Below are 144,179 nucleotides of genomic sequence, written 5' to 3'. Positions count from 1 at the left end.
ACAGAAACACCGTGGCCCCTTTCTTTGAGATAACTCTGCACTAGTGCGAGCCGCAAATGCCACTTCCAGCTTAGCTGTGCAGAAGAAGAACAACAAGAAGAAGAAATATCTCGAAATATGTTCGTCAGGCCCCTTCCCTTGAGATAAATCTGCAAATATCTCGGAAACGAAGCGAGCTATGGCAAAATGTTAAGAGACCTTTTTTGTAGAGAATTAAGTTTCCTACTTTTTATGTTCTATGATATTTTTTGATCAGATGCGTAGTTCTCGAGATATATCAAGATATTTAAAAGTTCCGAAGCCGCACCAACATAATAGAGATACAGAAACACCGTGGCCCCTTTCTTTGAGATAACTCTGCACTAGTGCGAGCCGCAAATGCCACTTCCAGCTTAGCTGTGCAGAAGAAGAACAACAAGAAGAAGAAATATCTCGAAATATGTCCGTCAGGCCCCTTCCCTTGAGATAAATCTGCAAATATCTCGGAAACGAAGCGAGCTATGGCAAAATGTTAAGAGACCTTTTTTGTAGAGAATTATGTTTCCTACAATTTATGTTCTATGATATTTTTTGATCAGAAGCGTAGTTTTCGAGATATATCGAGATATTTAAAAGTTCCGAAGCCGCACCAACATAATAGAGATACAGAAACACCGTGGCCCCTTTCTTTGAGATAACTCTGCACTATTGCGACCTGCAAATGCCACTTCCAGCTCAGCTGTGCAGAAGAAGAACAACAAGAAGAAGAAATATCTCGAAATATGTCCGTCAGGCCCCATCCCTTGAGATAAATGTGCAAATATCTCGGAAACGAAGCGAGCTATGGCAAAATGTTAAGAGACCTTTTTTGTAGAGAATTAAGCTTCCTACTTTTTATGTTCTATGATATTTTTTGATCAGATGCGTAGTTCTCGAGATATATCAAGATATTTAAAAGTTCCGAAGCCGCACCAACACAATAGAGATACAGAAACACCGTGGCCCCTTTCTTTGAGATAACTCTGCACTATTGCGACCTGCAAATGCCACTTCCAGCTCAGCTGTGCAGAAGAAGAACAACAAGAAGAAGAAATATCTCGAAATATGTCCGTCAGGCCCCTTCCCTTGAGATAAATCTGCAAATATCTCGGAAACGAAGCGAGCTATGGCAAAATGTTAAGAGACCTTTTTTGTAGAGAATTAAGCTTCCTACTTTTTATGTTCTATGATATTTTTTGATCAGATGCGTAGTTCTCGAGATATATCGAGATATTTAAAAGTTCCGAAGCCGCACCAACATAATAGAGATACAGAAACACCGTGGCCCCTTTCTTTGAGATACCTCTGCACTAGTGAGAGCCGCAAATGCCACTTCCAGCTTAGCTGTGCAGAAGAAGAACAACAGGAAGAAGAAATATCTCGAAATATGTCCGTCAGGCCCCTTCCCTTGAGATAAATCTGCAAATATCTCGGAAACGAAGCGAGCTATGGCAAAATGTTAAGAGACCTTTTTTGTAGAGAATTAAGTTTCCTACTTTTTATGTTCTATGATATTTTTTGATCCGAAGCGTAGTTTTCGAGATATATCGAGATATTTAAAAGTTCCGAAGCCGCACCAACATAATAGAGATACAGAAACACCGTGGCCCCTTTCTTTGAGATAACTCTGCACTAGTGCGAGCTGCAAATGCCACTTCCAGCTTAGCTGTGCAGAACAAGAACAACAAGAAGAAGAAATATCTCGAAATATGTCCGTCAGGCCCCTTCCCTTGAGATAAATCTGCAAATATCTCGGAAACGAAGCGAGCTATGGCAAAATATTAAGAGACCTTTTTTGTAGAGAATTAAGTTTCCTCCTTTTTATGTTCTATGATATTTTTTGATCAGATGCGTAGTTCTCGAGATATATCAAGAGATTTAAAAGTTCCGAAGCCGCACCAACATAATAGAGATAGAGAAACACCGTGGCCCCTTTCTTTGAGATAACTCTGCACTATTGCGAGCTGCAAATGCCACTTCCAGCTTAGCTGTGCAGAGGAAGAACAACAAGAAGAAGAAGTATCTCGAAATATATCCGTCAGGCCCGTTCCTTTGAGCTGAATCTGCAAATATCTCGGAAACGAAGCGAGCTATGGCAAAATGTTAAGATACGTTTTTTGTAGAGAATTATGTTTCCTACAATTTATGTTCTATGATATTTTTTGATCAGAAGCGTAGTTTTCGAGATATATCGAGATATTTAAAAGTTCCGAAGCCGCACCAACATAATAGAGATACAGAAACACCGTGGCCCCTTTCTTTGAGATAACTCTGCACTATTGCGAGCTGCAAATGCCACTTCCAGCTCAGCTGTGCAGAAGAAGAACAACAAGAAGAAGAAATATCTCGAAATATGTCCGTCAGGCCCCTTCCCTTGAGATAAATCTGCAAATATCTCGGAAAGGAAGCGAGCTATGGCAAAATGTTAAGAGACCTTTTTTGTAGAGAATTAAGCTTCCTACTTTTTATGTTCTATGATATTTTTTGATCAGAAGCGTAGTTTTCGAGATATATCGAGTTATTTAAAAGTTCCGAAGCCGCACCAACATAATAGAGATACAGAAACACCGTGGCCCCTTTCTTTGAGATAACTCTGCACTAGTGCGAGCCGCAAATCCCACTTCCAGCTTAGCTGTGCAGAAGAAGAACAACAAGAAGAAGAAATATCTCGAAATATGTCCGTCAGGCCAGTTCCTTTGAGCTGAATCTGCAAATATCTCGGAAACGAAGCGAGCTATGGCAACATGTTAAGAGACGTTTTTTATAGAGAATTATGTTTCCTACAATTTATGTTCTATGATATTTTTTGATCAGAAGCGTAGTTCTCGAGATATATCCAGATATTTAAAAGTTCCGAAGCCGCACCAACATAATAGGGATACAGAAACACCGTGGCCCCTTTCTTTGAGATAACTCTGCACTAGTGCGAGCCGCAAATGCCACTTCCAGCTTAGCTGTGCAGAAGAAGAACAACAAGAAGAAGAAATATCTCGAAATATGTCCGTCAGGCCCCTTCCCTTGAGATATATCTGCAAATATCTCGGAAACGAAGCGAGCTATGGCAAAATGTTAAGAGACCTTTTTTGTAGAGAATTAAGTTTCCTCCTTTTTATGTTCTATGATATTTTTTGATCAGATGCGTAGTTCTCGAGATATATCAAGAGATTTAAAAGTTCCGAAGCCGCACCAACATAATAGAGATAGAGAAACACCGTGGCCCCTTTCTTTGAGATAACTCTGCACTATTGCGAGCTGCAAATGCCACTTCCAGCTTAGCTGTGCAGAGGAAGAACAACAAGAAGAAGAAGTATCTCGAAATATATCCGTCAGGCCCGTTCCTTTGAGCTGAATCTGCAAATATCTCGGAAACGAAGCGAGCTATGGCAAAATGTTAAGATACGTTTTTTGTAGAGAATTATGTTTCCTACAATTTATGTTCTATGATATTTTTTGATCAGAAGCGTAGTTTTCGAGATATATCGAGATATTTAAAAGTTCCGAAGCCGCACCAACATAATAGAGATACAGAAACACCGTGGCCCCTTTCTTTGAGATAACTCTGCACTAGTGCGAGCCGCAAATGCCACTTCCAGCTTAGCTGTGCAGAAGAAGAACAACAAGAAGAAGAAATATCTCGAAATATGTCCGTCAGGCCCCTTCCCTTGAGATAAATCTGCAAATATCTCGGAAAGGAAGCGAGCTATGGCAAAATGTTAAGAGACCTTTTTTGTAGAGAATTAAGCTTCCTACTTTTTATGTTCTATGATATTTTTTGATCAGAAGCGTAGTTTTCGAGATATATCGAGTTATTTAAAAGTTCCGAAGCCGCACCAACATAATAGAGATACAGAAACACCGTGGCCCCTTTCTTTGAGATAACTCTGCACTAGTGCGAGCCGCAAATCCCACTTCCAGCTTAGCTGTGCAGAAGAAGAACAACAAGAAGAAGAAATATCTCGAAATATGTCCGTCAGGCCAGTTCCTTTGAGCTGAATCTGCAAATATCTCGGAAACGAAGCGAGCTATGGCAACATGTTAAGAGACGTTTTTTATAGAGAATTATGTTTCCTACAATTTATGTTCTATGATATTTTTTGATCAGAAGCGTAGTTCTCGAGATATATCCAGATATTTAAAAGTTCCGAAGCCGCACCAACATAATAGGGATACAGAAACACCGTGGCCCCTTTCTTTGAGATAACTCTGCACTAGTGCGAGCCGCAAATGCCACTTCCAGCTTAGCTGTGCAGAAGAAGAACAACAAGAAGAAGAAATATCTCGAAATATGTCCGTCAGGCCCCTTCCCTTGAGATATATCTGCAAATATCTCGGAAACGAAGCGAGCTATGGCAAAATGTTAAGAGACCTTTTTTGTAGAGAATTATGTTTCCTACAATTTATGTTCTATGATATTTTTTGATCAGAAGCGTAGTTTTCGAGATATATCGAGATATTTAAAAGTTCCGAAGCCGCACCAACATAATAGAGATACAGAAACACAGTGGCCCCTTTCTTTGAGATAACTCTGCACTAGTGCGAGCCGCAAATGCCACTTCCAGCTTAGCTGTGCAGAAGAAGAACAACAAGAAGAAGAAATATCTCGAAATATGTCCGTCAGGCCCCTTCCCTTGAGATATATCTGCAAATATCTCGGAAACGAAGCGAGCTATGGCAAAATGTTAAGAGACCTTTTTTGTAGAGAATTATGTTTCCTACAATTTATGTTCTATGATATTTTTTGATCAGAAGCGTAGTTTTCGAGATATATCGAGATATTTAAAAGTTCCGAAGCCGCACCAACATAATAGAGATACAGAAACACCGTGGCCCCTTTCTTTGAGATAACTCTGCACTAGTGCGAGCCGCAAATGCCACTTCCAGCTTAGCTGTGCAGAAGAAGAACAACAAGAAGAAGAAATATCTCGAAATATGTCCGTCAGGCCCCTTCCCTTGAGATAAATCTGCAAATATCTCGGAAACGAAGCGAGCTATGGCAAAATGTTAAGAGACCTTTTTTGTAGAGAATTAAGTTTCCTACTTTTTATGTTCTATGATATTTTTTGATCAGATGCGTAGTTCTCGAGATATATCAAGATATTTAAAAGTTCCGAAGCCGCACCAACATAATAGAGATACAGAAACACCGTGGCCCCTTTCTTTGAGATAACTCTGCACTAGTGCGAGCCGCAAATGCCACTTCCAGCTTAGCTGTGCAGAAGAAGAACAACAAGAAGAAGAAATATCTCGAAATATGTCCGTCAGGCCCCTTCCCTTGAGATAAATCTGCAAATATCTCGGAAACCAAGCGAGCTATGGCAAAATGTTAAGAGACCTTTTTTGTAGAGAATTATGTTTCCTACAATTTATGTTCTATGATATTTTTTGATCAGAAGCGTAGTTATCGAGATATATCGAGATATTTAAAAGTTCCGAAGCCGCACCAACATAATAGAGATACAGAAACACCGTGGCCCCTTTCTTTGAGATAACTCTGCACTATTGCGACCTGCAAATGCCACTTCCAGCTCAGCTGTGCAGAAGAAGAACAACAAGAAGAAGAAATATCTCGAAATATGTCCGTCAGGCCCCTTCCCTTGAGATAAATCTGCAAATATCTCGGAAACGAAGCGAGCTATGGCAAAATGTTAAGAGACCTTTTTTGTAGAGAATTAAGCTTCCTACTTTTTATGTTCTATGATATTTTTTGATCAGATGCGTAGTTCTCGAGATATATCAAGATATTTAAAAGTTCCGAAGCCGCACCAACACAATAGAGATACAGAAACACCGTGGCCCCTTTCTTTGAGATAACTCTGCACTATTGCGACCTGCAAATGCCACTTCCAGCTCAGCTGTGCAGAAGAAGAACAACAAGAAGAAGAAATATCTCGAAATATGTCCGTCAGGCCCCTTCCCTTGAGATAAATCTGCAAATATCTCGGAAACGAAGCGAGCTATGGCAAAATGTTAAGAGACCTTTTTTGTAGAGAATTAAGCTTCCTACTTTTTATGTTCTATGATATTTTTTGATCAGATGCGTAGTTCTCGAGATATATCGAGATATTTAAAAGTTCCGAAGCCGCACCAACATAATAGAGATACAGAAACACCGTGGCCCCTTTCTTTGAGATAACTCTGCACTAGTGAGAGCCGCAAATGCCACTTCCAGCTTAGCTGTGCAGAAGAAGAACAACAGGAAGAAGAAATATCTCGTAATATGTCCGTCAGGCCCCTTCCCTTGAGATAAATCTGCAAATATCTCGGAAACGAAGCGAGCTATGGCAAAATGTTAAGAGACCTTTTTTGTAGAGAATTAAGTTTCCTACTTTTTATGTTCTATGATATTTTTTGATCCGAAGCGTAGTTTTCGAGATATATCGAGATATTTAAAAGTTCCGAAGCCGCACCAACATAATAGAGATACAGAAACACCGTGGCCCCTTTCTTTGAGATAACTCTGCACTAGTGCGAGCTGCAAATGCCACTTCCAGCTTAGCTGTGCAGAACAAGAACAACAAGAAGAAGAAATATCTCGAAATATGTCCGTCAGGCCCCTTCCCTTGAGATAAATCTGCAAATATCTCGGAAACGAAGCGAGCTATCGCAAAATGTTAAGAGACCTTTTTTCTAGAGAATTAAGTTTCCTACTTTTTATGTTCTATGATATTTTTTGATCAGATGCGTAGTTCTCGAGATATATCAAGAGATTTAAAAGTTCCGAAGCCGCACCAACATAATAGAGATAGAGAAACACCGTGGCCCCTTTCTTTGAGATAACTCTGCACTATTGCGAGCTGCAAATGCCACTTCCAGCTTAGCTGTGCAGAGGAAGAACAACAAGAAGAAGAAGTATCTCGAAATATATCCGTCAGGCCCGTTCCTTTGAGCTGAATCTGCAAATATCTCGGAAACGAAGCGAGCTATGGCAAAATGTTAAGATACGTTTTTTGTAGAGAATTATGTTTCCTACAATTTATGTTCTATGATATTTTTTGATCAGAAGCGTAGTTTTCGAGATATATCGAGATATTTAAAAGTTCCGAAGCCGCACCAACATAATAGAGATACAGAAACACCGTGGCCCCTTTCTTTGAGATAACTCTGCACTAGTGCGAGCCGCAAATGCCACTTCCAGCTTAGCTGTGCAGAAGAAGAACAACAAGAAGAAGAAATATCTCGAAATATGTCCGTCAGGCCCCTTCCCTTGAGATAAATCTGCAAATATCTCGGAAACGAAGCGAGCTATGGCAAAATGTTAAGAGACCTTTTTTGTAGAGAATTAAGTTTCCTACTTTTTATGTTCTATGATATTTTTTGATCAGATGCGTAGTTCTCGAGATATATCAAGATATTTAAAAGTTCCGAAGCCGCACTAACATAATAGAGATACAGAAACACCGTGGCCCCTTTCTTTGAGATAACTCTGCACTATTGCGAGCTGGAAATGCCACTTCCAGTTTAGCTGTGCAGAAGAAGAACAACAAGAAGAAGAAATATCTCGAAATATGTCCGTCAGGCCCCTTCCCTTGAGATATATCTGCAAATATCTCGGAAACGATGCGAGCTATGGCAAAATGTTAAGAGACCTTTTTTGTAGAGAATTATGTTTCCTACAATTTATGTTCTATGATATTTTTTGATCAGAAGCGTAGTTTTCGAGATATATCGAGATATTTAAAAGTTCCGAAGCCGCACCAACATAATAGAGATACAGAAACACCGTGGCCCCTTTCTTTGAGATAACTCTGCACTATTGCGACCTGCAAATGCCACTTCCAGCTCAGCTGTGCAGAAGAAGAACAACAAGAAGAAGAAATATCTCGAAATATGTCCGTCAGGCCCCTTCCCTTGAGATAAATCTGCAAATATCTCGGAAACGAAGCGAGCTATGGCAAAATGTTAAGAGACCTTTTTTGTAGAGAATTAAGTTTCCTACTTTTTATGTTCTATGATATTTTTTGATCAGATGCGTAGTTCTCGAGATATATCAAGATATTTAAAAGTTCCGAAGCCGCACCAACATAATAGAGATACAGAAACACCGTGGCCCCTTTCTTTGAGATAACTCTGCACTATTGCGAGCTGGAAATGCCACTTCCAGTTTAGCTGTGCAGAAGAAGAACAACAAGAAGAAGAAATATCTCGAAATATGTCCGTCAGGCCCCTTCCCTTGAGATATATCTGCAAATATCTCGGAAACGAAGCGAGCTATGGCAAAATGTTAAGAGACCTTTTTTGTAGAGAATTATGTTTCCTACAATTTATGTTCTATGATATTTTTTGATCAGAAGCGTAGTTTTCGAGATATATCGAGATATTTAAAAGTTCCGAAGCCGCACCAACATAATAGAGATACAGAAACACCGTGGCCCCTTTCTTTGAGATAACTCTGCACTATTGCGACCTGCAAATGCCACTTCCAGCTCAGCTGTGCAGAAGAAGAACAACAAGAAGAAGAAATATCTCGAAATATGTCCGTCAGGCCCCTTCCCTTGAGATAAATCTGCAAATATCTCGGAAACGAAGCGAGCTATCGCAAAATGTTAAGAGACCTTTTTTCTAGAGAATTAAGTTTCCTACTTTTTATGTTCTATGATATTTTTTGATCAGATGCGTAGTTTTCGAGATATATCGAGATATTTAAAAGTTCCGAAGCCGCACCAACATAATAGAGATACAGAAACACCGTGGCCCCTTTCTTTGAGATAACTCTGCACTAGTGCGAGCCGCAAATGCCACTTCCAGCTTAGCTGTGCAGAAGAAGAACAACAAGAAGAAGAAATATCTCGAAATATGTCCGTCAGGCCCCTTCCCTTGAGATAAATCTGCAAATATCTCGGAAACGAAGCGAGCTATGGCAAAATGTTAAGAGACGTTTTTTGCAGAGAATTACGTTTCCTACAATTTATGTTCTATGATATTTTTTGATCAGAAGCGTAGTTCGCGAGATATATCGAGATATTTAAAAGTTCCGAAGCCGCACCAACATAATAGGGATACAGAAACACCGTGGCCCCTTTCTTTGAGATAACTCTGCACTAGTGCGAGCCGCAAATGCCACTTCCAGCTTAGCTGTGCAGAAGAAGAACAAGAAGAAGAAGAAATATCTCGAAATATGTCCGTCAGGCCCCTTCCCTTGAGATAAATCTGCAAATATCTCGGAAACGAAGCGAGCTATGGCAAAATGTTAAGAGACCTTTTTTGTAGAGAATTAAGTTTCCTACTTTTTATGTTCTATGATATTTTTTGATCAGAAGCGTAGTTCTCGAGATATATCAAGATATTTAAAAGTTCCGAAGCCGCACCAACATAATAGAGATACAGAAACACCGTGGCCCCTTTCTTTGAGATAACTCTGCACTATTGCGAGCTGTAAATGCCACTTCCAGCTTAGCTGTGCAGAAGAAGAACAACAAGAAGAAGAAATATCTCGAAATATGTCCGTCAGGCCCCTTCCCTTGAGATAAATCTGCAAATATCTCGGAAACGAAGCGAGCTATGGCAAAATGTTAAGAGACCTTTTTTGTAGAGAATTAAATTTCCTACTTTTTATGTTCTATGATATTTTTTGATCAGATGCGTAGTTCTCGAGATATATCGAGATATTTAAAAGTTCCGAAGCCGCACCAACATAATAGAGATACAGAAACACCGTGGCCCCTTTCTTTGAGATAACTCTGCACTAGTGCGAGCCGCAAATGCCACTTCCAGCTTAGCTGTGCAGAAGAAGAACAACAAGAAGAAGAAATATCTCGAAATATGTCCGTCAGGCCCCTTCCCTTGAGATAAATCTGCAAATATCTCGGAAACGAAGCGAGCTATGGCAAAATGTTAAGAGACCTTTTTTGTAGAGAATTAAGTTTCCTACTTTTTATGTTCTATGATATTTTTTGATCAGATGCGTAGTTCTCGAGATATATCGAGATATTTAAAAGTTCCGAAGCCGCACCAACATAATAGAGATACAGAAACACAGTGGCCCCTTTCTTTGAGATAACTCTGCACTAGTGCGAGCCGCAAATGCCACTTCCAGCTTAGCTGTGCAGAAGAAGAACAACAAGAAGAAGAAATATCTCGAAATATGTCCGTCAGGCCCCTTCCCTTGAGATATATCTGCAAATATCTCGGAAACGAAGCGAGCTATGGCAAAATGTTAAGAGACCTTTTTTGTAGAGAATTATGTTTCCTACAATTTATGTTCTATGATATTTTTTGATCAGAATCGTAGTTTTCGAGATATATCGAGATATTTAAAAGTTCCGAAGCCGCACCAACATAATAGAGATACAGAAACACCGTGGCCCCTTTCTTTGAGATAACTCTGCACTAGTGCGAGCCGCAAATGCCACTTCCAGCTTAGCTGTGCAGACGAAGAACAACAAGAAGAAGAAATATCTCGAAATATGTCCGTCAGGCCCCTTCCCTTGAGATAAATCTGCAAATATCTCGGAAACGAAGCGAGCTATGGCAAAATGTTAAGAGACCTTTTTTGTAGAGAATTAAGTTTCCTACTTTTTATGTTCTATGATATTTTTTGATCAGATGCGTAGTTCTCGAGATATATCAAGATATTTAAAAGTTCCGAAGCCGCACCAACATAATAGAGATACAGAAACACCGTGGCCCCTTTCTTTGAGATAACTCTGCACTAGTGCGAGCCGCAAATGCCACTTCCAGCTTAGCTGTGCAGAAGAAGAACAACAAGAAGAAGAAATATCTCGAAATATGTCCGTCAGGCCCCTTCCCTTGAGATATATCTGCAAATATCTCGGAAACGAAGCGAGCTATGGCAAAATGTTAAGAGACCTTTTTTGTAGAGAATTATGTTTCCTACAATTTATGTTCTATGATATTTTTTGATCAGAAGCGTAGTTCTCGAGATATATCGAGATATTTAAAAGTTCCGAAGCCGCACCAACATAATAGAGATACAGAAACACCGTGGCCCCTTTCTTTGAGATAACTCTGCACTAGTGCGAGCCGCAAATGCCACTTCCAGCTTAGCTGTGCAGAAGAAGAACAACAAGAAGAAGAAATATCTCGAAATATGTCCGTCAGGCCCCTTCCCTTGAGATAAATCTGCAAATATCTCGGAAACGAAGCGAGCTATGGCAAAATGTTAAGAGACCTTGTTTGTAGAGAATTAAGTTTCCTACTTTTTATGTTCTATGATATTTTTTGATCAGATGCGTAGTTCTCGAGATATATCAAGATATTTAAAAGTTCCGAAGCCGCACCAACATAATAGAGATACAGAAACACCGTGGCCCCTTTCTTTGAGATAACTCTGCACTATTGCGAGCTGCAAATGCCACTTCCAGCTTAGCTGTGCAGAAGAAGAACAACAAGAAGAAGAAATATCTCGAAATATGTCCGTCAGGCCCCTTCCCTTGAGATAAATCTGCAAATATCTCGGAAACGAAGCGAGCTATGGCAAAATGTTAAGAGACCTTTTTTGTAGAGAATTAAGTTTACTACTTTTTATGTTCTATGATATTTTTTGATCAGATGCGTAGTTCTCGAGATATATCAAGATATTTAAAAGTTCCGAAGCCGCACCAACATAATAGAGATACAGCAACACCGTGGCCCTTTTCTTTGAGATAACTCTGCACTATTGCGAGCTGCAAATGCCACTTCCAGCTTAGCTGTGCAGAGGAAGAACAACAAGAAGAAGAAATATCTCGAAATATGTCCGTCAGGCCAGTTCCTTTGAGCTGAATCTGCAAATATCTCGGAAACGAAGCGAGCTATGGCAAAATGTTAAGAGACGTTTTTTGTAGAGAATTATGTTTCCTACAATTTATGTTCTATGATATTTTTTGATCCGAAGCGTAGTTCTCGAGATATATCGAGATATTTAAAAGTTCCGAAGCCGCACCAACATAATAGGGATACAGAAACACCGTGGCCCCTTTCTTTGAGATAACTCTGCACTAGTGCGAGCCGCAAATGCCACTTCCAGCTTAGCTGTGCAGAAGAAGAACAACAAGAAGAAGAAATATCTCGAAATATGTCCGTCAGGCCCCTTCCCTTGAGATAAATCTGCAAATATCTCGGAAACGAAGCGAGCTATGGCAAAATGTTAAGAGACCTTTTTTGTAGAGAATTAAGTTTCCTACTTTTTATGTTCTATGATATTTTTTGATCAGATGCGTAGTTCTCGAGATATATCGAGATATTTAAAAGTTCCGAAGCCGCACCAACATAATAGAGATACAGAAACACAGTGGCCCCTTTCTTTGAGATAACTCTGCACTAGTGCGAGCCGCAAATGCCACTTCCAGCTTAGCTGTGCAGAAGAAGAACAACAAGAAGAAGAAATATCTCGAAATATGTCCGTCAGGCCCCTTCCCTTGAGATATATCTGCAAATATCTCGGAAACGAAGCGAGCTATGGCAAAATGTTAAGAGACCTTTTTTGTAGAGAATTATGTTTCCTACAATTTATGTTCTATGATATTTTTTGATCAGATGCGTAGTTTTCGAGATATATCGAGATATTTAAAAGTTCCGAAGCCGCACCAACATAATAGAGATACAGAAACACCGTGGCCCCTTTCTTTGAGATAACTCTGCACTAGTGCGAGCCGCAAATGCCACTTCCAGCTTAGCTGTGCAGAAGAAGAACAACAAGAAGAAGAAATATCTCGAAATATGTCCGTCAGGCCCCTTCCCTTGAGATATATCTGCAAATATCTCGGAAACGAAGCGAGCTATGGCAAAATGTTAAGAGACCTTTTTTGTAGAGAATTATGTTTCCTACAATTTATGTTCTATGATATTTTTTGATCAGAAGCGTAGTTCTCGAGATATATCGAGATATTTAAAAGTTCCGAAGCCGCACCAACATAATAGAGATACAGAAACACCGTGGCCCCTTTCTTTGAGATAACTCTGCACTAGTGCGAGCCGCAAATGCCACTTCCAGCTTAGCTGTGCAGAAGAAGAACAACAAGAAGAAGAAATATCTCGAAATATGTCCGTCAGGCCCCTTCCCTTGAGATAAATCTGCAAATATCTCGGAAACGAAGCGAGCTATGGCAAAATGTTAAGAGACCTTTTTTGTAGAGAATTAAGTTTCCTACTTTTTATGTTCTATGATATTTTTTGATCAGATGCGTAGTTCTCGAGATATATCAAGATGTTTAAAAGTTCCGAAGCCGCACCAACATAATAGAGATACAGAAACACCGTGGCCCCTTTCTTTGAGATAACTCTGCACTATTGCGAGCTGCAAATGCCACTTCCAGCTTAGCTGTGCAGAAGAAGAACAACAAGAAGAAGAAATATCTCGAAATATGTCCGTCAGGCCCCTTCCCTTGAGATAAATCTGCAAATATCTCTGAAACGAAGCGAGCTATGGCAAAATGTTAAGAGACCTTTTTTGTAGAGAATTAAGTTTCCTACTTTTTATGTTCTATGATATTTTTTGATCAGATGCGTAGTTCTCGAGATATATCAAGATATTTAAAAGTTCCGAAGCCACACCAACATAATAGAGATACAGAAACACCGTGGCCCCTTTCTTTGAGATAACTCTGCACTATTGCGAGCTGCAAATGCCACTTCCAGCTTAGCTGTGCAGAGGAAGAACAACAAGAAGAAGAAATATCTCGAAATATGTCCGTCAGGCCCCTTCCCTTGAGATAAATCTGCAAATATCTCGGAAACGAAGCGAGCTATGGCAAAATGTTAAGAGACGTTTTTTGTAGAGAATTATGTTTCCTACAATTTATGTTCTATGATATTTTTTGATCCGAAGCGTAGTTCTCGAGATATATCGAGATATTTAAAAGTTCCGAAGCCGCACCAACATAATAGGGATACAGAAACACCGTGGCCCCTTTCTTTGAGATAACTCTGCACTAGTGCGAGCCGCAAATGCCACTTCCAGCTTAGCTGTGCAGAAGAAGAACAACAAGAAGAAGAAATATCTCGAAATATGTCCGTCAGGCCCCTTCCCTTGAGATAAATCTGCAAATATCTCGGAAACGAAGCGAGCTATGGCAAAATGTTAAGAGACCTTTTTTGTAGAGAATTAAGTTTCCTACTTTTTATGTTCTATGATATTTTTTGATCAGATGCGTAGTTCTCGAGATATATCAAGATATTTAAAAGTTCCGAAGCCGCACCAACATAATAGAGATACAGAAACACCGTGGCCCCTTTCTTTGAGATAACTCTGCACTGTTGCGAGCTGTAAATGCCACTTCCAGCTTAGCTGTGCAGAAGAAGAACAACAAGAAGAAGAAATATCTCGAAATATGTCCGTCAGGCCCCTTCCCTTGAGATAAATCTGCAAATATCTCGGAAACGAAGCGAGCTATGGCAAAATCTTTAGAGACCTTTCTTGTAGAGAATTAAGTTTCCTACTTTTTATGTAGTATGATATTTTTTGATCAGATGCGTAGTTCTCGAGATATATCAAGATATTTAAAAGTTCCGAAGCCGCACCAACATAATAGAGATACAGAAACACCGTGGCCCCTTTCTTTGAGATAACTCTGCACTATTGCGAGCTGCAAATGCCACTTCCAGCTTAGCTGTGCAGAAGAAGAACAACAAGAAGAAGAAATATCTCGAAATATGTCCGTCAGGCCCCTTCCCTTGAGATATATCTGCAAATATCTCAGAAACGAAGCGAGCTATGGCAAAGTGTTAAGAGACCTTTTTTGTAGAGAATTATGTTTCCTACAATTTATGTTCTATGATATTTTTTGATCAGAAGCGTAGTTTTCGAGATATATCGAGATATTTAAAAGTTCCGAAGCCGCACCAACATAATAGAGATACAGAAACACCGTGGCCCCTTTCTTTGAGATAACTCTGCACTAGTGCGAGCCGCAAATGCCACTTCCAGCTTAGCTGTGCAGAAGAAGAACAACAAGAAGAAGAAATATCTCGAAATATGTCCGACAGGCCCCTTCCCTTGAGATAAATCTGCAAATATCTCGGAAACGAAGCGAGCTATAGCAAAATCTTTAGAGACCTTTCTTGTAGAGAATTAAGTTTCCTACTTTTTATCTTCTATGATATTTTTTGATCAGATGCGTAGTTCTCGAGATATATCAAGATATTTAAAAGTTCCGAAGCCGCACCAACATAATAGAGATACAGAAACACCGTGGCCCCTCTCTTTGAGATAACTCTGCACTATTGCGAGCTGCAAATGCCACTTCCAGCTTAGCTGTGCAGAAGAAGAACAACAAGAAGAAGAAATATCTCGAAATATGTCCGTCAGGCCCCTTCCCTTGAGATAAATCTGCAAATATCTCGGAAACGAAGCGAGCTATGGCAAAATCTTTAGAGACCTTTCTTGTAGAGAATTAAGTTTCCTACTTTTTATGTAGTATGATATTTTTTGATCAGATGCGTAGTTCTCGAGATATATCAAGATATTTAAAAGTTCCGAAGCCGCACCAACATAATAGAGATACAGAAACACCGTGGCCCCTTTCTTTGAGATAACTCTGCACGATTGCGAGCTGGAAATGTCACTTCCAGTTTAGCTGTGCAGAAGAAGAACAACAAGAAGAAGAAATATCTCGAAATATGTCCGTCAGGCCCCTTCCCTTGAGATATATCTGCAAATATCTCGGAAACGAAGCGAGCTATGGCAAAATGTTAAGAGACCTTTTTTGTAGAGAATTCTGTTTGCTACAATTTATGTTCTATGAAATTTTTTGATCAGAAGCGTAGTTTTCGAGATATATCGAGATATTTAAAAGTTCCGAAGCCGCAGCAACATAATAGAGATACAGAAACACCGTGGCCCCTTTCTTTGAGATAACTCTGCACTAGTGCGAGCCGCAAATGCCACTTCCAGCTTAGCTGTGCAGAAGAAGAACAACAAGAAGAAGAAATATCTCGAAATATGTCCGTCAGGCCCCTTCCCTTGAGATAAATCTGCAAATATCTCGGAAACGAAGCGAGCTATGGCAAAATCTTTGGAGACCTTTCTTGTAGAGAATTAAGTTTCCTACTTTTTATGTAGTATGATATTTTTTGATCAAATGCGTAGTTCTCGAGATATATCAAGATATTTAAAAGTTCCGAAGCCGGACCAACATAATAGAGATACAGAAACACCGTGGCCCCTTTCTTTGAGATAACTCTGCACTATTGCGCGCTGCAAATGCCACTTCCAGCTTAGCTGTGCAGAAGAAGAACAACAAGAAGAAGAAATATCTCGAAATATGTCCGTCAGGCCCCTTCCCTTGAGATAAATCTGCAAATATCTCGGAAACGAAGCGAGCTATGGCAAAATGTTAAGAGACCTTTTTTGTAGAGAATAATGTTTCCTACAATTTACGTTCTATGATATTTTTTGATCAGAAGCGTAGTTTTCGAGATATATCGAGATATTTAAAAGTTCCGAAGCCGCACCAACATAATAGAGATACAAAAACACCGTGGCCATTTTCTTTGAGATAACTCTGCACTATTGCGACCTGCAAATGCCACTTCCAGCTCAGCTGTGCAGAAGAAGAACAACAAGAAGAAGAAATATCTCGAAATATGTCCGTCAGGCCCCTTCCCTTGAGATAAATCTGCAAATATCTCGGAAACGAAGCGAGCTATGGCAAAATGTTAAGAGACCTTTTTTGTAGAGAATTAAGTTTCCTACTTTTTATGTTCTATGATATTTTTTGATCAGATGCGTAGTTCTCGAGATATATCAAGATATTTAAAAGTTCCGAAGCCGCACCAACATAATAGAGATACAGAAACACCGTGGCCCCTTTCTTTGAGATAACTCTGCACTATTGCGCGCTGCAAATGCCACTTCCAGCTTAGCTGTGCAGAAGAAGAACAACAACAAGAAGAAATATCTCGAAATATGTCCGTCAGGCCCCTTCCCTTGAGATAAATCTGCAAATATCTCGGAAACGAAGCGAGCTATGGCAAAATGTTAAGAGACCTTTTTTGTAGAGAATAATGTTTCCTACAATTTACGTTCTATGATATTTTTTGATCAGAAGCGTAGTTTTCAAGATATATCGAGATATTTAAAAGTTCCGAAGCCGCACCAACATAATAGAGATACAGAAACACCGTGGCCCCTTTCTTTGAGATAACTCTGCACTATTGCGACCTGCAAATGCCACTTCCAGCTCAGCTGTGCAGAAGAAGAACAACAAGAAGAAGAAATATCTCGAAATATGTCCGTCAGGCCCCTTCCCTTGAGATAAATCTGCAAATATCTCGGAAACGAAGCGAGCTATGGCAAAATGTTAAGAGACCTTTTTTGTAGAGAATTAAGTTTCCTACTTTTTATGTTCTATGATATTTTTTGATCAGATGCGTAGTTCTCGAGATATATCAAGATATTTAAAAGTTCCGAAGCCGCACCAACATAATAGAGATACAGAAACACCGTGGCCCCTTTCTTTGCGATAACTCTGCACTATTGCGAGCTGCAAATGCCACTTCCAGCTTAGCTGTGCAGAAGAAGAACAACAAGAAGAAGAAATATCTCGAAATATGTCCGTCAGGCCCCTTCCCTTGAGATAAATCTGCAAATATCTCGGAAACGAAGCGAGCTATGGCAAAATGTTTAGAGACCTTTCTTGTAGAGAATTAGGTTTCCTACTTTTTATGTAGTATGATATTTTCTGATCAGATGAGTAGTTCTCGAGATATATCAAGATATTTAAAAGTTCCGAAGCCGCACCAACATAATAGAGATACAGAAACACCGTGGCCCCTTTCTTTGAGATAACTCTGCACTATTGCGCGCTGCAAATGCCACTTCCAGCTTAGCTGTGCAGAAGAAGACCAACAAGAAGAAGAAATATCTCGAAATATGTCCGTCAGGCCCCTTCCCTTGAGATAAATCTGCAAATATCTCGGAAAGGAAGCGAGCTATGGCAAAATGTTAAGAGACCTTTTTTGTAGAGAATTCAGTTTCCTACTTTTTATGTTCTATGATATTTTTCGATCAGAGGCGTAGTTCTCGAGATATATCGAGATATTTAAAAGTTCCGAAGCCGCACCAACATAATAGAGATACAGAAACACCGTGGCCCCTTTCTTTGAGATAACTCTGCACTAGTGCGAGCCGCAAATGCCACTTCCAGCTTAGCTATGCAGAAGAAGAACAAGAAGAAGAAGAAATATCTCGAAATATGTCCGTCAGGCCCCTTCCCTTGAGATAAATATGCAAATATCTCGGAAACGAAGCGAGCTATGGCAAAATGTTAAGAGACCTTTTTTGTAGAGAATTAAGTTTCCTACTTTTTATGTTCTATGATATTTTTTGATCAGATGCGTAGTTCTCGAGATATATCAAGATATTTAAAAGTTCCGAAGCCGCACCAACATAATAGAGATACAGAAACACCGTGGCCCCTTTCTTTGAGATAACTCTGCACTATTGCGAGCTGCAAATGCCACTTCCAGCTTAGCTGTGCAGAGGAAGAACAACAAGAAGAAGAAATATCTCGAAATATGTCCGTCAGGCCAGTTCCTTTGAGCTGAATCTGCAAATATCTCGGAAACGAAGCGAGCTATGGCAAAATGTTAAGAGACGTTTTTTGTAGAGAATTATGTTTCCTATAATTTATGTTCTATGATATTTTTTGATCAGAAGCGTAGTTTTCGAGATATATCGAGATATTTAAAAGTTCCGAAGACGCACCAACATAATAGAGATACAGAAACACCGTGGCCCATTTCTTTGAGATAACTGTGCACTAGTGCGAGCCGCAAATGCCACTTCCAGCTTAGCTGTGCAGAAGAAGAACAACAAGAAGAAGAAATATCTCGAAATATGTCCGTCAGGCCCCTTCCCTTGAGATATATCTGCAAATATCTCGGAAACGAAGCGAGCTATGGCAAAATGTTAAGAGACCGTTTTTGTAGAGAATTAAGTTTCCTACTTTTTATGTTCTATGATATTTTTTGATCAGACGCGTAGTTCTCGAGATATATCAAGATATTTAAAAGTTCCGAAGCCGCACCAACATAATAGAGATACAGAAACACCGTGGCCCCTTTCTTTGCGATAACTCTGCACTATTGCGAGCTGCAAATGCCACTTCCAGCTTAGCTGTGCAGAAGAAGAACAACAAGAAGAAGAAATATCTCGAAATATGTCCGTCAGGCCCCTTCCCTTGAGATAAATCTGCAAATATCTCGGAAACGAAGCGAGCTATGGCAAAATGTTTAGAGACCTTTCTTGTAGAGAATTAGGTTTCCTACTTTTTATGTAGTATGATATTTTCTGATCAGATGAGTAGTTCTCGAGATATATCAAGATATTTAAAAGTTCCGAAGCCGCACCAACATAATAGAGATACAGAAACACCGTGGCCCCTTTCTTTGAGATAACTCTGCACTATTGCGCGCTGCAAATGCCACTTCCAGCTTAGCTGTGCAGAAGAAGACCAACAAGAAGAAGAAATATCTCGAAATATGTCCGTCAGGCCCCTTCCCTTGAGATAAATCTGCAAATATCTCGGAAAGGAAGCGAGCTATGGCAAAATGTTAAGAGACCTTTTTTGTAGAGAATTCAGTTTCCTACTTTTTATGTTCTATGATATTTTTCGATCAGAGGCGTAGTTCTCGAGATATATCGAGATATTTAAAAGTTCCGAAGCCGCACCAACATAATAGAGATACAGAAACACCGTGGCCCCTTTCTTTGAGATAACTCTGCACTAGTGCGAGCCGCAAATGCCACTTCCAGCTTAGCTATGCAGAAGAAGAACAAGAAGAAGAAGAAATATCTCGAAATATGTCCGTCAGGCCCCTTCCCTTGAGATAAATATGCAAATATCTCGGAAACGAAGCGAGCTATGGCAAAATGTTAAGAGACCTTTTTTGTAGAGAATTAAGTTTCCTACTTTTTATGTTCTATGATATTTTTTGATCAGATGCGTAGTTCTCGAGATATATCAAGATATTTAAAAGTTCCGAAGCCGCACCAACATAATAGAGATACAGAAACACCGTGGCCCCTTTCTTTGAGATAACTCTGCACTATTGCGAGCTGCAAATGCCACTTCCAGCTTAGCTGTGCAGAGGAAGAACAACAAGAAGAAGAAATATCTCGAAATATGTCCGTCAGGCCAGTTCCTTTGAGCTGAATCTGCAAATATCTCGGAAACGAAGCGAGCTATGGCAAAATGTTAAGAGACGTTTTTTGTAGAGAATTATGTTTCCTATAATTTATGTTCTATGATATTTTTTGATCAGAAGCGTAGTTTTCGAGATATATCGAGATATTTAAAAGTTCCGAAGACGCACCAACATAATAGAGATACAGAAACACCGTGGCCCATTTCTTTGAGATAACTGTGCACTAGTGCGAGCCGCAAATGCCACTTCCAGCTTAGCTGTGCAGAAGAAGAACAACAAGAAGAAGAAATATCTCGAAATATGTCCGTCAGGCCCCTTCCCTTGAGATATATCTGCAAATATCTCGGAAACGAAGCGAGCTATGGCAAAATGTTAAGAGACCGTTTTTGTAGAGAATTAAGTTTCCTACTTTTTATCTTCTATGATATTTTTTGATCAGACGCGTAGTTCTCGAGATATATCAAGATATTTAAAAGTTCCGAAGCCGCACCAACATAATAGAGATACAGAAACACCGTGGCCCCTTTCTTTGAGATAACTCTGCACTATTGCGAGCTGCAAATGCCACTTCCAGCTTAGCTGTGCAGAAGAAGAACAACAAGAAGAAGAAATATCTCAAAATATGTCCGTCAGGCCCCTTCCCTTGAGATAAATCTGCAAATATCTCGGAAACGAAGCGAGCTATGGCAAAATGTTTAGAGACCTTTCTTGTAGAGAATTAAGCTACCTACTTTTTATGTAGTATGATATTTTTTGATCAGATGCGTAGTTCTCGAGATATATCAAGATATTTAAAAGTTCCGAAGCCGCACCAACATAATAGAGATACAGAAACACCGTGGCCCCTTTCTTTGAGATAACTCTGCACTATTGCGCGCTGCAAATGCCACTTCCAGCTTAGCTGTGCAGAGGAAGAACAACAAGAAGAAGAAATATCTCGAAATATGTCCGTCAGGCCAGTTCCTTTGAGCTGAATCTGCAAATATCTCGGAAACGAAGCGAGCTATGGCAAAATGTTAAGAGACGTTTTGTGTAGAGAATTATGTTTCCTACAATCTATGTTCTATGATATTTTTTGATCAGAAGCGTAGTTTTCGAGATGTATCGAGATATTTAAAAGTTCCGAAGACGCACCAACATAATAGAGATACAGAAACACCGTGGCCCCTTTCTTTGAGATAACTGTGCACTAGTGCGAGTCGCAAATGCCACTTCCAGCTTAGCTGTGCAGAAGAAGAACAACAAGAAGAAGAAATATCTCGAAATATGTCCGTCAGGCCCCTTCCCTTGAGATATATCTGCAAATATCTCGGAAAGGAAGCGAGCTATGGCAAAATGTTAAGAGACCTCTTTTGTAGAGAATTAAGTTTCCTACTTTTCATGTTCTATGATATTTTTTGATCAGACGCGTAGTTCTCGAGATATATCGAGATATTTAAAAGTTCCGAAGCCGCACCAACATAATAGGGATACAGAAACACCGTGGCCCCTTTCTTTGAGATAACTCTGCACTAGTGCGAGCCGCAAATGCCACTTCCAGCTTAGCTGTGCAGAAGAAGAACAACAAGAAGAAGAAATATCTCGAAATATGTCCGTCAGGCCCCTTCCCTTGAGATATATCTGCAAATATCTCGGAAACGAAGCGAGCTATGGCAAAATGTTTAGAGACCTTTCTTGTAGAGAATTAAGCTTCCTACTTTTTATGTAGTATGATATTTTTTGATCAGATGCGTAGTTCTCGAGATATATCAAGATATTTAAAAGTTCCGAAGCCGCACCAACATAATAGAGATACAGAAACACCGTGGCCCCTTTCTTTGAGATAACTCTGCACTATTGCGCGCTGCAAATGCCACTTTCAGCTTAGCTGTGCAGAGGAAGAACAACAAGAAGAAGAAATATCTCGAAATATGTCCGTCAGGCCAGTTCCTTTGAGCTGAATCTGCAAATATCTCGGAAACGAAGCGAGCTATGGCAAAATGTTAAGAGACGTTTTTTGTAGAGAATTATGTTTTCTACAATTTATGTTCTATGATATTTTTTGATCAGAAGCGTAGTTTTCGAGATGTATCGAGATATTTAAAAGTTCCGAAGACGCACCAACATAATAGAGATACAGAAACACCGTGGCCCCTTTCTTTGAGATAACTGTGCACTAGTGCGAGCCGCAAATGCCACTTCCAGCTTAGCTGTGCAGAAGAAGAACAACAAGAAGAAGAAATATCTCGAAATATGTCCGTCAGGCCCCTTCCCTTGAGATATATCTGCAAATATCTCGGAAAGGAAGCGAGCTATGGCAAAATGTTAAGAGACCTCTTTTGTAGAGAATTAAGTTTCCTACTTTTCATGTTCTATGATATTTTTTGATCAGATGCGTAGTTCTCGAGATATATCAAGATATTTAAAAGTTCCGAAGCCGCACCAACATAATAGAGATACAGAAACACCGTGGCCCCTTTCTTTGAGATAACTCTGCACTATTGCGAGCTGCAAATGCCACTTCCAGCTTAGCTGTGCAGAGGAAGAACAACAAGAAGAAGAAATATCTCGAAATATGTCCGTCAGGCCAGTTCCTTTGAGCTGAATCTGCAAATATCTCGGAAACGAAGCGAGCTATGGCAAAATGTTAAGAGATGTTTTTTGTAGAGAATTATGTTTCCTACAATTTATGTTCTATGATATTTTTTGATCAGAAGCGTAGTTCTCGAGATATATCGAGATATTTAAAAGTTCCGAAGCCGCACCAACATAATAGGGATACAGAAACACTGTGGCCCCTTTCTTTGAGATAACTATGCACTAGTGCGAGCCGCAAATGCCACTTCCAGCTTAGCTGTGCAGAAGAAGAACAACAAGAAGAAGAAATATCTCGAAATATGTCCGTCAGGCCCCTTCCCTTGAGATAAATCTGCAAATATCTCGGAAACGAAGAGAGCTATGGCAAAATGTTAAGAGACCTTTTTTGTAGAGAATTAAGTTTCCTACTTTTCATGTTCTATGATATTTTTTGATCAGATGCGTAGTTCTCGAGATATATCAAGATATTTAAAAGTTCCGAAGCCGCACCAACATAATAGAGATACAGAAACACCGTGGCCCCTTTCTTTGAGATAACTCTGCACTATTGCGCGCTGCAAATGCCACTTCCAGCTTAGCTGTGCAGAAGAAGAACAACAAGAAGAAGAAATATCTCGAAATATGTCCGTCAGGCCCCTTCCCTTGAGATAAATCTGCATATATCTCGGAAACGAAGCGAGCTATGGCAAAATGTTAAGAGACCTTTTTTGTAGAGAATTAAGTTTCCTACTTTTTATGTTCTTTGATATTTTTCGATCAGAGGCGTAGTTCTCGAGATATATCAAGATATTTAAAAGTTCCGAAGCCGCACCAACATAATAGAGATACAGAAACACCGTGGCCCCTTTCTTTGAGATAACTCTGCACTATTGCGAGCTGCAAATGCCACTTCCAGCTTAGCTGTGCAGAGGAAGAACAACAAGAAGAAGAAATATCTCGAAATATGTCCGTCAGGCCAGTTCCTTTGAGCTGAATCTGCAAATATCTCGGAAACGAAGCGAGCTATGGCAAAATGTTAAGAGACGTTTTTTGTAGAGAATTATGTTTCCTACAATTTATGTTCTATGATATTTTTTGATCAGAAGCGTAGTTTTCGAGATATATCGAGATATTTAAAAGTTCCGAAGCCGCACCAACATAATAGGGATACAGAAACACCGTGGCCCCTTTCTTTGAGATAACTCTGCACTAGTGCGAGCCGCAAATGCCACTTCCAGCTTAGCTGTGCAGAAGAAGAACAACAAGAAGAAGAAATATCTCGAAATATGTCCGTCAGGCCCCTTCCCTTGAGATATATCTGCAAATATCTCGGAAACGAAGCGAGCTATGGCAAAATGTTTAGAGACCTTTCTTGTAGAGAATTAAGCTTCCTACTTTTTATGTAGTATGATATTTTTTGATCAGATGCGTAGTTCTCGAGATATATCAAGATATTTAAAAGTTCCGAAGCCGCACCAACATAATAGAGATACAGAAACACCGTGGCCCCTTTCTTTGAGATAACTCTGCACTATTGCGCGCTGCAAATGCCACTTCCAGCTTAGCTGTGCAGAGGAAGAACAACAAGAAGAAGAAATATCTCGAAATATGTCCGTCAGGCCAGTTCCTTTGAGCTGAATCTGCAAATATCTCGGAAACGAAGCGAGCTATGGCAAAATGTTAAGAGACGTTTTTTGTAGAGAATTATGTTTTCTACAATTTATGTTCTATGATATTTTTTGATCAGAAGCGTAGTTTTCGAGATGTATCGAGATATTTAAAAGTTCCGAAGACGCACCAACATAATAGAGATACAGAAACACCGTGGCCCCTTTCTTTGAGATAACTGTGCACTAGTGCGAGCCGCAAATGCCACTTCCAGCTTAGCTGTGCAGAAGAAGAACAACAAGAAGAAGAAATATCTCGAAATATGTCCGTCAGGCCCCTTCCCTTGAGATATATCTGCAAATATCTCGGAAAGGAAGCGAGCTATGGCAAAATGTTAAGAGACCTCTTATGTAGAGAATTAAGTTTCCTACTTTTCATGTTCTATGATATTTTTTGATCAGATGCGTAGTTCTCGAGATATATCAAGATATTTAAAAGTTCCGAAGCCGCACCAACATAATAGAGATACAGAAACACCGTGGCCCCTTTCTTTGAGATAAGTCTGCACTAGTGCGAGCCGCAAATGCCACTTCCAGCTTAGCTGTGCAGAAGAAGAACAACAAGAAGAAGAAATATCTCGAAATATGTCCGTCAGGCCCCTTCCCTTGAGATAAATCTGCAAATATCTCGGAAACGAAGCGAGCTATGGCAAAATGTTTAGAGACCTTTCTTGTAGAGAAATAAGTTTCCTACTTTTTATGTAGTATGATATTTTTTGATCAGATGCGTAGTTCTCGAGATATATCAAGATGTTTAAAAGTTCCGAAGCCGCACCAACATAATAGAGATACAGAAACACCGTGGCCCCTTTCTTTGAGATAACTCTGCACTATTGCGCGCTGCAAATGCCACTTCCAGCTTAGCTGTGCAGAAGAAGAACAACAAGAAGAAGAAATATCTCGAAATATGTCCGTCAGGCCCCTTCCCTTGAGATAAATCTGCATATATCTCGGAAACGAAGCGAGCTATGGCAAAATGTTAAGAGACCTTTTTTGTAGAGAATTAAGTTTCCTACTTTTTATGTTCTTTGATATTTTTCGATCAGAGGCGTAGTTCTCGAGATATATCAAGATATTTAAAAGTTCCGAAGCCGCACCAACATAATAGAGATACAGAAACACCGTGGCCCCTTTCTTTGAGATAACTCTGCACTATTGCGAGCTGCAAATGCCACTTCCAGCTTAGCTGTGCAGAGGAAGAACAACAAGAAGAAGAAATATCTCGAAATATGTCCGTCAGGCCAGTTCCTTTGAGCTGAATCTGCAAATATCTCGGAAACGAAGCGAGCTATGGCAAAATGTTAAGAGACGTTTTTTGTAGAGAATTATGTTTCCTACAATTTATGTTCTATGATATTTTTTGATCAGAAGCGTAGTTTTCGAGATATATCGAGATATTTAAAAGTTCCGAAGCCTCACCAACATAATAGAGATACAGAAACACCGTGGCCCCTTTCTTTGAGATAACTCTGCACTATTGCGAGCTGGAAATGCCACTTCCAGTTTAGCTGTGCAGAAGAAGAACAACAAGAAGAAGAAATATCTCGAAATATGTCCGTTAGTCCCCTTCCCTTGAGATAAATCTGCAAATATCTCGGAAACGAAGCGAGCTATGGCAAAATGTTAAGAGACCTTTTTTGTAGAGAATTAAGTTTCCTACTTTTTATGTTGTATGATATTTTTTGATCAGATGCGTAGTTCTCGAGATATATCAAGATATTTAAAAGTTCCGAAGCCGCACCAACATAATAGAGATACAGAAACACCGTGGCCCCTTTCTTTGAGATAACTCTGCACTATTGCGCGCTGCAAATGCCACTTCCAGCTTAGCTGTGCAGAAGAAGAACAACAAGAAGAAGAAATATCTCGAAATATGTCCGTCAGGCCCCTTCCCTTGAGATATATCTGCAAATATCTCGGAAACGAAGCGAGCTATGGCAAAATGTTAAGAGACCTTTTTTGTCGAGAATTATGTTTCCTACAATTTATGTTCTATGATATTTTTTGATCAGAAGCGTAGTTTTCGAGATATATCGAGATATTTAAAAGTTCCGAAGCCTCACCAACATAATAGAGATACAGAAACACCGTGGCCCCTTTCTTTGAGATAACTCTGCACTATTGCGAGCTGGAAATGCCACTTCCAGTTTAGCTGTGCAGAAGAAGAACAACAAGAAGAAGAAATATCTCGAAATATGTCCGTTAGTCCCCTTCCCTTGAGATAAATCTGCAAATATCTCGGAAACGAAGCGAGCTATGGCAAAATGTTAAGAGACCTTTTTTGTAGAGAATTAAGTTTCCTACTTTTTATGTTGTATGATATTTTTTGATCAGATGCGTAGTTCTCGAGATATATCAAGATATTTAAAAGTTCCGAAGCCGCACCAACATAATAGAGATACAGAAACACCGTGGCCCCTTTCTTTGAGATAACTCTGCACTATTGCGCGCTGCAAATGCCACTTCCAGCTTAGCTGTGCAGAAGAAGAACAACAAGAAGAAGAAATATCTCGAAATATGTCCGTCAGGCCCCTTCCCTTGAGATAAATCTGCAAATATCTCGGAAACGAAGCGAGCTATGGCAAAATGTTTAGAGACCTTTTTTGCAGAGAATTAAGTTTCCTACTTTTTATGTTGTATGATATTTTTTGATCAGATGCGTAGTTCTCGAGATATATCAAGATATTTAAAAGTTCCGAAGCCGCACCAACATAATAGAGATACAGAAACACCGTGGCCCCTTTCTTTGAGATAACTCTGCACTATTGCGAGCTGCAAATGCCACTTCCAGCTTAGCTGTGCAGAGGAAGAACAACAAGAAGAAGAAATATCTCGAAATATGTCCGTCAGGCCCCTTCCCTTGAGATATATCTGCAAATATCTCGGAAACGAAGCGAGCTATGGCAAAATGTTAAGAGACCTTTTTTGTAGAGAATTATGTTTCCTATAATTTATGTTCTATGATATTTTTTGATCAGAAGCGTAGTTCTCGAGATATATCGAGATATTTAAAAGTTCCGAAGCCGCACCAACATAATAGGGATACAGAAACACCGTGGCCCCTTTCTTTGAGATAACTCTGCACTAGTGCGAGCCGCAAATGCCACTTCCAGCTTAGCTGTGCAGAAGAAGAACAACAAGAAGAAGAAATATCTCGAAATATGTCCGTCAGGCCCCTTCCCTTGAGATAAATCTGCAAATATCTCGGAAACGAAGCGAGCTATGGCAGAATGTTAAGAGACGTTTTTTGTAGAGAATTATGTTTCCTACTTTTTATGTTCTATGATATTTTTTGATGAGATGCGCAGTTCTCGAGATATATCCAGATATTTAAAAGTTCCCAAGCGGCACCAACATAATAGGGATACAGAAACACCGTGGCCCCTTTCTTTGAGGTAACTCTGCACTATTGCGAGCTGCAAATGCCACTTCCAGCTTAGCTGTGCAGAAGAAGAACAACAAGAAGAAGAAATATCTCGAAATATGTCCGTCAGGCCCCTTCCCTTGAGATAAATCTGCAAATATCTCGGAAACCAAGCGAGCTATGGCAAAATGTTCAGACACCTTATTTGTAGAGAATTAAGTTTCCTACTTTTTATGTTCTACGATATTTTTTGATCAGATGCGTAGTTCTCGAGATATATCAAGATATTTAAAAGTTCCGAAGCCGCACCAACATAATAGAGATACAGAAACACCGTGGCCCCTTTCTTTGAGATAACTCTGCACTATTGCGAGCTGCAAATGCCACTTCCAGCTTAGCTGTGCAGAAGAAGAACAACAAGAAGAAGAAATATCTCGGAATATGTCCGTCAGGCCCCTTCCCTTGAGATAAATCTGCAAATATCTCGGAAACGAAGCGAGCTATGGCAAAATGTTAAGAGACCTTTTTTGTAGAGAATTATGTTTCCTACAATTTACGTTCTCTGATATTTTTTGATCAGAAGCGTAGTTTTCGAGATATATCGAGATATTTAAAAGTTCCGAAGCCGCACCAACATAATAGAGATACAGAAACACCGTGGCCCCTTTCTTTGAGATAACTCTGCACCATTGCGACCTGCAAATGCCACTTCCAGCTTAGCTGTGCAGAAGAGGAACAACAAGAAGAAGAAATATCTCGGAATATGTCCGTCAGGCCCCTTCCCTTGAGATAAATCTGCAAATATCTCGGAAACGAAGCGAGCTATGGCAAAATGTTAAGAGACCTTTTTTGTAGAGAATTAAGTTTCCTGCTTTTTATGTTCTATGATATTTTTTGATCGGATGCGTAGTTCTCGAGATATATCAAGATATTTAAAAGTTCCGAAGCCGCACCAACATAATAGAGATACAGAAACACCGTGGCCCCTTTCTTTGAGATAACTCTGCACTATTGCGACCTGCAAACGCCACTTCCAGCTTAGCTGTGCTGAAGAGGAACAACAAGAAGAAGAAATATCTCGGAATATGTCCGTCAGGCCCCTTCCCTTGAGCTAAATCTGCAAATATCTCGGAAACGATGCCAGCTATGGGAAAATGTTAAAAGACCTTTTTTGTAGAGAATTAAGTTTCCTACTTTTTATGTTCTATGATATTTTTCCATCAGAGGCGTAGTTCTCGAGATATATCAAGATATTTAAAAGTTCCGAAGCCGCACCAACATAATAGAGATACAGAAACACAGTGGCCCCTTTCTTTGAGATAACTCTGCACTATTGCGCGCTGCAAATGCCACTTCCAGCTTAGCGGTGCAGAAGAAGAACAACAAGAAGAAGAAATATCTCGAAATATGTCCGTCAGGCCCCTTCCCTTGAGATAAATCTGCAAATATCTCGGAAACCAAGCGAGCTATGGCAAAATGTTAAGAGACCTTATTTGTAGAGAATTAAGTTTCCTACTTTTTATGTTCTACGATATTTTTTGATCAGATGCGTAGTTCTCGAGATATATCAAGATATTTAAAAGTTCCGAAGCCGCACCAACATAATAGAGATACAGAAACACCGTGGCCCCTTTCTTTGAGATAACTCTGCACTATTGCGAGCTGCAAATGCCACTTCCAGCTTAGCTGTGCAGAAGAAGAACAACAAGAAGAAGAAATATCTCGAAATATGTCCGTCAGGCCCCTTCCCTTGAGATAAATCTGCAAATATCTCGGAAACGAAGCGAGCTATGGCAAAATGTTAAGAGACCTTTTTTGTACAGAATTATCTTTCCTACAATTTACGTTCTCCGATATTTTTTGATCAGAAGCGTAGTTTTCGAGATATATCGAGATATTTAAAAGTTCCGAAGCCGCACCAACATAATAGCGATACAGAAACACCGTGGCCCCTTTCTTTGAGATAACTCTGCACTATTGCGACCTGCAAATGCCACTTCCAGCTTAGCTGTGCAGAAGAAGAACAACAAGAAGAAGAAATATCTCGAAATATGTCCGTCAGGCCCCTTCCCTTGAGATAAATCTGCAAATATCTCGGAAACGAAGCGAGCTATGGCAAAATGTTAAGAGACCTTTTTTGTAGAGAATTAAGTTTCCTACTTTTTATGTTCTATGATATTTTTCGATCAGAGGCGTAGTTCTCGAGATATATCAAGATATTTAAAAGTTCCGAAGCCGCACCAACATAATAGAGATACAGAAACACCGTGGCCCCTTTCTTTGAGATAACTCTGCACTATTGCGAGCTGCAAATGCCACTTCCAGCTTAGCTGTGCAGAAGAAGAACAACAAGAAGAAGAAATATCTCGAAATATGTCCGTCAGGCCCCTTCCCTTGAGATAAATCTGCAAATATCTCGGAAACGAAGCGAGCTATGGCAAAATGTTAAGAGACCTTTTTTGTACAGAATTATCTTTCCTACAATTTACGTTCTCCGATATTTTTTGATCAGAAGCGTAGTTTTCGAGATATATCGAGATATTTAAAAGTTCCGAAGCCGCACCAACATAATAGAGATACAGAAACACCGTGGCCCCTTTCTTTGAGATAACTCTGCACTATTGCGACCTGCAAATGCCACTTCCAGCTTAGCTGTGCAGAAGAAGAACAACAAGAAGAAGAAATATCTCGAAATATGTCCGTCAGGCCCCTTCCCTTGAGATAAATCTGCAAATATCTCGGAAACGAAGCGAGCTATGGCAAAATGTTAAGAGACCTTTTTTGTAGAGAATTAAGTTTCCTACTTTTTATGTTCTATGATATTTTTCGATCAGAGGCGTAGTTCTCGAGATATATCAAGATATTTAAAAGTTCCGCAGCCGCACCAACATAATAGAGATACAGAAACACCGTGGCCCCTTTCTTTGAGATAACTCTGCACGATTGCGAGCTGGAAATGCCACTTCCAGTTTAGCTGTGCAGAAGAAGAACAACAAGAAGAAGAAATATCTCGAAATATGTCCATCAGGACCCTTCCCGTGAGATAAATCTGCAAATATCTCGGAAACGAAGCGAGCTATCGCAAAATGTTAAGAGACCTTTTTTGTAGAGAATTATGTTTCCTACAATTTATGTTCTATGATATTTTTTGATCAGAAGCGTAGTTTTCGAGATATATCGAGATATTTAAAAGTTCCGCAGCCGCACCAACATAATAGAGATACAGAAACACCGTGGCCCCTTTCTTTGAGATAACTCTGCACTATTGCGAGCTGGAAATGCCACTTCCAGTTTAGCTGTGCAGAAGAAGAACAACAAGAAGAAGAAATATCTCGAAATATGTCCGTCAGGCCCCTTCCCTTGAGATAAATCTGCAAATATCTCGGAAACGAAGCGAGCTATGGCAAAATGTTAAGAGACCTTTTTTGTAGAGAATTATGTTTCCTACAATCTACGTTCTCTGATATTTTTTGATCAGAAGCGTAGTTTTCGAGATATATCGAGATATTTAAATTTTCCGAAGCCGCACCAACATAATAGAGATACAGAAACACCGTGGCCCCTTTCTTTGAGATAACTCTGCACTATTGCGCGCTGCAAATGCCACTTCCAGCTTAGCGGTGCAGAAGAAGAACAACAAGAAGAAGAAATATCTCGAAATATGTCCGTCAGGCCCCTTCCCTTGAGATAAATCTGCAAATATCTCGGAAACGAAGCGAGCTATGGCAAAATGTTAAGAGACCTTTTTTGTACAGAATTATCTTTCCTACAATTTACGTTCTCCGATATTTTTTGATCAGAAGCGTAGTTTTCGAGATATATCGAGATATTTAAAAGTTCCGAAGCCGCACCAACATAATAGAGATACAGAAACACCGTGGCCCCTTTCTTTGAGATAACTCTGCACTATTGCGACCTGCAAATGCCACTTCCAGCTTAGCTGTGCAGAAGAAGAACAACAAGAAGAAGAAATATCTCGAAATATGTCCGTCAGGCCCCTTCCCTTGAGATAAATCTGCAAATATCTCGGAAACGAAGCGAGCTATGGCAAAATGTTAAGAGACCTTTTTTGTAGAGAATTAAGTTTCCTACTTTTTATGTTCTATGATATTTTTCGATCAGAGGCGTAGTTCTCGAGATATATCAAGATATTTAAAAGTTCCGAAGCCGCACCAACATAATAGAGATACAGAAACACCGTGGCCCCTTTCTTTGAGATAACTCTGCACGATTGCGAGCTGGAAATGCCACTTCCAGTTTAGCTGTGCAGAAGAAGAACAACAAGAAGAAGAAATATCTCGAAATATGTCCATCAGGACCCTTCCCGTGAGATAAATCTGCAAATATCTCGGAAACGAAGCGAGCTATCGCAAAATGTTAAGAGACCTTTTTTGTAGAGAATTATGTTTCCTACAATTTATGTTCTCTGATATTTTTTGATCAGAAGCGTAGTTTTCGAGATATATCGAGATATTTAAATTTTCCGAAGCCGCACCAACATAATAGAGATACAGAAACACCGTGGCCCCTTTCTTTGAGGTAACTCTGCACTATTGCGAGCTGCAAATGCCACTTCCAGCTTAGCTGTGCAGAAGAAGAACAACAAGAAGAAGAAATATCTCGAAATATGTCCGTCAGGCCCCTTCCCTTGAGATAAATCTGCAAATATCTCGGAAACCAAGCGAGCTATCGCAAAATGTTCAGAGACCTTATTTGTAGAGAATTAAGTTTCCTACTTTTTATGTTCTACGATATTTTTTGATCAGATGCGTAGCTCTCGAGATATATCAAGATATTTAAAAGTTCCGAAGCCGCACCAACATAATAGAGATACAGAAACACCGTGGCCCCTTTCTTTGAGGTAACTCTGCACTATTGCGAGCTGCAAATGCCACTTCCAGCTTAGCTGTGCAGAGGAAGAACAACAAGAAGAAGAAATATCTCGAAATATGTCCGTCAGGCCAGTTCCTTTGAGCTGAATCTGCAAATATCTCGGAAACGAAGCGAGCTATGGCAAAATGTTAAGAGACGTTTTTTGTAGAGAATTATGTTTCCTACAATTTATGTTCTATGATATTTTTTGATCCGAAGCGTAGTTTTCGAGATATATCGAGATATTTAAAAGTTCCGAAGCCGCACCAACATAATAGGGATACAGAAACACCGTGGCCCCTTTCTTTGAGATAACTCTGCACGATTGCGAGCTGGAAATGCCACTTCCAGTTTAGCTGTGCAAAAGAAGAACAACAAGAAGAAGAAATATCTCGAAATATGTCCGTCAGGCCCCTTCCCTTGAGATATATCTGCAAATATCTCGGAAACGAAGCGAGCTATGGCAAAATGTTAAGAGACGTTTTTTATAGAGAATTATGTTTCCTACAATTTATGTTCTATGATATTTTTTGATCAGAAGCGTAGTTTTCGAGATATATCGAGATATTTAAAAGTTCCGAAGCCGCACCAACATAATAGAGATACAGAAACACCGTGGCCCCTTTCTTTGAGATAACTCTGCACTAGTGCGAGCCGCAAATGCCACTTCCAGCTTAGCTGTGCAGAAGAAGAACAACAAGAAGAAGAAATATCTCGAAATATGTCCGACAGGCCCCTTCCCTTGAGATAAATCTGCAAATATCTCGGAAACGAAGCGAGCTATAGCAAAATCTTTAGAGACCTTTCTTGTAGAGAATTAAGTTTCCTACTTTTTATCTTCTATGATATTTGTAGATCAGATGCGTAGGTCTCGAGATATATCAAGATATTTAAAAGTTCCGAAGCCGCACCAACATAATAGAGATACAGAAACACCGTGGCCCCTCTCTTTGAGATAACTCTGCACTATTGCGAGCTGCAAATGCCACTTCCAGCTTAGCTGTGCAGAAGAAGAACAACAAGAAGAAGAAATATCTCGAAATATGTCCGTCAGGCCCCTTCCCTTGAGATAAATCTGCAAATATCTCGGAAACGAAGCGAGCTATGGCAAAATCTTTAGAGACCTTTCTTGTAGAGAATTAAGTTTCCTACTTTTTATGTAGTATGATATTTTTTGATCAGATGCGTAGTTCTCGAGATATATCAAGATATTTAAAAGTTCCGAAGCCGCACCAACATAATAGAGATACAGAAACACCGTGGCCCCTTTCTTTGAGATAACTCTGCACTATTGCGAGCTGCAAATGCCACTTCCAGCTTAGCTGTGCAGAAGAAGAACAACAAGAAGAAGAAATATCTCGAAATATGTCCGTCAGGCCCCTTCCCTTGAGATATATCTGCAAATATCTCAGAAACCAAGCGAGCTATGGCAAAGTGTTAAGAGACCTTTTTTGTAGAGAATTATGTTTCCTACAATTTATGTTCTATGATATTTTTTGATCAGAAGCGTAGTTTTCGAGATATATCGAGATATTTAAAAGTTCCGAAGCCGCACCAACATAATAGAGATACAGAAACACCGTGGCCCCTTTCTTTGAGATAACTCTGCACTAGTGCGAGCCGCAAATGCCACTTCCAGCTTAGCTGTGCAGAAGAAGAACAACAAGAAGAAGAAATATCTCGAAATATGTCCGACAGGCCCCTTCCCTTGAGATAAATCTGCAAATATCTCGGAAACGAAGCGAGCTATAGCAAAATCTTTAGAGACCTTTCTTGTAGAGAATTAAGTTTCCTACTTTTTATCTTCTATGATATTTTTTGATCAGATGCGTAGTTCTCGAGATATATCAAGATATTTAAAAGTTCCGAAGCCGCACCAACATAATAGAGATACAGAAACACCGTGGCCCCTCTCTTTGAGATAACTCTGCACTATTGCGAGCTGCAAATGCCACTTCCAGCTTAGCTGTGCAGAAGAAGAACAACAAGAAGAAGAAATATCTCGAAATATGTCCGTCAGGCCCCTTCCCTTGAGATAAATCTGCAAATATCTCGGAAACCAAGCGAGCTATGGCAAAATGTTCAGAGACCTTATTTGTAGAGAATTAAGTTTCCTACTTTTTATGTTCTACGATATTTTTTGATCAGATGCGTAGCTCTCGAGATATATCAAGATATTTAAAAGTTCCGAAGCCGCACCAACATAATAGAGATACAGAAACACCGTGGCCCCTTTCTTTGAGATAACTCTGCACTATTGCGAGCTGCAAATGCCACTTCCAGCTTAGCTGTGCAGAAGAAGAACAACAAGAAGAAGAAATATCTCGAAATATGTCCGTCAGGCCCCTTCCCTTGAGATAAATCTGCAAATATCTCGGAAACGAAGCGAGCTATGGCAAAATGTTAAGAGACCTTTTTTGTAGAGAATTATGTTTCCTACAATTTACGTTCTCTGATATTTTTTGATCAGAAGCGTAGTTTTCGAGATATATCGAGATATTTAAAAGTTCCGAAGCCGCACCAACATAATAGAGATACAGAAACACCGTGGCCCCTTTCTTTGAGATAACTCTGCACTATTGCGACCTGCCAATGCCACTTCCAGCTTAGCTGTGCAGAAGAAGAACAACAAGAAGAAGAAATATCTCGAAATATGTCCGTCAGGCCCCTTCCCTTGAGATAAATCTGCAAATATCTCGGAAACGAAGCGAGCTATGGCAAAATGTTAAGAGACCTTTTTTGTAGAGAATTAAGTTTCCTACTTTTTATGTTCTATGATATTTTTCGATCAGAGGCGTAGTTCTCGAGATATATCAAGATATTTAAAAGTTCCGAAGCCGCACCAACATAATAGAGATACAGAAACACCGTGGCCCCTTTCTTTGAGATAACTCTGCACGATTGCGAGCTGGAAATGCCACTTCCAGTTTAGCTGTGCAGAAGAAGAACAACAAGAAGAAGAAATATCTCGAAATATGTCCATCAGGACCCTTCCCGTGAGATAAATCTGCAAATATCTCGGAAACGAAGCGAGCTATGGCAAAATGTTAAGAGACGTTTTTTGTAGAGAATTATGCTTCCTACAATTTATGTTCTATGATATTTTTTGATCAGAAGCGTAGTTTTCGAGATATATCGAGATATTTAAAAGTTCCGAAGCCGCACCAACATAATAGAGATACAGAAACACCGTGGCCCCTTTCTTTGAGATAACTCTGCACTATTGCGACCTGCAAATGCCACTTCCAGCTTAGCTGTGCAGAAGAGGAACAACAAGAAGAAGAAATATCTCGGAATATGTCCGTCAGGCCCCTTCCCTTGAGCTAAATTTGCAAATATCTCGGAAACGATGCCAGCTATGGGAAAATGTTAAGAGACCTTTTTTGTAGAGAATTAAGTTTCCTACTTTTTATGTTCTATGATATTTTTCCATCAGAGGCGTAGTTCTCGAGATATATCAAGATATTTAAAAGTTCCGAAGCCGCACCAACATAATAGAGATACAGAAACACCGTGGCCCCTTTCTTTGAGATAACTCTGCACTATTGCGAGCTGCAAATGCCACTTCCAGCTTAGCTGTGCAGAAGAAGAACAACAAGAAGAAGAAATATCTCGAAATATGTCCGTCAGGCCCCTTCCCTTGAGATAAATCTGCAAATATCTCGGAAACGAAGCGAGCTATGGCAAAATGTTAAGAGACCTTTTTTTGTAGAGAATTATGTTTCCTACAATTTACGTTCTCTGATATTTTTTGATCAGAAGCGTAGTTTTCGAGATATATCGAGATATTTAAAAGTTCCGAAGCCGCACCAACATAATAGAGATACAGAAACACCGTGGCCCCTTTCTTTGAGATAACTCTGCACCATTGCGACCTGCAAATGCCACTTCCAGCTTAGCTGTGCAGAAGAGGAACAACAAGAAGAAGAAATATCTCGGAATATGTCCGTCAGGCCCCTTCCCTTGAGATAAATCTGCAAATATCTCGGAAACGAAGCGAGCTATGGCAAAATGTTAAGAAACCTTTTTTGTAGAGAATTAAGTTTCCTACTTTTTATGGTCTATGATATTTTTCGATCAGAGGCGTAGTTCTCGAGATATATCAAGATATTTAAAAGTTCCGAGGCCGCACCAACATAATAGAGATACAGAAACACCGTGGCCCCTTTCTTTGAGATAACTCTGCACTAGTGCGAGCCGGAAATGCCGCTTCCAGCTTAGCTGTGCAGAAGAAGAACAACAAGAAGAAGAAATATCTCGAAATATGTCCGTCAGGCCCCTTCCCTCGAGATAAATCTGCAAATATCTCGGAAACGAAGCGAGCTATGGCAAAATGTTAAGAGACCTTTTTTGTAGAGAATTAAGTTTCCTAGTTTTTATGTTCTATGATATTTTTTGATCGGATGCGTAGTTCTCGAGATATATCAAGATATTTAAAAGTTCCGAAGCCGCACCAACATAATAGAGATACAGAAACACCGTGGCCCCTTTCTTTGAGATAACTCTGCACTATTGCGACCTGCAAATGCCACTTCCAGCTTAGCTGTGCAGAAGAGGAACAACAAGAAGAAGAAATATCTCGGAATATGTCCGTCAGGCCCCTTCCCTTGAGCTAAATTTGCAAATATCTCGGAAACGATGCCAGCTATGGGAAAATGTTAAGAGACCTTTTTTGTAGAGAATTAAGTTTCCTACTTTTTATGTTCTATGATATTTTTCCATCAGAGGCGTAGTTCTCGAGATATATCAAGATATTTAAAAGTTCCGAAGCCGCACCAACATAATAGAGATACAGAAACACCGTGGCCCCTTTCTTTGAGATAACTCTGCACTATTGCGCGCTGCAAATGCCACTTCCAGCTTAGCTGTGCAGAAGAAGAACAACAAGAAGAAGAAATATCTCGAAATATGTCCGTCAGACCCCTTCCCTTGAGATAAATCTGCAAATATCTCGGAAACGAAGCGAGCTATGGCAAAATGTTAAGAGACCTTTTTTGTAGAGAATTAAGTTTCCTACTTTTTATGTTCTATGATATTTTTTGATCAGATGCGCAGTTCTCGAGATATATCCAGATATTTAAAAGTTCCGAAGCGGCACCAACATAATAGAGATACAGACACACCGTGGCCCCTTTCTTTGAGGTAACTCTGCACTATTGCGAGCTGCAAATGCCACTTCCAGCTTAGCTGTGCAGAAGAAGAACAACAAGAAGAAGAAATATCTCGAAATATGTCCGTCAGGCCCCTTCCCTTGAGATAAATCTGCAAATATCTCGGAAACCAAGCGAGCTATGGCAAAATGTTCAGAGACCTTATTTGTAGAGAATTAAGGTTCCTACTTTTTATGTTCTACGATATTTTTTGATCAGATGCGTAGTTCTCGAGATATATCAAGATATTTAAAAGTTCCGAAGCCGCACCAACATAATAGAGATACAGAAACACCGTGGCCCCTTTCTTTGAGATAACTCTGCACTATTGCGAGCTGCAAATGCCACTTCCAGCTTAGCTGTGCAGAAGAAGAACAACAAGAAGAAGAAATATCTCGAAATATGTCCGTCAGGCCCCTTCCCTTGAGATAAATCTGCAAATATCTCGGAAACGAAGCGAGCTATGGCAAAATGTTAAGAGACCTTTTTTGTAGAGAATTATATTTCCTACAATTTACGTTCTCTGATATTTTTTGATCAGAAGCGTAGTTTTCGAGATATATCGAGATATTTAAAAGTTCCGAAGCCGCACCAACATAATAGAGATACAGAAACACCGTGGCCCCTTTCTTTGAGATAACTCTGCACCATTGCGACCTGCAAATGCCACTTCCAGCTTAGCTGTGCAGAAGAGGAACAACAAGAAGAAGAAATATCTCGGAATATGTCCGTCAGGCCCCTTCCCTTGAGATAAATCTGCAAATATCTCGGAAACGAAGCGAGCTATGGCAAAATGTTAAGAGACCTTTTTTGTAGAGAATTAAGTTTCCTACTTTTTATGTTCTATGATATTTTTTGATCAGATGCGCAGTTCTCGAGATATATCCAGATATTTAAAAGTTCCGAAGCGGCACCAACATAATAGAGATACAGACACACCGTGGCCCCTTTCTTTGAGGTAACTCTGCACTATTGCGAGCTGCAAATGCCACTTCCAGCTTAGCTGTGCAGAAGAAGAACAACAAGAAGAAGAAATATCTCGAAATATGTCCGTCAGGCCCCTTCCCTTGAGATAAATCTGCAAATATCTCGGAAACCAAGCGAGCTATGGCAAAATGTTCAGAGACCTTATTTGTAGAGAATTAAGTTTCCTACTTTTTATGTTCTACGATATTTTTTGATCAGATGCGTAGTTCTCGAGATATATCAAGATATTTAAAAGTTCCGAAGCCGCACCAACATAATAGAGATACAGAAACACCGTGGCCCCTTTCTTTGAGATAACTCTGCACTATTGCGAGCTGCAAATGCCACTTCCAGCTTAGCTGTGCAGAAGAAGAACAACAAGAAGAAGAAATATCTCGAAATATGTCCGTCAGGCCCCTTCCCTTGAGATAAATCTGCAAATATCTCGGAAACGAAGCGAGCTATGGCAAAATGTTAAGAGACCTTTTTTGTAGAGAATTATGTTTCCTACAATTTACGTTCTCTGATATTTTTTGATCAGAAGCGTAGTTTTCGAGATATATCGAGATATTTAAAAGTTCTGAAGCCGCACCAACATAATAGAGATACAGAAACACCGTGGCCCCTTTCTTTGAGATAACTCTGCACCATTGCGACCTGCAAATGCCACTTCCAGCTTAGCTGTGCAGAAGAGGAACAACAAGAAGAAGAAATATCTCGGAATATGTCCGTCAGGCCCCTTCCCTTGAGATAAATCTGCAAATATCTCGGAAACGAAGCGAGCTATGGCAAAATGTTAAGAGACCTTTTTTGTAGAGAATTAAGTTTCCTACTTTTTATGGTCTATGATATTTTTCGATCAGAGGCGTAGTTCTCGAGATATATCAAGATATTTAAAAGTTCCGAGGCCGCACCAACATAATAGAGATACAGAAACACCGTGGCCCCTTTCTTTGAGATAACTCTGCACTAGTGCGAGCCGCAAATGCCGCTTCCAGCTTAGCTGCGCAGAAGAAGAACAACAAGAAGAAGAAATATCTCGAAATATGTCCGTCAGGCCCCTTCCCTCGAGATAAATCTGCAAATATCTCGGAAACGAAGCGAGCTATGGCAAAATGTTAAGAGACCTTTTTTGTAGAGAATTATATTTCCTACAATTTACGTTCTCTGATATTTTTTGATCAGAAGCGTAGTTTTCGAGATATATCGAGATATTTAAAAGTTCCGAAGCCGCACCAACATAATAGAGATACAGAAACACCGTGGCCCCTTTCTTTGAGATAACTCTGCACCATTGCGACCTGCAAATGCCACTTCCAGCTTAGCTGTGCAGAAGAGGAACAACAAGAAGAAGAAATATATCGGAATATGTCCGTCAGGCCCCTTCCCTTGAGATAAATCTGCAAATATCTCGGAAACGAAGCGAGCTATGGCAAAATGTTAAGAGACCTTTTTTGTAGAGAATTAAGTTTCCTACTTTTTATGTTCTATGATATTTTTTGATCAGATGCGCAGTTCTCGAGATATATCCAGATATTTAAAAGTTCCGAAGCGGCACCAACATAATAGAGATACAGACACACCGTGGCCCCTTTCTTTGAGGTAACTCTGCACTATTGCGAGCTGCAAATGCCACTTCCAGCTTAGCTGTGCAGAAGAAGAACAACAAGAAGAAGAAATATCTCGAAATATGTCCGTCAGGCCCCTTCCCTTGAGATAAATCTGCAAATATCTCGGAAACCAAGCGAGCTATGGCAAAATGTTCAGAGACCTTATTTGTAGAGAATTAAGTTTCCTACTTTTTATGTTCTACGATATTTTTTGATCAGATGCGTAGTTCTCGAGATATATCAAGATATTTAAAAGTTCCGAAGCCGCACCAACATAATAGAGATACAGAAACACCGTGGCCCCTTTCTTTGAGATAACTCTGCACTATTGCGAGCTGCAAATGCCACTTCCAGCTTAGCTGTGCAGAAGAAGAACAACAAGAAGAAGAAATATCTCGAAATATGTCCGTCAGGCCCCTTCCCTTGAGATAAATCTGCAAATATCTCGGAAACGAAGCGAGCTATGGCAAAATGTTAAGAGACCTTTTTTGTAGAGAATTATGTTTCCTACAATTTACGTTCTCTGATATTTTTTGATCAGAAGCGTAGTTTTCGAGATATATCGAGATATTTAAAAGTTCTGAAGCCGCACCAACATAATAGAGATACAGAAACACCGTGGCCCCTTTCTTTGAGATAACTCTGCACCATTGCGACCTGCAAATGCCACTTCCAGCTTAGCTGTGCAGAAGAGGAACAACAAGAAGAAGAAATATCTCGGAATATGTCCGTCAGGCCCCTTCCCTTGAGATAAATCTGCAAATATCTCGGAAACGAAGCGAGCTATGGCAAAATGTTAAGAGACCTTTTTTGTAGAGAATTAAGTTTCCTACTTTTTATGGTCTATGATATTTTTCGATCAGAGGCGTAGTTCTCGAGATATATCAAGATATTTAAAAGTTCCGAGGCCGCACCAACATAATAGAGATACAGAAACACCGTGGCCCCTTTCTTTGAGATAACTCTGCACTAGTGCGAGCCGCAAATGCCGCTTCCAGCTTAGCTGTGCAGAAGAAGAACAACAAGAAGAAGAAATATCTCGAAATATGTCCGTCAGGCCCCTTCCCTCGAGATAAATCTGCAAATATCTCGGAAACGAAGCGAGCTATGGCAAAATGTTAAGAGACCTTTTTTGTAGAGAATTAAGTTTCCTAGTTTTTATGTTCTATGATATTTTTTGATCGGATGCGTAGTTCTCGAGATATATCAAGATATTTAAAAGTTCCGAAGCCGCACCAACATAATAGAGATACAGAAACACCGTGGCCCCTTTCTTTGAGATAACTCTGCACTATTGCGACCTGCAAATGCCACTTCCAGCTTAGCTGTGCAGAAGAGGAACAACAAGAAGAAGAAATATCTCGGAATATGTCCGTCAGGCCCCTTCCCTTGAGCTAAATCTGCAAATATCTCGGAAACGATGCCAGCTATGGGAAAATGTTAAGAGACCTTTTTTGTAGAGAATTAAGTTTCCTACTTTTTATGTTCTATGATATTTTTCCATGAGAGGCGTAGTTCTCGAGATATATCAAGATATTTAAAAGTTCCGAAGCCGCACCAACATAATAGAGATACAGAAACACCGTGGCCCCTTTCTTTGAGATAACTCTGCACTATTGCGCGCTGCAAATGCCACTTCCAGCTTAGCTGTGCAGAAGAAGAACAACAAGAAGAAGAAATATCTCGAAATATGTCCGTCAGGCCCCTTCCCTTGAGATACATCGGCAAGTATCTCGGAAACGAAGCGAGCTATGGTAAAATGTTAAGAGACCTTTTTTGTAGAGAATTAAGTTTTCTACTTTTTATGTTCCATGATATTTTTTGATCAGATGCGTAGTTCTCGAGATATATCAAGATATTTAAAAGTTCTGAAGCTGCACCAACATAATAGAGATACAGAAACACCGTGGCCCCTTTCTTTGAGATAACTCTGCACTAGTGCGAGCCGCAAATGCCACTTCCAGCTTAGCTGTGCAGAAGAAGAACAACAAGAAGAAGAAATATCTGGAAATATGTCCGTTAGGCCCCTTCCCTTGAGATAAATCTGCAAATATCTCGGAAACGAAGCGAGCTATGGCAAAATGTTAAGAGACCTTTTTTGTAGAGAATTATGTTTCCTACTTTTTATGTTCTATGATATTTTTTGATCAGATGCGTAGTTCTCGAGATATACCAAGATATTTAAAAGTTCCGAAGCCGCACCAACATAATAGAGATACAGAAACACCGTGGCCCCTTTCTTTGAGATAACTCTGCACAATTGCGAGCTGCAAATGCCACTTCCAGCTTAGCTGTGCAGAAGAAGAACAACAAGAAGAAGAAATATCTCGAAATATGTCCGTCAGGCCCCTTCCCTTGAGATACATCGGCAAGTATCTCGGAAACGAAGCGAGCTATGGCAAAATGTTAAGAGACCTTTTTTGTGGAGAATTATGCTTCCTACAATTTATGTTGTATGATATTTTAGATCAGAAGCGTAGTTTTCGAGATATATCGAGATATTTAAAAGTTCCGAAGCCGCACCAACATAATAGAGATACAGAAACACCGTGGCCCCTTTCGTTGAGATAACTCTGCACTAGTGCGAGCCGCAAATGCCACTTCCAGCTTAGCTGTGCAGAAGAAGAACAACAAGAAGAAGAAATATCTCGAAATATGTCCGTCAGGCCCCTTCCCTTGAGATAAATCTGCAAATATCTCGGAAACGAAGCGAGCTATGGCAAAATGTTAAGAGACCTTTTTTGTAGAGAATTAAGTTTCCTACTTTTTATGTTCTATGATATTTTTTGATCAGATGCGTAGTTCTCGAGATATATCAAGATATTTAAAAGTTCCGAAGCCGCACCAACATAATAGGGATACAGAAACACCGTGGCCCCTTTCTTTGAGATAACTCTGCACTAGTGCGAGCCGCAAATGCCACTTCCAGCTTAGCTGTACAGAAGAAGAACAACAAGAAGAAGAAATATCTCGAAATATGTCCGTCAGGCCCCTTCCCTTGAGATAAATCTGCAAATATCTCGGAAACGAAGCGAGCTATGGCAAAGTGTGAAGAGACGTTTTTTGTAGAGAATTATGTTTCCTACAATTTATGTTCTATGATATTTTTTGATCAGAAGCGTATTTTTCGCGATATATCGAGATATTTAAAAGTTCCGAAGCCGCACCAACATAATAGAGATACAGAAACACCGTGGCCCCTTTCTTTGAGATAACTCTGCACTAGTGCGAGCCGCAAATGCCACTTCCAGCTTAGCTGTACAGAAGAAGAACAACAAGAAGAAGAAATATCTCGAAATATGTCCGTCAGGCCCCTTCCCTTGAGATAAATCTGCAAATATCTCGGAAACGAAGCGAGCTATGGCAAAATGTGAAGAGACGTTTTTTGTAAAGAATTATGTTTCCTACAATTTATGTTCTATGATATTTTTTGATCAGAAGCGTAGTTTTCGCGATATGTCGAGATATTTAAAAGTTCCGAAGCCGCACCAACATAATAGAGATACAGAAACACCATGGCCCCTTTCTTTGAGATAACTCTGCACTATTGCGAGCTGCAAATGCCACTTCCAACTTAGCTGTGCAGAAGAAGAACAACAAGAAGAAGAAATATCTCGAAATATGTCCGTCAGGCCCCATCCCTTGAGATAAATCTGCAAATATCTCGGAAACGAAGAGAGCTATGGCAAAATGTGAAGAGACGTTTTTTGTAGAGAATTATGTTTCCTACAATTTATGTTCTATGATATTTTTTGATCAGAAGCGTAGTTTTCGCGATATATCGAGATATTTAAAAGTTCCGAAGCCGCACCAACATAATAGAGATACAGAAACACCGTGGCCCCTTTCTTTGAGATAACTCTGCACTAGTGCAAGCCGCAAATGCCACTTCCAGCTTAGCTGTGCAGAAGAAGAACAACAAGAAGAAGAAATATCTCGAAATATGTCCGTCAGGCCCCTTCCCTTGAGATACATCTGCAAGTATCTCGGAAACGAAGCGAGCTATGGCAAAATGTTAAGAGACCTTTTTTGTGGAGAATTATGCTTCCTACAATTTATGTTGTATGATATTTTAGATCAGAAGCGTAGTTTTCGAGATATATCGAGATATTTAAAAGTTCCGAAGCCGCACCAACATAATAGAGATACAGAAACACCGTGGCCCCTTTCGTTGAGATAACTCTGCACTAGTGCGAGCCGCAAATGCCACTTCCAGCTTAGCTGTGCAGAAGAAGAACAACAAGAAGAAGAAATATCTCGAAATATGTCCGTCAGGCCCCTTCCCTTGAGATAAATCTGCAAATATCTCGGAAACGAAGCGAGCTATGGCAAAATGTTAAGAGACCTTTTTTGTAGAGAATTAAGTTTCCTACTTTTTATGTTCTATGATATTTTTTGATCAGATGCGTAGTTCTCGAGATATATCAAGATATTTAAAAGTTCCGAAGCCGCACCAACATAATAGGGATACAGAAACACCGTGGCCCCTTTCTTTGAGATAACTCTGCACTAGTGCGAGCCGCAAATGCCACTTCCAGCTTAGCTGTACAGAAGAAGAACAACAAGAAGAAGAAATATCTCGAAATATGTCCGTCAGGCCCCTTCCCTTGAGATAAATCTGCAAATATCTCGGAAACGAAGCGAGCTATGGCAAAGTGTGAAGAGACGTTTTTTGTAGAGAATTATGTTTCCTACAATTTATGTTCTATGATATTTTTTGATCAGAAGCGTATTTTTCGCGATATATCGAGATATTTAAAAGTTCCGAAGCCGCACCAACATAATAGAGATACAGAAACACCGTGGCCCCTTTCTTTGAGATAACTCTGCACTAGTGCGAGCCGCAAATGCCACTTCCAGCTTAGCTGTACAGAAGAAGAACAACAAGAAGAAGAAATATCTCGAAATATGTCCGTCAGGCCCCTTCCCTTGAGATAAATCTGCAAATATCTCGGAAACGAAGCGAGCTATGGCAAAATGTGAAGAGACGTTTTTTGTAAAGAATTATGTTTCCTACAATTTATGTTCTATGATATTTTTTGATCAGAAGCGTAGTTTTCGCGATATGTCGAGATATTTAAAAGTTCCGAAGCCGCACCAACATAATAGAGATACAGAAACACCATGGCCCCTTTCTTTGAGATAACTCTGCACTATTGCGAGCTGCAAATGCCACTTCCAACTTAGCTGTGCAGAAGAAGAACAACAAGAAGAAGAAATATCTCGAAATATGTCCGTCAGGCCCCATCCCTTGAGATAAATCTGCAAATATCTCGGAAACGAAGAGAGCTATGGCAAAATGTGAAGAGACGTTTTTTGTAGAGAATTATGTTTCCTACAATTTATGTTCTATGATATTTTTTGATCAGAAGCGTAGTTTTCGCGATATATCGAGATATTTAAAAGTTCCGAAGCCGCACCAACATAATAGAGATACAGAAACACCGTGGCCCCTTTCTTTGAGATAACTCTGCACTAGTGCAAGCCGCAAATGCCACTTCCAGCTTAGCTGTGCAGAAGAAGAACAACAAGAAGAAGAAATATCTCGAAATATGTCCGTCAGGCCCCTTCCCTTGAGATACATCTGCAAGTATCTCGGAAACGAAGCGAGCTATGGCAAAATGTTAAGAGACCTTTTTTGTGGAGAATTATGCTTCCTACAATTTATGTTGTATGATATTTTAGATCAGAAGCGTAGTTTTCGAGATATATCGAGATATTTAAAAGTTCCGAAGCCGCACCAACATAATAGAGATACAGAAACACCGTGGCCCCTTTCGTTGAGATAACTCTGCACTAGTGCGAGCCGCAAATGCCACTTCCAGCTTAGCTGTGCAGAAGAAGAACAACAAGAAGAAGAAATATCTCGAAATATGTCCGTCAGGCCCCTTCCCTTGAGATAAATCTGCAAATATCTCGGAAACGAAGCGAGCTATGGCAAAATGTTAAGAGACCTTTTTTGTAGAGAATTAAGTTTCCTACTTTTTATGTTCTATGATATTTTTTGATCAGATGCGTAGTTCTCGAGATATATCAAGATATTTAAAAGTTCCGAAGCCGCACCAACATAATAGGGATACAGAAACACCGTGGCCCCTTTCTTTGAGATAACTCTGCACTAGTGCGAGCCGCAAATGCCACTTCCAGCTTAGCTGTACAGAAGAAGAACAACAAGAAGAAGAAATATCTCGAAATATGTCCGTCAGGCCCCTTCCCTTGAGATAAATCTGCAAATATCTCGGAAACGAAGCGAGCTATGGCAAAGTGTGAAGAGACGTTTTTTGTAGAGAATTATGTTTCCTACAATTTATGTTCTATGATATTTTTTGATCAGAAGCGTATTTTTCGCGATATATCGAGATATTTAAAAGTTCCGAAGCCGCACCAACATAATAGAGATACAGAAACACCGTGGCCCCTTTCTTTGAGATAACTCTGCACTAGTGCGAGCCGCAAATGCCACTTCCAGCTTAGCTGTACAGAAGAAGAACAACAAGAAGAAGAAATATCTCGAAATATGTCCGTCAGGCCCCTTCCCTTGAGATAAATCTGCAAATATCTCGGAAACGAAGCGAGCTATGGCAAAATGTGAAGAGACGTTTTTTGTAAAGAATTATGTTTCCTACAATTTATGTTCTATGATATTTTTTGATCAGAAGCGTAGTTTTCGCGATATGTCGAGATATTTAAAAGTTCCGAAGCCGCACCAACATAATAGAGATACAGAAACACCATGGCCCCTTTCTTTGAGATAACTCTGCACTATTGCGAGCTGCAAATGCCACTTCCAACTTAGCTGTGCAGAAGAAGAACAACAAGAAGAAGAAATATCTCGAAATATGTCCGTCAGGCCCCATCCCTTGAGATAAATCTGCAAATATCTCGGAAACGAAGAGAGCTATGGCAAAATGTTAAGAGACCTTTTTTGTAGAGAATTAAGTTTCCTACTGTTCATGTTCTATGATATTTTTTGGTCAGATGCGTAGTTCTCGAGATATATCAAGATATTTAAAAGTTCCGAAGCCGCACCAACATAATAGAGATGCAGAAACACCGTGGCCCCTTTCTTTGAGATAACTCTGCACTATTGCGAGCTGTAAATGCCACTTCCAGCTTAGCTGTGCAGAAGAAGAACAACAAGAAGAAGAAGTATCTCGAAATATGTCCGTCAGGCCCCTTCCCTTGAGATATATCTGCAAATATCTCGGAAACGAAGCGAGCTATGGCAAAATGTTAAGAGACCTTTTTTGTAGAGAATTATGCTTCCTACAATTTATGTTGTATGATATTTTAGATCAGAAGCGTAGTTTTCGAGATATATCGAGATATTTAAAAGTTCCGAAGCCGCACCAACATAATAGAGATACAGAAACACCGTGGCCCCTTTCGTTGAGATAACTCTGCACTAGTGCGAGCCGCAAATGCCACTTCCAGCTTAGCTGTGCAGAAGAAGAACAACAAGAAGAAGAAATATCTCGAAATATGTCCGTCAGGCCCCTTCCCTTGAGATAAATCTGCAAATATCTCGGAAACGAAGCGAGCTATGGCAAAATGTTAAGAGACCTTTTTTGTAGAGAATTAAGTTTCCTACTTTTTATGTTCTATGATATTTTTTGATCAGATGCGTAGTTCTCGAGATATATCAAGATATTTAAAAGTTCCGAAGCCGCACCAACATAATAGGGATACAGAAACACCGTGGCCCCTTTCTTTGAGATAACTCTGCACTAGTGCGAGCCGCAAATGCTACTTCCAGCTTAGCTGTGCAGAAGAAGAACAACAAGAAGAAGAAATATCTCGAAATATGTCCGTCAGGCCCCTTCCCTTGAGATAAATCTGCAAATATCTCGGAAACGAAGCGAGCTATGGCAAAATGTGAAGAGACGTTTTTTGTAGAGAATTATGTTTCCTACAATTTATGTTCTATGATATTTTTTGATCAGAAGCGTAGTTTTCGCGATATATCGAGATATTTAAAAGTTCCGAAGCCGCACCAACATAATAGAGATACAGAAACACCGTGGCCCCTTTCTTTGAGATAACTCTGCACTAGTGCAAGCCGCAAATGCCACTTCCAGCTTAGCTGTACAGAAGAAGAACAACAAGAAGAAGAAATATCTCGAAATATGTCCGTCAGGCCCCTTCCCTTGAGATAAATCTGCAAATATCTCGGAAACGAAGCGAGCTATGGCAAAATGTGAAGAGACCTTTTTTGTAGAGAATTATGCTTCCTACAATTTATGTTGTATGATATTTTAGATCAGAAGCGTAGTTTTCGAGATATATCGAGATATTTAAAAGTTCCGAAGCCGCACCAACATAATAGAGATACAGAAACACCGTGGCCCCTTTCGTTGAGATAACTCTGCACTAGTGCGAGCCGCAAATGCCACTTCCAGCTTAGCTGTGCAGAAGAAGAACAACAAGAAGAAGAAATATCTCGAAATATGTCCGTCAGGCCCCTTCCCTTGAGATAAATCTGCAAATATCTCGGAAACGAAGCGAGCTATGGCAAAATGTTAAGAGACCTTTTTTGTAGAGAATTAAGTTTCCTACTTTTTATGTTCTATGATATTTTTTGATCTGATGCGTAGTTCTCGAGATATATCAAGATATTTAAAAGTTCCGAAGCCGCACCAACATAATAGGGATACAGAAACACCGTGGCCCCTTTCTTTGAGATAACTCTGCACTAGTGCGAGCCGCAAATGCCACTTCCAGCTTAGCTGTGCAGAAGAAGAACAACAAGAAGAAGAAATATCTCGAAATATGTCCGTCAGGCCCCTTCCCTTGAGATAAATCTGCAAATATCTCGGAAACGAAGCGAGCTATGGCAAAATGTGAAGAGACGTTTTTTGTAGAGAATTATGTTTCCTACAATATATGTTCTATGACATTTTTTGATCAGAAGCGTAGTTTTCGCGATATATCGAGATATTTAAAAGTTCCGAAGCCGCACCAACATAATAGAGATACAGAAACACCGTGGCCCCTTTCTTTGAGATAACTCTGCACTAGTGCGAGCCCCAAATGCCACTTCCAGCTTAGCTGTGCAGAAGAAGAACAACAAGAAGAAGAAATATCTCGAAATATGTCCGTCAGGCCACTTCCCTTGAGATAAATCTGCAAATATCTCGGAAACGAAGCGAGCTATGGCAAAATGTTAAGAGACCTTTTTTGTAGAGAATTAAGTTTCCTACTTTTTATGTTCGATGATATTTTTTGATCAGATGCGTAGTTCTCGAGATATATCAAGATATTTAAAAGTTCCGAAGCTGCACCCACATAATAGAGGTACAGGAACACCGTGGCCTCTTTGTTTGAGATAACTCTGCACTATTGCGAGCTGCAAATGCCACTTCCAGCTTAGCTGTGCAGAAGAAGAACAACAAGAAGAAGAAACATCTCGAAATATGTCCGTCAGGCCCCTTCCCTTGAGATAAATCTGCAAATATCTCGGAAACGAAGCGAGCTATGGCAAAATGTTTAGAGACCTTTCTTGTAGAGAATTAAGTTTCCTACTTTTTATGTAGTATGATATTTTTTGATCAGATGCGTAGTTCTCGAGATATATCAAGATATTTAAAAGTTCCGAAGCCGCACCAACATAATAGAGATACAGAAACACCGTGGCCCCTTTCTTTGAGATAACTCTGCACTATTGCGCGCTGCAAATGCCACTTCCAGCTTAGCTGTGCAGAAGAAGAACAACAAGAAGAAGAAATATCTCGAAATATGTCCGTCAGGCCCCTTCCCTTGAGATATATCTGCAAATATCTCGGAAACGAAGTGAGCTATGGCAAAATGTTAAGAGACCGTTTTTGTAGAGAATTAAGTTTCCTACTTTTTATGTTCTATGATATTTTTTGATCAGATGCGTTGTTCTCTAGATATATCAAGATATTTAAAAGTTCCGAAGCCGCACAAACATAATAGAGATACAGAAACACCGTGGCCCCTTTCTTTGAGATAACTCTGCACTATTGCGAGCTGCAAATGCCACTCCCAGCTTAGCTGTGCAGAAGAAGAACAACAAGAAGAAGAAATATCTCGAAATATGTCCGTCAGGCCCCTTCCCTTGAGATATATCTGCAAATATCTCGGAAACGAAGCGAGCTATGGCAAAATGTTAAGAGACCTTTTTTGTAGAGAATTAAGTTTCCTACTTTTTATGTTCTATGATATTTTTTGATCGGATGCGTAGTTCTCGAGATATATCAAGATATTTAAAAGTTCCGAAGCCGCACCAACATAATAGAGATACAGAAACACCGTGGCCCCTTTCTTTGAGATAACTCTGCACTATTGCGCGCTGCAAATGCCACTTCCAGCTTAGCTGTGCAGAAGGAGAACAACAAGAAGAAGAAATATCTCGAAATATGCCCGTCAGGCCCCTTCCATTGAGATAAATCTGCAAATATCTCGGAAACGAAGCGAGCTATGGCAAAATGTTAAGAGACCTTTTTTGTACAGAATTAAGTTTCCTACTTTTTATGTTCTATGATATTTTTTGATCAGATGCGTTGTTCTCGAGATATATCAAGATATTTAAAAGTTCCGAAGCCGCACCAACATAATAGAGATACAGAAACTCCGTGGCCCCTTTCTTTGAGATAACTCTGCACTATTGCGAGTTGCAAATGCCACTCCCAGCTTAGCTGTGCAGAAGAAGAACAACAAGAAGAAGAAATATCTCGAAATATGTCCGTCAGGCCCCTTCCATTGAGATAAATCTGCAAATATCTCGGAAACGAAGCGAGCTATGGCAAAATGTTAAGAGACCTTTTTTGTACAGAATTATCTTTCCTACAATTTACGATCTCTGATATTTTTTGATCAGAAGCGTAGTTTTCGAGATATATCGAGATATTTAAAAGTTCCGAAGCCGCACCAACATAATAGAGATACAGAAACACCGTGGCCCCTTTCTTTGAGATAACTCTGCACTACTGCGAGCTGCAAATGCCACTTCCAGCTTAGCTGTGCAGAAGAAGAACAACAAGAAGAAGAAATATCTCGAAATATGTCCGTCAGACCCCTTCCCTTGAGATAAATCTGCAAATATCTCGGAAACGAAGCGAGCTATGGCAAAATGTTAAGAGACATTTTTTGTAGAGAATTAAGTTTCCTACTTTTTATGTTCTATGATATTTTTTGATCAGATGCGTAGTTCTCGAGATATATCGAGATATTTAAAAGTTCCGAGGCCGCACCAACATAATAGAGATACAGAAGCACCGTGGCCCCTTTCTTTGAGATAACTCTGCACTAGTGCGAGCCGCAAATACCACTTCCAGCTTAGCTGTGCAGAAGAAGAACAACAAGATGAAGAAATATCTCGAAATATGTCCGTCAGGCCCCTTCCCTTGAGATAAATATGCAAATATCTCGGAAACGAAGCGAGCTATGGCAAAATGTTAAGAGACCTTTTTTGTAGAGAATTAAGTTTCCTACTTTTTATGTTCTATGATATTTTTTGATCAGATGCGTTGTTCTCGAGATATATCAAGATATTTAAAAGTTCCGAAGCCGCACCAACATAATAGAGATACAGAAACACCGTGGCCCCTTTCTTTGAGATAACTCTGCACTATTGCGAGCTGCAAATGTCACTTCCAGCTTAGCTGTGCAGAAGAAGAACAACAAGAAGAAGAAATATCTCGAAATATGTCTGTCAGGCCCCTTCCCTTGAGATATATCTGCAAATATCTCGGAAACGAAGCGAGCTATGGCAAAATGTTGAGAGACCTTTTTTGTAGAGAATTAAGATTCCTACTTTTTATGTTCTATGATATTTTTTGATCGGATGCGTAGTTCTCGAGATATATCAAGATATTTAAAAGTTCCGAAGCCGCACCAACATAATAGGGATACAGAAACACCGTGGCCCCTTTCTTTGAGATAACTCTGCACTATTGCGAGCTGCAAATGCCACTCCCAGCTTAGCTGTGCAGAAGAAGAACAACAAGAAGAAGAAATATCTCGAAATATGTCCGTCAGGCCCCTTCCCTTGAGATAAATCTGCAAATATCTCGGAAACGAAGCGAGCTATGACAAAATGTTAAGAGACCTTTTTTGTACAGAATTAAGTTTCCTACTTTTTATGTTCTATGATCTTTTTTGATCAGATGCGTTGTTCTCGAGATATATCAAGATATTTAAAAGTTCCGAAGCCGCACCAACATAATAGAGATACAGAAACACCGTGGCCCCTTTCTTTGAGATAACTCTGCACTATTGCGAGCTGCAAATGTCACTTCCAGCTTAGCTGTGCAGAAGAAGAACAACAAGAAGAAGAAATATCTCGAAATATGCCCGTCAGGCCCCTTCCATTGAGATAAATCTGCAAATATCTCGGAAACGAAGCGAGCTATGGCAAAATGTTAAGAGACCTTTTTTGTAGAGAATTAAGTTTCCTACTTTTTATGTTCTATGATATTTTTTGATCAGATGCGTAGTTCTCGAGATATATCAAGATATTTAAAAGTTCCGAAGCCGCACCAACATAATAGAGATACAGAAACACCGTGGCCCCTTTCTTTGAGATAACTCTGCACTATTGCGACCTGCAAATGCCACTTCCAGCTTAGCTGTGCAGAAGAAGAACAACAAGAAGAAGAAATATCTCGAAATATGTCCGTCAGGCCCCTTCCCTTGAGATAAATCTGCAAATATCTCGTAAACGAAGCGAGCTATGGCAAAATGTTAAGAGACGTTTTTTGTAGAGAATTATGTTTCCTACAATTTATGTTCTATGATATTTTTTGATCAGATGCGTAGTTCTCGAGATATATCAAGATATTTAAAAGTTCCGAAGCCGCACCAACATAATAGGGATACAGAAACACCGTGGCCCCTTTCTTTGAGATAACTCTGCACTAGTGCGAGCCGCAAATGCCACTTCCAGCTTAGCTGTGCAGAAGAAGAACAACAAGAAGAAGAAATATCTCGAAATATGTCCGTCAGGCCCCTTCCCTTGAGATAAATCTGCAAATATCTCGGAAACGAAGCGAGCTATGGCAAAATGTTAAGAGACCTTTTTTGTAGAGAATTATGTTTCCTACTTTTTATGTTCTATGATATTTTTTGATCCGACGCGTAGTTCTCGAGATATATCAAGATATTTAAAAGTTCCGAAGCCGCACCAACATAATAGAGATACAGAAACACCGTGGCCCCTTTCGTTGAGATAACTCTGCACTAGTGCGAGCCGCAAATGCCACTTCCAGCTTAGCTGTGCAGAAGAAGAACAACAAGAAGAAGAAATATCTCGAAATATGTCCGTCAGGCCCCTTCCCTTGAGATAAATCTGCAAATATCTCGGAAACGAAGAGAGCTATGGCAAAATGTTAAGAGACCTTTTTTGTAGAGAATTAAGTTTCCTACTTTTCATGTTCTATGATCTTTTTTGATCAGATGCGTAGTTCTCGAGATATATCAAGATATTTAAAAGTTCCGAAGCCGCACCAACATAATAGAGATACAGAAACACCGTGGCCCCTTTCTTTGAGATAACTCTGCACTATTGCGTGCTGCAAATGCCACTTCCAGCTTAGCTGTGCAGAAGAAGAACAACAAGAAGAAGAAATATCTCGAAATATGTCCGCCAGGCCCCTTCCCTTGAGATAAATCTGCAAATATCTCGGAAACGAAGAGAGCTATGGCAAAATGTTAAGAGACCTGTTTTGTAGAGAATTAAGTTTCCTACTTTTCATGTTCTATGATATTTTTTGATCAGATGCGTAGTTCTCGAGATATATCAAGATATTTAAAAGTTCCGAAGCCGCACCAACATAATAGAGATACAGAAACACCGTGGCCCCTTTCTTTGAGATAACTCTGCACTGTTGCGAGCTGTAAATGCCACTTCCAGCTTAGCTGTGCAGAAGAAGAACAACAAGAAGAAGAAATATCTCGAAATATGTCCGTCAGGCCCCTTCCCTTGAGATATATCTGCAAATATCTCGGAAACGAAGCGAGCTATGGCAAAATGTTAAGAGACCTTTTTTGTAGAGAATTATGCTTCCTACAATTTATGTTCTATGATATTTTTTGATCAGATGCGTAGTTCTCGAGATATATCAAGATATTTAAAAGTTCCGAAGCCGCACCAACATAATAGAGATACAGAAACACCGTGGCCCCTTTCTTTGAGATAACTCTGCACTATGGCGAGCTGCAAATGCCACTTCCAGCTTAGCTGTGCAGAGGAAGAACAACAAGAAGAAGAAATATCTCGAAATATGTCCGCCAGGCCAGTTCCTTTGAGCTGAATCTGCAAATATCTCGGAAACGAAGCGAGCTATGGCAAAATGTTAAGAGACCTTTTTTGTAGAGAATTAAGTTTCCTACTTTTTATCTTCTATGATATTTTTTGATCAGAAGCGTAGTTTTCGAGATATATCGAGATATTTAAAAGTTCCGAAGCCGCACCAACATAATAGAGATACAGAAACACCGTGGCCCCTTTCTTTGAGATAACTCTGCACTATTGCGAGCTGCAAATGCCACTTCCAGCTTAGCTGTGCAGAAGAAGAACAACAAGAAGAAGAAATATCTCGAAATATGTCCGTCAGACCCCTTCCCTTGAGATGAATCTGCAAATATCTCGGAAACGAAGCGAGCTATGGCAAAATGTTAAGAGACCTTTTTTGTAGAGAATTAAGTTTCCTACTTTTTATGTTCGATGATATTTTTTGATCAGATGCGTAGTTCTCGAGATATATCAAGATATTTAAAAGTTCCGAAGCTGCTCCAACATAATAGAGGTACAGAAACACCGTGGCCTCTTTCTTTGAGATAACTCTGCACTATTGCGAGCTGCAAATGCCACTTCGAGCTTAGCTGTGCAGAAGAAGAACAACAAGAAGAAGAAATATCTCGAAATATGTCCGTCAGACCCCTTCCCTTGAGATGAATCTGCAAATATCTCGGAAACGAAGCGAGCTATGGCAAAATGTTAAGAGACCTTTTTTGTAGAGAATTAAGTTTCCTACTTTTTATGTAGTATGATATTTTTTGATCAGATGCGTAGTTCTCGAGATATATCAAGATATTTAAAAGTTCCGAAGCCGCACCAACATAATAGAGATACAGAAACACCGTGGCCCCTTTCTTTGAGATAACTCTGAACTATTGCGAGCTGCAAATGCCACTTCCAGCTTAGCTGTGCAGAAGAAGAACAACAAGAAGAAGAAATATCTCGAAATATGTCCGTCAGGCCCCTTCCCTTGAGATAAATCTGCAAATATCTCGTAAACGAAGCGAGCTATGGCAAAATGTTAAGAGACGTTTTTTGTAGAGAATTATGTTTCCTACAATTTATGTTCTATGATATTTTTTGATCAGAAGCGTAGTTTTCGCGATATATCGAGATATTTAAAAGTTCCGAAGCCGCACCAACATAATAGAGATACAGAAACACCGTGGCCCCTTTCTTTGAGATAACTCTGCACTAGTGCGAGCCGCAAATGCCACTTCCAGCTTAGCAGTGCAGAAGAAGAACAACAAGAAGAAGAAATATCTCGAAATATGTCCGACAGGCCCCTTCCCTTGAGATAAATCTGCAAATATCTCGGAAACGAAGCGAGCTATGGCGAAATGTTAAGAGACCTTTTTTGTAGAGAATTAAGTTTCCTACTTTTTATCTTCTATGATATTTTTTGATCAGATGCGTAGTTCTCGAGATATATCAAGATATTTAAAAGTTCCGAAGCCGCACCAACATAATAGAGATACAGAAACACCGTGGCCCCTCTCTTTGAGATAACTCTGCACTATTGCGAGCTGCAAATGCCACTTCCAGCTTAGCTGTGCAGAAGAAGAACAACAAGAAGAAGAAACATCTCGAAATATGTCCGTCAGGCCCCTTCCCTTGAGATAAATCTGCAAATATCTCGGAAACGAAGCGAGCTATGGCAAAATGTTTAGAGACCTTTCTTGTAGAGAATTAAGTTTCCTACTTTTTATGTGGTATGATATTTTTTGATCAGATGCGTAGTTCTCGAGATATATCAAGATATTTAAAAGTTCCGAAGCCGCACCAACATAATAGAGATACAGAAACACCGTGGCCCCTTTCTTTGAGATAACTCTGCACTATTGCGTGCTGCAAATGCCACTTCCAGCTTAGCTGTGCAGAAGAAGAACAACAAGAAGAAGAAATATCTCGAAATATGTCCGTCAGGCCCCTTCCCTTGAGATAAATCTGTAAATATCTCGGAAACGAAGCGAGCTATGGCAAAATGTTAACAGACCTTTTTTGTAGAGAATTAAGTTTCCTACTTTTCATGTTCTATGATATTTTTTGATCAGATGCGTAGTTCTCGAGATATATCAAGATATTTAAAAGTTCCGAAGCCGCACCAACATAATAGAGATACAGAAACACCGTGGCCCCTTTCGTTGAGATAACTCTGCACTAGTGCGAGCCGCAAATGCCACTTCCAGCTTAGCTGTGCAGAAGAAGAACAACAAGAAGAAGAAATATCTCGAAATATGTCCGTCAGGCCCCTTCCCTTGAGATAAATCTGCAAATATCTCGGAAACGAAGAGAGCTATGGCAAAATGTTAAGAGACCTTTTTTGTAGAGAATTAAGTTTCCTACTTTTCATGTTCTATGATCTTTTTTGATCAGATGCGTAGTTCTCGAGATATATCAAGATATTTAAAAGTTCCGAAGCCGCACCAACATAATAGAGATACAGAAACACCGTGGCCCCTTTCTTTCAGATAACTCTGCACTAGTGCGAGCCGCAAATGCCACTTCCAGCTTAGCAGTGCAGAAGAAGAACAACAAGAAGAAGAAATATCTCGAAATATGTCCGACAGGCCCCTTCCCTTGAGATAAATCTGCAAATATCTCGGAAACGAAGCGAGCTATGGCGAAATGTTAAGAGACCTTTTTTGTAGAGAATTAAGTTTCCTACTTTTTATCTTCTATGATATTTTTTGATCAGATGCGTAGTTCTCGAGATATATCAAGATATTTAAAAGTTCCGAAGCCGCACCAACATAATAGAGATACAGAAACACCGTGGCCCCTCTCTTTGAGATAACTCTGCACTATTGCGAGCTGCAAATGCCACTTCCAGCTTAGCTGTGCAGAAGAAGAACAACAAGAAGAAGAAACATCTCGAAATATGTCCGTCAGGCCCCTTCCCTTGAGATACATCTGCAAATATCTCGGAAACGAAGCGAGCTATGGCAAAATGTTTAGAGACCTTTCTTGTAGAGAATTAAGTTTCCTACTTTTTATGTAGTATGATATTTTTTGATCAGATGCGTAGTTCTCGAGATATATCAAGATATTTAAAAGTTCCGAAGCCGCACCAACATAATAGAGATACAGAAACACCGTGGCCCCTTTCTTTGAGATAACTCTGCACTATTGCGTGCTGCAAATGCCACTTCCAGCTTAGCTGTGCAGAAGAAGAACAACAAGAAGAAGAAATATCTCGAAATATGTCCGCCAGGCCCCTTCCCTTGAGATAAATCTGCAAATATCTCGGAAACGAAGAGAGCTATGGCAAAATGTTAAGAGACCTGTTTTGTAGAGAATTAAGTTTCCTACTTTTCATGTTCTATGATATTTTTTGATCAGATGCGTAGTTCTCGAGATATATCAAGATATTTAAAAGTTCCGAAGCCGCACCAACATAATAGAGATACAGAAACACCGTGGCCCCTTTCTTTGAGATAACTCTGCACTATGGCGAGCTGCAAATGCCACTTCCAGCTTAGCTGTGCAGAGGAAGAACAACAAGAAGAAGAAATATCTCGAAATATGTCCGTCAGGCCAGTTCCTTTGAGCTGAATCTGCAAATATCTCGGAAACGAAGCGAGCTATGGCAAAATGTTAAGAGACCTTTTTTGTAGAGAATTAAGTTTCCTACTTTTTATCTTCTATGATATTTTTTGATCAGAAGCGTAGTTTTCGAGATATATCGAGATATTTAAAAGTTCCGAAGCCGCACCAACATGATAGAGATACAGAAACACCGTGGCCCCTTTCTTTGAGATAACTCTGCACTAGTGCGAGCCGCAAATGCCACTTCCAGCTTAGCTGTGCAGAAGAAGAACAACAAGAAGAAGAAATATCTCGGAATATGTCCGTCAGACCCCTTCCCTTGAGATGAATCTGCAAATATCTCGGAAACGAAGCGAGCTATGGCAAAATGTTAAGAGACCTTTTTTGTAGAGAATAATGTTTCCTACAATTTACGTTCTATGATATTTTTTGATCAGAAGCGTAGTTTTCGAGATATATCGAGATATTTAAAAGTTCCGAAGACGCACCAACATAATAGAGATACAGAAACACCGTGGCCCCTTTCTTTGAGATAACTCTGAACTATTGCGAGCTGCAAATGCCACTTCCAGCTTAGCTGTGCAGAAGAAGAACAACAAGAAGAAGAAATATCTCGAAATATGTCCGCCAGGCCCCTTCCCTTGAGATAAATCTGCAAATATCTCGGAAACGAAGAGAGCTATGGCAAAATGTTAAGAGACCTGTTTTGTAGAGAATTAAGTTTCCTACTTTTCATGTTCTATGATATTTTTTGATCAGATGCGTAGTTCTCGAGATATATCAAGATATTTAAAAGTTCCGAAGCCGCACCAACATAATAGAGATACAGAAACACCGTGGCCCCTTTCTTTGAGATAACTCTGCACTGTTGCGAGCTGTAAATGCCACTTCCAGCTTAGCTGTGCAGAAGAAGAACAACAAGAAGAAGAAATATCTCGAAATATGTCCGTCAGGCCCCTTCCCTTGAGATATATCTGCAAATATCTCGGAAACGAAGCGAGCTATGGCAAAATGTTAAGAGACCTTTTTTGTAGAGAATTATGCTTCCTACAATTTATGTTGTATGATATTTTTTGATCAGAAGCGTAGTTTTCGAGATATATCGAGATATTTAAAAGTTCCGAAGCGGCACCAACATAATAGAGATACAGAAACACCGTGGCCCCTTTCGTTGAGATAACTCTGCACTAGTGCGAGGGGCAAATGCCACTTCCAGCTTAGCTGTGCAGAAGAAGAACAACAAGAAGAAGAAATATCTCGAAATATGTCCGTCAGGCCCCTTCCCTTGAGATAAATCTGCAAATATCTCGGAAACGAAGCGAGCTATGGCAAAATGTTAAGAGACCTTTTTTGTAGAGAATTAAGTTTCCTACTTTTTATGTTCTATGATATTTTTTGATCAGATGCGTAGTTCTCGAGATATATCAAGATATTTAAAAGTTCCGAAGCCGCACCAACATAATAGAGATACAGAAACACCGTGGCCCCTTTCTTTGAGATAACTCTGCACTATGGCGAGCTGCAAATGCCACTTCCAGCTTAGCTGTGCAGAGGAAGAACAACAAGAAGAAGAAATATCTCGAAATATGTCCGTCAGGCCAGTTCCTTTGAGCTGAATCTGCAAATATCTCGGAAACGAAGCGAGCTATGGCAAAATGTTAAGAGACATTTTTTGTAGAGAATTATGTTTCCTACAATTTATGTTCTATGATATTTTTTGATCAGAAGCGTAGTTTTCGAGATATAGCGAGATATTTAAAAGTTCCGAAGACGCACCAACATAATAGAGATACAGAAACACCGTGGCCCCTTTCTTTGAGATAACTGTGCACTAGTGCGAGCCGCAAATGCCACTTCCAGCTTAGCTGTGCAGAAGAAGAACAACAAGAAGAAGAAATATCTCGAAATATGCCCGTCAGGCCCCTTCCCTTGAAATATATCTGCAAATATCTCGGAAACGAAGCGAGCTATGGCAAAATGTTAAGAGACCGTTTTTGTAGAGAATTAAGTTTCCTACTTTTTATGTTCTATGATATTTTTTGATCAGACGCGTAGTTCTCGAGATATATCAAGATATTTAAAAGTTCCGAAGCCGCACCAACATAATAGAGATACAGAAACACCGTGGCCCCTTTCGTTGAGATAACTCTGCACTAGTGCGAGCCGCAAATGCCACTTCCAGCTTAGCTGTGCAGAAGAAGAACAACAAGAAGAAGAAATATATCGAAATATGTCCGTCAGGCCCCTTCCCTTGAGATAAATCTGCAAATATCTCGGAAACGAAGAGAGCTATGGCAAAAGGTTAAGAGACCTGTTTTGTAGAGAATTAAGTTTCCTACTTTTCATGTTCTATGATATTTTTTGATCAGATGCGTAGTTCTCGAGATATATCAAGATATTTAAAAGTTCCGAAGCCGCACCAACATAATAGAGATACAGAAACACCGTGGCCCCTTTCTTTGAGATAACTCTGCACTGTTGCGAGCTGTAAATGCCACTTCCAGCTTAGCTGTGCAGAGGAAGAACAACAAGAAGAAGAAATATCTCGAAATATGTCCGTCAGGCCCCTTCCCTTGAGATGAATCTGCAAATATCTCGGAAACGAAGCGAGCTATGGCAAAATGTTAAGAGACCTTTTTTGTAGAGAATAATGTTTCCTACAATTTACGTTCTATGATATTTTTTGAGCAGAAGCGTAGTTTTCGAGATATATCGAGATATTTAAAAGTTCCGAAGACGCACCAACATAATAGAGATACAGAAACACCGTGGCCCCTTTCTTTGAGATAACTGTGCGCTAGTGCGAGCCGCAAATGCCACTTCCAGCTTAGCTGTGCAGAAGAAGAACAACAAGAAGAAGAAATATCTCGAAATATGTCCGTCAGGCCCCTTCCCTTGAGATATATCTGCAAATATCTCGGAAACGAAGTGAGCTATGGCAAAACGTTAAGAGACCGTTTTTGTAGAGAATTAAGTTTCCTACTTTTTATGTTCTATGACATTTTTTGATCAGACGCGTAGTTCTCGAGATATATCAAGATATTTAAAAGTTCCGAAGCCGCACCAACATAATAGAGATACAGAAACACCGTGGCCCCTTTCTTTGAGATAACTCTGCACTATTGCGAGCTGCAAATGCCACTTCCAGCTGAGCTGTGCAGAAGAACAACAAGAAGAAGAAATATCTCGAAATATGTCCGTCAGGCCAGTTCCTTTGAGCTGAATCTGCAAATATCTCGGAAACGAAGCGAGCTATGGCAAAATGTTAAGAGACGTTTTTTGTAGAGAATTATGTTTCCTACAATTTATGTTGTATGATATTTTTTGATCAGAAGCGTAGTTTTCGAGATATATCGAGATATTTAAAAGTTCCGAAGACGCACCAACATAATAGAGATACAGAAACACCGTGGCCCCTTTCTTTGAGATAACTGTGCACTAGTGCGAGCCGCAAATGCCACTTCCAGCTTAGCTGTGCAGAAGAAGAAGAACAAGAAGAAGAAATATCTCGAAATATGCCCGTCAGGCCCCTTCCCTTGAAATATATCTGCAAATATCTCGGAAACGAAGCGAGCTATGGCAAAATGTTAAGAGACCTTTTTTGTAGAGAATTATGTTTTCTACAATTTATGTTCTATGATATTTTTTGATCAGAGGCGTAGTTTTCGAGATATATCGAGATATTTAAAAGTTCCGAAGCCGCACCAACATAATAGAGATACAGAAACACCGTGGCCCCTTTCTTTGAGATAACTCTGCACTAGTGCGAGCTGCAAATGCCACTTCCAGCTTAGCTGTGCAGAAGAAGAACAACAAGAAGAAGAAATATCTCGAAATATGTCCGTCAGGCCCCTTCCCTTGAGATAAATCTGCAAATATCTCGGAAACGAAGCGAGCTATGGCAAAATGTTAAGAGACCTTTTTTGTAGAGAATTAAGTTTCCTACCTTTTATGTTCTATGATATTTTTTGATCAGATGCGTAGTTCTCGAGATATATCAAGATATTTAAAAGTTCCGAAGCCGCACCAACATAATAGAGATACAGAAACACCGTGGCCCCTTTCTTTGAGATAACTCTGCACTATTGCGAGCTGCAAATGCCACTTCCAGCTTAGCTGTGCAGAGGAAGAACAACAAGAAGAAGAAATATCTCGAAATATGTCCGTCAGGCCCCTTCCCTTGAGATATATCTGCAAATATCTCGGAAACGAAGCGAGCTATGGCAAAATGTTAAGAGACCTTTTTTGTAGAGAATTAAGTTTCCTACTTTTTATGTTCTATGATATTTTTTGATCAGATGCGTAGTTCTCGAGATATATCAAGATATTGAAAAGTTCCGAAGCCGCACCAACATAATAGAGATACAGAAACACCGTGGCCCCTTTCTTTGAGATAACTCTGCACTATTGCGAGCTGCAAATGCCACTTCCAGCTTAGCTGTGCAGAGGAAGAACAACAAGAAGAAGAAATATCTCGAAATATGTCCGTCAGGCCAGTTCCTTTGAGCTGAATCTGCAAATATCTCGGAAACGAAGCGAGCTATGGCAAAATGTTAAGAGACGTTTTTTGTAGCGAATTATGTTTCCTACAATTTATGTTCTATGATATTTTTTGATCAGAAGCGTAGTTTTCGAGATATATCGAGATATTTAAAAGTTCCGAAGCCGCACCAACATAATAGGGATACAGAAACACCGTGGCCCCTTTCTTTGAGATAACTCTGCACTATTGCGAGCTGGAAATGCCACTTCCAGTTTAGCTGTGCAGAAGAAGAACAACAAGAAGAAGAAATATCTCGAAATATGTCCGTTAGGCCCCTTCCCTTGAGATAAATCTGCAAATATCTCGGAAACGAAGCGAGCTATGGCAAAATGATAAGAGACCTTTTTTGTAGAGAATTAAGTTTCCTACTTTTTATGTTCTATGATATTTTTTGATCAGAAGCGTAGTTTTCGAGATATATCGAGATATTTAAAAGTTCCGAAGCCGCACCAACATAATAGAGATACAGAAACACCGTGGCCCCTTTCTTTGAGATAACTCTGCACTAGTGCGAGCCGCAAATGCCACTTCCAGCTTAGCTGTGCAGAAGAAGAACAACAAGAAGAAGAAATATCTCGAAATATGTCCGTCAGGCCCCTTCCCTTGAGATAAATATGCAAATATCTCGGAAACGAAGCGAGCTATGGCAAAATGTTAAGAGACCTTTTTTGTAGAGAATTATGTTTCCTACAATTTATGTTCTATGATATTTTTTGATCAGAAGCGTAGTTTTCGAGGTATATCGAGATATTTAAAAGTTCCGAAGCCGCACCAACATAATAGAGATACAGAAACACCGTGGCCCCTTTCTTTGAGATAACTCTGCACTAGTGCGAGCCGCAAATGCCACTTCCAGCTTAGCTGTGCAGAAGAAGAACAACAAGAAGAAGAAATATCTCGAAATATGTCCGTCAGGCCCCTTCCCTTGAGATAAATATGCAAATATCTCGGAAACGAAGCGAGCTATGGCAAAATGTTAAGAGACCTTTTTTGTAGAGAATTGAGTTTCCTACTTTTTATGTTCTATGATATTTTTTGATCAGATGCGTAGTTCTCGAGATATATCAAGATATTGAAAAGTTCCGAAGCCGCACCAACATAATAGAGATACAGAAACACCGTGGCCCCTTTCTTTGAGATAACTCTGCACTATTGCGAGCTGCAAATGCCACTTCCAGCTTAGCTGTGCAGAGGAAGAACAACAAGAAGAAGAAATATCTCGAAATATGTCCGTCAGGCCAGTTCCTTTGAGCTGAATCTGCAAATATCTCGGAAACGAAGCGAGCTATGGCAAAATGTTAAGAGACGTTTTTTGTAGAGAATTATGTTTCCTACAATTTATGTTCTATGATATTTTTTGATCAGAAGCGTAGTTTTCGAGATATATCGAGATATTTAAAAGTTCCGAAGCCGCACCAACATAATAGGGATACAGAAACACCGTGGCCCCTTTCTTTGAGATAACTCTGCACTATTGCGAGCTGGAAATGCCACTTCCAGTTTAGCTGTGCAGAAGAAGAACAACAAGAAGAAGAAATATCTCGAAATATGTCCGTTAGGCCCCTTCCCTTGAGATAAATCTGCAAATATCTCGGAAACGAAGCCAGCTATGGCAAAATGTTAAGAGACCTTTTTTGTAGAGAATTAAGTTTCCTACTTTTTATGTTCTATGATATTTTTTGATCAGAAGCGTAGTTTTCGAGATATATCGAGATATTTAAAAGTTCCGAAGCCGCACCAACATAATAGAGATACAGAAACACCGTGGCCCCTTTCTTTGAGATAACTCTGCACTAGTGCGAGCCGCAAATGCCACTTCCAGCTTAGCTGTGCAGAAGAAGAACAACAAGAAGAAGAAATATCTCGAAATATGTCCGTCAGGCCCCTTCCCTTGAGATATATCTGCAAATATCTCGGAAACGAAGCTAGCTATGGCAAAATGTTAAGAGACCTTTTTTGTAGAGAATTATGTTTCCTACAATTCATGTTCTATGATATTTTTTGATCAGAAGCGTAGTTTTCGAGGTATATCGAGATATTTAAAAGTTCCGAAGCCGCACCAACATAATAGAGATACAGAAACACCGTGGCCCCTTTCTTTGAGATAACTCTGCACTAGTGCGAGCCGCAAATGCCACTTCCAGCTTAGCTGTGCAGAAGAAGAACAACAAGAAGAAGAAATATCTCGAAATATGTCCGTCAGGCCCCTTCCCTTGAGATAAATATGCAAATATCTCGGAAACGAAGCGAGCTATGGCAAAATGTTAAGAGACCTTTTTTGTAGAGAATTATGTTTCCTACAATTTATGTTCTATGATATTTTTTGATCAGAAGCGTAGTTTTCGAGGTATATCGAGATATTTAAAAGTTCCGAAGCCGCACCAACATAATAGAGATACAGAAACACCGTGGCCCCTTTCTTTGAGATAACTCTGCACTAGTGCGAGCCGCAAATGCCACTTCCAGCTTAGCTGTGCAGAAGAAGAACAACAAGAAGAAGAAATATCTCGGAATATGTCCGTCAGGCCCCTTCCCTTGAGATAAATATGCAAATATCTCGGAAACGAAGCGAGCTATGGCAAAATGTTAAGAGACCTTTTTTGTAGAGAATTAAGTTTCCTACTTTTTATGTTCTATGATATTTTTTGATCAGATGCGTAGTTCTCGAGATATATCAAGATATTTAAAAGTTCCGAAGCCGCACCAACATAATAGAGATACAGAAACACCGTGGCCCCTTTCTTTGAGATAACTCTGCACTAGTGCGATCCGCAAATGCCACTTCCAGCTTAGCTGTGCAGAAGAAGAACAACAAGAAGAAGAAATATCTCGAAATATGTCCGTCAGGCCCCTTCCCTTGAGATATATCTGCAAATATCTCGGAAACGAAGCGAGCTATGGCAAAATGTTAAGAGACCTTTTTTGTAGAGAATTATGTTTCCTACAATTTATGTTGTATGATATTTTTTGATCAGAAGCGTAGTTTTCGAGATATATCGAGATATTTAAAAGTTCCGAAGCCGCACCAACATAATAGAGATACAGAAACACCGTGGCCCCTTTCTTTGAGATAACTCTGCACTAGTGCGAGCCGCAAATGCCACTTCCAGCTTAGCTGTGCAGAAGAAGAACAACAAGAAGAAGAAATATCTCGAAATATGTCCGTCAGGCCCCTTCCCTTGAGATAAATATGCAAATATCTCGGAAACGAAGCGAGCTATGGCAAAATGTTCAGAGACCTTTTTTGTAGAGAATTAAGTTTCCTACTTTTTATGTTCTATGATATTTTTTGATCAGATGCGTAGTTCTCGAGATATATCAAGATATTTAAAAGTTCCGAAGCCGCACCAACATAATAGAGATACAGAAACACCGTGGCCCCTTTCTTTGAGATAACTCTGCACTAGTGCGAGCCGCAAATGCCACTTCCAGCTTAGCTGTGCAGAAGAAGAACAACAAGAAGAAGAAATATCTCGAAATATGTCCGTCAGGCCCCTTCCCTTGAGACAAATATGCAAATATCTCGGAAACGAAGCGAGCTATGGCAAAATGTTAAGAGACCTTTTTTGTAGAGAATTAAGTTTCCTACTTTTTATGTTCTATGATATTTTTTGATCAGATGCGTAGTTCTCGAGATATATCAAGATATTTAAAAGTTCCGAAGCCGCACCAACATAATAGAGATACAGAAACACCGTGGCCCCTTTCTTTGAGATAACTCTGCACTGTTGCGAGCTGCAAATGCCACTTCCAGCTTAGCTGTGCAGAGGAAGAACAACAAGAAGAAGAAATATCTCGAAATATGTCCGTCAGGCCCCTTCCCTTGAGATAAATATGCAAATATCTCGGAAACGAAGCGAGCTATGGCAAAATGTTCAGAGCCCTTTTTTGTAGAGAATTAAGTTTCCTACTTTTTATGTTCTATGATATTTTTTGATCAGATGCGTAGTTCTCGAGATATATCAAGATATTTAAAAGTTCCGAAGCCGCACCAACATAATAGAGATACAGAAACACCGTGGCCCCTTTCTTTGAGATAACTCTGCACTATTGCGAGCTGCAAATGCCACTTCCAGCTTAGCTGTGCAGAGGAAGAACAACAAGAAGAAGAAATATCTCGAAATATGTCCGTCAGGCCCCTTCCCTTGAGATATATCTGCAAATATCTCGGAAACGAAGCGAGCTATGGCAAAATGTTAAGAGACCTTTTTTGTAGAGAATTATGTTTCCTACAATTTATGTTCTATGATATTTTTTGATCAGACGCGTAGTTCTCGAGATATATCAAGATATTTAAAAGTTCCGATGCCGCACCAACATAATAGAGATACAGAAACACCGTGGCCCCTTTCTTTGAGATAACTCTGCACTATTGCGAGCTGCAAATGCCACTTCCAGCTTAGCTGTGCAGAAGAAGAACAACAAGAAGAAGAAATATCTCGAAATATGTCCGTCAGGCCCCTTCCCTTGAGATAAATCTGCAAATATCTCGGAAACGAAGAGAGCTATGGCAAAATGTTAAGAGACCTTTTTTGTAGAGAATTATGTTTCCTACGATTTACGTTCTATGATATTTTTTGATCAGAAGCGTAGTTTTCGAGATATATCGAGATATTTAAAAGTTCCGAAGCCGCACCAACATAATAGAGATACAGAAACACCGTGGCCCCTTTCTTTGAGATAACTCTGCACTAGTGCGAGCCGCAAATACCACTTCCAGCTTAGCTGTGCAGAAGAAGAACAACAAGAAGAAGAAATATCTCGAAATATGTCCGTCAGGCCCCTTCCCTTGAGATAAATATGCTAATATCTCGGAAACGAAGCGAGCTGTGGCAAAATGTTAAGAGACCGTTGTGGTAGAGAATTAAGTTTCCTACTTTTTATGTTCTATGATATTTTTTGATCAGACGCGTAGTTCTCGAGATATATCAAGATATTTAAAAGTTCCGAAGCCGCACCAACATAATAGAGATACAGAAACACCGTGGCCCCTTTCTTTGAGATAACTCTGCACTATTGCGAGCTGCAAATGCCACTTCCAGCTTTGCTGTGCAGAAGAAGAACAACAAGAAGAAGAAATATCTCAAAATATGTCCGTCAGGCCCCTTCCCTTGAGATAAATCTGCAAATATCTCGGAAACGAAGAGAGCTATGGCAAAATGTTAAGAGACCTTTTTTGTAGAGAATTATGTTTCCTACAATTTACGTTCTATGATATTTTTTGATCAGATGCGTAGTTTTCGAGATATATCGAGATATTTAAAAGTTCCGAAGCCGCACCAACATAATAGAGATACAGAAACACCGTGGCCCCTTTCTTTGAGATAACTCTGCACTAGTGCGAGCCGCAAATGCCACTTCCAGCTTAGCTGTGCAGAAGAAGAACAACAAGAAGAAGAAATATCTCGAAATATGTCCGTCAGGCCCCTTCCCTTGAGATAAATATGCAAATATCTCGGAAACGAAGCGAGCTATGGCAAAATGTTAAGAGACCTTTTTTGTAGAGAATTAAGTTTCCTACCTTTTATGTTCTATGATATTTTTTGATCAGATGCGTAGTTCTCGAGATATATGAAGATATTTAAAAGTTCCGAAGCCGCACCAACCTAATAGAGATACAGAAACACCGTGGCCCCTTTCTTTGAGATAACTCTGCACTAGTGCGAGCCGCAAATGCCACTTCCAGCTTAGCTGTGCAGAAGAAGAACAACAAGAAGAAGAAATATCTCGAAATATGTCCGTCAGGCCCCTTCCCTTGAGATAAATATGCAAATATCTCGGAAACGAAGCGAGCTATGGCAAAATGTTAAGAGACCTTTTTTGTAGAGAATTAAGTTTCCTACCTTTTATGTTCTATGATATTTTTTGATCAGATGCGTAGTTCTCGAGATATATCAAGATATTTAAAAGTTCCGAAGCCGCACCAACATAATAGAGATACAGAAACACCGTGGCCCCTTTCTTTGAGATGACTCTGCACTATTGCGAGCTGTAAATGCCACTTCCAGCTTAGCTGTGCAGAAGAAGAACAACAAGAAGAAGAAATATCTCGAAATATGTCCGTCAGGCCCCTTCCCTTGAGATATATCTGCAAATATCTCGGAAACGAAGCGAGCTATGGCAAAATGTTAAGAGACCTTTTTTGTAGAGAATTAAGTTTCCTACTTTTTATGTTCTATGATATTTTTTGATCAGATGCGTAGTTCTCGAGATATATCAAGATATTTAAAAGTTCCGAAGCCGCACCAACATAATAGAGATACAGAAACACCGTGGCCCCTTTCTTTGAGATAACTCTGCACTATTGCGAGCTGGAAATGCCACTTCCAGTTTAGCTGTGCAGAAGAAGAACAACAAGAAGAAGAAATATCTCGAAATATGTCCGTTAGGCCCCTTCCCTTGAGATAAATCTGCAAATATCTCGGAAACGAAGCGAGCTATGGCAAAATGTTAAGAGACCTTTTTTGTAGAGAATTGAGTTTCCTACTTTTTATGTTCTATGATATTTTTTGATCAGAAGCGTAGTTTTCGAGATATATCGAGATATTTAAAAGTTCCGAAGCCGCACCAACATAATAGAGATACAGAAACACCGTGGCCCCTTTCTTTGAGATAACTCTGCACTAGTGCGAGCCGCAAATGCCACTTCCAGCTTAGCTGTGCAGAAGAAGAACAACAAGAAGAAGAAATATCTCGAAATATGTCCGTCAGGCCCCTTCCCTTGAGATAAATATGCAAATATCTCGGAAACGAAGCGAGCTATGGCAAAATGTTAAGAGACCTTTTTTGTAGCGAATTAAGTTTCCTACTTTTTATGTTCTATGATATTTTTTGATCAGATGCGTAGTTCTCGAGATATATCAAGATATTTAAAAGTTCCGAAGCCGCACCAACATAATAGAGATACAGAAACACCGTGGCCCCTTTCTTTGAGATAACTCTGCACTAGTGCGAGCCGCAAATGCCACTTCCAGCTTAGCTGTGCAGAAGAAGAACAACAAGAAGAAGAAATATCTCGAAATATGTCCGTCAGGCCCCTTCCCTTGAGATAAATCTGCAAATATCTCGGAAACGAAGCGAGCTATGGCAAAATGTTAAGAGACCTTTTTTGTAGAGAATTATGTTTCCTACAATTTATGTTCTATGATATTTTTTGATCAGAAGCGTAGTTTTCGAGATATATCGAGATATTTAAAAGTTCCGAAGCCGCACCAACATAATAGAGATACAGAAACACCGTGGCCCCTTTCTTTGAGATAACTCTGCACTAGTGCGAGCCGCAAATGCCACTTCCAGCTTAGCTGTGCAGAAAAAGAACAACAAGAAGAAGAAATATCTCGAAATATGTCCGTCAGGCCCCTTCCCTTGAGATAAATATGCAAATATCTCGGAAACGAAGCGAGCTATGGCAAAATGTTAAGAGACCTTTTTTGTAGAGAATTAGGTTTCCTACTCTTTATGTTCTATGATATTTTTTGATCAGAAGCGTAGTTTTCGAGATATATCGAGATATTTAAAAGTTCCGAAGCCGCACCAACATAATAGAGATACAGAAACACCGTGGCCCCTTTCTTTGAGATAACTCTGCACTAGTGCGAGCCGCAAATGCCACTTCCAGCTTAGCTGTGCAGAAGAAGAACAACAAGAAGAAGAAATATCTCGAAATATGTCCGTCAGGCCCCTTCCCTTGAGATATATCTGCAAATATCTCGGAAACGAAGCGAGCTATGGCAAAATGTTAAGAGACCTTTTTTGTAGAGAATTAAGTTTCCTACTTTTTATGTTCTATAATATTTTTTGATCAGAAGCGTAGTTTTCGAGATATATCGAGATATTTAAAAGTTCCGAAGCCGCACCAACATAATAGAGATGCAGAAACACCGTGGCCCCTTTCTTTGAGATAACTCTGCACTAGTGCGAGCAGCAAATGCCACTTCCAGCTTAGCTGTGCAGAAGAAGAACAACAAGAAGAAGAAATATCTCGAAATATGTCCGTCAGGCCCCTTCCCTTGAGATATATCTGCAAATATCTCGGAAACGAAGCGAGCTATGGCAAAATGTTAAGAGACCTTTTTTGTAGAGAATTATGTTTCCTACAATTTATGTTCTATGATATTTTTTGACCAGAAGCGTAGTTTTCGAGATATATCGAGATATTTAAAAGTTCCGAAGCCGCACCAACATAATAGAGATACAGAAACACCGTGGCCCCTTTCTTTGAGATAACTCTGCACTAGTGCGAGCCGCAAATGCCACTTCCAGCTTAGCTGTGCAGAAGAAGAACAACAAGAAGAAGAAATATCTCGAAATATGTCCGTCAGGCCCCTTCCCTTGAGATAAATCTGCAAATATCTCGGAAACGAAGCGAGTTATGGCAAAATGTTAAGAGACCTTTTGTGTAGAGAATTAAGTTTCCTACTTTTTATGTTCTATGATATTTTTTGATCAGAAGCGTAGTTTTCGAGATATATCGAGATATTTAAAAGTTCCGAAGCCGCACCAACATAATAGAGATACAGAAACACCGTGGCCCCTTTCTTTGAGATAACTCTGCACTAGTGCGAGCCGCAAATGCCACTTCCAGCTTAGCTGTGCACAAGAAGAACAACAAGAAGAAGAAATATCTCGAAATATGTCCGTCAGGCCCCTTCCCTTGAGATATATCTGCAAATATCTCGGAAACGAAGCGAGCTATGGCAAAATGTTAAGAGACCTTTTTTGTAGAGAATTATGTTTCCTACAATTTATGTTCTATGATATTTTTTGATCAGAAGCGTAGTTTTCGAGATATATCGAGATATTTAAAAGTTCCGAAGCCGCACCAACATAATAGAGAGGCAGAAACACCGTGGCCCCTTTCTTTGAGATAACTCTGCACTAGTGCGAGCCGCAAATGCCACTTCCAGCTTAGCTGTGCAGAAGAAGAACAACAAGAAGAAGAAATATCTCGAAATATGTCCGTCAGGCCCCTTCCCTTGAGATAAATATGTAAATATCTCGGAAACGAAGCGAGCTATGGCAAAATGTTAAGAGACCTTTTTTGTAGAGAATTAAGTTTCCTACTTTTTATGTTCTATGACATTTTTTGATCAGATGCGTAGTTCTCGAGATATATCAAGATATTTAAAAGTTCCGAAGCCGCACCAACATAATAGAGATACAGAAACACCGTGGCCCCTTTCTTTGAGATAACTCTGCACTATTGCGAGCTGTAAATGCCACTTCCAGCTTAGCTGTGCAGAAGAAGAACAACAAGAAGAAGAAATATCTCGAAATATGTCCGTCAGGCCCCTTCCCTTGAGATATATCTGCAAATATCTCGGAAACGAAGCGAGCTATGGCAAAATGTTAAGAGACCTTTTTTGTCGAGAATTCTGTTTCCTACAATTTATGTTCTATGATATTTTTTGATCAGAAGCGTAGTTTTCGAGATATATCGAGATATTTAAAAGTTCCGAAGCCGCACCAACATAATAGAGATACAGAAACACCGTGGCCCCTTTCTTTGAGATAACTCTGCACTATTGCGAGCTGCAAATGCCACTTCCAGCTTAGCTGTGCAGAGGAAGAACAACAAGAAGAAGAAATATCTCGAAATATGTCCGTTAGGCCCCTTCCCTTGAGATAAATCTGCAAATATCTCGGAAACGAAGCGAGCTATGGCAAAATGTTAAGAGACCTTTTTTGTAGAGAATTAAGTTTCCTACTTTTTATGTTCTATGATATTTTTTGATCAGAAGCGTAGTTTTCGAGATATATCGAGATATTTAAAAGTTCCGAAGCCGCACCAACATAATAGAGATACAGAAACACCGTGGCCCCTTTCTTTGAGATAACTCTGCACTAGTGCGAGCCGCAAATGCCACTTCCAGCTCAGCTGTGCAGAAGAAGAACAACAAGAGGAAGAAATATCTCGAAATATGTCCGTCAGGCCCCTTCCCTTGAGATATATCTGCAAATATCTCGGAAACGAAGCGAGTTATGGCAAAATGTTAAGAGACCTTTTTTGTAGAGAATTAAGTTTCCTACTTTTTATGTTCTATGATATTTTTTGATCAGAAGCGTAGTTTTCGAGATATATCGAGATATTTAAAAGTTCCGAAGCCGCACCAACATAATAGAGATACAGAAACACCGTGGCCCCTTTCTTTGAGATAACTCTGCACTAGTGCGAGCCGCAAATGCCACTTCCAGCATAGCTGTGCACAAGAAGAACAACAAGAAGAAGAAATATCTCGAAATATGTCCGTCAGGCCCCTTCCCTTGAGATATATCTGCAAATATCTCGGAAACGAAGCGAGCTATGGCAAAATGTTAAGAGACCTTTTTTGTAGAGAATTATGTTTCCTACAATTTATGTTCTATGATATTTTTTGATCAGAAGCGTAGTTTTCGAGATATATCGAGATATTTAAAAGTTCCGAAGCCGCACCAACATAATAGAGAGGCAGAAACACCGTGGCCCCTTTCTTTGAGATAACTCTGCACTAGTGCGAGCCGCAAATGCCACTTCCAGCTTAGCTGTGCAGAAGAAGAACAACAAGAAGAAGAAATATCTCGAAATATGTCCGTCAGGCCCCTTCCCTTCAGATAAATATGCAAATATCTCGGAAACGAAGCGAGCTATGGCAAAATGTTAAGAGACCTTTTTTGTAGAGAATTAAGTTTCCTACTTTTTATGTTCTATGACATTTTTTGATCAGATGCGTAGTTCTCGAGATATATCAAGATATTTAAAAGTTCCGAAGCCGCACCAACATAATAGAGATACAGAAACACCGTGGCCCCTTTCTTTGAGATAACTCTGCACTATTGCGAGCTGTAAATGCCACTTCCAGCTTAGCTGTGCAGAAGAAGAACAACAAGAAGAAGAAATATCTCGAAATATGTCCGTCAGGCCCCTTCCCTTGAGATAAATCTGCAAATATCTCGGAAACGAAGCGAGCTATGGCAAAATGTTAAGAGAGCTTTTTTGTAGAGAATTAAGTTTCCTACTTTTTATGTTCTATGATATTTTTTGATCAGATGCGTAGTTCTCGAGATATATCAAGATATTTAAAAGTTCCGAAGCCGCACCAACATAATAGAGATACAGAAACACCGTGACCCCTTTCTTTGAGATAACTCTGCACTAGTGCGAGCCGCAAATGCCACTTCCAGCTTAGCTGTGCAGAAGAAGAACAACAAGAAGAAGAAATATCTCGAAATATGTCCGTCAGGCCCCTTCCCTTGAGATATATCTGCAAATATCTCGGAAACGAAGCGAGCTATAGCAAAATGTTAAGAGACCTCTTTTGTAGAGAATTAAGTTTCCTACCTTTTATGTTCTATGATATTTTTTGATCAGATGCGTAGTTCTCGAGATATATCAAGATATTTAAAAGTTCCGAAGCCGCACCAACATAATAGAGATACAGAAACACCGTGGCCCCTTTCTTTGAGATAACTCTGCACTATTGCGAGCTGGAAATGCCACTTCCAGTTTAGCTGTGCAGAAGAAGAACAACAAGAAGAAGAAATATCTCGAAATATGTCCGTTAGGCCCCTTCCCTTGAGATAAATCTGCAAAGATCTCGGAAACGAAGCGAGCTATGGCAAAATGTTAAGAGACCTTTTTTGTAGAGAATTAAGTTTCCTACTTTTTATGTTCTATGATATTTTTTGATCAGAAGCGTAGTTTTCGAGATATATCGAGATATTTAAAAGTTCCGAAGCCGCACCAACATAATAGAGATACAGAAACACCGTGGCCCCTTTCTTTGAGATAACTCTGCACTATTGCGAGCCGCAAATGCCACTTCCAGCTTAGCTGTGCAGAAGAAGAACAACAAGAAGAAGAAATATCTCGAAATATGTCCGTCAGGCCCCTTCCCTTGAGATATATCTGCAAATATCTCGGAAACGAAGCGAGCTATGGCAAAATGTTAAGAGACCTCTTTTGTAGAGAATTAAGTTTCCTACCTTTTATGTTCTATGATATTTTTTGATCAGATGCGTAGTTCTCGAGATATATCAAGATATTTAAAAGTTCCGAAGCCGCACCAACATAATAGAGATACAGAAACACCGTGGCCCCTTTCTTTGAGATAACTCTGCACTATTGCGAGCTGGAAATGCCACTTCCAGTTTAGCTGTGCAGAAGAAGAACAACAAGAAGAAGAAATATCTCGAAATATGTCCGTTAGGCCCCTTCCCTTGAGATAAATCTGCAAAGATCTCGGAAACGAAGCGAGCTATGGCAAAATGTTAAGAGACCTTTTTTGTAGAGAATTAAGTTTCCTACTTTTTATGTTCTATGATATTTTTTGATCAGAAGCGTAGTTTTCGAGATATATCGAGATATTTAAAAGTTCCGAAGCCGCACCAACATAATAGAGATACAGAAACACCGTGGCCCCTTTCTTTGAGATAACTCTGCACTATTGCGAGCCGCAAATGCCACTTCCAGCTTAGCTGTGCAGAAGAAGAACAACAAGAAGAAGAAATATCTCGAAATATGTCCGTCAGGCCCCTTCCCTTGAGATAAATATGCAAATATCTCGGAAACGAAGCGAGCTATGGCAAAATGTTAAGAGACCGTTGTGGTAGAGAATTAAGTTTCCTACTTTTTATGTTCTATGATATTTTTTGATCAGACGCGTAGTTCTCGAGATATATCGAGATATTTAAAAGTTCCGAAGCCGCACCAACATAATAGAGATACAGAAACACCGTGGCCCCTTTCTTTGAGATAACTCTGCACTATTGCGAGCTGCAAATGCCACTTCCAGCTTAGCTGTGCAGAAGAAGAACAACAAGAAGAAGAAATATCTCGAAATATGTCCGTCAGGCCCCTTCCCTTGAGATAAATCTGCAAATATCTCGGAAACGAAGAGAGCTATGGCAAAATGTTAAGAGACCTTTTTTGTAGAGAATTATGTTTCCTACAATTTACGTTCTATGATATTTTTTGATCAGAAGCGTAGTTTTCGAGATATATCGAGATATTTAAAAGTTCCGAAGCCGCACCAACATAATAGAGATACAGAAACACCGTGGCCCCTTTCTTTGAGATAACTCTGCACTAGTGCGAGCCGCAAATGCCACTTCCAGCTTAGCTGTGCAGAAGAAGAACAACAAGAAGAAGAAATATCTCGAAATATGTCCGTCAGGCCCCTTCCCTTGAGATAAATATGCAAATATCTCAGAAACGAAGCGAGCTATGGCAAAATGTTAAGAGACCTTTTTTGTAGAGAATTAAGTTTCCTACTTTTGATGTTCTATGATATTTTTTGATCAGATGCTTAGTTCTCGAGATATATCAAGATATTTAAAAGTTCCGAAGCCGCACCAACATAATAGAGATACAGAAACACCGTGTCCCCTTTCTGTGAGATAACTCTGCAATATTGCGAGCTGCAAATGCCACTTCCAGCTTAGCTGTGCAGAGGAAGAACAACAAGAAGAAGAAATATCTCGAAATATGTCCGTCAGGCCAGTTCCTTTGAGCTGAATCTGCAAATATCTCGGAAACGAAGCGAGCTATGGCAAAATGTTAAGAGACCTTTTTTGTAGAGAATTAAGTTTCCTACTTTTTATGTTCGATGATATTTTTTGATCAGATGCGTAGTTCTCGAGATATATCAAGATATTTAAAAGTTCCGAAGCTGCACCAACATAATAGAGGTACAGAAACACCGTGGCCTCTTTCTTTGAGATAACTCTGCACTATTGCGAGCTGCAAATGCCACTTCGAGCTTAGCTGTGCAGAAGAAGAACAACAAGAAGAAGAAATATCTCGAAATATGTCCGTCAGGCCCCTTCCCTTGAGATAAATCTGCAAATATCTCGGAAACGAAGAGAGCTATGGCAAAATGTTAAGAGACCTTTTTTGTAGAGAATTATGTTTCCTACAATTTACGTTCTATGATATTTTTTGATCAGAAGCGTAGTTTTCGAGATATATCGAGATATTTAAAAGTTCCGAAGCCGCACCAACATAATAGAGATACAGAAACACCGTGGCCCCTTTCTTTGAGATAACTCTGCACTAGTGCGAGCCGCAAATGCCACTTCCAGCTTAGCTGTGCAGAAGAAGAACAACAAGAAGAAGAAATATCTCGAAATATGTCCGTCAGGCCCCTTCCCGTGAGATAAATATGCAAATATCTCAGAAACGAAGCGAGCTATGGCAAAATGTTAAGAGACCTTTTTTGTAGAGAATTAAGTTTCCTACTTTTTATGTTCTATGATATTTTTTGATCAGATGCTTAGTTCTCGAGATATATCAAGATATTTAAAAGTTCCGAAGCCGCACCAACATAATAGAGATACAGAAACACCGTGTCCCCTTTCTGTGAGATAACTCTGCAATATTGCGAGCTGCAAATGCCACTTCCAGCTTAGCTGTGCAGAGGAAGAACAACAAGAAGAAGAAATATCTCGAAATATGTCCGTCAGGCCAGTTCCTTTGAGCTGAATCTGCAAATATCTCGGAAACGAAGCGAGCTATGGCAAAATGTTAAGAGACCTTTTTTGTAGAGAATTAAGTTTCCTACTTTTTATGTTCTATGATATTTTTTGATCAGATGCGTAGTTCTCGAGATATATCAAGATATTTAAAAGTTCCGAAGCCGCACCAACATAATAGAGATACAGAAACACCGTGGCCCCTTTCTTTGAGATAACTCTGCACTATTGCGAGCTGCAAATGCCACTTCCAGTTTAGCTGTGCAGAAGAAGAACAACAAGAAGAAGAAATATCTCGAAATATGTCCGTTAGGCCCCTTCCCTTGAGATAAATCTGCAAATATCTCGGAAACGAAGCGAGCTATGGCAAAATGTTAAGAGACCTTTTTTGTAGAGAATTAAGTTTCCTAGTTTTTATGTTCTATGATATTTTTTGATCAGAAGCGTAGTTTTCGAGATATATCGAGATATTTAAAAGTTCCGAAGCCGCACCAACATAATAGAGATACAGAAACACCGTGGCCCCTTTCTTTGAGATAACTCTGCACTAGTGCGCGCCGCAAATGCCACTTCCAGCTTAGCTGTGCAGAAGAAGAACAACAAGAAGAAGAAATATCTCGAAATATGTCCGTCAGGCCCCTTCCCTTGAGATAAATATGCAAATCTCTCGGAAACGAAGCGAGCTATGGCAAAATGTTGAGAGACCTTTTTTGTAGAGAATTAAGTTTCCTACCTTTTATGTTCTATGATATTTTTTGATCAGATGCGTAGTTCTCGAGATATATCAAGATATTTAAAAGTTCCGAAGCCGCACCAACATAATAGAGATACAGAAACACCGTGGCCCCTTTCTTTGAGATAACTCTGCACTATTGCGACCTGTAAATGCCACTTCCAGCTTAGCTGTGCAGAAGAAGAACAACAAGAAGAAGAAATATCTCGAAATATGTCCGTCAGGCCCCTTCCCTTGAGATATATCTGCAAATATCTCGGAAACGAAGCGAGCTATGGCAAAATGTTAAGAGACCTTTTTTGTAGAGAATTAAGTTTCCTACTTTTTATGTTCTATGATATTTTTTGATCAGATGCGTAGTTCTCGAGATATATCAAGATATTTAAAAGTTCCGAAGCGGCACCAACATAATAGAGATACAGAAACACCGTGGCCCCTTTCTTTGAGATAACTCTGCACTATTGCGAGCTGGAAATGCCACTTCCAGTTTAGCTGTGCAGAAGAAGAACAACAAGAAGAAGAAATATCTCGAAATATGTCCGTTAGGCCCCTTCCCTTGAGATAAATCTGCAAATATCTCGGAAACGAAGCGAGCTATGGCAAAATGTTGAGAGAGCTTTTTTGTAGAGAATTAAGTTTCCTACTTTTTATGTTCTATGATATTTTTTGATCAGAAGCGTAGTTTTCGCGATATATCGAGATATTTAAAAGTTCCGAAGCCGCACCAACATAATAGAGATACAGAAACACCGTGGCCCCTTTCTTTGAGATAACTCTGCACTATTGCGAGCTGTAAATGCCACTTCCAGCTTAGCTGTGCAGAAGAAGAACAACAAGAAGAAGAAATATCTCGAAATATGTCCGTCAGGCCCCTTCCCTTGAGATATATCTGCAAATATCTCGGAAACGAAGCGAGCTATGGCAAAATGTTAAGAGACCTTTTTTGTAGAGAATTATGTTTCCTACAATTTATGTTCTATGATATTTTTTGATCAGAAGCGTAGTTTTCGAGATACATCGAGATATTTAAAAGTTCCGAAGCCGCACCAACATAATAGAGATACAGAAACACCGTGGCCCCTTTCTTTGAGATAACTCTGCACTAGTGCGAGCCGCAAATGCCACTTCCAGCTTAGCTGTGCAGAAGAAGAACAACAAGAAGAAGAAATATCTCGAAATATGTCCGTCAGGCCCCTTCCCTTGAGATAAATCTGCAAATATCTCGGAAACGAAGCGAGCTATGGCAAAATGTTAAGAGACCTTCTTTGTAGGGAATTAAGTTTCCTACTTTTTATGTTCTATGATATTTTTTGATCAGATGCGTAGTTCTCGAGATATATCAAGATATTTAAAAGTTCCGAAGCCGCACCAACATAATAGAGATACAGAAACACCGTGGCCCCTTTCTTTGAGATAACTCTGCACTATTGCGAGCTGCAAATGCCACTTCCAGCTTAGCTGTGCAGAGGAAGAACAACAAGAAGAAGAAATATCTCGAAATATGTCCGTCAGGCCAGTTCCTTTGAGCTGAATCTGCAAATATCTCGGAAACGAAGCGAGCTATGGCAAAATGTTAAGAGACGTTTTTTATAGAGAATTATGTTTCCTACAATTTATGTTCTATGATATTTTTTGATCAGAAGCGTAGTTTTCGAGATATATCGAGATATTTAAAAGTTCCGAAGCCGCACCAACATAATAGGGATACAGAAACACCGTGGCCCCTTTCTTTGAGATAACTCTGCACTAGTGCGAGCCGCAAATGCCACTTCCAGCTTAGCTGTGCAGAAGAAGAACAACAAGAAGAAGAAATATCTCGAAATATGTCCGTCAGGCCCCTTCCCTTGAGATAAATCTGCAAATATCTCGGAAACGAAGCGAGCTATGGCAAAATGTTAAGAGACCTTTTTTGTAGAGAATTAAGTTTCCTACTTTTTATGTTCTATGATATTTTTTGATCAGATGCGTAGTTCTCGAGATATATCAAGATATTTAAAAGTTCCGAAGCCGCACCAACATAATAGAGATACAGAAACACCGTGGCCCCTTTCTTTGAGATAACTCTGCACTATTGCGAGCTGTAAATGCCACTTCCAGCTTAGCTGTGCAGAAGAAGAACAACAAGAAGAAGAAATATCTCGAAATATGTCCGTCAGGCCCCTTCCCTTGAGATATATCTGCAAATATCTCGGAAACGAAGCGAGCTATGGCAAAATGTTAAGAGACCTTTTTTGTAGAGAATTATGTTTCCTACAATTTATGTTCTATGATATTTTTTGATCAGAAGCGTAGTTTTCGAGATACATCGAGATATTTAAATGTTCCGAAGCCGCACCAACATAATAGAGATACAGAAACACCGTGGCCCCTTTCTTTGAGATAACTCTGCGCTAGTGCGAGCCGCAAATGCCACTTCCAGCTTAGCTGTGCAGAAGAAGAACAACAAGAAGAAGAAATATCTCGAAATATGTCCGTCAGGCCCCTTCCCTTGAGATATATCTGCAAATATCTCGGAAACGAAGCGAGCTATGGCAAAATGTTAAGAGACCTTTTTTGTAGAGAATTATGTTTCCTACAATTTATGTTCTATGATATTTTTTGATCAGAAGCGTAGTTTTCGAGATACATCGAGATATTTAAAAGTTCCGAAGCCGCACCAACATAATAGAGATACAGAAACACCGTGGCCCCTTTCTTTGAGATAACTCTGCACTAGTGCGAGCCGCAAATGCCACTTCCAGCTTAGCTGTGCAGAAGAAGAACAACAAGAAGAAGAAATATCTCGAAATATGTCCGTCAGGCCCCTTCCCTTGAGATAAATCTGCAAATATCTCGGAAACGAAGCGAGCTATGGCAAAATGTTAAGAGACCTTCTTTGTAGGGAATTAAGTTTCCTACTTTTTATGTTCTATGATATTTTTTGATCAGATGCGTAGTTCTCGAGATATATCAAGATATTTAAAAGTTCCGAAGCCGCACCAACATAATAGAGATACAGAAACACCGTGGCCCCTTTCTTTGAGATAACTCTGCACTATTGCGAGCTGCAAATGCCACTTCCAGCTTAGCTGTGCAGAGGAAGAACAACAAGAAGAAGAAATATCTCGAAATATGTCCGTCAGGCCAGTTCCTTTGAGCTGAATCTGCAAATATCTCGGAAACGAAGCGAGCTATGGCAAAATGTTAAGAGACGTTTTTTATAGAGAATTATGTTTCCTACAATTTATGTTCTATGATATTTTTTGATCAGAAGCGTAGTTTTCGAGATATATCGAGATATTTAAAAGTTCCGAAGCCGCACCAACATAATAGGGATACAGAAACACCGTGGCCCCTTTCTTTGAGATAACTCTGCACTAGTGCGAGCCGCAAATGCCACTTCCAGCTTAGCTGTGCAGAAGAAGAACAACAAGAAGAAGAAATATCTCGAAATATGTCCGTCAGGCCCCTTCCCTTGAGATAAATCTGCAAATATCTCGGAAACGAAGCGAGCTATGGCAAAATGTTAAGAGACCTTTTTTGTAGAGAATTAAGTTTCCTACTTTTTATGTTCTATGATATTTTTTGATCAGATGCGTAGTTCTCGAGATATATCAAGATATTTAAAAGTTCCGAAGCCGCACCAACATAATAGAGATACAGAAACACCGTGGCCCCTTTCTTTGAGATAACTCTGCACTATTGCGAGCTGTAAATGCCACTTCCAGCTTAGCTGTGCAGAAGAAGAACAACAAGAAGAAGAAATATCTCGAAATATGTCCGTCAGGCCCCTTCCCTTGAGATATATCTGCAAATATCTCGGAAACGAAGCGAGCTATGGCAAAATGTTAAGAGACCTTTTTTGTAGAGAATTATGTTTCCTACAATTTATGTTCTATGATATTTTTTGATCAGAAGCGTAGTTTTCGAGATACATCGAGATATTTAAATGTTCCGAAGCCGCACCAACATAATAGAGATACAGAAACACCGTGGCCCCTTTCTTTGAGATAACTCTGCGCTAGTGCGAGCCGCAAATGCCACTTCCAGCTTAGCTGTGCAGAAGAAGAACAACAAGAAGAAGAAATATCTCGAAATATGTCCGTCAGGCCCCTTCCCTTGAGATAAATCTGCAAATATCTCGGAAACGAAGCGAGCTATGGCAAAATGTTAAGAGACCTTTTTTGTACAGAATTAAGTTTCCTACTTTTTATGTTCTATGATATTTTTTGATCAGATGCGTAGTTCTCGAGATATATCAAGATATTTAAAAGTTCCGAAGCCGCACCAACATAATAGAGATACAGAAACACCGTGGCCCCTTTCTTTGAGATAACTCTGCACTATTGCGAGCTGCAAATGCCACTTCCAGCATAGCTGTGCAGAGGAAGAACAACAAGAAGAAGAAATATCTCGAAATATGTCCGTCAGGCCAGTTCCTTTGAGCTGAATCGGCAAATATCTCGGAAACGAAGCGAGCTATGGCAAAATGTTAAGAGACGTTTTTTGTAGAGAATTATGTTTCCTACAATTTAAGTTCTATGATATTTTTTGATCAGAAGCCTAGTTTTCGAGATATATCGAGATATTTAAAAGTTCCGAAGCCGCACCAACATAATAGAGATACAGAAACACCGTGGCCCCTCTCTTTGAGATAACTCTGCACTATTGCGAGCTGGAAATGCCACTTCCAGTTTAGCTGTGCAGAAGAAGAACAACAAGAAGAGGAAATATCTCGAAATATGTCCGTCAGGCCCCTTCCCTTGAGATATATCTGCAAATATCTCGGAAACGAAACGAGCTATGGCAAAATGTTAAGAGACCTTTTTTGTAGAGAATTATGTTTCCTACAATTTATGTTCTATGATATTTTTTAATCAGAATCGTAGTTTTCGAGATATATCGAGATATTTAAAAGATCCGAAGCCGCACCAACATAATAGAGATACAGAAACACCGTGGCCCCTTTCTTTGATATAACCCTGCACTAGTGCGAGCCGCAAATGCCGCTTCCAGCTTAGCTGTGCAGAAGAAGAACAACAAGAAGAAGAAATATCTCGAAATATGTCCGTCAGGCCCCTTCCCTCGAGATAAATCTGCAAATATCTCGGAAACGAAGCGAGCTATGGCAAAATGTTAAGAGACCTCTTTTGTAGAGAATTAAGTTTCCTACTTTTTATGTTCTATGATATTTTTTGATCAGATGCGTAGTTCTCGAGATATTTCAAGATATTTAAAAGTTCCGAAGCCGCACCAACATAATAGAGATACAGAAACACCGTGGCCCCTTTCTTTGAGGTAATTCTGCACTACTGCGAGCTGCAAATGCCACTTCCAGCTTACCTGTGCAGAAGAAGAACAACAAGAAGAAGAAATATCTCGAAATATGTCCGTCAGGCCCCTTCCCTTGAGATAAATCTGCAAATATCTCGGAAACGAAGCGAGCTATGGCAAAATGTTAAGAGACCTGTTTTGTAGAGAATTAGGTTTCCTACTTTTTATGTTCTATGATATTTTTCGATCAGATGCGTAGTTCTCGAGATATATCAAGATATTTAAAAGTTACGAAGCCGCACCAACATAATAGAGATACAGAAACACCGTGGCCCCTTTCTTTGAGATAACTCTGCACTGTTGCGAGCTGCAAATGCCACTTCCAGCTTAGCTGTGCAGAAGAAGAACAACAAGAAGAAGAAATATCTCGAAATATGTCCGTCAGGCCCCTTCCCTTGAGATAAATCTGCAAATATCTCGGAAACGAAGCGAGCTATGGCAAAATGTTAAGAGACCTTATTTGTAGAGAATTAAGTTTCCTACTTTTTATGTTCTATGATATTTTTTGATCAGCTGCGTAGTTCTCGAGATATATCAAGATATTTAAAAGTTCCGAAGCCGCACCAACATAATAGAGATACAGAAACACCGTGGCCCCTTTCTTTGAGATAACTCTGCACTATTGCGAGCTGTAAATGCCACGTCCAGCTTAGCTGTGCAGAAGAAGAACAACAAGAAGAAGAAATATCTCGAAATATGTCCGTCAGGCCCCTTCCCTCGAGATAAATCTGCAAATATCTCGGAAACGAAGCGAGCTATGGCAAAATGTTAAGAGACCTTATTTGTAGAGAATTAAGTTTCCTACTTTTTATCTTCTATGATATTTTCTGATCAGATTCGTAGTTCTCGAGATATATCAAGATATTTAAAAGTTCCGAAGCCGCACCAACATAATAGAGATACAGAAACACCGTGGCCCCTCTCTTTGAGATAACTCTGCACAATTGCGAGGTGCAAATGCCACTTCCAGCTTAGCTGTGCAGAAGAAGAACAACAAGAAGAAGGAATATCTCGAAATATGTCCGTCAGGCCCCTTCCCTTGAGATAAATCGGCAAGTATCTCGGAAACGAAGCGAGCTATGGCAAAATGTTGAGAGACCTTTTTTGTAGAGAATTAAGTTTCCTACTTTTTATGTTCTATGATATTTTTTGATCAGATGCGTAGATCTCGAGATATATCAAGATATTTAAAAGTTCCGAAGCCGCACCAACATAATAGAGATACAGAAACACCGTGGCCCCTCTCTTTGAGATAACTCTGCACTATTGCGAGCTGCAAATGCCACTTCCAGCTTAGCTGTGCAGAAGAAGAACAACAAGAAGAAGAAATATCTCGAAATATGTCCGTCAGACCCCTTCCCTTGAGATAAATCTGCAAATATGTCGGAAACAAAGCGAGCTACGGCAAAATGTTAAGAGACCTTTTTTGTAGAAAATTAGGTTTCCTCCTTTTTATGTTCTATGATATTTTTTGATCAGATGCGTAGTTCTCGAGATATATCAAGATATTTCAAAGTTCCGAAGCCGCACCAACATAATAGAGATACAGAAACACCGTGGCCCCTTTCTTTGAGATAACTCTGCACGATTGCGAGCTGGAAATGCCACTTCCAGTTTAGCTGTGCAGAAGAAGAACAACAAGAAGAAGAAATATCTCGAAATATGTCCGTCAGGCCCCTTCCCTTGAGATAAATCTGCAAATATCTCGGAAACGAAGCGAGCTATGGCAAAATGTTAAGGGACCTTTTTTGTATGGAATTATGTTTCCTACTTTTTATGTTCTCTGATATTTTTTAATCAGACGCGTAGTTCTCGAGATATATCAAGATATTTAAAAGTTCCGAAGCCGCACCAACATAATAGAGATACAGAAACACCCTGGCTCCTTTCTTTTAGATAACTCTGCACTATTGCGACCTGCAAATGCCACTTCCAGTTTAGCTGTGCAGAAGAAGAACAACAAGAAGAAGAAATATCTCGAAATATGTCCGTTAGGCCCCTTCCCTTGAGATAAATCGGCAAGTATCTCGGAAACGAAGCGAGCTATGGCAAAATGTTGAGAGACCTTTTTTGTAGAGAATTAAGTTTCCGACTTTTTATGTTCTATGATATTTTTTGATCAGATGCGTAGTTCTCGAGATATATCAAGATATTTAAAAGTTCCGAAGCCGCACCAACATAATAGAGATACAGAAACACCGTGGCCCCTCTCTTTGAGATAACTCTGCATAATTGCGAGCTGCAAATGCCACTTCCAGCTTAGCTGTGCAGAAGAAGAACAACAAGAAGAAGAAATATCTCGAAATATGTCCGTCAGGCCCCTTCCCTTGAGATAAATCTGCAAATATCTCGGAAACGAAGCGAGCTATTGCAAAATGTTAAGAGACCTTTTTTGTAGAGGATTGAGTTTCCTACTTTTTATGTTCTACGATATTTTTTGATCAGATGCGTAGTTCTCGAGATATATCAAGATATTTAAAGTTAAGAAGCCGCACCAACATAATAGAGATACAGAAACACCGTGGCCCCTTTCTTTGAGATAACTCTGCACTATTGCGAGCTGCAAATGCCACTTCCAGCTTAGCTGTGCCGAGGAAGAACAACAAGAAGAAGAAATATCTCGAAATATGTCCGTCAGGCCCCTTCCCTTGAGATAAATCTGCAAATATCTCGGAAACGAAGCGAGCTATGGCAAAATGTTAAGAGACCTTTTCTGTAGAGAATTAAGTTTTCTACTTTTTATGTTCCATGATATTTTTTGATCAGATGCGTAGTTCTCGAGATATATCAAGATATTTAAAAGTTCTGAAGCTGCACCAACATAATAGAGATACAGAAACACCGTGGCCCCTTTCTTTGAGATAACTCTGCACTAGTGCGAGCCGCAAATGCCACTTCCAGCTTAGCTGTGCAGAAGAAGAACAACAAGAAGAAGAAATATCTGGAAATATGTCCGTTAGGCCCCTTCCCTTGAGATAAATCTGCAAATATCTCGGAAACGAAGCGAGCTATGGCAAAATGTTGAGAGACCTTTTTTGTAGAGAATTACGTTTCCTACTATTTATGTTCTATGATATTTTTGGATCAGATGCGTAGTTCTCGAGATATATCAAGATATTTAAAAGTTCCGAAGCCGCACCAACATAATAGAGATACAGAAACACCGTGGCCCCTTTCTTTGAGATAACTCTGCACTAGTGCGAGCCGCAAATGCCACTTCCAGCTTAGCTGTGCAGAAGAAGAACAACAAGAAGAAGAAATATCTCGAAATATGTCCGTCAGGCCACTTCCCTTGAGATAAATCTGCAAATATCTCGGAAACGAAGCGAGCTATGGCAAAATGTTAAGAGATCTTTTTTGTATGGAATTATGTTTCCTACTTTTTATGTTCTATGATATTTTTTGATCAGATGCGTAGTTCTCGAGATATATCAAGATATTTGAAAGTTCCGAAGCCGCACCAACATAATAGAGATACAGAAACACCGTGGCCCCTTTCTTTGAGATAACTCTGCACTATTGCGAGCTGCAAATGCCACTTCCAGCTTAGCGTGCAGAAGAAGAACAACAAGAAGAAGAAATATCTCGAAATGTGTCCGTCAGGCCCCTTCCCTTGAGATAGATCTGCAAATATCTCGGAAACGAAGAGAGCTATGGCAAAATGTTAAGAGACCTTTTTTGTATGGAATTATGTTTCCTACTTTTTATGTTCTATGATATTTTTTGATCAGATGCGTAGTTCTCGAGATATATCAAGATATTTAAAAGTTCCGAAGCCGCACCAACATAATAGAGATACAGAAACACCGTGGCCCCTCTCTTTGAGATAACTCTGCACAATTGCGAGCTGCAAATGCCACTTCCAGCTTAGCTGTGCAGAAGAAGAACAACAAGAAGAAGAAATATCTCGAAATATGTCCGTCAGGCCCCTTCCCTTGAGATAAATCTGCAAATATCTCGGAAACGAAGCGAGCTATTGCAAAATGTTAAGAGACCTTTTTTGTAGAGAATTGAGTTTCCTACTTTTTATGTTCTATGATATTTTTTGATCAGATGCGTAGTTCTCGAGATATATCAAGATATTTAAAAGTTAAGAAGCCGCACCAACATAATAGAGATACAGAAACACCGTGGCCCCTTTCTTTGAGATAACTCTGCACTAATGCGAGCTGCAAATGCCACTTCCAGCTTAGCTGTGCAGAAGAAGAACAACAAGAAGAAGAAATATCTCGAAATATGTCCGTTAGGCCCCTTCCCTTGAGATAAATCTGCAAATATCTCGGAAACGAAGCGAGCTATGGCAAAATGTTAAGAGACGTTTTTTGTAGAGAATTATGTTTCCTACAATTTATGGTCTATGATATTTTTTGATCAGAAGCGTAGTTCTCGAGATATATCAAGATATTTAAAAGTTCCGAAGCCGCACCAACATAATAGAGATACAGAAACACCGTGGCTCCTTTCTTTTAGATAACTCTGCACTATTGCGACCTGGAAATGCCACTTCCAGTTTAGCTGTGCAGAAGAAGAACAACAAGAAGAAGGAATATCACGAAATATGTCCGTTAGGCCCCTTCCCTTGAGATAAATCTGCAAATATCTCGGAAACGAAGCGAGCTATGGCAAAATGTTAAGAGACCTTTTTTGTAGCGAATTAAGTTTCCGACTTTTTATGTTCTATGATATTTTTTGATCAGATGCGTAGTTCTCGAGATATATCAAGATATTTAAAAGTTCCGAAGCCGCACCAACATAATAGAGATACAGAAACACCGTGGCCCCTCTCTTTGAGATAACTCTGCATAATTGCGAGCTGCAAATGCCACTTCCAGCTTAGCTGTGCAGAAGAAGAACAACAAGAAGAAGAAATATCTCGAAATATGTCCGTCAGGCCCCTTCCCTTGAGATAAATCTGCAAATATCTCGGAAACGAAGCGAGCTATTGCAAAATGTTAAGAGACCTTTTTTGTAGAGGATTGAGTTTCCTACTTTTTATGTTCTATGATATTTTTTGATCAGATGCGTAGTTCTCGAGATATATCAAGATATTTAAAGTTAAGAAGCCGCACCAACATAATAGAGATACAGAAACACCGTGGCCCCTTTCTTTGAGATAACTCTGCACTAATGCGAGCTGCAAATGCCACTTCCAGCTTAGCTGTGCAGAAGAAGAACAACAAGAAGAAGAAATATCTCGAAATATGTCCGTCAGGCCCCTTCCCTTGAGATAAATCTGCAAATATCTCGGAAACGAAGCGAGCTATGGCAAAATGTTAAGAGACCTTTTTTGTAGAGAATTAAGTTTCCTACTTTTTATCTTCTATGATATTTTCTGATCAGATTCGTAGTTCTCGAGATATATCAAGATATTTAAAAGTTCCGAAGCCGCACCAACATAATAGAGATACAGAAACACCGTGGCCCCTCTCTTTGAGATAACTCTGCACAATTGCGAGCTGCAAATGCCACTTCCAGCTTAGCTGTGCAGAAGAAGAACAACAAGAAGAAGAAATATCTCGAAATATGTCCGTCAGGCCCCTTCCCTTGAGATAAATCTGCAAATATCTCGGAAACGAAGCGAGCTATTGCAAAATGTTAAGAGACCTTTTTTGTAGAGAATTGAGTTTCCTACTTTTTATGTTCTATGATATTTTTTGATCAGATGCGTAGTTCTCGAGATATATCAAGATATTTAAAAGTTAAGAAGCCGCACCAACATAATAGAGATACAGAAACACCGTGGCCCCTTTCTTTGAGATAACTCTGCACTAATGCGAGCTGCAAATGCCACTTCCAGCTTAGCTGTGCAGAAGAAGAACAACAAGAAGAAGAAATATCTCGAAATATGTCCGTTAGGCCCCTTCCCTTGAGATAAATCTGCAAATATCTCGGAAACGAAGCGAGCTATGGCAAAATGTTAAGAGACGTTTTTTGTAGAGAATTATGTTTCCTACAATTTATGTTCTATGATATTTTTTGATCAGAAGCGTAGTTCTCGAGATATATCAAGATATTTAAAAGTTCCGAAGCCGCACCAACATAATAGAGATACAGAAACACCGTGGCTCCTTTCTTTTAGATAACTCTGCACTATTGCGACCTGGAAATGCCACTTCCAGTTTAGCTGTGCAGAAGAAGAACAACAAGAAGAAGGAATATCACGAAATATGTCCGTTAGGCCCCTTCCCTTGAGATAAATCTGCAAATATCTCGGAAACGAAGCGAGCTATGGCAAAATGTTAAGAGACCTTTTTTGTAGCGAATTAAGTTTCCGACTTTTTATGTTCTATGATATTTTTTGATCAGATGCGTAGTTCTCGAGATATATCAAGATATTTAAAAGTTCCGAAGCCGCACCAACATAATAGAGATACAGAAACACCGTGGCCCCTCTCTTTGAGATAACTCTGCATAATTGCGAGCTGCAAATGCCACTTCCAGCTTAGCTGTGCAGAAGAAGAACAACAAGAAGAAGAAATATCTCGAAATATGTCCGTCAGGCCCCTTCCCTTGAGATAAATCTGCAAATATCTCGGAAACGAAGCGAGCTATTGCAAAATGTTAAGAGACCTTTTTTGTAGAGGATTGAGTTTCCTACTTTTTATGTTCTATGATATTTTTTGATCAGATGCGTAGTTCTCGAGATATATCAAGATATTTAAAGTTAAGAAGCCGCACCAACATAATAGAGATACAGAAACACCGTGGCCCCTTTCTTTGAGATAACTCTGCACTAATGCGAGCTGCAAATGCCACTTCCAGCTTAGCTGTGCAGAAGAAGAACAACAAGAAGAAGAAATATCACGAAATATGTCCGTTAGGCCCCTTCCCTTGAGATAAATCTGCAAATATCTCGGAAACGAAGCGAGCTATGGCAAAATGTTAAGAGACCTTTTTGTAGCGAATTAAGTTTCCTACTTTTTATGTTCTATGATATTTTTTGATCAGATGCGTAGTTCTCGAGATATATCAAGATATTCAAAAGTTCCGAAGCCGCACCAACATAATAGAGATACAGAAACACCGTGGCTCCTTTCTTTTAGATAACTCTGCACTATTGCGACCTGGAAATGCCACTTCCAGTTTAGCTGTGCAGAAGAAGAACAACAAGAAGAAGGAATATCACGAAATATGTCCGTTAGGCCCCTTCCCTTGAGATAAATCTGCAAATATCTCGGAAACGAAGAGAGCTATGGCAAAATGTTAAGAGACCTTTTTTGTAGCGAATTAAGTTTCCGACTTTTTATGTTCTATGATATTTTTTGATCAGATGCGTAGTTCTCGAGATATATCAAGATATTTGAAAGTTCCGAAGCCGCACCAACATAATAGAGATACAGAAACACCGTGGCCCCTTTCTTTGAGATAACTCTGCACTATTGCGAGCTGCAAATGCCACTTCCAGCTTAGCGTGCAGAAGAAGAACAACAAGAAGAAGAAATATCTCGAAATGTGTCCGTCAGGCCCCTTCCCTTGAGATAGATCTGCAAATATCTCGGAAACGAAGAGAGCTATGGCAAAATGTTAAGAGACCTTTTTTGTATGGAATTATGTTTCCTACTTTTTATGTTCTATGATATTTTTTGATCAGATGCGTAGTTCTCGAGATATATCAAGATATTTAAAAGTTCCGAAGCCGCACCAACATAATAGAGATACAGAAACACCGTGGCCCCTCTCTTTGAGATAACTCTGCACAATTGCGAGCTGCAAATGCCACTTCCAGCTTAGCTGTGCAGAAGAAGAACAACAAGAAGAAGAAATATCTCGAAATATGTCCGTCAGGCCCCTTCCCTTGAGATAAATCTGCAAATATCTCGGAAACGAAGCGAGCTATTGCAAAATGTTAAGAGACCTTTTTTGTAGAGAATTGAGTTTCCTACTTTTTATGTTCTATGATATTTTTTGATCAGATGCGTAGTTCTCGAGATATATCAAGATATTTAAAAGTTAAGAAGCCGCACCAACATAATAGAGATACAGAAACACCGTGGCCCCTTTCTTTGAGATAACTCTGCACTAATGCGAGCTGCAAATGCCACTTCCAGCTTAGCTGTGCAGAAGAAGAACAACAAGAAGAAGAAATATCTCGAAATATGTCCGTTAGGCCCCTTCCCTTGAGATAAATCTGCAAATATCTCGGAAACGAAGCGAGCTATGGCAAAATGTTAAGAGACGTTTTTTGTAGAGAATTATGTTTCCTACAATTTATGGTCTATGATATTTTTTGATCAGAAGCGTAGTTCTCGAGATATATCAAGATATTTAAAAGTTCCGAAGCCGCACCAACATAATAGAGATACAGAAACACCGTGGCTCCTTTCTTTTAGATAACTCTGCACTATTGCGACCTGGAAATGCCACTTCCAGTTTAGCTGTGCAGAAGAAGAACAACAAGAAGAAGGAATATCACGAAATATGTCCGTTAGGCCCCTTCCCTTGAGATAAATCTGCAAATATCTCGGAAACGAAGCGAGCTATGGCAAAATGTTAAGAGACCTTTTTTGTAGCGAATTAAGTTTCCGACTTTTTATGTTCTATGATATTTTTTGATCAGATGCGTAGTTCTCGAGATATATCAAGATATTTAAAAGTTCCGAAGCCGCACCAACATAATAGAGATACAGAAACACCGTGGCCCCTCTCTTTGAGATAACTCTGCATAATTGCGAGCTGCAAATGCCACTTCCAGCTTAGCTGTGCAGAAGAAGAACAACAAGAAGAAGAAATATCTCGAAATATGTCCGTCAGGCCCCTTCCCTTGAGATAAATCTGCAAATATCTCGGAAACGAAGCGAGCTATTGCAAAATGTTAAGAGACCTTTTTTGTAGAGGATTGAGTTTCCTACTTTTTATGTTCTATGATATTTTTTGATCAGATGCGTAGTTCTCGAGATATATCAAGATATTTAAAGTTAAGAAGCCGCACCAACATAATAGAGATACAGAAACACCGTGGCCCCTTTCTTTGAGATAACTCTGCACTAATGCGAGCTGCAAATGCCACTTCCAGCTTAGCTGTGCAGAAGAAGAACAACAAGAAGAAGAAATATCTCGAAATATGTCCGTCAGGCCCCTTCCCTTGAGATAAATCTGCAAATATCTCGGAAACGAAGCGAGCTATGGCAAAATGTTAAGAGACCTTTTTTGTAGAGAATTAAGTTTCCTACTTTTTATCTTCTATGATATTTTCTGATCAGATTCGTAGTTCTCGAGATATATCAAGATATTTAAAAGTTCCGAAGCCGCACCAACATAATAGAGATACAGAAACACCGTGGCCCCTCTCTTTGAGATAACTCTGCACAATTGCGAGCTGCAAATGCCACTTCCAGCTTAGCTGTGCAGAAGAAGAACAACAAGAAGAAGAAATATCTCGAAATATGTCCGTCAGGCCCCTTCCCTTGAGATAAATCTGCAAATATCTCGGAAACGAAGCGAGCTATTGCAAAATGTTAAGAGACCTTTTTTGTAGAGAATTGAGTTTCCTACTTTTTATGTTCTATGATATTTTTTGATCAGATGCGTAGTTCTCGAGATATATCAAGATATTTAAAAGTTAAGAAGCCGCACCAACATAATAGAGATACAGAAACACCGTGGCCCCTTTCTTTGAGATAACTCTGCACTAATGCGAGCTGCAAATGCCACTTCCAGCTTAGCTGTGCAGAAGAAGAACAACAAGAAGAAGAAATATCTCGAAATATGTCCGTTAGGCCCCTTCCCTTGAGATAAATCTGCAAATATCTCGGAAACGAAGCGAGCTATGGCAAAATGTTAAGAGACGTTTTTTGTAGAGAATTATGTTTCCTACAATTTATGTTCTATGATATTTTTTGATCAGAAGCGTAGTTCTCGAGATATATCAAGATATTTAAAAGTTCCGAAGCCGCACCAACATAATAGAGATACAGAAACACCGTGGCTCCTTTCTTTTAGATAACTCTGCACTATTGCGACCTGGAAATGCCACTTCCAGTTTAGCTGTGCAGAAGAAGAACAACAAGAAGAAGGAATATCACGAAATATGTCCGTTAGGCCCCTTCCCTTGAGATAAATCTGCAAATATCTCGGAAACGAAGCGAGCTATGGCAAAATGTTAAGAGACCTTTTTTGTAGCGAATTAAGTTTCCGACTTTTTATGTTCTATGATATTTTTTGATCAGATGCGTAGTTCTCGAGATATATCAAGATATTTAAAAGTTCCGAAGCCGCACCAACATAATAGAGATACAGAAACACCGTGGCCCCTCTCTTTGAGATAACTCTGCATAATTGCGAGCTGCAAATGCCACTTCCAGCTTAGCTGTGCAGAAGAAGAACAACAAGAAGAAGAAATATCTCGAAATATGTCCGTCAGGCCCCTTCCCTTGAGATAAATCTGCAAATATCTCGGAAACGAAGCGAGCTATTGCAAAATGTTAAGAGACCTTTTTTGTAGAGGATTGAGTTTCCTACTTTTTATGTTCTATGATATTTTTTGATCAGATGCGTAGTTCTCGAGATATATCAAGATATTTAAAGTTAAGAAGCCGCACCAACATAATAGAGATACAGAAACACCGTGGCCCCTTTCTTTGAGATAACTCTGCACTAATGCGAGCTGCAAATGCCACTTCCAGCTTAGCTGTGCAGAAGAAGAACAACAAGAAGAAGAAATATCACGAAATATGTCCGTTAGGCCCCTTCCCTTGAGATAAATCTGCAAATATCTCGGAAACGAAGCGAGCTATGGCAAAATGTTAAGAGACCTTTTTGTAGCGAATTAAGTTTCCTACTTTTTATGTTCTATGATATTTTTTGATCAGATGCGTAGTTCTCGAGATATATCAAGATATTCAAAAGTTCCGAAGCCGCACCAACATAATAGAGATACAGAAACACCGTGGCTCCTTTCTTTTAGATAACTCTGCACTATTGCGACCTGGAAATGCCACTTCCAGTTTAGCTGTGCAGAAGAAGAACAACAAGAAGAAGGAATATCACGAAATATGTCCGTTAGGCCCCTTCCCTTGAGATAAATCTGCAAATATCTCGGAAACGAAGAGAGCTATGGCAAAATGTTAAGAGACCTTTTTTGTAGCGAATTAAGTTTCCGACTTTTTATGTTCTATGATATTTTTTGATCAGATGCGTAGTTCTCGAGATATATCAAGATATTTAAAAGTTCCGAAGCCGCACCAACATAATAGAGATACAGAAACACCGTGGCCCCTCTCTTTGAGATAACTCTGCATAATTGCGAGCTGCAAATGCCACTTCCAGCTTAGCTGTGCAGAAGAAGAACAACAAGAAGAAGAAATATCTCGAAATATGTCCGTCAGGCCCCTTCCCTTGAGATAAATCTGCAAATATCTCGGAAACGAAGCGAGCTATGGCAAAATGTTAAGAGACCTTTTTTGTAGAGAATTAAGTTTCCTACTTTTTATCTTCTATGATATTTTCTGATCAGATTCGTAGTTCTCGAGATATATCAAGATATTTAAAAGTTCCGAAGCCGCACCAACATAATAGAGATACAGAAACACCGTGGCCCCTCTCTTTGAGATAACTCTGCACAATTGCGAGCTGCAAATGCCACTTCTAGCTTAGCTGTGCAGAAGAAGAACAACAAGAAGAAGAAATATCTCGAAATATATCCATCAGGCCCCTTCCCTTGAGATAAATCGGCAAGTATCTCGGAAACGAAGCGAGCTATGGCAAAATGTTGAGAGACCTTTTTTGTAGAGAATTAAGTTTCCTACTTTTTATGTTCTATGATATTTTTTGATCAGATGCGTAGATCTCGAGATATATCAAGATATTTAAAAGTTCCGAAGCCGCACCAACATAATAGAGATACAGAAACACCGTGGCCCCTTTCTTTGAGATAACTCTGCACTATTGCGAGCTGCAAATGCCACTTCCAGCTTAGCTGTGCCGAAGAAGAACAACAAGAAGAAGAAATATCTCGAAATATGTCCGTCAGGCCTATTCCCTTGAGATAAATCTGCAAATATCTCGGAAACGAAGCGAGCTATGGCAAAATGTTAAGAGACCTTTTCTGTAGAGAATTAAGTTCTCTACTTTTCATGTTCCATGATATTTTTTGATCAGATGCGTAGTTCTCGAGATATATCAAGATATTTAAAAGTTCTGAAGCTGCACCAACATAATAGAGATACAGAAACACCGTGGCCCCTTTCTTTGAGATAACTCTGCACTAGTGCGAGCCGCAAATGCCACTTCCAGCTTAGCTGTGCAGAAGAAGAACAACAAGAAGAAGAAATATCTGGAAATATGTCCGTTAGGCCCCTTCCCTTGCGATAAATCTGCAAATATCTCGGAAACGAAGCGAGCTATGGCAAAATGTTGAGAGACCTTTTTTGTAGAGAATTAAGTTTCCTACTATTTATGTTCTATGATATTTTTGGATCAGATGCGTAGTTCTCGAGATATATCAAGATATTTAAAAGTTCCGAAGCCGCACCAACATAATAGAGATACAGAAACACCGTGGCCCCTTTCTTTGAGATAACTCTGCACTAGTGCGAGCCGCAAATGCCACTTCCAGCTTAGCTGTGCAGAAGAAGAACAACAAGAAGAAGAAATATCTCGAAATATGTCCGTCAGGCCACTTCCCTTGAGATAAATCTGCAAATATCTCGGAAACGAAGCGAGCTATGGCAAAATGTTAAGAGATCTTTTTTGTATGGAATTATGTTTCCTACTTTTTATGTTCTATGATATTTTTTGATCAGATGCGTAGTTCTCGAGATATATCAAGATATTTAAAAGTTCCGAAGCCGCACCAACATAATAGAGATACAGAAACACCGTGGCCCCTTTCTTTGAGATAACTCTGCACTATTGCGAGCTGCAAATGCCACTTCCAGCTTAGCGTGCAGAAGAAGAACAACAAGAAGAAGAAATATCTCGAAATGTGTCCGTCAGGCCCCTTCCCTTGAGATAAATCTGCAAATATCTCGGAAACGAAGAGAGCTATGGCAAAATGTTAAGAGACCTTTTTTGTATGGAATTATGTTTCCTACTTTTTATGTTCTATGATATTTTTTGATCAGATGCGTAGTTCTCGAGATATATCAAGATATTTAAAAGTTCCGAAGCCGCACCAACATAATAGAGATACAGCAACACCGTGGCCCCTCTCTTTGAGATAACTCTGCACAATTGCGAGCTGCAAATGCCACTTCCAGCTTAGCTGTGCAGAAGAAGAACAACAAGAAGAAGAAATATCTCGAAATATGTCCGTCAGGCCCCTTCCCTTGAGATAAATCTGCAAATATCTCGGAAACGAAGCGAGCTATTGCAAAATGTTAAGAGACCTTTTTTGTAGAGAATTGAGTTTCCTACTTTTTATGTTCTATGATATTTTTTGATCAGATGCGTAGTTCTCGAGATATATCAAGATATTTAAAAGTTAAGAAGCCGCACCAACATAATAGAGATACAGAAACACCGTGGCCCCTTTCTTTGAGATAACTCTGCACTAATGCGAGCTGCAAATGCCACTTCCAGCTTAGCTGTGCAGAAGAAGAACAACAAGAAGAAGAAATATCTCGAAATATGTCCGTTAGGCCCCTTCCCTTGAGATAAATCTGCAAATATCTCGGAAACGAAGCGAGCTATGGCAAAATGTTAAGAGACCTTTTTTGTAGAGAATTATGTTTCCTGCAATTTATGTTCTATGATATTTTTTGATCAGAAGCGTAGTTCTCGAGATATATCAAGATATTTAAAAGTTCCGAAGCCGCACCAACATAATAGAGATACAGAAACACCGTGGCTCCTTTCTTTTAGATAACTCTGCACTATTGCGACCTGGAAATGCCACTTCCAGTTTAGCTGTGCAGAAGAAGAACAACAAGAAGAAGGAATATCACGAAATATGTCCGTTAGGCCCCTTCCCTTGAGATAAATCTGCAAATATCTCGGAAACGAAGCGAGCTATGGCAAAATGTTAAGAGACCTTTTTTGTAGAGAATTGAGTTTCCTACTTTTTATGTTCTATGATATTTTTTGATCAGATGCGTAGTTCTCGAGATATATCAAGATATTTAAAAGTTCCGAAGCCGCACCAACATAATAGAGATACAGAAACACCGTGGCCCCTCTCTTTGAGATAACTCTGCATAATTGCGAGCTGCAAATGCCACTTCCAGCTTAGCTGTGCAGAAGAAGAACAACAAGAAGAAGAAATATCTCGAAATATGTCCGTCAGGCCCCTTCCCTTGAGATAAATCTGCAAATATCTCGGAAACGAAGCGAGCTATTGCAAAATGTTAAGAGACCTTTTTTGTAGAGGATTGAGTTTTCTACTTTTTATGTTCTATGATATTTTTTGATCAGATGCGTAGTTCTCGAGATATATCAAGATATTTAAAGTTAAGAAGCCGCACCAACATAATAGAGATACAGAAACACCGTGGCCCCTTTCTTTGAGACAACTCTGCACTAGTGCGAGCCGCAAATGCCACTTCCAGCTTAGGTGTGCAGAAGAAGAACAACAAGAAGAAGAAATATCTCGAAATATGTCCGTCAGGCCCCTTCCCTTGAGATAAATCTGCAAATATCTCGGAAACGAAGCGAGCTATGGCAAAATGTTAAGAGACCTTTTTTGTAGAGAATTAAGTTTCCTACTTTTTATCTTCTATGATATTTTTTGATCAGATGCGTAGATCTCGAGATATATCAAGATATTTAAAAGTTCCGAAGCCGCACCAACATAATAGAGATACAGAAACACCGTGGCCCCTTTCTTTGAGATAACTCTGCACTATTGCGAGCTGCAAATGCCACTTCCAGCTTAGCTGTGCCGAAGAAGAACAACAAGAAGAAGAAATATCTCGAAATATGTCCGTCAGGCCCCTTCCCTTGAGATAAATCTGCAAATATCTCGGAAACGAAGCGAGCTATGGCAAAATGTTAAGAGACCTTTTCTGTAGAGAATTAAGTTCTCTACTTTTTATGTTCCATGATATTTTTTGATCAGATGCGCAGTTCTCGAGATATATCAAGATATTTAAAAGTTCTGAAGCTGCACCAACATAATAGAGATACAGAAACACCGTGGCCCCTTTCTTTGAGATAACTCTGCACTAGTGCGAGCCGCAAATGCCACTTCCAGCTTAGCTGTGCAGAAGAAGAACAACAAGAAGAAGAAATATCTGGAAATATGTCCGTTAGGCCCCTTCCCTTGAGATAAATCTGCAAATATCTCGGAAACGAAGCGAGCTATGGCAAAATGTTGAGAGACCTTTTTTGTAGAGAATTAAGTTTCCTACTATTTATGTTCTATGATATTTTTGGATCAGATGCGTAGTTCTCGAGATATATCAAGATATTTAAAAGTTCCGAAGCCGCACCAACATAATAGAGATACAGAAACACCGTGGCCCCTTTCTTTGAGATAACTCTGCACTAGTGCGAGCCGCAAATGCCACTTCCAGCTTAGCTGTGCAGAAGAAGAACAACAAGAAGAAGAAATATCTCGAAATATGTCCGTCAGGCCACTTCCCTTGAGATAAATCTGCAAATATCTCGGAAACGAAGCGAGCTATGGCAAAATGTTAAGAGATCTTTTTTGTATGGAATTATGTTTCCTACTTTTTATGTTCTATGATATTTTTTGATCAGATGCGTAGTTCTCGAGATATATCAAGATATTTAAAAGTTAAGAAGCCGCACCAACATAATAGAGATACAGAAACACCGTGGCCCCTTTCTTTGAGATAACTCTGCACTAATGCGAGCTGCAAATGCCACTTCCAGCTTAGCTGTGCAGAAGAAGAACAACAAGAAGAAGAAATATCTCGAAATATGTCCGTTAGGCCCCTTCCCTTGAGATAAATCTGCAAATATCTCGGAAACGAAGCGAGCTATGGCAAAATGTTAAGAGACGTTTTTTGTAGAGAATTATGTTTCCTACAATTTACGTTCTATGATATTTTTTGATCAGAAGCGTAGTTTTCGAGATATATCGAGATATTTAAAAGTTCCGAAGCAGCACCAACATAATAGAGATACAGAAACACCGTGGCCCCTCTCTTTGAGATAACTCTGCACTATTGCGAGCTGGAAATGCCACTTCCAGTTTAGCTGTGCAGAAGAAGAACGACAAGAAGAAGAAATATCTCGAAATATGTCCGTCAGGCCCCTTCCCTTGAGATAAATCTGCAAATATCTCGGAAACGAAGCGAGCTATTGCAAAATGTTAAGAGACCTTTTTTGTAGAGAATTGAGTTTCCTACTTTTTATGTTCTATGATATTTTTTGATCAGATGCGTAGTTCTCGAGATATATCAAGATATTTAAAAGTTAAGAAGCCGCACCAACATAATAGAGATACAGAAACACCGTGGCCCCTTTCTTTGAGATAACTCTGCACTATTGCGAGCTGGAAATGCCACTTCCAGTTTAGCTGTGCAGAAGAAGAACAACAAGAAGAAGAAATATCTCGAAATATGTCCGTTAGGCCCCTTCCCTTGAGATAAATCTGCAAATATCTCGGAAACGAAGCGAGCTATGGCAAAATGTTAAGAGACCTTTTTTGTAGAGAATTAAGTTTCCTACGTTTTATGTTGTATGATATTTTTTGATCAGATGCGTAGTTCTCGAGATATATCAAGATATTTAAAAGTTCCGAAGCCGCACCAACATAATAGAGATACAGAAACACCGTGGCCCCTCTCTTTGAGATAACTCTGCACTATTGCGAGCTGGAAATGCCACTTCCAGTTTAGCTGTGCAGAAGAAGAACAACAAGAAGAAGAAATATCTCGAAATATGTCCGTTAGGCCCCTTCCCTTGAGATAAATCTGCAAATATCTCGGAAACGAAGCGAGCTATGGCAAAATGTTAAGAGACGTTTTTTGTAGAGAATTATGTTTCCTACAATTTATGTTCTATGATATTTTTTGATCAGAAGCGTAGTTTTCGAGATATATCGAGATATTTAACAGTTCCGAAGCAGCACCAACATAATAGAGATACAGAAACACCGTGGCCCCTTTCTTTGAGATAACTCTGCACTAGTGCGAGCCGCAAATGCCACTTCCAGCTTAGCTGTGCAGAAGAAGAACAACAAGAAGAAGAAATATCACGAAATATGTCCGTTAGGCCCCTTCCCTTGAGATAAATCTGCAAATATCTCGGAAACGAAGCGAGCTATGGCAAAATGTTAAGAGACCTTTTTGTAGCGAATTAAGTTTCCTACTTTTTATGTTCTATGATATTTTTTGATCAGATGCGTAGTTCTCGAGATATATCAAGATATTCAAAAGTTCCGAAGCCGCACCAACATAATAGAGATACAGAAACACCGTGGCCCCTTTCTTTGAGACAACTCTGCACTAGTGCGAGCCGCAAATGCCACTTCCAGCTTAGCTGTGCAGAAGAAGAACAACAAGAAGAAGAAATATCTCGAAATATGTCCGTCAGGCCCCTTCCCTTGAGATAAATCTGCAAATATCTCGGAAACGAAGCGAGCTATGGCAAAATGTTAAGAGACCTTTTTTGTAGAGAATTAAGTTTCCTACTTTTTATCTTCTATGATATTTTCTGATCAGATTCGTAGTTCTCGAGATATATCAAGATATTTAAAAGTTCCGAAGCCGCACCAACATAATAGAGATACAGAAACACCGTGGCCCCTCTCTTTGAGATAACTCTGCACAATTGCGAGCTGCAAATGCCACTTCTAGCTTAGCTGTGCAGAAGAAGAACAACAAGAAGAAGAAATATCTCGAAATATGTCCATCAGGCCCCTTCCCTTGAGATAAATCGGCAAGTATCTCGGAAACGAAGCGAGCTATGGCAAAATGTTGAGAGACCTTTTTTGTAGAGAATTAAGTTTCCTACTTTTTATGTTCTATGATATTTTTTGATCAGATGCGTAGATCTCGAGATATATCAAGATATTTAAAAGTTCCGAAGCCGCACCAACATAATAGAGATACAGAAACACCGTGGCCCCTTTCTTTGAGATAACTCTGCACTATTGCGAGCTGCAAATGCCACTTCCAGCTTAGCTGTGCCGAAGAAGAACAACAAGAAGAAGAAATATCTCGAAATATGTCCGTCAGGCCCCTTCCCTTGAGATAAATCTGCAAATATCTCGGAAACGAAGCGAGCTATGGCAAAATGTTAAGAGACCTTTTCTGTAGAGAATTAAGTTCTCTACTTTTTATGTTCCATGATATTTTTTGATCAGATGCGCAGTTCTCGAGATATATCAAGATATTTAAAAGTTCTGAAGCTGCACCAACATAATAGAGATACAGAAACACCGTGGCCCCTTTCTTTGAGATAACTCTGCACTAGTGCGAGCCGCAAATGCCACTTCCAGCTTAGCTGTGCAGAAGAAGAACAACAAGAAGAAGAAATATCTGGAAATATGTCCGTTAGGCCCCTTCCCTTGAGATAAATCTGCAAATATCTCGGAAACGAAGCGAGCTATGGCAAAATGTTGAGAGACCTTTTTTGTAGAGAATTAAGTTTCCTACTATTTATGTTCTATGATATTTTTGGATCAGATGCGTAGTTCTCGAGATATATCAAGATATTTAAAAGTTCCGAAGCCGCACCAACATAATAGAGATACAGAAACACCGTGGCCCCTTTCTTTGAGATAACTCTGCACTAGTGCGAGCCGCAAATGCCACTTCCAGCTTAGCTGTGCAGAAGAAGAACAACAAGAAGAAGAAATATCTCGAAATATGTCCGTCAGGCCACTTCCCTTGAGATAAATCTGCAAATATCTCGGAAACGAAGCGAGCTATGGCAAAATGTTAAGAGATCTTTTTTGTATGGAATTATGTTTCCTACTTTTTATGTTCTATGATATTTTTTGATCAGATGCGTAGTTCTCGAGATATATCAAGATATTTAAAAGTTCCGAAGCCGCACCAACATAATAGAGATACAGAAACACCGTGGCCCCTTTCTTTGAGATAACTCTGCACTATTGCGAGCTGCAAATGCCACTTCCAGCTTAGCGTGCAGAAGAAGAACAACAAGAAGAAGAAATATCTCGAAATGTGTCCGTCAGGCCCCTTCCCTTGAGATAAATCTGCAAATATCTCGGAAACGAAGAGAGCTATGGCAAAATGTTAAGAGACCTTTTTTGTATGGAATTATGTTTCCTACTTTTTATGTTCTATGATATTTTTTGATCAGATGCGTAGTTCTCGAGATATATCAAGATATTTAAAAGTTCCGAAGCCGCACCAACATAATAGAGATACAGCAACACCGTGGCCCCTCTCTTTGAGATAACTCTGCACAATTGCGAGCTGCAAATGCCACTTCCAGCTTAGCTGTGCAGAAGAAGAACAACAAGAAGAAGAAATATCTCGAAATATGTCCGTCAGGCCCCTTCCCTTGAGATAAATCTGCAAATATCTCGGAAACGAAGCGAGCTATTGCAAAATGTTAAGAGACCTTTTTTGTAGAGAATTGAGTTTCCTACTTTTTATGTTCTATGATATTTTTTGATCAGATGCGTAGTTCTCGAGATATATCAAGATATTTAAAAGTTAAGAAGCCGCACCAACATAATAGAGATACAGAAACACCGTGGCCCCTTTCTTTGAGATAACTCTGCACTAATGCGAGCTGCAAATGCCACTTCCAGCTTAGCTGTGCAGAAGAAGAACAACAAGAAGAAGAAATATCTCGAAATATGTCCGTTAGGCCCCTTCCCTTGAGATAAATCTGCAAATATCTCGGAAACGAAGCGAGCTATGGCAAAATGTTAAGAGACGTTTTTTGTAGAGAATTATGTTTCCTACAATTTATGTTCTATGATATTTTTTGATCAGAAGCGTAGTTTTCGAGATATATCGAGATATTTAAAAGTTCCGAAGCAGCACCAACATAATAGAGATACAGAAACACCGTGGCCGCTTTCTTTGAGATAACTCTGCACTAGTGCGAGCCGCAAATGCCACTTCCAGCTTAGCTGTGCAGAAGAAGAACAACAAGAAGAAGAAATATCTCGAAATATGTCCGTCAGGCCCCTTCCCTTGAGATAAATCTGCAAATATCTCGGAAACGAAGCGAGCTATTGCAAAATGTTGAGAGACCTTTTTTGTAGAGAATTGAGTTTCCTACTTTTTATGTTCTATGATATTTTTTGATCAGATGCGTAGTTCTCGAGATATATCAAGATATTTAAAAGTTCCGAAGCCGCACCAACATAATAGAGATACAGAAACACCGTGGCCCCTTTCTTTGAGATAACTCTGCACTAGTGCGAGCAGCAAATGCCACTTCCAGCTTAGCTGTGCAGAAGAAGAACAACAAGAAGAAGAAATATCTCGAAATATGTCCGTCAGGCCACTTCCCTTGAGATAAATCTGCAAATATCTCGGAAACGAAGCGAGCTATGGCAAAATGTTAAGAGACCTTTTTTGTAGAGAATTATGTTTCCTACTTTTTATGTTCTATGATATTTTTTGATCAGACGCGTAGCTCTCGAGATATATCAAGATATTTAAAAGTTCCGAAGCCGCACCAACATAATAGAGATACAGAAACACCGTGGCCCCTCTCTTTGAGATAACTCTGCACTATTGCGAGCTGGAAATGCCACTTCCAGTTTAGCTGTGCAGAAGAAGAACAACAAGAAGAAGAAATATCTCGAAATTAGTCCGTTAGGCCCCTTCCCTTGAGATAAATCTGCAAATATCTCGGAAACGAAGCGAGCTATGGCAAAATGTTAAGAGACCTTTTTTGTAGAGAATTAAGTTCTCTACTTTTTATGTTCCATGATATTTTTTGATCAGATGCGCAGTTCTCGAGATATATCAAGATATTTAAAAGTTCTGAAGCTGCACCAACATAATAGAGATACAGAAACACCGTGGCCCCTTTCTTTGAGATAACTCTGCACTAGTGCGAGCCGCAAATGCCACTTCCAGCTTAGCTGTGCAGAAGAAGAACAACAAGAAGAAGAAATATCTGGAAATATGTCCGTTAGGCCCCTTCCCTTGAGATAAATCTGCAAATATCTCGGAAACGAAGCGAGCTATGGCAAAATGTTGAGAGACCTTTTTTGTAGAGAATTAAGTTTCCTACTATTTATGTTCTATGATATTTTTGGATCAGATGCGTAGTTCTCGAGATATATCAAGATATTTAAAAGTTCCGAAGCCGCACCAACATAATAGAGATACAGAAACACCGTGGCCCCTTTCTTTGAGATAACTCTGCACTAGTGCGAGCCGCAAATGCCACTTCCAGCTTAGCTGTGCAGAAGAAGAACAACAAGAAGAAGAAATATCTCGAAATATGTCCGTCAGGCCACTTCCCTTGAGATAAATCTGCAAATATCTCGGAAACGAAGCGAGCTATGGCAAAATGTTAAGAGATCTTTTTTGTATGGAATTATGTTTCCTACTTTTTATGTTCTATGATATTTTTTGATCAGATGCGTAGTTCTCGAGATATATCAAGATATTTAAAAGTTCCGAAGCCGCACCAACATAATAGAGATACAGAAACACCGTGGCCCCTTTCTTTGAGATAACTCTGCACTATTGCGAGCTGCAAATGCCACTTCCAGCTTAGCGTGCAGAAGAAGAACAACAAGAAGAAGAAATATCTCGAAATGTGTCCGTCAGGCCCCTTCCCTTGAGATAAATCTGCAAATATCTCGGAAACGAAGAGAGCTATGGCAAAATGTTAAGAGACCTTTTTTGTATGGAATTATGTTTCCTACTTTTTATGTTCTATGATATTTTTTGATCAGATGCGTAGTTCTCGAGATATATCAAGATATTTAAAAGTTCCGAAGCCGCACCAACATAATAGAGATACAGCAACACCGTGGCCCCTCTCTTTGAGATAACTCTGCACAATTGCGAGCTGCAAATGCCACTTCCAGCTTAGCTGTGCAGAAGAAGAACAACAAGAAGAAGAAATATCTCGAAATATGTCCGTCAGGCCCCTTCCCTTGAGATAAATCTGCAAATATCTCGGAAACGAAGCGAGCTATTGCAAAATGTTAAGAGACCTTTTTTGTAGAGAATTGAGTTTCCTACTTTTTATGTTCTATGATATTTTTTGATCAGATGCGTAGTTCTCGAGATATATCAAGATATTTAAAAGTTAAGAAGCCGCACCAACATAATAGAGATACAGAAACACCGTGGCCCCTTTCTTTGAGATAACTCTGCACTAATGCGAGCTGCAAATGCCACTTCCAGCTTAGCTGTGCAGAAGAAGAACAACAAGAAGAAGAAATATCTCGAAATATGTCCGTTAGGCCCCTTCCCTTGAGATAAATCTGCAAATATCTCGGAAACGAAGCGAGCTATGGCAAAATGTTAAGAGACGTTTTTTGTAGAGAATTATGTTTCCTACAATTTATGTTCTATGATATTTTTTGATCAGAAGCGTAGTTTTCGAGATATATCGAGATATTTAAAAGTTCCGAAGCAGCACCAACATAATAGAGATACAGAAACACCGTGGCCGCTTTCTTTGAGATAACTCTGCACTAGTGCGAGCCGCAAATGCCACTTCCAGCTTAGCTGTGCAGAAGAAGAACAACAAGAAGAAGAAATATCTCGAAATATGTCCGTCAGGCCCCTTCCCTTGAGATAAATCTGCAAATATCTCGGAAACGAAGCGAGCTATTGCAAAATGTTGAGAGACCTTTTTTGTAGAGAATTGAGTTTCCTACTTTTTATGTTCTATGATATTTTTTGATCAGATGCGTAGTTCTCGAGATATATCAAGATATTTAAAAGTTCCGAAGCCGCACCAACATAATAGAGATACAGAAACACCGTGGCCCCTTTCTTTGAGATAACTCTGCACTAGTGCGAGCAGCAAATGCCACTTCCAGCTTAGCTGTGCAGAAGAAGAACAACAAGAAGAAGAAATATCTCGAAATATGTCCGTCAGGCCACTTCCCTTGAGATAAATCTGCAAATATCTCGGAAACGAAGCGAGCTATGGCAAAATGTTAAGAGACCTTTTTTGTAGAGAATTATGTTTCCTACTTTTTATGTTCTATGATATTTTTTGATCAGACGCGTAGCTCTCGAGATATATCAAGATATTTAAAAGTTCCGAAGCCGCACCAACATAATAGAGATACAGAAACACCGTGGCCCCTCTCTTTGAGATAACTCTGCACTATTGCGAGCTGGAAATGCCACTTCCAGTTTAGCTGTGCAGAAGAAGAACAACAAGAAGAAGAAATATCTCGAAATTAGTCCGTTAGGCCCCTTCCCTTGAGATAAATCTGCAAATATCTCGGAAACGAAGCGAGCTATGGCAAAATGTTAAGAGACCTTTTTTGTAGAGAATTATGTTTCCTACTTTTTATGTTCTATGATATTTTTTGATCAGAAGCGTAGTTCTCGAGATATATCGAGATATTTAAAAGTTCCGAAGCCGCACCAACATAATAGAGATACAGAAACACCGTGGCCCCTTTCTTTGAGATAACTCTGCACTATTGCGAGCTGCAAATGCCACTTCCAGTTTATCTGTGCAGAGGAAGAACAACAAGAAGAAGAAATATCTCGAAATATGTCCGTCAGGCCAGTTCCTTTGAGCTGAATCTGCAAATATCTCGGAAACGAAGCGAGCTATGGCAAAATGTTAAGAGACCTTTTTTGTAGAGAATTAAGTTTCCTACTTTTTATCTTCTATGATATTTTCTGATCAGATGCGTAGTTCTCGAGATATATCAAGATATTTAAAAGTTCCGAAGCCGCACCAACATAATAGAGATACAGAAACACCGTGGCCCCTTTCTTTGAGATAACTCTGCACTAGTGCGAGCCGCAAATGCCACTTCCAGCTTTGCTGTGCAGCAGAAGAACAACAAGAAGAAGAAATATCTCGAAATATGTCCGTCAGGCCACTTCCCTTGAGATAAATCTGCAAATATCTCGGAAACGAAGCGAGCTATGGCAAAATGTTAAGAGACCTTTTTTGTAGAGAATTATGTTTCCTACTTTTTATGTTCTATGATATTTTTTGATCAGACGCGTAGCTCTCGAGATATATCAAGATATTTAAAAGTTCCGAAGCCGCACCAACATAATAGAGATACAGAAACACCGTGGCCCCTCTCTTTGAGATAACTCTGCACTATTGCGAGCTGGAAATGCCACTTCCAGTTTAGCTGTGCAGAAGAAGAACAACAAGAAGAAGAAATATCTCGAAATATGTCCGTTAGGCCCCTTCCCTTGAGATAAATCTGCAAATATCTCGGAAACGAAGCGAGCTATGGCAAAAAGTTAAGAGACCTTTTTTGTAGAGAATTATGTTTCCTACAATTTATGTTCTATGATATTTTTTGATCAGAAGCGTAGTTTTCGAGATATATCGAGATATTTAAAAGTTCCAAAGCCGCACCAACATAATAGAGATACAGAAACACCGTGGCCCCTTTCTTTGAGATAACTCTGCACTATTGCGAGCTGCAAATGCCACTTCCAGTTTATCTGTGCAGAGGAAGAACAACAAGAAGAAGAAATATCTCGAAATATGTCCGTCAGGCCCCTTACCCTGAGATAAATCTGCAAATATCTCGGAAACGAAGCGAGCTATGGCAAAATGTTAAGAGACGTTTTTTGTAGAGAATTATGTTTCCTACAATTTATGTTCTATGATATTTTTTGATCAGAAGCGTAGTTTTCGAGATATATCGAGATATTTAAAAGTTCCGAAGCAGCACCAACATAATAGAGATACAGAAACACCGTGGCCCCTTTCTTTGAGATAACTCTGCACTAGTGCGAGCCGCAAATGCCACTTCCAGCTTAGCTGTGCAGAAGAAGAACAACAAGAAGAAGAAATATCTCGAAATACGTCCGTCAGGCCCCTTCCCTTGAGATAAATCTGCAAATATCTCGGAAACGAAGCGAGCTATTGCAAAATGTTGAGAGACCTTTTTTGTAGAGAATTGAGTTTCCTACTTTTTATGTTCTATGATATTTTTTGATCAGATGCGTAGTTCTCGAGATATATCAAGATATTTAAAAGTTCCGAAGCCGCACCAACATAATAGAGATACAGAAACACCGTGGCCCCTTTCTTTGAGATAACTCTGCACTAGTGCGAGCAGCAAATGCCACTTCCAGCTTAGCTGTGCAGAAGAAGAACAACAAGAAGAAGAAATATCTCGAAATATGTCCATCAGGCCCCTTCCCTTGAGATAAATCGGCAAGTATCTCGGAAACGAAGCGAGCTATGGCAAAATGTTGAGAGACCTTTTTTGTAGAGAATTAAGTTTCCTACTTTTTATGTTCTATGATATTTTTTGATCAGATGCGTAGATCTCGAGATATATCAAGATATTTAAAAGTTCCGAAGCCGCACCAACATAATAGAGATACAGAAACACCGTGGCCCCTTTCTTTGAGATAACTCTGCACTATTGCGAGCTGCAAATGCCACTTCCAGCTTAGCTGTGCCGAAGAAGAACAACAAGAAGAAGAAATATCTCGAAATATGTCCGTCAGGCCCCTTCCCTTGAGATAAATCTGCAAATATCTCGGAAACGAAGCGAGCTATGGCAAAATGTTAAGAGACCTTTTCTGTAGAGAATTAAGTTCTCTACTTTTTATGTTCCATGATATTTTTTGATCAGATGCGCAGTTCTCGAGATATATCAAGATATTTAAAAGTTCTGAAGCTGCACCAACATAATAGAGATACAGAAACACCGTGGCCCCTTTCTTTGAGATAACTCTGCACTAGTGCGAGCCGCAAATGCCACTTCCAGCTTAGCTGTGCAGAAGAAGAACAACAAGAAGAAGAAATATCTGGAAATATGTCCGTTAGGCCCCTTCCCTTGAGATAAATCTGCAAATATCTCGGAAACGAAGCGAGCTATGGCAAAATGTTGAGAGACCTTTTTTGTAGAGAATTAAGTTTCCTACTATTTATGTTCTATGATATTTTTGGATCAGATGCGTAGTTCTCGAGATATATCAAGATATTTAAAAGTTCCGAAGCCGCACCAACATAATAGAGATACAGAAACACCGTGGCCCCTTTCTTTGAGATAACTCTGCACTAGTGCGAGCCGCAAATGCCACTTCCAGCTTAGCTGTGCAGAAGAAGAACAACAAGAAGAAGAAATATCTCGAAATATGTCCGTCAGGCCACTTCCCTTGAGATAAATCTGCAAATATCTCGGAAACGAAGCGAGCTATGGCAAAATGTTAAGAGATCTTTTTTGTATGGAATTATGTTTCCTACTTTTTATGTTCTATGATATTTTTTGATCAGATGCGTAGTTCTCGAGATATATCAAGATATTTAAAAGTTCCGAAGCCGCACCAACATAATAGAGATACAGAAACACCGTGGCCCCTTTCTTTGAGATAACTCTGCACTAATGCGAGCTGCAAATGCCACTTCCAGCTTAGCTGTGCAGAAGAAGAACAACAAGAAGAAGAAATATCTCGAAATATGTCCGTTAGGCCCCTTCCCTTGAGATAAATCTGCAAATATCTCGGAAACGAAGCGAGCTATGGCAAAATGTTAAGAGACGTTTTTTGTAGAGAATTATGTTTCCTACAATTTATGTTCTATGATATTTTTTGATCAGAAGCGTAGTTTTCGAGATATATCGAGATATTTAAAAGTTCCGAAGCAGCACCAACATAATAGAGATACAGAAACACCGTGGCCCCTCTCTTTGAGATAACTCTGCACTATTGCGAGCTGGAAATGCCACTTCCAGTTTAGCTGTGCAGAAGAAGAACGACAAGAAGAAGAAATATCTCGAAATATGTCCGTCAGGCCCCTTCCCTTGAGATAAATCTGCAAATATCTCGGAAACGAAGCGAGCTATTGCAAAATGTTAAGAGACCTTTTTTGTAGAGAATTGAGTTTCCTACTTTTTATGTTCTATGATATTTTTTGATCAGATGCGTAGTTCTCGAGATATATCAAGATATTTAAAAGTTAAGAAGCCGCACCAACATAATAGAGATACAGAAACACCGTGGCCCCTTTCTTTGAGATAACTCTGCACTATTGCGAGCTGGAAATGCCACTTCCAGTTTAGCTGTGCAGAAGAAGAACAACAAGAAGAAGAAATATCTCGAAATATGTCCGTTAGGCCCCTTCCCTTGAGATAAATCTGCAAATATCTCGGAAACGAAGCGAGCTATGGCAAAATGTTAAGAGACCTTTTTTGTAGAGAATTAAGTTTCCTACGTTTTATGTTGTATGATATTTTTTGATCAGATGCGTAGTTCTCGAGATATATCAAGATATTTAAAAGTTCCGAAGCCGCACCAACATAATAGAGATACAGAAACACCGTGGCCCCTCTCTTTGAGATAACTCTGCACTATTGCGAGCTGGAAATGCCACTTCCAGTTTAGCTGTGCAGAAGAAGAACAACAAGAAGAAGAAATATCTCGAAATATGTCCGTTAGGCCCCTTCCCTTGAGATAAATCTGCAAATGTCTCGGAAACGAAGCGAGCTATGGCAAAATGTTAAGAGACGTTTTTTGTAGAGAATTATGTTTCCTACAATTTATGTTCTATGATATTTTTTGATCAGAAGCGTAGTTTTCGAGATATATCGAGATATTTAACAGTTCCGAAGCAGCACCAACATAATAGAGATACAGAAACACCGTGGCCCCTTTCTTTGAGATAACTCTGCACTAGTGCGAGCCGCAAATGCCACTTCCAGCTTAGCTGTGCAGAAGAAGAACAACAAGAAGAAGAAATATCTCGAAATATGTCCGTCAGGCCCCTTGCCTTGAGATACATCTGCAAATATCTCGGAAACGAAGCGAGCTATTGCAAAATGTTAAGAGACCTTTTTTGTAGAGAATTGAGTTTCCTACTTTTTATGTTCTATGATATTTTTTGATCAGATGCGTAGTTCTCGAGATATATCAAGATATTTAAAAGTTCCGAAGCCGCACCAACATAATAGAGATACAGAAACACCGTGGCCCCTTTCTTTCAGATAACTATGCACTATTGCGAGCTGTAAATGCCACTTCCAGCTTAGCTGTGCAGAAGAAGAACAACAAGAAGAAGAAATATCTCGAAATATGTCCGTCAGGCCCCTTACCCTGAGATAAATCTGCAAATATCTCGGAAACGAAGCGAGCTATGGCAAAATGTTAAGAGACCTTTTTTGTAGAGAATTAAGTTTCCTACGTTTTATGTTGTATGATATTTTCTGATCAGATGCGTAGTTCTCGAGATATATCAAGATATTTAAAAGTTCCGAAGCCGCACCAACATAATAGAGATACAGAAACACCGTGGCCCCTTTCTTTGAGATAACTCTGTACTATTGCGAGCTGGAAATGCCATTTCCAGTTTAGCTGTGCAGAAGAAGAACAACAAGAAGAAGAAATATCTCGAAATATGTCCGTTAGGCCCCTTCCCTTGAGATAAATCTGCAAATATCTCGGAAACGAAGCGAGCTATGGCAAAATGTTAAGAGACGTTTTTTGTAGAGAATTATGTTTCCTACAATTTATGTTCTATGATATTTTTTGATCAGAAGCGTAGTTTTCGAGATATATCGAGATATTTAAAAGTTCCGAAGCAGCACCAACATAATAGAGATACAGAAACACCGTGGCCCCTTTCTTTGAGATAACTCTGCACTAGTGCGAGCCGCAAATGCCACTTCCAGCTTAGCTGTGCAGAAGAAGAACAACAAGAAGAAGAAATATCTCGAAATATGTCCGTCAGGCCCCTTCCCTTGAGATAAATCTGCAAATATCTCGGAAACGAAGCGAGCTATTGCAAAATGTTGAGAGACCTTTTTTATAGAGAATTGAGTTTCCTACTTTTTATGTTCTATGATATTTTTTGATCAGATGCGTAGTTCTCGAGATATATCAAGATATTTAAAAGTTCCGAAGCCGCACCAACATAATAGAGATACAGAAACACCGTGGCCCCTTTCTTTGAGATAACTCTGCACTAGTGCGAGCAGCAAATGCCACTTCCAGCTTAGCTGTGCAGAAGAAGAACAACAAGAAGAAGAAATATCTCGAAATATGTCCGTCAGGCCACTTCCCTTGAGATAAATCTGCAAATATCTCGGAAACGAAGCGAGCTATGGCAAAATGTTAAGAGACCGTTTTTGTAGAGAATTATGTTTCCTACTTTTTATGTTCTATGATATTTTTTGATCAGACGCGTAGCTCTCGAGATATATCAAGATATTTAAAAGTTCCGAAGCCGCACCAACATAATAGAGATACAGAAACACCGTGGCCCCTCTCTTTGAGATAACTCTGCACTATTGCGAGCTGGAAATGCCACTTCCAGTTTAGCTGTGCAGAAGAAGAACAACAAGAAGAAGAAATATCTCGAAATTAGTCCGTTAGGCCCCTTCCCTTGAGATAAATCTGCAAATATCTCGGAAACGAAGCGAGCTATGGCAAAATGTTAAGAGACCTTTTTTGTAGAGAATTATGTTTCCTACTTTTTATGTTCTATGATATTTTTTGATCAGAAGCGTAGTTCTCGAGATATATCGAGATATTTAAAAGTTCCGAAGCCGCACCAACATAATAGAGATACAGAAACACCGTGGCCCCTTTCTTTGAGATAACTCTGCACTATTGCGAGCTGCAAATGCCACTTCCAGTTTAGCTGTGCAGAAGAAGAACAACAAGAAGAAGAAATATCACGAAATATGTCCGTTAGGCCCCTTCCCTTGAGATAAATCTGCAAATATCTCGGAAACGAAGCGAGCTATGGCAAAATGTTAAGAGACCTTTTTGTAGCGAATTAAATTTCCTACTTTTTATGTTCTATGATATTTTTTGATCAGATGCGTAGTTCTCGAGATATATCAAGATATTCAAAAGTTCCGAAGCCGCACCAACATAATAGAGATACAGAAACACCGTGGCCCCTTTCTTTGAGACAACTCTGCACTAGTGCGAGCCGCAAATGCCACTTCCAGCTTAGCTGTGCAGAAGAAGAACAACAAGAAGAAGAAATATCTCGAAATATGTCCGTCAGGCCCCTTCCCTTGAGATAAATCTGCAAATATCTCGGAAACGAAGCGAGCTATGGCAAAATGTTAAGAGACCTTTTTTGTAGAGAATTAAGTTTCCTACTTTTTATCTTCTATGATATTTTCTGATCAGATTCGTAGTTCTCGAGATATATCAAGATATTTAAAAGTTCCGAAGCCGCACCAACATAATAGAGATACAGAAACACCGTGGCCCCTCTCTTTGAGATAACTCTGCACAATTGCGAGCTGCAAATGCCACTTCTAGCTTAGCTGTGCAGAAGAAGAACAACAAGAAGAAGAAATATCTCGAAATATGTCCATCAGGCCCCTTCCCTTGAGATAAATCGGCAAGTATCTCGGAAACGAAGCGAGCTATGGCAAAATGTTGAGAGACCTTTTTTGTAGAGAATTAAGTTTCCTACTTTTTATGTTCTATGATATTTTTTGATCAGATGCGTAGATCTCGAGATATATCAAGATATTTAAAAGTTCCGAAGCCGCACCAACATAATAGAGATACAGAAACACCGTGGCCCCTTTCTTTGAGATAACTCTGCACTATTGCGAGCTGCAAATGCCACTTCCAGCTTAGCTGTGCCGAAGAAGAACAACAAGAAGAAGAAATATCTCGAAATATGTCCGTCAGGCCCCTTCCCTTGAGATAAATCTGCAAATATCTCGGAAACGAAGCGAGCTATGGCAAAATGTTAAGAGACCTTTTCTGTAGAGAATTAAGTTCTCTACTTTTTATGTTCCATGATATTTTTTGATCAGATGCGCAGTTCTCGAGATATATCAAGATATTTAAAAGTTCTGAAGCTGCACCAACATAATAGAGATACAGAAACACCGTGGCCCCTTTCTTTGAGATAACTCTGCACTAGTGCGAGCCGCAAATGCCACTTCCAGCTTAGCTGTGCAGAAGAAGAACAACAAGAAGAAGAAATATCTGGAAATATGTCCGTTAGGCCCCTTCCCTTGAGATAAATCTGCAAATATCTCGGAAACGAAGCGAGCTATGGCAAAATGTTGAGAGACCTTTTTTGTAGAGAATTAAGTTTCCTACTATTTATGTTCTATGATATTTTTGGATCAGATGCGTAGTTCTCGAGATATATCAAGATATTTAAAAGTTCCGAAGCCGCACCAACATAATAGAGATACAGAAACACCGTGGCCCCTTTCTTTGAGATAACTCTGCACTAGTGCGAGCCGCAAATGCCACTTCCAGCTTAGCTGTGCAGAAGAAGAACAACAAGAAGAAGAAATATCTCGAAATATGTCCGTCAGGCCACTTCCCTTGAGATAAATCTGCAAATATCTCGGAAACGAAGCGAGCTATGGCAAAATGTTAAGAGATCTTTTTTGTATGGAATTATGTTTCCTACTTTTTATGTTCTATGATATTTTTTGATCAGATGCGTAGTTCTCGAGATATATCAAGATATTTAAAAGTTCCGAAGCCGCACCAACATAATAGAGATACAGAAACACCGTGGCCCCTTTCTTTGAGATAACTCTGCACTATTGCGAGCTGCAAATGCCACTTCCAGCTTAGCGTGCAGAAGAAGAACAACAAGAAGAAGAAATATCTCGAAATGTGTCCGTCAGGCCCCTTCCCTTGAGATAAATCTGCAAATATCTCGGAAACGAAGAGAGCTATGGCAAAATGTTAAGAGACCTTTTTTGTATGGAATTATGTTTCCTACTTTTTATGTTCTATGATATTTTTTGATCAGATGCGTAGTTCTCGAGATATATCAAGATATTTAAAAGTTCCGAAGCCGCACCAACATAATAGAGATACAGCAACACCGTGGCCCCTCTCTTTGAGATAACTCTGCACAATTGCGAGCTGCAAATGCCACTTCCAGCTTAGCTGTGCAGAAGAAGAACAACAAGAAGAAGAAATATCTCGAAATATGTCCGTCAGGCCCCTTCCCTTGAGATAAATCTGCAAATATCTCGGAAACGAAGCGAGCTATTGCAAAATGTTAAGAGACCTTTTTTGTAGAGAATTGAGTTTCCTACTTTTTATGTTCTATGATATTTTTTGATCAGATGCGTAGTTCTCGAGATATATCAAGATATTTAAAAGTTAAGAAGCCGCACCAACATAATAGAGATACAGAAACACCGTGGCCCCTTTCTTTGAGATAACTCTGCACTAATGCGAGCTGCAAATGCCACTTCCAGCTTAGCTGTGCAGAAGAAGAACAACAAGAAGAAGAAATATCTCGAAATATGTCCGTTAGGCCCCTTCCCTTGAGATAAATCTGCAAATATCTCGGAAACGAAGCGAGCTATGGCAAAATGTTAAGAGACGTTTTTTGTAGAGAATTATGTTTCCTACAATTTATGTTCTATGATATTTTTTGATCAGAAGCGTAGTTTTCGAGATATATCGAGATATTTAAAAGTTCCGAAGCAGCACCAACATAATAGAGATACAGAAACACCGTGGCCGCTTTCTTTGAGATAACTCTGCACTAGTGCGAGCCGCAAATGCCACTTCCAGCTTAGCTGTGCAGAAGAAGAACAACAAGAAGAAGAAATATCTCGAAATATGTCCGTCAGGCCCCTTCCCTTGAGATAAATCTGCAAATATCTCGGAAACGAAGCGAGCTATTGCAAAATGTTGAGAGACCTTTTTTGTAGAGAATTGAGTTTCCTACTTTTTATGTTCTATGATATTTTTTGATCAGATGCGTAGTTCTCGAGATATATCAAGATATTTAAAAGTTCCGAAGCCGCACCAACATAATAGAGATACAGAAACACCGTGGCCCCTTTCTTTGAGATAACTCTGCACTAGTGCGAGCAGCAAATGCCACTTCCAGCTTAGCTGTGCAGAAGAAGAACAACAAGAAGAAGAAATATCTCGAAATATGTCCGTCAGGCCACTTCCCTTGAGATAAATCTGCAAATATCTCGGAAACGAAGCGAGCTATGGCAAAATGTTAAGAGACCTTTTTTGTAGAGAATTATGTTTCCTACTTTTTATGTTCTATGATATTTTTTGATCAGACGCGTGGCTCTCGAGATATATCAAGATATTTAAAAGTTCCGAAGCCGCACCAACATAATAGAGATACAGAAACACCGTGGCCCCTCTCTTTGAGATAACTCTGCACTATTGCGAGCTGGAAATGCCACTTCCAGTTTAGCTGTGCAGAAGAAGAACAACAAGAAGAAGAAATATCTCGAAATTAGTCCGTTAGGCCCCTTCCCTTGAGATAAATCTGCAAATATCTCGGAAACGAAGCGAGCTATGGCAAAATGTTAAGAGACCTTTTTTGTAGAGAATTATGTTTCCTACTTTTTATGTTCTATGATATTTTTTGATCAGAAGCGTAGTTCTCGAGATATATCGAGATATTTAAAAGTTCCGAAGCCGCACCAACATAATAGAGATACAGAAACACCGTGGCCCCTTTCTTTGAGATAACTCTGCACTATTGCGAGCTGCAAATGCCACTTCCAGTTTATCTGTGCAGAGGAAGAACAACAAGAAGAAGAAATATCTCGAAATATGTCCGTCAGGCCAGTTCCTTTGAGCTGAATCTGCAAATATCTCGGAAACGAAGCGAGCTATGGCAAAATGTTAAGAGACCTTTTTTGTAGAGAATTAAGTTTCCTACTTTTTATCTTCTATGATATTTTCTGATCAGATGCGTAGTTCTCGAGATATATCAAGATATTTAAAAGTTCCGAAGCCGCACCAACATAATAGAGATACAGAAACACCGTGGCCCCTTTCTTTGAGATAACTCTGCACTAGTGCGAGCCGCAAATGCCACTTCCAGCTTTGCTGTGCAGCAGAAGAACAACAAGAAGAAGAAATATCTCGAAATATGTCCGTCAGGCCACTTCCCTTGAGATAAATCTGCAAATATCTCGGAAACGAAGCGAGCTATGGCAAAATGTTAAGAGACCTTTTTTGTAGAGAATTATGTTTCCTACTTTTTATGTTCTATGATATTTTTTGATCAGACGCGTAGCTCTCGAGATATATCAAGATATTTAAAAGTTCCGAAGCCGCACCAACATAATAGAGATACAGAAACACCGTGGCCCCTCTCTTTGAGATAACTCTGCACTATTGCGAGCTGGAAATGCCACTTCCAGTTTAGCTGTGCAGAAGAAGAACAACAAGAAGAAGAAATATCTCGAAATATGTCCGTTAGGCCCCTTCCCTTGAGATAAATCTGCAAATATCTCGGAAACGAAGCGAGCTATGGCAAAAAGTTAAGAGACCTTTTTTGTAGAGAATTATGTTTCCTACAATTTATGTTCTATGATATTTTTTGATCAGAAGCGTAGTTTTCGAGATATATCGAGATATTTAAAAGTTCCAAAGCCGCACCAACATAATAGAGATACAGAAACACCGTGGCCCCTTTCTTTGAGATAACTCTGCACTATTGCGAGCTGCAAATGCCACTTCCAGTTTATCTGTGCAGAGGAAGAACAACAAGAAGAAGAAATATCTCGAAATATGTCCGTCAGGCCCCTTACCCTGAGATAAATCTGCAAATATCTCGGAAACGAAGCGAGCTATGGCAAAATGTTAAGAGACGTTTTTTGTAGAGAATTATGTTTCCTACAATTTATGTTCTATGATATTTTTTGATCAGAAGCGTAGTTTTCGAGATATATCGAGATATTTAAAAGTTCCGAAGCAGCACCAACATAATAGAGATACAGAAACACCGTGGCCCCTTTCTTTGAGATAACTCTGCACTAGTGCGAGCCGCAAATGCCACTTCCAGCTTAGCTGTGCAGAAGAAGAACAACAAGAAGAAGAAATATCTCGAAATACGTCCGTCAGGCCCCTTCCCTTGAGATAAATCTGCAAATATCTCGGAAACGAAGCGAGCTATTGCAAAATGTTGAGAGACCTTTTTTGTAGAGAATTGAGTTTCCTACTTTTTATGTTCTATGATATTTTTTGATCAGATGCGTAGTTCTCGAGATATATCAAGATATTTAAAAGTTCCGAAGCCGCACCAACATAATAGAGATACAGAAACACCGTGGCCCCTTTCTTTGAGATAACTCTGCACTAGTGCGAGCAGCAAATGCCACTTCCAGCTTAGCTGTGCAGAAGAAGAACAACAAGAAGAAGAAATATCTCGAAATATGTCCATCAGGCCCCTTCCCTTGAGATAAATCGGCAAGTATCTCGGAAACGAAGCGAGCTATGGCAAAATGTTGAGAGACCTTTTTTGTAGAGAATTAAGTTTCCTACTTTTTATGTTCTATGATATTTTTTGATCAGATGCGTAGATCTCGAGATATATCAAGATATTTAAAAGTTCCGAAGCCGCACCAACATAATAGAGATACAGAAACACCGTGGCCCCTTTCTTTGAGATAACTCTGCACTATTGCGAGCTGCAAATGCCACTTCCAGCTTAGCTGTGCCGAAGAAGAACAACAAGAAGAAGAAATATCTCGAAATATGTCCGTCAGGCCCCTTCCCTTGAGATAAATCTGCAAATATCTCGGAAACGAAGCGAGCTATGGCAAAATGTTAAGAGACCTTTTCTGTAGAGAATTAAGTTCTCTACTTTTTATGTTCCATGATATTTTTTGATCAGATGCGCAGTTCTCGAGATATATCAAGATATTTAAAAGTTCTGAAGCTGCACCAACATAATAGAGATACAGAAACACCGTGGCCCCTTTCTTTGAGATAACTCTGCACTAGTGCGAGCCGCAAATGCCACTTCCAGCTTAGCTGTGCAGAAGAAGAACAACAAGAAGAAGAAATATCTGGAAATATGTCCGTTAGGCCCCTTCCCTTGAGATAAATCTGCAAATATCTCGGAAACGAAGCGAGCTATGGCAAAATGTTGAGAGACCTTTTTTGTAGAGAATTAAGTTTCCTACTATTTATGTTCTATGATATTTTTGGATCAGATGCGTAGTTCTCGAGATATATCAAGATATTTAAAAGTTCCGAAGCCGCACCAACATAATAGAGATACAGAAACACCGTGGCCCCTTTCTTTGAGATAACTCTGCACTAGTGCGAGCCGCAAATGCCACTTCCAGCTTAGCTGTGCAGAAGAAGAACAACAAGAAGAAGAAATATCTCGAAATATGTCCGTCAGGCCACTTCCCTTGAGATAAATCTGCAAATATCTCGGAAACGAAGCGAGCTATGGCAAAATGTTAAGAGATCTTTTTTGTATGGAATTATGTTTCCTACTTTTTATGTTCTATGATATTTTTTGATCAGATGCGTAGTTCTCGAGATATATCAAGATATTTAAAAGTTCCGAAGCCGCACCAACATAATAGAGATACAGAAACACCGTGGCCCCTTTCTTTGAGATAACTCTGCACTAATGCGAGCTGCAAATGCCACTTCCAGCTTAGCTGTGCAGAAGAAGAACAACAAGAAGAAGAAATATCTCGAAATATGTCCGTTAGGCCCCTTCCCTTGAGATAAATCTGCAAATATCTCGGAAACGAAGCGAGCTATGGCAAAATGTTAAGAGACGTTTTTTGTAGAGAATTATGTTTCCTACAATTTATGTTCTATGATATTTTTTGATCAGAAGCGTAGTTTTCGAGATATATCGAGATATTTAAAAGTTCCGAAGCAGCACCAACATAATAGAGATACAGAAACACCGTGGCCCCTCTCTTTGAGATAACTCTGCACTATTGCGAGCTGGAAATGCCACTTCCAGTTTAGCTGTGCAGAAGAAGAACGACAAGAAGAAGAAATATCTCGAAATATGTCCGTCAGGCCCCTTCCCTTGAGATAAATCTGCAAATATCTCGGAAACGAAGCGAGCTATTGCAAAATGTTAAGAGACCTTTTTTGTAGAGAATTGAGTTTCCTACTTTTTATGTTCTATGATATTTTTTGATCAGATGCGTAGTTCTCGAGATATATCAAGATATTTAAAAGTTAAGAAGCCGCACCAACATAATAGAGATACAGAAACACCGTGGCCCCTTTCTTTGAGATAACTCTGCACTATTGCGAGCTGGAAATGCCACTTCCAGTTTAGCTGTGCAGAAGAAGAACAACAAGAAGAAGAAATATCTCGAAATATGTCCGTTAGGCCCCTTCCCTTGAGATAAATCTGCAAATATCTCGGAAACGAAGCGAGCTATGGCAAAATGTTAAGAGACCTTTTTTGTAGAGAATTAAGTTTCCTACGTTTTATGTTGTATGATATTTTTTGATCAGATGCGTAGTTCTCGAGATATATCAAGATATTTAAAAGTTCCGAAGCCGCACCAACATAATAGAGATACAGAAACACCGTGGCCCCTCTCTTTGAGATAACTCTGCACTATTGCGAGCTGGAAATGCCACTTCCAGTTTAGCTGTGCAGAAGAAGAACAACAAGAAGAAGAAATATCTCGAAATATGTCCGTTAGGCCCCTTCCCTTGAGATAAATCTGCAAATGTCTCGGAAACGAAGCGAGCTATGGCAAAATGTTAAGAGACGTTTTTTGTAGAGAATTATGTTTCCTACAATTTATGTTCTATGATATTTTTTGATCAGAAGCGTAGTTTTCGAGATATATCGAGATATTTAACAGTTCCGAAGCAGCACCAACATAATAGAGATACAGAAACACCGTGGCCCCTTTCTTTGAGATAACTCTGCACTAGTGCGAGCCGCAAATGCCACTTCCAGCTTAGCTGTGCAGAAGAAGAACAACAAGAAGAAGAAATATCTCGAAATATGTCCGTCAGGCCCCTTGCCTTGAGATACATCTGCAAATATCTCGGAAACGAAGCGAGCTATTGCAAAATGTTAAGAGACCTTTTTTGTAGAGAATTGAGTTTCCTACTTTTTATGTTCTATGATATTTTTTGATCAGATGCGTAGTTCTCGAGATATATCAAGATATTTAAAAGTTCCGAAGCCGCACCAACATAATAGAGATACAGAAACACCGTGGCCCCTTTCTTTCAGATAACTATGCACTATTGCGAGCTGTAAATGCCACTTCCAGCTTAGCTGTGCAGAAGAAGAACAACAAGAAGAAGAAATATCTCGAAATATGTCCGTCAGGCCCCTTACCCTGAGATAAATCTGCAAATATCTCGGAAACGAAGCGAGCTATGGCAAAATGTTAAGAGACCTTTTTTGTAGAGAATTAAGTTTCCTACGTTTTATGTTGTATGATATTTTCTGATCAGATGCGTAGTTCTCGAGATATATCAAGATATTTAAAAGTTCCGAAGCCGCACCAACATAATAGAGATACAGAAACACCGTGGCCCCTTTCTTTGAGATAACTCTGTACTATTGCGAGCTGGAAATGCCATTTCCAGTTTAGCTGTGCAGAAGAAGAACAACAAGAAGAAGAAATATCTCGAAATATGTCCGTTAGGCCCCTTCCCTTGAGATAAATCTGCAAATATCTCGGAAACGAAGCGAGCTATGGCAAAATGTTAAGAGACGTTTTTTGTAGAGAATTATGTTTCCTACAATTTATGTTCTATGATATTTTTTGATCAGAAGCGTAGTTTTCGAGATATATCGAGATATTTAAAAGTTCCGAAGCAGCACCAACATAATAGAGATACAGAAACACCGTGGCCCCTTTCTTTGAGATAACTCTGCACTAGTGCGAGCCGCAAATGCCACTTCCAGCTTAGCTGTGCAGAAGAAGAACAACAAGAAGAAGAAATATCTCGAAATATGTCCGTCAGGCCCCTTCCCTTGAGATAAATCTGCAAATATCTCGGAAACGAAGCGAGCTATTGCAAAATGTTGAGAGACCTTTTTTATAGAGAATTGAGTTTCCTACTTTTTATGTTCTATGATATTTTTTGATCAGATGCGTAGTTCTCGAGATATATCAAGATATTTAAAAGTTCCGAAGCCGCACCAACATAATAGAGATACAGAAACACCGTGGCCCCTTTCTTTGAGATAACTCTGCACTAGTGCGAGCAGCAAATGCCACTTCCAGCTTAGCTGTGCAGAAGAAGAACAACAAGAAGAAGAAATATCTCGAAATATGTCCGTCAGGCCACTTCCCTTGAGATAAATCTGCAAATATCTCGGAAACGAAGCGAGCTATGGCAAAATGTTAAGAGACCGTTTTTGTAGAGAATTATGTTTCCTACTTTTTATGTTCTATGATATTTTTTGATCAGACGCGTAGCTCTCGAGATATATCAAGATATTTAAAAGTTCCGAAGCCGCACCAACATAATAGAGATACAGAAACACCGTGGCCCCTCTCTTTGAGATAACTCTGCACTATTGCGAGCTGGAAATGCCACTTCCAGTTTAGCTGTGCAGAAGAAGAACAACAAGAAGAAGAAATATCTCGAAATTAGTCCGTTAGGCCCCTTCCCTTGAGATAAATCTGCAAATATCTCGGAAACGAAGCGAGCTATGGCAAAATGTTAAGAGACCTTTTTTGTAGAGAATTATGTTTCCTACTTTTTATGTTCTATGATATTTTTTGATCAGAAGCGTAGTTCTCGAGATATATCGAGATATTTAAAAGTTCCGAAGCCGCACCAACATAATAGAGATACAGAAACACCGTGGCCCCTTTCTTTGAGATAACTCTGCACTATTGCGAGCTGCAAATGCCACTTCCAGTTTATCTGTGCAGAGGAAGAACAACAAGAAGAAGAAATATCTCGAAATATGTCCGTCAGGCCAGTTCCTTTGAGCTGAATCTGCAAATATCTCGGAAACGAAGCGAGCTATGGCAAAATGTTAAGAGACCTTTTTTGTAGAGAATTAAGTTTCCTACTTTTTATCTTCTATGATATTTTCTGATCAGATGCGTAGTTCTCGAGATATATCAAGATATTTAAAAGTTCCGAAGCCGCACCAACATAATAGAGATACAGAAACACCGTGGCCCCTTTCTTTGAGATAACTCTGCACTAGTGCGAGCCGCAAATGCCACTTCCAGCTTTGCTGTGCAGCAGAAGAACAACAAGAAGAAGAAATATCTCGAAATATGTCCGTCAGGCCACTTCCCTTGAGATAAATCTGCAAATATCTCGGAAACGAAGCGAGCTATGGCAAAATGTTAAGAGACCTTTTTTGTAGAGAATTATGTTTCCTACTTTTTATGTTCTATGATATTTTTTGATCAGACGCGTAGCTCTCGAGATATATCAAGATATTTAAAAGTTCCGAAGCCGCACCAACATAATAGAGATACAGAAACACCGTGGCCCCTCTCTTTGAGATAACTCTGCACTATTGCGAGCTGGAAATGCCACTTCCAGTTTAGCTGTGCAGAAGAAGAACAACAAGAAGAAGAAATATCTCGAAATATGTCCGTTAGGCCCCTTCCCTTGAGATAAATCTGCAAATATCTCGGAAACGAAGCGAGCTATGGCAAAATGTTAAGAGACCTTTTTTGTAGAGAATTATGTTTCCTACAATTTATGTTCTATGATATTTTTTGATCAGAAGCGTAGTTTTCGAGATATATCGAGATATTTAAAAGTTCCAAAGCCGCACCAACATAATAGAGATACAGAAACACCGTGGCCCCTTTCTTTGAGATAACTCTGCACTATTGCGAGCTGCAAATGCCACTTCCAGTTTATCTGTGCAGAGGAAGAACAACAAGAAGAAGAAATATCTCGAAATATGTCCGTCAGGCCCCTTACCCTGAGATAAATCTGCAAATATCTCGGAAACGAAGCGAGCTATGGCAAAATGTTAAGAGACGTTTTTTGTAGAGAATTATGTTTCCTACAATTTATGTTCTATGATATTTTTTGATCAGAAGCGTAGTTTTCGAGATATATCGAGATATTTAAAAGTTCCGAAGCAGCACCAACATAATAGAGATACAGAAACACCGTGGCCCCTTTCTTTGAGATAACTCTGCACTAGTGCGAGCCGCAAATGCCACTTCCAGCTTAGCTGTGCAGAAGAAGAACAACAAGAAGAAGAAATATCTCGAAATATGTCCGTCAGGCCCCTTCCCTTGAGATAAATCTGCAAATATCTCGGAAACGAAGCGAGCTATTGCAAAATGTTGAGAGACCTTTTTTGTAGAGAATTGAGTTTCCTACTTTTTATGTTCTATGATATTTTTTGATCAGATGCGTAGTTCTCGAGATATATCAAGATATTTAAAAGTTCCGAAGCCGCACCAACATAATAGAGATACAGAAACACCGTGGCCCCTTTCTTTGAGATAACTCTGCACTAGTGCGAGCAGCAAATGCCACTTCCAGCTTAGCTGTGCAGAAGAAGAACAACAAGAAGAAGAAATATCTCGAAATATGTCCGTCAGGCCACTTCCCTTGAGATAAATCTGCAAATATCTCGGAAACGAAGCGAGCTATGGCAAAATGTTAAGAGACCTTTTTTGTAGAGAATTATGTTTCCTACTTTTTATGTTCTATGATATTTTTTGATCAGACGCGTAGCTCTCGAGATATATCAAGATATTTAAAAGTTCCGAAGCCGCACCAACATAATAGAGATACAGAAACACCGTGGCCCCTCTCTTTGAGATAACTCTGCACTATTGCGAGCTGGAAATGCCACTTCCAGTTTAGCTGTGCAGAAGAAGAACAACAAGAAGAAGAAATATCTCGAAATTAGTCCGTTAGGCCCCTTCCCTTGAGATAAATCTGCAAATATCTCGGAAACGAAGCGAGCTATGGCAAAATGTTAAGAGACCTTTTTTGTAGAGAATTATGTTTCCTACTTTTTATGTTCTATGATATTTTTTGATCAGAAGCGTAGTTCTCGAGATATATCGAGATATTTAAAAGTTCCGAAGCCGCACCAACATAATAGAGATACAGAAACACCGTGGCCCCTTTCTTTGAGATAACTCTGCACTATTGCGAGCTGCAAATGCCACTTCCAGTTTATCTGTGCAGAGGAAGAACAACAAGAAGAAGAAATATCTCGAAATATGTCCGTCAGGCCAGTTCCTTTGAGCTGAATCTGCAAATATCTCGGAAACGAAGCGAGCTATGGCAAAATGTTAAGAGACCTTTTTTGTAGAGAATTAAGTTTCCTACTTTTTATCTTCTATGATATTTTCTGATCAGATGCGTAGTTCTCGAGATATATCAAGATATTTAAAAGTTCCGAAGCCGCACCAACATAATAGAGATACAGAAACACCGTGGCCCCTTTCTTTGAGATAACTCTGCACTAGTGCGAGCCGCAAATGCCACTTCCAGCTTTGCTGTGCAGCAGAAGAACAACAAGAAGAAGAAATATCTCGAAATATGTCCGTCAGGCCACTTCCCTTGAGATAAATCTGCAAATATCTCGGAAACGAAGCGAGCTATGGCAAAATGTTAAGAGACCTTTTTTGTAGAGAATTATGTTTCCTACTTTTTATGTTCTATGATATTTTTTGATCAGAAGCGTAGTTTTCGAGATATATCGAGATATTTAAAAGTTCCGAAGCCGCACCAACATAATAGGGATACAGAAACACCGTGGCCCCTTTCTTTGAGATAACTCTGCACTAGTGCGAGCCGCAAATGCCACTTCCAGCTTAGCTGTGCAGAAGAAGAACAACAAGAAGAAGAAATATCTCGAAATATGTCCGTCAGGCCCCTTCCCTTGAGATATATCTGCAAATATCTCGGAAACGAAGCGAGCTATGGCAAAATGTTGAGAGACGTTTTTTGTAGAGAATTATGTTTCCTACAATTTATGTTCTATGATATTTTTTGATCAGAAGCGTAGTTTTCGAGATATATCGAGATATTTAAAAGTTCCGAAGCCGCACCAACATAATAGGGATACAGAAACACCGTGGCCCCTTTCTTTGAGATAACTCTGCAGTATTGCGAGCTGTAAATGCCACTTCCAGCTTAGCTGTGCAGGAGAAGAACAACAAGAAGAAGAAATATCTCGAAATATGTCCGTCAGGCCCCTTCCCTTGAGATAAATCTGCAAATATCTCGGAAACGAAGCGAGCTATGGCAAAATGTTGAGAGACCTTTTTTGTAGAGAATTAAGTTTCCTACTTTTTATGATGTATGATATTTTTTGATCAGATGCGTAGTTCTCGAGATATATCAAGATATTTAAAAGTTCCGAAGCCGCACCAACATAATAGAGATACAGAAACACCGTGGCCCCTTTCTTTGAGATAACTCTGCACTAGTGCGAGCAGCAAATGCCACTTCCAGCTTAGCTGTGCAGAAGAAGAACAACAAGAAGAAGAAATATCTCGAAATATGTCCGTCAGGCCACTTCCCTTGAGATAAATCTGCAAATATCTCGGAAACGAAGCGAGCTATGGCAAAATGTTAAGAGACCTTTTTTGTAGAGAATTATGTTTCCTACTTTTTATGTTCTATGATATTTTTTGATCAGACGCGTAGCTCTCGAGATATATCAAGATATTTTAAAGTTCCGAAGCCGCACCAACATAATAGAGATACCGAAACACCGTGGCCCCTCTCTTTGAGATAACTCTGCACTATTGCGAGCTGGAAATGCCACTTCCAGTTTAGCTGTGCAGAAGAAGAACAACAAGAAGAAGAAATATCTCGAAATTAGTCCGTTAGGCCCCTTCCCTTGAGATAAATCTGCAAATATCTCGGAAACGAAGCGAGCTATGGCAAAATGTTAAGAGACCTTTTTTGTAGAGAATTATGTTTCCTACTTTTTATGTTCTATGATATTTTTTGATCAGAAGCGTAGTTCTCGAGATATATCGAGATATTTAAAAGTTCCGAAGCCGCACCAACATAATAGAGATACAGAAACACCGTGGCCCCTTTCTTTGAGATAACTCTGCACTATTGCGAGCTGCAAATGCCACTTCCAGTTTATCTGTGCAGAGGAAGAACAACAAGAAGAAGAAATATCTCGAAATATGTCCGTCAGGCCAGTTCCTTTGAGCTGAATCTGCAAATATCTCGGAAACGAAGCGAGCTATGGCAAAATGTTAAGAGACCTTTTTTGTAGAGAATTAAGTTTCCTACTTTTTATCTTCTATGATATTTTCTGATCAGATGCGTAGTTCTCGAGATATATCAAGATATTTAAAAGTTCCGAAGCCGCACCAACATAATAGAGATACAGAAACACCGTGGCCCCTTTCTTTGAGATAACTCTGCACTAGTGCGAGCCGCAAATGCCACTTCCAGCTTTGCTGTGCAGCAGAAGAACAACAAGAAGAAGAAATATCTCGAAATATGTCCGTCAGGCCACTTCCCTTGAGATAAATCTGCAAATATCTCGGAAACGAAGCGAGCTATGGCAAAATGTTAAGAGACCTTTTTTGTAGAGAATTATGTTTCCTACTTTTTATGTTCTATGATATTTTTTGATCAGACGCGTAGCTCTCGAGATATATCAAGATATTTAAAAGTTCCGAAGCCGCACCAACATAATAGAGATACAGAAACACCGTGGCCCCTCTCTTTGAGATAACTCTGCACTATTGCGAGCTGGAAATGCCACTTCCAGTTTAGCTGTGCAGAAGAAGAACAACAAGAAGAAGAAATATCTCGAAATATGTCCGTTAGGCCCCTTCCCTTGAGATAAATCTGCAAATATCTCGGAAACGATGCGAGCTATGGCAAAATGTTAAGAGACCTTTTTTGTGGAGAATTAGGTTTCCTACAATTTATGTTCTATGATATTTTTTGATCAGAAGCGTAGTTTTCGAGATATATCGAGATATTTAAAAGTTCCAAAGCCGCACCAACATAATAGAGATACAGAAACACCGTGGCCCCTTTCTTTGAGATAACTCTGCACTAGTGCGAGCCGCAAATGCCACTTCCAGCTTAGCTGTGCAGAGGAAGAACAACAAGAAGAAGAAATATCTCGAAATATGTCCGTCAGGCCAGTTCCTTTGAGCTGAATCTGCAAATATCTCGGAAACGAAGCGAGCTATGGCAAAATGTTAAGAGACGTTTTTTGTAGAGAATTATGTTTCCTACAATTTATGTTCTATGATATTTTTTGATCAGAAGCGTAGTTTTCGAGATATATCGAGATATTTAAAAGTTCCGAAGCCGCACCAACATAATAGGGATACAGAAACACCGTGGCCCCTTTCTTTGAGATAACTCTGCACTAGTGCGAGCCGCAAATGCCACTTCCAGCTTAGCTGTGCAGAAGAAGAACAACAAGAAGAAGAAATATCTCGAAATATGTCCGTCAGGCCCCTTCCCTTGAGATATATCTGCAAATATCTCGGAAACGAAGCGAGCTATGGCAAAATGTTGAGAGACGTTTTTTGTAGAGAATTATGTTTCCTACAATTTATGTTCTATGATATTTTTTGATCAGAAGCGTAGTTTTCGAGATATATCGAGATATTTAAAAGTTCCGAAGCCGCACCAACATAATAGGGATACAGAAACACCGTGGCCCCTTTCTTTGAGATAACTCTGCAGTATTGCGAGCTGTAAATGCCACTTCCAGCTTAGCTGTGCAGGAGAAGAACAACAAGAAGAAGAAATATCTCGAAATATGTCCGTCAGGCCCCTTCCCTTGAGATAAATCTGCAAATATCTCGGAAACGAAGCGAGCTATGGCAAAATGTTGAGAGACCTTTTTTGTAGAGAATTAAGTTTCCTACTTTTTATGATGTATGATATTTTTTGATCAGATGCGTAGTTCTCGAGATATATCAAGATATTTAAAAGTTCCGAAGCCGCACCAACATAATAGAGATACAGAAACACCGTGGCCCCTCTCTTTGAGACACCTCTGCACTATTGCGAGCTGGAAATGCCACTTCCAGTTTAGCTGTGCAGAAGAAGAACAACAAGAAGAAGAAATATCTCGAAATATGTCCGTCAGGCCCCTTCCCTTGAGATAAATCTGCAAATATCTCGGAAACGAAGCGAGCTATGGCAAAATGTTGAGAGACCTTTTTTGTAGAGAATTAAGTTTCCTACTTTTTATGTTCTATGATATTTTTTGATCAGATGCGTAGTTCTCGAGATATATCAAGATATTTAAAAGTTCCGAAGCCGCACCAACATAATAGAGATACAGAAACACCGTGGCCCCTTTCTTTGAGATAACTCTGCACTATTGCGAGCTGCAAATGCCACTTCCAGCTTAGCTGTGCAGAGGAAGAACAACAAGAAGAAGAAATATCTCGAAATATGTCCGTCAGGCCAGTTCCTTTGAGCTGAATCTGCAAATATCTCGGAAACGAAGCGTGCTATGGCAAAATGTTAAGAGACGTTTTTTGTAGAGAATTATGTTTCCTACAATTTATGTTCTATGATATTTTTGGATCAGAAGCGTAGTTTTCGAGATATATCGAGATATTTAAAAGTTCCGAAGCCGCACCAACATAATAGGGATACAGAAACACCGTGGCCCCTTTCTTTGAGATAACTCTGCACTAGTGCGAGCCGCAAATGCCACTTCCAGCTTAGCTGTGCAGCAGAAGAACAACAAGAAGAAGAAATATCTCGAAATATGTCCGTCAGGCCACTTCCCTTGAGATAAATCTGCAAATATCTCGGAAACGAAGCGAGCTATGGCAAAATGTTAAGAGACGTTTTTTGTAGAGAATTATGTTTCCTACAATTTATGTTCTATGATATTTTTTGATCAGAAGCGTAGTTTTCGAGATATATCGAGATATTTAACAGTTCCGAAGCCGCACCAACATAATAGGGATACAGAAACACCGTGGCCCCTTTCTTTGAGATAACTCTGCACTAGTGCGAGCCGCAAATGCCACTTCCAGCTTAGCTGTGCAGCAGAAGAACAACAAGAAGAAGAAATATCTCGAAATATGTCCGTCAGGCCACTTCCCTTGAGATAAATCTGCAAATATCTCGGAAACGAAGCGAGCTATGGCAAAATGTTAAGAGACCTTTTTTGTAGAGAATTATGTTTCCTACTTTTTATGTTCTATGATATTTTTTGATCAGACGCGTAGCTCTCGAGATATATCAAGATATTTAAAAGTTCCGAAGCCGCACCAACATAATAGAGATACAGAAACACCGTGGCCCCTCTCTTTGAGATAACTTTGCACTAGTGCGAGCCGCAAATGCCACTTCCAGCTTAGCTGTGCAGAAGAAGAACAACAAGAAGAAGAAATATCTCGAAATATGTCCGTCAGGCCCCTTCCCTTGAGATAAATCTGCAAATATCTCGGAAACGAAGCGAGCTATGGCAAAATGTTGAGAGACCTTTTTTGTAGAGAATTAAGTTTCCTACTTTTTATGTTCTATGATATTTTTTGATCAGATGCGTAGTTCTCGAGATATATCAAGATATTTAAAAGTTCCGAAGCCGCACCAACATAATAGAGATACAGAAACACCGTGGCCCCTCTCTTTGAAATAACTCTGCACTATTGCGAGCTGGAAATGCCACTTCCAGTTTAGCTGTGCAGAAGAAGAACAACAAGAAGAAGAAGTATCTCGAAATATGTCCGTCAGGCCCCTTCCCTTGAGAGAAATCTGCAAATATCTCGGAAACGAAGCGAGCTATGGCAAAATGTTAAGAGACCTTTTTTGTAGAGAATTATGTTTCCTACAATTTATGTTCTATGATATTTTTTGATCAGAAGCGTAGTTTTCGAGATATATCGAGATATTTAAAAGTTCCGAAGCCGCACCAACATAATAGAGATACAGAAACACCGTGGCCCCTCTCTTTGAAATAACTCTGCACTATTGCGAGCTGGAAATGCCACTTCCAGTTTAGCTGTGCAGAAGAAGAACAACAAGAAGAAGAAGTATCTCGAAATATGTCCGTCAGGCCCCTCCCCTTGAGATAAATCTGCAAATATCTCGGAAACGAAGCGAGCTATGGCAAAATGTTAAGAGACCTTTTTTGTAGAGAATTATGTTTCCTACAATTTATGTTCTATGATATTTTTTGATCAGAAGCGTAGTTTTCGAGATATATCGAGATATTTAAAAGTTCCGAAGCCGCACCAACATAATAGAGATACAGAAACACCGTGGCCCCTTTCTTTGAGATAACTCTGCACTAGTGCGAGCCGCAAATGCCACTTCCAGCTTAGCTGTGCAGAAGAAGAACAACAAGAAGAAGAAATATCTCGAAATATGTCCGTCAGGCCCCTTCCCTTGAGATAAATCTGCAAATATCTTGGAAACGAAGCGAGCTATGGTAAAATGTTAAGAGACCTTTTTTGTAGAGAATTAAGTTTCCTACTTTTTATGTTCTATGATATTTTTTGATCAGATGCGTAGTTCTCGAGATATATCAAGATATTTAAAAGTTCCGAAGCCGCACCAACATAATAGAGATACAGAAACACCGTGGCCCCTTTCTTACAGATAACTCTGCACTATTGCGAGCTGCAAATGCCACTTCCAGCTTAGCTGTGCAGAGGAAGAACAACAAGAAGAAGAAATATCTCGAAATATGTCCGTCAGGCCAGTTCCTTTGAGCTGAATCTGCAAATATCTCGGAAACGAAGCGAGCTATGGCAAAATGTTAAGAGACGTTTTTTGTAGAGAATTATGTTTCCTACTTTCTATGTTCTATGATATTTTTTGATCAGATGCGTAGTTCTCGAGATATATCAAGATATTTAAAAGTTCCGAAGCCGCACCAACATAATAGAGATGCAGAAACACCGTGGCCCCTTTCTTTGAGATAACTCTGCACTATTGCGAGCTGTAAATGCCACTTCCAGCTTAGCTGTGCAGAAGAAGAACAACAAGAAGAAGAAATATCTCGAAATATGTCCGTCAGGCCCCTTCCCTTGAGATATATCTGCAAATATCTCGGAAACGAAGCGAGCTATGGCAAAATGTTAAGAGACTTTTTTTGTAGAGAATTCTGTTTCCTACAATTTATGTTCTATGATATTTTTTGATCAGAAGCGTAGTTTTCGAGATATATCGAGATATTTAAAAGTTCCGAAGCCGCACCAACATAATAGGGATACAGAAACACCGTGGCCCCTTTCTTTGAGATAACTCTGCACTAGTGCGAGCCGCAAATGCCACTTCCAGCTTAGCTGTGCAGAAGAAGAACAACAAGAAGAAGAAATATCTCGAAATATGTCCGTCAGGCCAGTTCCTTTGAGCTGAATCTGCAAATATCTCGGAAACGAAGCGAGCTATGGCAAAATGTTAAGAGACGTTTTTTGTAGAGAATTATGTTTCCTACAATTTATGTTCTATGATATTTTTTGATCAGAGGCGTAGTTTTCGAGATATATCGAGATATTTAAAAGTTCCGAAGCCGCACCAACATAATAGGGATACAGAAACACCGTGGCCCCTTTCTTTGAGATAACTCTGCACTAGTGCGGGCCGCAAATGCCACTTCCAGCTTAGCTGTGCAGAAGAAGAACAACAAGGAGAAGAAATATCTCGAAATATGTCCGTCAGGCCAGTTCCTTTGAGCTGAATCTGCAAATATCTCGGAAACGAAGCGAGCTATGGCAAAATGTTAAGAGACCTTTTTTGTAGAGAATTATGTTTCCTACTTTTTATGTTCTATGATATTTTTTGATCAGACGCGTAGCTCTCGAGATATATCAAGATATTTAAAAGTTCCGAAGCCGCACCAACATAATAGAGATACAGAAACACCGTGGCCCCTCTCTTTGAGATAACTCTGCACTATTGCGAGCTGGAAATGCCACTTCCAGTTTAGCTGTGCAGAAGAAGAACAACAAGAAGAAGAAATATCTCGAAATATGTCCGTTAGGCCCCTTCCCTTGAGATAAATCTGCAAATATCTCGGAAACGAAGCGAGCTATGGCAAAATGTTAAGAGACCTTTTTTGTAGAGAATTATGTTTCCTACAATTTATGTTCTATGATATTTTTTGATCAGAAGCGTAGTTTTCGAGATATATCGAGATATTTAAAAGTTCCAAAGCCGCACCAACATAATAGAGATACAGAAACACCGTGGCCCCTTTCTTTGAGATAACTCTGCACTAGTGCGAGCCGCAAATGCCACTTCCAGCTTAGCTGTGCAGAGGAAGAACAACAAGAAGAAGAAATATCTCGAAATATGTCCGTCAGGCCAGTTCCTTTGAGCTGAATCTGCAAATATCTCGGAAACGAAGCGAGCTATGGCAAAATGTTAAGAGACGTTTTTTGTAGAGAATTATGTTTCCTACAATTTATGTTCTATGATATTTTTTGATCAGAAGCGTAGTTTTCGAGATATATCGAGATATTTAAAAGTTCCGAAGCCGCACCAACATAATAGGGATACAGAAACACCGTGGCCCCTTTCTTTGAGATAACTCTGCACTAGTGCGAGCCGCAAATGCCACTTCCAGCTTAGCTGTGCAGAAGAAGAACAACAAGAAGAAGAAATATCTCGAAATATGTCCGTCAGGCCCCTTCCCTTGAGATATATCTGCAAATATCTCGGAAACGAAGCGAGCTATGGCAAAATGTTGAGAGACGTTTTTTGTAGAGAATTATGTTTCCTACAATTTATGTTCTATGATATTTTTTGATCAGAAGCGTAGTTTTCGAGATATATCGAGATATTTAAAAGTTCCGAAGCCGCACCAACATAATAGGGATACAGAAACACCGTGGCCCCTTTCTTTGAGATAACTCTGCAGTATTGCGAGCTGTAAATGCCACTTCCAGCTTAGCTGTGCAGGAGAAGAACAACAAGAAGAAGAAATATCTCGAAATATGTCCGTCAGGCCCCTTCCCTTGAGATAAATCTGCAAATATCTCGGAAACGAAGCGAGCTATGGCAAAATGTTGAGAGACCTTTTTTGTAGAGAATTAAGTTTCCTACTTTTTATGTTCGATGATATTTTTTGATCAGATGCGTAGTTCTCGAGATATATCAAGATATTTAAAAGTTCCGAAGCCGCACCAACATAATAGAGATACAGAAACACCGTGGCCCCTCTCTTTGAGACACCTCTGCACTATTGCGAGCTGGAAATGCCACTTCCAGTTTAGCTGTGCAGAAGAAGAACAACAAGAAGAAGAAATATCTCGAAATATGTCCGTCAGGCCCCTTCCCTTGAGATAAATCCGCAAATATCTCGGAAACGAAGCGAGCTATGGCAAAATGTTAAGAGACCTTTTTTGTAGAGAATTATGTTTCCTACAATTTATGTTCTATGATATTTTTTGATCAGAAGCGTAGTTTTCGAGATATATCGAGATATTTAAAAGTTCCGAAGCCGCACCAACATAATAGAGATACAGATACACCGTGGCCCCTCTCTTTGAGATAACTCTGCACTAGTGCGAGCCGCAAATGCCACTTCCAGCTTAGCTGTGCAGAAGAAGAACAACAAGAAGAAGAAATATCTCGAAATATGTCCGTCAGGCCCCTTCCCTTGAGATAAATCTGCAAATATCTCGGAAACGAAGCGAGCTATGGCAAAATGTTGAGAGACCTTTTTTGTAGAGAATTAAGTTTCCTACTTTTTATGTTCTATGATATTTTTTGATCAGATGCGTAGTTCTCGAGATATATCAAGATATTTAAAAGTTCCGAAGCCGCACCAACATAATAGAGATACAGAAACACCGTGGCCCCTTTCTTTGAGATAACTCTGCACTATTGCGAGCTGCAAATGCCACTTCCAGCTTAGCTGTGCAGAGGAAGAACAACAAGAAGAAGAAATATCTCGAAATATGTCCGTCAGGCCAGTTCCTTTGAGCTGAATCTGCAAATATCTCGGAAACGAAGCGTGCTATGGCAAAATGTTAAGAGACGTTTTTTGTAGAGAATTATGTTTCCTACAATTTATGTTCTATGATATTTTTTGATCAGAAGCGTAGTTTTCGAGATATATCGAGATATTTAAAAGTTCCGAAGCCGCACCAACATAATAGGGATACAGAAACACCGTGGCCCCTTTCTTTGAGATAACTCTGCACTAGTGCGAGCCGCAAATGCCACTTCCAGCTTAGCTGTGCAGCAGAAGAACAACAAGAAGAAGAAATATCTCGAAATATGTCCGTCAGGCCACTTCCCTTGAGATAAATCTGCAAATATCTCGGAAACGAAGCGAGCTATGGCAAAATGTTAAGAGACGTTTTTTGTAGAGAATTATGTTTCCTACAATTTATGTTCTATGATATTTTTTGATCAGAAGCGTAGTTTTCGAGATATATCGAGATATTTAACAGTTCCGAAGCCGCACCAACATAATAGGGATACAGAAACACCGTGGCCCCTTTCTTTGAGATAACTCTGCACTAGTGCGAGCCGCAAATGCCACTTCCAGCTTAGCTGTGCAGCAGAAGAACAACAAGAAGAAGAAATATCTCGAAATATGTCCGTCAGGCCACTTCCCTTGAGATAAATCTGCAAATATCTCGGAAACGAAGCGAGCTATGGCAAAATGTTAAGAGACCTTTTTTGTAGAGAATTATGTTTCCTACTTTTTATGTTCTATGATATTTTTTGATCAGACGCGTAGCTCTCGAGATATATCAAGATATTTAAAAGTTCCGAAGCCGCACCAACATAATAGAGATACAGAAACACCGTGGCCCCTCTCTTTGAGATAACTTTGCACTAGTGCGAGCCGCAAATGCCACTTCCAGCTTAGCTGTGCAGAAGAAGAACAACAAGAAGAAGAAATATCTCGAAATATGTCCGTCAGGCCCCTTCCCTTGAGATAAATCTGCAAATATCTCGGAAACGAAGCGAGCTATGGCAAAATGTTGAGAGACCTTTTTTGTAGAGAATTAAGTTTCCTACTTTTTATGTTCTATGATATTTTTTGATCAGATGCGTAGTTCTCGAGATATATCAAGATATTTAAAAGTTCCGAAGCCGCACCAACATAATAGAGATACAGAAACACCGTGGCCCCTCTCTTTGAAATAACTCTGCACTATTGCGAGCTGGAAATGCCACTTCCAGTTTAGCTGTGCAGAAGAAGAACAACAAGAAGAAGAAGTATCTCGAAATATGTCCGTCAGGCCCCTTCCCTTGAGATAAATCTGCAAATATCTCGGAAACGAAGCGAGCTATGGCAAAATGTTAAGAGACCTTTTTTGTAGAGAATTATGTTTCCTACAATTTATGTTCTATGATATTTTTTGATCAGAAGCGTAGTTTTCGAGATATATCGAGATATTTAAAAGTTCCGAAGCCGCACCAACATAATAGAGATACAGAAACACCGTGGCCCCTCTCTTTGAAATAACTCGGCACTATTGCGAGCTGGAAATGCCACTTCCAGTTTAGCTGTGCAGAAGAAGAACAACAAGAAGAAGAAGTATCTCGAAATATGTCCGTCAGGCCCCTCCCCTTGAGATAAATCTGCAAATATCTCGGAAACGAAGCGAGCTATGGCAAAATGTTAAGAGACCTTTTTGGTAGAGAATTATGTTTCCTACAATTTATGTTCTATGATATTTTTTGATCAGAAGCGTAGTTTTCGAGATATATCGAGATATTTAAAAGTTCCGAAGCCGCACCAACATAATAGAGATACAGAAACACCGTGGCCCCTTTCTTTGAGATAACTCTGCACTAGTGCGAGCCGCAAATGCCACTTCCAGCTTAGCTGTGCAGAAGAAGAACAACAAGAAGAAGAAATATCTCGAAATATGTCCGTCAGGCCCCTTCCCTTGAGATAAATCTGCAAATATCTTGGAAACGAAGCGAGCTATGGTAAAATGTTAAGAGACCTTTTTTGTAGAGAATTAAGTTTCCTACTTTTTATGTTCTATGATATTTTTTGATCAGATGCGTAGTTCTCGAGATATATCAAGATATTTAAAAGTTCCGAAGCCGCACCAACATAATAGAGATACAGAAACACCGTGGCCCCTTTCTTACAGATAACTCTGCACTATTGCGAGCTGCAAATGCCACTTCCAGCTTAGCTGTGCAGAGGAAGAACAACAAGAAGAAGAAATATCTCGAAATATGTCCGTCAGGCCAGTTCCTTTGAGCTGAATCTGCAAATATCTCGGAAACGAAGCGAGCTATGGCAAAATGTTAAGAGACGTTTTTTGTAGAGAATTATGTTTCCTACTTTCTATGTTCTATGATATTTTTTGATCAGATGCGTAGTTCTCGAGATATATCAAGATATTTAAAAGTTCCGAAGCCGCACCAACATAATAGAGATACAGAAACACCGTGGCCCCTTTCTTTGAGATAACTCTGCACTATTGCGAGCTGTAAATGCCACTTCCAGCTTAGCTGTGCAGAAGAAGAACAACAAGAAGAAGAAATATCTCGAAATATGTCCGTCAGGCCCCTTCCCTTGAGATATATCTGCAAATATCTCGGAAACGAAGCGAGCTATGGCAAAATGTTAAGAGACTTTTTTTGTAGAGAATTCTGTTTCCTACAATTTATGTTCTATGATATTTTTTGATCAGAAGCGTAGTTTTCGAGATATATCGAGATATTTAAAAGTTCCGAAGCCGCACCAACATAATAGGGATACAGAAACACCGTGGCCCCTTTCTTTGAGATAACTCTGCACTAGTGCGAGCCGCAAATGCCACTTCCAGCTTAGCTGTGCAGAAGAAGAACAACAAGAAGAAGAAATATCTCGAAATATGTCCGTCAGGCCAGTTCCTTTGAGCTGAATCTGCAAATATCTCGGAAACGAAGCGAGCTATGGCAAAATGTTAAGAGACGTTTTTTGTAGAGAATTATGTTTCCTACAATTCATGTGCTATGATATTTTTTGATCAGAGGCGTAGTTTTCGAGATATATCGAGATATTTAAAAGTTCCGAAGCCGCACCAACATAATAGGGATACAGAAACACCGTGGCCCCTTTCTTTGAGATAACTCTGCACTAGTGCGGGCCGCAAATGCCACTTCCAGCTTAGCTGTGCAGAAGAAGAACAACAAGGAGAAGAAATATCTCGAAATATGTCCGTCAGGCCAGTTCCTTTGAGCTGAATCTGCAAATATCTCGGAAACGAAGCGAGCTATGGCAAAATGTTAAGAGACGTTTTTTGTAGAGAATTATGTTTCCTACAATTTATGTTCTATGATATTTTTTGATCAGAAGCATAGTTTTCGAGATATATCGAGATATTTAAAAGTTCCGAAGCCGCACCAACATAATAGAGATACAGAAACACCGTGGCCCCTTTCTTTGAGATAACTCTGCACTAGTGCGAGCCGCAAATGCCACTTCCAGCTTAGCTGTGCAGAAGAAGAACAACAAGAAGAAGAAATATCTCGAAATATGTCCGTCAGGCCCCTTCCCTTGAGATAAATCTGCAAATATCTCGGAAACGAAGCGAGCTATGGCAAAATGTTGAGAGACCGTTTTTGTAGAGAATTAAGTTTCCTACTTTTTATGTTGTATGATATTTTTTGATCAGATGCGTAGTTCTCGAGATATATCAAGATATTTAAAAGTTCCGAAGCCGCACCAACATAATAGAGATACAGAAACACCGTGGCCCCTTTCTTTGAGATAACTCTGCACTAGTGCGAGCCGCAAATGCCACTTCCAGCTTAGCTGTGCAGCAGAAGAACAACAAGAAGAAGAAATATCTCGAAATATGTCCGTCAGGCCACTTCCCTTGAGATAAATCTGCAAATATCTCGGAAACGAAGCGAGCTATGGCAAAATGTTAAGAGACCTTTTTTGTAGAGAATTATGTTTCCTACTTTTTATGTTCTATGATATTTTTTGATCAGACGCGTAGCTCTCGAGATATATCAAGATATTTAAAAGTTCCGAAGCCGCACCAACATAATAGAGATACAGAAACACCGTGGCCCCTCCCTTTGAGATAACTTTGCACTAGTGCGAGCCGCAAATGCCACTTCCAGCTTAGCTGTGCAGAAGAAGAACAACAAGAAGAAGAAATATCTCGAAATATGTCCGTCAGGCCCCTTCCCTTGAGATAAATCTGCAAATATCTCGGAAACGAAGCGAGCTATGGCAAAATGTTGAGAGACCTTTTTTGTAGAGAATTAAGTTTCCTACTTTTTATGTTCTATGATATTTTTTGATCAGATGCGTAGTTCTCGAGATATATCAAGATATTTAAAAGTTCCGAAGCCGCACCAACATAATAGAGATACAGAAACACCGTGGCCCCTCTCTTTGAAATAACTCTGCACTATTGCGAGCTGGAAATGCCACTTCCAGTTTAGCTGTGCAGAAGAAGAACAACAAGAAGAAGAAGTATCTCGAAATATGTCCGTCAGGCCCCTTCCCTTGAGATAAATCTGCAAATATCTCGGAAACGAAGCGAGCTATGGCAAAATGTTAAGAGACCTTTTTTGTAGAGAATTATGTTTCCTACAATTTATGTTCTATGATATTTTTTGATCAGAAGCGTAGTTTTCGAGATATATCGAGATATTTAAAAGTTCCGAAGCCGCACCAACATAATAGAGATACCGAAACACCGTGGCCCCTCTCTTTGAAATAACTCTGCACTATTGCGAGCTGGAAATGCCACTTCCAGTTTAGCTGTGCAGAAGAAGAACAACAAGAAGAAGAAGTATCTCGAAATATGTCCGTCAGGCCCCTTCCCTTGAGATAAATCTGCAAATATCTCGGAAACGAAGCGAGCTATGGCAAAATGTTAAGAGACCTTTTTTGTAGAGAATTATGTTTCCTACAATTTATGTTCTATGATATTTTTTGATCAGAAGCGTAGTTTTCGAGATATATCGAGATATTTAAAAGTTCCGAAGCCGCACCAACATAATAGAGATACAGAAACACCGTGGCCCCTTTCTTTGAGATAACTCTGCACTAGTGCGAGCCGCAAATGCCACTTCCAGCTTAGCTGTGCAGAAGAAGAACAACAAGAAGAAGAAATATCTCGAAATATGTCCGTCAGGCCCCTTCCCTTGAGATGAATCTGCAAATATCTTGGAAACGAAGCGAGCTATGGTAAAATGTTAAGAGACCTTTTTTGTAGAGAATTAAGTTTCCTACTTTTTATGTTCTATGATATTTTTTGATCAGATGCGTAGTTCTCGAGATATATCAAGATATTTAAAAGTTCCGAAGCCGCACCAACATAATAGAGATACAGAAACACCGTGGCCCCTTTCTTACAGATAACTCTGCACTATTGCGAGCTGCAAATGCCACTTCCAGCTTAGCTGTGCAGAGGAAGAACAACAAGAAGAAGAAATATCTCGAAATATGTCCGTCAGGCCAGTTCCTTTGAGCTGAATCTGCAAATATCTCGGAAACGAAGCGAGCTATGGCAAAATGTTAAGAGACGTTTTTTGTAGAGAATTATGTTTCCTACAATTTATGTTCTATGATATTTTTTGATCAGAAGCGTAGTTTTCGAGATATATCGAGATATTTAAAAGTTCCGAAGCCGCACCAACATAATAGGGATACAGAAACACCGTGGCCCCTTTCTTTGAGATAACTCTGCACTAGTGCGAGCCGCAAATGCCACTTCCAGCTGAGCTGTGCAGAAGAAGAACAACAAGAAGAAGAAATATCTCGAAATATGTCCGTCAGGCCAGTTCCTTTGAGCTGAATCTGCAAATATCTCGGAAACAAAGCGAGCTATGGCAAAATGTTAAGAGACGTTTTTTGTAGAGAATTATGTTTCCTACAATTTATGTTCTATGATATTTTTTGATCAGAAGCATAGTTTTCGAGATATATCGAGATATTTAAAAGTTCCGAAGCCGCACCAACATAATAGAGATACAGAAACACCGTGGCCCCTTTCTTTGAGATAACTCTGCACTAGTGCGAGCCGCAAATGCCACTTCCAGCTTAGCTGTGCAGAAGAAGAACAACAAGAAGAAGAAATATCTCGAGATATGTCCGACAGGCCCCTTCACTTGAGATAAATCTGCAAATATCTCGGAAACGAAGCGAGCTATGGCGAAATGTTAAGAGACCTTTTCTGTAGAGAATTAAGTTTGCTACTTTTTATCTTCTATGATATTTTTTGATCAGATGCGTAGTGCTCGAGATATATCAAGATATTTAAAAGTTCCGAAGCCGCACCAACATAATAGAGATACAGAAACACCGTGGCCCCTTTCTTTGAGATAACTCTGCACGATTGCGAGCTGGAAATGCCACTTCCAGTTTAGCTGTGCAGAAGAAGAACAACAAGAAGAAGAAATATCTCGAAATATGTCCATCAGGACCCTTCCCTTGAGATAAATCTGCAAATATCTCGGAAACGAAGCGAGCTATGGCAAAATGTTAAGAGACCTTTTTTGTAGACAATAATGTTTCCTACAATTTACGTTCTATGATATTTTTTGATCAGAAGAGTAGTTTTCGAGATATATCGAGATATTTGAAAGTTCCGAAGCCGCACCAACATAATAGAGATACAGAAACACAGTGGCCCCTTTCTTTGAGATAACTCTGCACGATTGCGAGCTGGAAATGCCACTTCCAGTTTAGCTGTGCAGAAGAAGAACAACAAGAAGAAGAAATATCTCGAAATATGTCCGTCAGGCCCCTTCCCTTGAGATAAATCTGCAAATATCTCGGAAACGAAGCGAGCTATGGCAAAATGTTAAGAGACGTTTTTTGTAGAGAATTATGTTTCCTACAATTTATGTTCTATGATATTTTTTGATCAGAAGCGTAGTTTTCGAGATATATCGAGATATTTAAAAGTTCCGAAGCCGCACCAACATAATAGGGATACAGAAACACCGTGGCCCCTTTCTGTGAGATAACTCTGCACTAGTGCGAGCCGCAAATGCCACTTCCAGCTGAGCTGTGCAGAAGAAGAACAACAAGAAGAAGAAATATCTCGAAATATGTCCGTCAGGCCCCTTCCCTTGAGATAAATCTGCAAATATCTCGGAAACGAAGCGAGCTATGGCAAAATGTTAAGAGACCTTTTTTGTAGAGAATTAAGTTTCCTACTTTCTATGTTCTATGATATTTTTTGATCAGATGCGTAGTTCTCGAGATATATCAAGATATTTAATAGTTCCGAAGCCGCACCAACATAATAGAGATACAGAAACACCGTGGCCCCTTTCTTACAGATAACTCTGCACTATTGCGAGCTGCAAATGCCACTTCCAGCTTAGCTGTGCAGAGGAAGAACAACAAGAAGAAGAAATATCTCGAAATATGTCCGTCAGGCCAGTTCCTTTGAGCTGAATCTGCAAATATCTCGGAAACGAAGCGAGCTATGGCAAAATGTTAAGAGACGTTTTTTGTAGAGAATTATGTTTCCTACAATTTATGTTCTATGATATTTTTTGATCAGAAGCGTAGTTTTCGAGATATATCGAGATATTTAAAAGTTCCGAAGCCGCACCAACATAATAGGGATACAGAAACACCGTGGCCCCTTTCTTTGAGATAACTCTGCACTAGTGCGAGCCGCAAATGCCACTTCCAGCTGAGCTGTGCAGAAGAAGAACAACAAGAAGAAGAAATATCTCGAAATATGTCCGTCAGGCCAGTTCCTTTGAGCTGAATCTGCAAATATCTCGGAAACGAAGCGAGCTATGGCAAAATGTTAAGAGACGTTTTTTGTAGAGAATTATGTTTCCTACAATTTATGTTCTATGATATTTTTTGATCAGAAGCATAGTTTTCGAGATATATCGAGATATTTAAAAGTTCCGAAGCCGCACCAACATAATAGAGATACAGAAACACCGTGGCCCCTTTCTTTGAGATAACTCTGCACTAGTGCGAGCCGCAAATGCCACTTCCAGCTTAGCTGTGCAGAAGAAGAACAACAAGAAGAAGAAATATCTCGAGATATGTCCGACAGGCCCCTTCACTTGAGATAAATCTGCAAATATCTCGGAAACGAAGCGAGCTATGGCGAAATGTTAAGAGACCTTTTCTGTAGAGAATTAAGTTTGCTACTTTTTATCTTCTATGATATTTTTTGATCAGATGCGTAGTGCTCGAGATATATCAAGATATTTAAAAGTTCCGAAGCCGCACCAACATAATAGAGATACAGAAACACCGTGGCCCCTTTCTTTGAGATAACTCTGCACGATTGCGAGCTGGAAATGCCACTTCCAGTTTAGCTGTGCAGAAGAAGAACAACAAGAAGAAGAAATATCTCGAAATATGTCCATCAGGACCCTTCCCTTGAGATAAATCTGCAAATATCTCGGAAACGAAGCGAGCTATGGCAAAATGTTAAGAGACCTTTTTTGTAGACAATAATGTTTCCTACAATTTACGTTCTATGATATTTTTTGATCAGAAGAGTAGTTTTCGAGATATATCGAGATATTTGAAAGTTCCGAAGCCGCACCAACATAATAGAGATACAGAAACACAGTGGCCCCTTTCTTTGAGATAACTCTGCACGATTGCGAGCTGGAAATGCCACTTCCAGTTTAGCTGTGCAGAAGAAGAACAACAAGAAGAAGAAATATCTCGAAATATGTCCGTCAGGCCCCTTCCCTTGAGATAAATCTGCAAATATCTCGGAAACGAAGCGAGCTATGGCAAAATGTTTAGAGACCTTTCTTGTAGAGAATTAAGTTTCCTACTTTTTATGTAGTATGATATTTTTTGATCAGATGCGTAGTTCTCGAGATATATCAAGATATTTAAAAGTTCCGAAGCCGCACCAACATAATAGAGATACAGAAACACCGTGGCCCCTTTCTTTGAGATAACTCTGCACTAGTGCGAGCCGCAAATGCCACTTCCAGCTTAGCTGTGCAGAAGAAGAACAACAAGAAGAAGAAATATCTCGAGATATGTCCGACAGGCCCCTTCCCTTGAGATAAATCTGCAAATATCTCGGAAACGAAGCGAGCTATGGCGAAATGTTAAGAGACCTTTTCTGTAGAGAATTAAGTTTCCTACTTTTTATCTTCTATGATATTTTTTGATCAGATGCGTAGTGCTCGAGATATATCAAGATATTTAAAAGTTCCGAAGCCGCACCAACATAATAGAGATACAGAAACACCGTGGCCCCTTTCTTTGAGATAACTCTGCACGATTGCGAGCTGGAAATGCCACTTCCAGTTTAGCTGTGCAGAAGAAGAACAACAAGAAGAAGAAATATCTCGAAATATGTCCATCAGGACCCTTCCCTTGAGATAAATCTGCAAATATCTCGGAAACGAAGCGAGCTATGGCAAAATGTTAAGAGACCTTTTTTGTAGACAATAATGTTTCCTACAATTTACGTTCTATGATATTTTTTGATCAGAAGCGTAGTTTT

The sequence above is a fragment of the Osmia lignaria genome, chromosome 1 (genome assembly GCF_051020975.1).
Source record: "Osmia lignaria lignaria isolate PbOS001 chromosome 1, iyOsmLign1, whole genome shotgun sequence".
Lineage (NCBI taxonomy): Eukaryota > Metazoa > Arthropoda > Insecta > Hymenoptera > Megachilidae > Osmia > Osmia lignaria.
This window is presented reverse-complemented; position numbering follows the sequence as displayed.